At 44.5% G+C, this 117,980-nt stretch overlaps 1 protein-coding gene across 1 annotated transcript; it reads left to right on the top strand.

Annotated features, from left to right (window-relative positions):
- Positions 1-545: 545 nt before the first annotated feature.
- RCHY1 (ring finger and CHY zinc finger domain containing 1) lies at positions 546-93,245 on the top strand. Its single transcript, XM_029598378.1, has 9 exons — positions 546-786; positions 13,314-13,433; positions 14,997-15,112; positions 26,912-26,990; positions 52,818-52,862; positions 60,008-60,066; positions 60,389-60,415; positions 64,836-64,956; positions 89,792-93,245. Exons 1-9 carry the CDS (start codon positions 733-735, stop codon positions 89,918-89,920), a joined length of 750 nt encoding a protein of 249 aa, XP_029454238.1. The 5' UTR covers positions 546-732; the 3' UTR covers positions 89,921-93,245.
- Positions 93,246-117,980: the final 24,735 nt, after the last annotated feature.

Here is a 117,980-nt window from a genome sequence, read left to right on the forward strand (position 1 = left end):
CATGTGAGAACCATCTGTCAGGTGTGTCCCGACAGAAAAAAGGTTGAGAACCACTGTACTAGATCACACTCCTTAATAGGGATCCCAGTGGTGTGGTGTGTGGAAGTGGCTCGACACCATCAATGAAAATTTTACTTAGTTCATCCAAGTGTTCGGAATTTTCACAGTGGAAAGTTGGCAACCCTAGTCGAGATTAACACCCCTAAACATTTTGAAAAGTTGCCTTCCATGCTTCACAGACTTTAATTTTAATGTAATACTGTCCGTGGTTTACTGACTTGCTTTGCCAACTGCTAAAACTAGTCGGTTTAAGATCCCAGAGAAACAGAGTAGCAAACATGCGTTCCCGAACAGAACTAGAACTACCGCTCAGCTGCTCAGCCCGTGGCAGAAACCCACCAAATGCTTCCGCTCGCAGCGACAAAAACCTTTTAATCACGCGTACAGCAAACACGTCACGACGCCGTTTACCAGTCCGCCCTCACGCTACGACCCTACGTCCTAAGGGCGTTCGCGGAAGTGTAACCGCTTTTTTCTAACAGAAACAAGCGCACTACCCAGTCACGTGCTCAGATTGGACCAGCCATTGGGTTGGAGGGATGTAGAAGTGGCGCGTTTACGTGCAGGCTCCTCCCTTTCTGTAGCGTGCGGCTTGCTTTCTACGGACTGTGACCATGATTGTTAGGAGTCGCTCGCACATTCTTCTGGTGACGTTCTGAGCCTGTAAGGAAGATGGCGGCGGTTGGGACCGGGTGCGAGCACTACGTGCGGGGCTGCGTACTGAGAGTGAGTGTGGACGGGGATGAGGTTCTTTGGGTCCACTCGACGTAGGCGGCAGCGTTACTTCCTGGCTGGGATGTGAACATTCGCTTAACTGCGCCCGAAACTGTGCAGGCTTCCCGCCCCCCCTTTGGCGCGCGCGCTCCCGTACATCTGTGACGTCACCGGTTCTGATAGTTTTCATTCAAGGCCACGCGGGGGCGCTGGGCACCCTGGAAGTTGTAGCCCTGAGTGCTGCCAAGTGGGTGGGTTATACTTAAGTTTCCCTTCCCAGTCCAGGTTTCTATTGGGCCATGCTGGCTTCTGAAAGCTTATTGGTCTAAACACTTATCGAAAGTAGTAGTATTAGATGCAGAAGCTTCAAAGTGTTACCCTGTGTATGCTTCCTGATTCTTGCTAATCTGATTTGGTCTTCTAAGATCACCTGCCTTGATTTTATCGTAATGCATTTTGTTTTTATTCAGATATGCATAAATGGCATGCATCTTTCATTGTGGCTATGCTTTAATATTTTTTAACTCTTGCTTCTCCAGGTGTTTTTCCTGCTGTTCATGTTTAACATGAGTCCTGTGATGTCTGTATAGGGTTCTGATAAAAGTTAGCAAACCCGCATCCTTGTCTACCTAGATTCATAATTGTGGGCAAAGCTATCATGTGACCCAGTTTCTGTGGGGAGTCTTCAGGATATCCTCCCTTCTGATGCATTTTGGCATCTGTAGAACTGATCTGAAATGGAAGAAGCAGGTTTACAAATATTCCATAGTGCATTGGATATAGTTCAAAAACTGGCAGTAGTGAAACTCAGTAAACTTTGGCAAACTCTAAATTGTCTTCTCAGGAATGAAAGAAAAATGAAAACTAAAAGTAGTTTAATGGAGGGTGGGTTCAACTTTTAACTGGCAACTGGAACTTTACTCTTACTGTTTTGGTTTTTCTTCCTTTTTTTTTTTTTTTTTTTACACACAGGACGTTTAGCAGTGGTTATATATATTTATATATCATCAGCTTGTACTCACTGGTAGGGCTATTACAAGAGGTGTGCAAGCAGGGTGACCAAATGGTGAGCTGAGGTGAGGGGAAGGGTTCATGCTGCTTTTGAGTCTACAAATGCACAAGCCCAAAAGAGAAGGAGGACACCAAAAGCAAACTTTACCCAGAGTGCCATTTTGTCCACCAACTGCCCTGGTTGAGTGACAGGGTGATTTTCCCCATATTGTATATAGGTTGTTAGTCTTAGCCTAAAGACCAAGAAGAGATTGGCCTCATTTTATAGCACATAACCTACACTTGGATTGTAGCTAAAAGGGTGAAATGAAGTATGTAGCTTTATAGAAGTGAATGTTTCGAAGGTGGTAATTCAGACCAAATAAAAGGGAACACGCCATTCTAAAGATATCTTTAAAGGTTGTGGATACCTTTTTAAAGAACCAGTTAAAAAAAAAAAAAGATGACTTATCCCACTTGTAGAGATGTGGGAGTGAAAACAATTTCAGCAGAACATTTTCCTGTCCTTTATTTTTCTGTGGAAAAATGTCCATTTCTAAAAATTTATTTTTTTCATAAAATTCATTAGTATTCTACTCCTGAACTAGATGAGTGGATATTTATGGGAGATCCATTCCCATAAATATCCACTCATCTAAAATGAGCATCAAGAGTTTTCAGTGCTTTTGTTTTATTTATCTTAAATTTAAACCATGAAAGAAGTATGTTTTATTCTGTATTGTATTTACATTTTACAAATATTCCAATAAAAATATTTTTTCTCCATAAAACTTTGAGTTAATTTCAGGATAAAATTTAAACTACATTGTATCTGTATTGATTTCCCTCCCCCCATTAACTATTTTGGTTTGGCTATTTAGAAATCATTGAAATACAGTGGGGAAAAATGATTACTGTTTGGGATTTTACAATTATATTAAGAAAGTGTGTAAAAACAATTTAGACAGTTCCTGAGGTTTGTTTTTTTTATTGAAGAAAATATAATCAAATCCAAGTCCACATCACATGGGCTTACATAGAGGCAAAAGCAAATATTTATTAAAAAACAAATCAAATCCAGTTTCCCTATACGTACCAGGATCAGTCCAGAGAAGTGGGTTGTATATCCCTACCAGCAGATGGAGTCAGAGAACCAAACCTTTGGGCACTGCCATATATACTAGAGTGCCACCTGCAGTCCCTCAGTATTTCTCTGACTCCAGCAGATAGTAGAGATACACTCATGCAGTCTTTAGTTCATTTTTTTCAGTTAGTTAGGTATAATTTTTTTCTTTTAGTCACTGTTGCTTCCTGAGGTGTTAGGCACCTTCGTGGGCCATCCCTTAGTGGAAGCTGGGCGTCCGGGGGATTAGATATCCCTGGCAGGGTCTCGCCCGCCACGGTTTGGGGGGTGACAGCCAGGGGCTCCTGGTTATTCCCCTCCAAGACTACTGCAGCTACTCCTCGACCCCTGCAAGAGCTTTTCTATTTTTTTGTTTCCTCAATGAAGGTAAAAAAAAAAAAAAAAAGTCCAGCTTGTTGAGCTGTGAGGCTGCCAACTGCTTTCGGTTTCTAGGTAAGGAGTCTGTGCGTGGGGCTGGACCTGCTGAGGCTGTGTGGGGAGCCTGCCAGCCTTTTGGTCCCTCAGTTCCCAGGGTTTCGGGTTACTTCGGAGGGCAGGGTGAGTTTGTAATTTTATTTTTTTCCTACTCGCCATGACAGGCCTCAGGCGATTTGACCGTGATCGCGCGGCCTTTCATCTTGTCAGCGCCGCGGCTGCGCGTGCTCTTTCTTGGAGCATAATTTCTTCACCCCGGGCAGCCTAGAATTTTTCCCGTGTCGCAGCTGCGGCAGTTCCTGGGATTGGGCCTTCTCCTCCACCGTTGTACCACGAGGCGGCGCGTGTCCCTGAATGGACCCGTGCTCAAACTCTCAGGCCTGCCGCTCGTGTGCAACACGCGGCCAAGGCCCTGGATGCAGATTTCTGATGTTCAGCTTGTGCCCCGGGCATGGAGGCTTCATCGGGGCTGCGGGCCTGGAACACCTGTGGAGGATTCTCCTCCTGTGTTAGCACCGGTGGGAGTGCATCACTTGGGGAGAGAGGCCGATGTGACTCCGGCCGAGTTCCCACAAAGAGAGGGGGACCTGGAGGGGTTTTCCCCGGAATTCGTCCTTTTGATGCATGAGGCTTTCCTACAAAGAAAACTATCGTCGGTTAAGAGGTCCGGTGCCCCGGGAGATGGGGCTGATCCGTCTGAGAAGCGAGTTTGGGGTGCAGAACCTTGTCAGCACACTATAGTTCAGCCTTCTCTGATGGAGGAGGGTTCCCGGGGGTCGCGAGATCCGCCATCTGGGTCGGGTTCAGCTCTACCTGCAGGGGCGAACCAGGGTCAAGTGGATATGGATGATTCGGATGACCCAGATGTCCCTCCTGTGGAGGGAGATGATCCCAGCGTGATGCGTCTATTTAAAAAAAAGAGGAACTACTACCTCTTATCCCCCAGGTCCTTGAGGTTCTGGGCTTGAAGGTTTCACAGGAAGAATCTGACAATGAGGGCGTTATTTCCGTCCTTGATGGCATTAGGGGTCCTTCATCGGCCTTCCCTCTGCTGAAGAAAGTCCGTAAACTGGTGACGCAGGAGTGGGAAGCTCCTGATGCAGGGCTGAAGGTGGGCAGAGCGATGGCGAAGATATATCCCCTATCGACTGAGGTTTTGGATCTGCTGAAGATTCCTAAGGTGGACGCTACGGTTTCTGCGGTCACTAAGAAGTCCACTGTTCCGGTCGCGGGGGTGGCCGCCCTCAAGGACATGCAGGACCGGAAACTGGAGATCCAGTTAAAGTGGGCTTTTGAAGTCTCCGCTTTGAGCCTGCAAGCAGCGATTTGTGCTAGCCTGATGCAGAGAGCCTGCCTGTGTTGGGTTCAGGAGACGGCTGCCAGTCCCGGTACAGTTGCCGGCGAGGCATTACACTCCGCCCGGTTAGAGACGGGGATCGCTTATTTGGCGGATGGTATGGTGTTTTTGGTGTCGGCGCGACGACTCCTCTGGCTGAGGAATTGGGCGTCTGATTTGTCCTCTAAGTGTCAGCTATGCAATCTGCCGTTTAAAGGCAAGCTGATATTCGGGGAGGACTTGATCAGCTGGTGAAGTTACTTGTGGAATCCAAGGGCAATCGGTTGCCAGAAGATAGGAGATCCTCTAAGAAGGCCTTTCCTCCTCGAGCTCGTTTTCGAGACAACCGTCGTTACAGATCTAGCAGATATACCGCACCGACAGCTTCTAAACTAGCCCCAGGACATCAGCAGTCCTTTCGTGGGGTTCGCCGGAAGAGACTCGGGACACCTTGGGGCGGGAAACAACAAAACCTCCCAATGAAGCCACGAGCAAAGCAAAGCATCAAAGCTGTCGGAGGCAGATTATCCAACTTTTACGCGGAATGGGCAAGGATTACCTCAGACCGGTGGGTCTTAGAGGTCATCAGAAACGGCTACGCTCTGGAGTTCTCGCGACCGGTCTGAGAGGTTTTTGTGGAGTCCCGAGTGGTCTCACACAGCAAGTGCGAAGCGGTCCGGGTAACTCTACAATGACTTCTCGACCTCAGAGCGATTGTCCCGGTGCCAGAAAATCAGCAAGGCCGGGGACGGTACTCGATTTACTTCGTGGTCCCAAAAAAGGAGGGCACGTTTTGGCCCAGCCTCGATCTGCAGAAGGTCAACCGTTGTCTTCGAGTTCCTCGTTTTCGGATAGAAACGCTGAGGACGGTGATGGTGGCGGTTCGAACAGGGGAATTCCTCGCATCGCTAGATCTCACGGAGGCGTACCTACATATTCCTATCCGGTTGAGTCACCAGAGGTTTCTGCATTTCAAGGTCCTAGGGCAACACTTCCAATTTCGAGCTCTCCCGTTTGGTCTGGCAGCGCCTTCTCGAACGTTCACCAAGGTCATGGTGGTGGTAACGGCCTTTCTACGGAAAGAAGGGATCTTGGTCCACTCGTACCTGGACGACTGGTTGATTCGCGCAAAGTCTCGAAGACTGCGAGAGGTCGGTTCGCTTGATGAGGTTCACGTTGCAGTCGCTGGGGTGGGTGATCAATGACTAGAAGAGCCACTTGGAGCCCCCACCCAAGAGCTGATTTATCTGGGAGCACGGTTCGATACCTTGAAGGGAAGAGTGTTTCTAATGCCAGACTGTGTAATGAAGTTACAAGCTCAGGTCCATTCCTTGCTCTGGAGAAGCAAGCCCACAGTGTGGCATCATCTTCAGGTGCTGGGGTCCATGGCGTCCACCTTAGACTTGGTACCCTGGGCGTTCGCTCATGTCCTTACAACGTGCACTTTTGTTTCGTTGGAGTTCGGTATTGGAACAGTTCCACCTTCCAATGCAGTTGCTTCAGGAATCCAGAGCCAGCCTGTCGTGGTGGCTGTCGCGTGCCAATCTGGAACGAGGAGTGGATTTGGACACACTCTATCGGGGTGGGGTGCAGTGTGTGTGGAGAGGTCCGCACAAGGACTGTGATCGGCAACGGAAGGACCATGGTCCATCAATCGTCTCGAGACAAGAGCGATGTGTCTGGCCCTACAAGCCTTCTTATCCTGGATTCAGGGCAGAATGGTTCGAGTTTTCTTCGACAATGCGATGATGGTGGCATACATCAACCGGCAAGGTGGGACATAAAGCCCCGCGGTGGTGTTGGAGGCACGGCTTCTGTTCGCCTGGGTGGAACGGCACCCCGGGGGCATTGCCGCTTTTCATGTCGTAGGGGTGGAGAACGTGCAGGCATATTTTCTCAGCAGATAGCACCCACTCGCCTGGGTCGAGTTGCTATCGGCCGAGGCGTGGAACCACTTTTGCGTCAGATGGGGAGTTCCTCCATTGGATCTGAAGGCGACGTGGACGAACGTGAAGATTGAATGCTTCAGCCATCGACGAGAGCAGGGCTCGGTGGGCATCGACGCTCTCGTGTGTCACTGGCCCACAGGAATCCTCCTGTATGCCTTTCCGCCTTGGCCTCTCATAGGTCGGCTTCTTCATCGCATAGAACTTCACCCAGGGCGAGTGGTCCTCGTGGCTCCGGAATGGCCCTGTCGTCCGAGGTTCGCGGATCTCATGCATCTAGCTCTCGAGGGACCACTACAGTTGGCCCATCTGCCGCGTCTGCTCCGTCAAGGACCCATATTTTCGGATCAGGAGGATCACTTCTCTCTCGCAGCTTGGCTTTTGAGAGGTGACATTTACGCTTGAAGGGTTATTCAGAACAGGTCATTTCCACTCTCCTACAGGCGTGACGTCCAGCCACCTCCATGGCCTATGTGAGAGTCTGGAAGCTTTTTGAGTCATGGTGTTGTCAGCGGGACTGCGATCCCTTGGCAGCCGATATCCCTCGGGTTCTTGACTTCCTGCAGCAGGGACTCGCCAAGGGGTTGGCATTCAATTCCCTTCGGGTACAGGTTGCCGGGAAGGTTCGGTTTTTTGCTTGCAGCACACCCAGATATTGCTCGTTTTCTCAAGGGGGTCAAGCATTTACGACTGCGCGTCTGCTCTGTGTGCCCAACGTGGAGCTTGAATTTAGTTGTGCGGGTGTTATGTGGCGCCCCCTTTGAACCTATCTGCAGGTCTTCTCTGAAGGATCTGACATTGAAGACTGTGTTCTTGGTGGCCATTTGCTTGGCTCGTCAGATTTCAGAATTACAGGCGTTGTCGTGTTGGGACCCCTTTCTAAGGATTCATGACGATCGAGTGTCTTTGCACACGGTTCTGTCCTTCGTGCCTTAGTTTCGGCCGTAGTTTCGTGCCGTAGTTTCGGCCTTTCATGTAAATCAGACGGTGGAACTACCAGGGTTTCCACATTGGTCTAGGGACTCTGCCCAGGACAGAGACCTTCATCTTTTGGATGTGCGACCCGCTCTATTGCGTTATCTGGAGATCACCAATGACTTCCTCCGTTCTGATCACTTGTTCATTCTCTTTGGGGGCCCAAAGAAAGGTGATAAAGCATCTAAGGCGACCATATCTTGTTGGATTAAGGAAGCCGTTTGCTCGGCTTATATTGCCTGTGGCCGTCAAGTTCCTGAGGGTTTTAGAGCCCATTCCACTAGGGCCCAGGCTACTTCCTGGGCAGTGTGTCAACTCCTGTCGCCTTAGGAGATCTGTAGAGCGGCAGTGTGGTCGTCTGTTCATACTTTCACTAAGCATTACCGATTGGACGTCAAGGCTACTGATGAATTGTCCTTCGGTGAGAGTGTTCTTTGTGCGGGTCTTTCGGGTTCCTGCCCAGTTTAGGGTGACTTGGGTACATCCCACTTCTCTGGACTGATCCTGGTACCTATAGGGAAAAGAAAATTTGGTTCTTACCTGCTAATTTTCATTCCTGTAGTACCAAGGATCAGTCCAGAGGCCCACCTCTTACTTCAGATTCCGAAAGATTGTGTTCGCTAGCGTTTGCCTATATATTTTTCACGAAGCTCTTTTTTGGCAGAAAGGTTGATGGAGCAATTATTCGCAGTTGGTTTCATTTAGTTTTTGTTTAGAGCGAAGGGGTAGTCGGGGTTCTTTGTTAGTTACCTCTCCTTGGTTCTGTTACCTTGGGCTTGGGTACAGGACAATACTGAGGAACTGCAGGTGGCACTCTAGTATATATGGCAGTGCCCAAAGTTTTGGTTCTCTGACTCCATTTGCTGGTAGGGATACACAACCCACTTCTCTGCACTGATCCTTGGTACTACAGGAACAAAAATTAGCAGGTAAGAACCAATTTTCTTATATTGGGTCCTAAACCACATAAGATACATTATCTCCATATAAACTCACCCCCCATTACTGGTTGGAAGCAGTTTTGTCAGCTATAAAGGTCTCAAAATGTAATGGATCTGTAAAGACATACTGGTTACCTAGATGGGTGACACATTTAGAAACATAGAAATGACGGCAGAAGAAGACCAAACGGCCCATCCAGTCTGCCCAGCAAGCTTCACACATTTTTTCTCTCATACTTATCTGTTTCTCTTAGCTCTTGGTTCTATTTCCCTTCCACCCCCACCATTAATGTAGAGAGCAGTGATGGAGCTGCATCCAAGTGAAATATCTAGCTTGATTAGTTAGGGGCAGTAGGGGTAGTAACCGCCGCAATAAGCAAGCTACACCCATGATTATTTGTTGTATCCAGACTATGTTATACAGCCCTTATTGGTTGTTTTTTCTTCTCCCTTGCCGTTTAAGCAGGGAGCTATGCTGGATATGCGTGAAGTATCAGTTTTTCTTCTCTCCTGCCGTTGAAGCAGAGAGTTATGCTGGATATGCGCGAAGTATCAGTCTTTCTCCCATGCCGTTGAAGCAGAGAGCCATGCTGGATATGCATTGAAAGTGAAGTATCAGGCACATTTGGTTTGGGGTAGTAACCGCCGTAACAAGTCAGCTACTCCCCACTTTGTGAGTGCGAACCCTCTTTTCTTCTCCCCTGCCGTTGAAGCAGAGAGCTATGCTGTATATGCATTGAAAGTGAAGTATCAGGCTTATTTGGTTTGGGGTAGTAACCGCCGTAACAAGCCAGCTACTCCCCTCTTTGTGAGTGCAAATCCTTTTTTCCACATTTCCTCTTGCTGTTGAAGCTTAGAGCGATGTTGGAGTCACAGTAAGCATGTGTATGTTTATTGAATAAGGGTATTGTGTCCAGGCCGTAGCCAGGACACAATACCAGTACCAGGACATTTTAAAAAGTAAGATGCACTCAAAAGAGAGAACTCGTGTCATTAATTGCCAAAAAGCCTCTCCTATTTATCTGGGTCTCAGGAAACATCTGGAATGTGTGCCCACAAAAAATAGCATTCTTATTCTTAAAGTATTGTCTAAGGACAAGCACTCTATTTACAAACGAGACAATCAAAGTATCCCTGGTAGAAATATTTTCTACTGAGTCCTGGAGCAAAGCAGTTACGTTAACACTGTTGGAAGGAATTAGGGGCTGTACATTCCCTTCCTATCTAGCTTCTCTCTTAAACGCAGGAACATAACATTTACACAAGGATATAACCCTGTCAGACAATATTTGTAAATTTTCCCTATTATATTTTTTAAACAATTCTACAGCTGACAACAATCGAGATTTAGGAAAATTCACTATACACAAATAAGCTCTGAAGTTCTCCAACATTTCTAATTTATTATGTATCATTAAACAGTCTCAGGATAGCTACTGTTGAGGTCTACAATGCTGTGACCCTCTCTGAAACAGATGTCAAATTTCCTCTCATCATAGTAATTTAACTCTCCAGTTCAGACAGTTTAGCCATAATTCCTACAGAAAAATTACACAACTGTCTTACTGTAGAGGCAAATGATATTTCAGTAACGGTAACTACTTTCCAGATGTCTTTTAGTGTAACCTTGAGTTCAGGAGAGGAATCAAGAGATGATGAGAATTCTAAAGCTGATGACAGGGACAGGAATAACAGCCCCTATACTCGCATTGCCAGATGAGACGACCTCTGGGATAGACACACCATCCTCCCTTTCTTCTGGGATTATAGGTGATTCAAGATTAGCTGTAATACACACATTGTCTAAATCAGCTCCTCTAGGGGGTTAACCTCTCTTCCTCCCCCCAGTATAGCCCCATGGGTTGGGTGGAGGCAAGAACTTCCTTGACCCTTCGAGGAGAGGTCGTCACTGGGGAGGAGGAGAGATAGGAGCTCTGGAACTTAAAGTGGCTTCCCCGACATATTGGCAAGTTCCAGAGTAGCAGCTATATTCGAACGAAAGAAATGGTTATCTAGAGGGCCACTCAGCGGAGTAGAGGCAGCAACAAGAGTCCCAATCTTTCCCTTCTTCCTCTTTCCCATACCAAAGGGATAAAGAAAGAAAACAATATAATGGGTGCGCCGGTGGTGGTGGTCTGCCGTAGGCCATCAGATGAAATAGGGCTCCCATAGGACCCAAGCTCGGGTTGTCTGGTGCAGCGCCTGGATGGATGCTGGGACCCAAGCTTCTGAGTTGTTTTTACCCGTTCCCTTACTATCATTATCTGTGGCATGTTCAATATACTACACTTTGTTGCTTTGCTAGGTTTTGTTTTTACTAAATATATAGTTCATATAACATGCCAATTAGATCACACATCTATTTAGGGCATCAGAAACATTTGATAATTTTTCTGAAAACATCTGTAATGCAAATTATTATGCAAACGAGAAAAACGTTTTTGCATGGGAAACTTTTCTAGAAAACCCACATCTTTGCTCGTACTAGAATTGTCCTGAAAAGGAATAGTTTGTGACTTTCAAATATTGGTCTCTGTGTGATAACTTCCTCCCATCTTCTTCCTTTTGCAGTTTGGCAATGTAAAAAAGAAAAGAAAAGCCTGTATTGTTAGGAGTCTAATTTTGACAGAACATATGTAAACCACTGCCCCTTTCACCAAAATTCAACCCACAATAAAAGGAAAAAATAAAGGGAGTCTAATTTTGAATTTAGCAAGTACAAAAATACTTCCCTGGTGGGTATATGATCCAAGAATTGTTTGACTTTATGTGGTCAGTGTAACTGAGCTTGGTTTCAGCTCTGCTAGTCCTGCCCTTTAACACTTTTAAAATTCTGTTGGTTCTCCAGTGCAGGCATTTGTCTGTCCTACCAAGGTAAAATAATTTTAGATTGTGTTTGAATTGCTACTTCTGCATTAAAGAAAGTGCCATCCTCCACATGAGAGAACTGAGAAGGCGGGATGATTTTTTTTTTCTCTGGGTAGGACATGCTTTTTATCATTTCTTCGCATAGCTTGGAGGGAATTTGCAGGAAGATGACATATTATGTCTGAGACACATGCTGTTATTTAGACAGACAAAAAATTGTGATGTCACAATTTTTTTGCTGGGCAGCTAGTAATGTTATGAGCTAAGATCACCTAAAAATAGTCCAGAACAATCAGGGACTTTGTTTTCCCTGATTGTTTTCATGCAGTACTGGATCATCGGCCACTAAATGTTAGCCAACAAAAAGATTTTGTAAATTGAAAGTTTAATCCTCTTGGTTTGGTCAAGATCCATACAATTTCATATCCCCAGTGGGGTTGCGTGCAGTATGTTGACTTCCCATATTATATAGGTTCTGAAATAGCCAAAAGGCCAAGAAAGGACCGTTCAATGCTCATGATTCAGAACGTCCATTTCATTTTAGCCAAAAAGAGCCTGAGGAGCAATGATACTTGGATGATGGACAGGATTTAGTATTGCAATCCAAAATCAGACTTTCTGTAGGTTACTAATCTCATTCTTTTTTATTTTCATTTGGATGGGATTTCCGCCCTAATTGATAAACTGGACCCCAAATTTAACAAAAGAACATAGTAGATGATGGCAGACAAAATGCAAACGGCCCATCCAATCTTTCCAGTTGAGATTCTTCTGCTTTATATGGATGAGCATACAAATTTCCATATCAAACTGAATGCCAATTCGCTGCAACCATCCCTAACCCTCCCCCACCTTGTCTTTTACCTGATAGCTGAACCCTTTTCCTACCATCAGTCTCAAGCATGCTCAAAAACTGTCAAAAGTGTTGGCCGACTCCAAGTAAGCCATTTCAAGCCTTGTCATCTTCAGCTTTGATTCTTACAATATTACTCCAACACCCAGGCATTACGCCATGTCTTGCTACCAAGCCTTGTTGTAATCATCTTGGCAGATGTTTAGTTACTCAGCTGTAAATTTCCTGAAAGCTTGGTTAAAGGAGAGCTGCTGTTAACTCGGATTGTAGTTTGTATGTGTGCGCTTTGTGTTTGACAATGAGCCTGCCAATAGACCACTTTAGTAGTATTTTATTTAGTTTTTACTAGTGTACTTGCCTGATGCATACAACTCAAAGGAAGCAATGGAAAGTAAATGGCGTCTGTTTCAGTGGGTTTATAATGCAGTGAGAGGAACATTTTAATTCTAAACTTTTATTTTCTATTTAGTGCTTTCCAGATTGAGAAGGAAATCTGAATGCCATGGTTCTCAACCAGTCGGGAATCAGAAATAAAAATTAGGATGTTTTAGTTGGTCAGTTACTTTAAATGGGAGCTAAGCTTTAATTTAATATATGTGGTTTAAGAAAATAAAATATAAGCAATCAAATGACATACTGTACTTTCCGAATTGCTCACTGAGTACTGCTCCCCAGCTCATGGGTCGTGCTGTTTTAACAGCCATGTCATCAATAACTTCACTGTAGATTGAGAAATTTTTCCTGAAACAGCATGGATGCTGTGGGTGGAAAGTTTGCCATCTTCTGCAACTTGCAATCCCCTGAGCTGACTTCAAATTCAAGGATCCTTTGGTAGAAGAATGTTGCTGCAGATCTTCAGCCATGAGCCCCACCCACCCCATAGTAGTATAGAGCCATCAAATATGATGTCAGGACTCTGGGTCCTGCGATGGCAGTACTTACAGAGGGGTGCTTGCAGAATCTCCTTGGAGATACCAAAACATTAAATTTAAAGATGAAACCTTGTCTCTTTTTTTTTGTAAGCTGCAACTTTGTTTCCTAAATCTTCTTTTATCATGATCTTCATTTGCAGGCTCCTTGCTGTGGAAAATTTTACGTCTGTCGGTTGTGTCATGATAGCAAAGAAAATCACCAGCTAGATCGATTTAAAGTGAAAGAAGTACAGTGTGCAAAGTGTAAACAAATCCAGCAGGTGAGAGATGCACTCCCTGATGAATGATTTCTGTATTCTCTTGTTCAGAATAAAAACAGAGTATGCAGTGGAACCTTGCAATGGGAGCCCGTTGATGCCCTGCATGTCATACAAATTAAACGTTAGTGGTGCATAGACACTGCATATTTCTACCTTGTAAAGGGTAGGAAACAGGGAGATGCCAAGGACCCAAAGCCCTCCAACTTTTTATGAAAAAAATGTTCTCCCACCTCATGGACCATATGTGTTCTAAAGCCTGTGGCGGTGGATTAGATAGTTAATTATTTTAGAGTCTGACTGAACCTACATGTGCTCACAGGCTCTACCTCTCCTGGCTTATGTGTGGGAGGTGATGCCTGCAAGTAGCCTTTAACAGCTTACTACCACAAATTGAGGGGGAAAGGTATGGAGAAAGGCACAGACTATGCATTCCCTTGAAGGGAATTAGGGAGAAAGCTCAGATGGTTGCCACTGCAATTGGGGAAGAGGTTGGCACCAAGAAGTAGGAACTTGCATGCTGTACAAACACCAAACGCACTGGAGCTGGACTCAGATAAGTTTAATCAAGGTTCTCTTCAGAAAGGAACTTAGGAAGGGAGATGACTGAAGGCATTTCAGATAGTAGCCTCTAGTGCAGACAACAGGAAGGAAATATATAGAGGGGGAATAGGTTTCTTGGTTACCCTGAAAACCTTTCCAGTTACACCTGGTTTGAAGGGTTAATGCCTGATTTCTTCCTCCAGTATCTGAGAGCAGCTCCTACTTTCTAAGTTGGATGACAACCACTAGATTTGCTGCAGGTGAGTGGGGAAAAAAGCCACAAGGTTTGGTTGGGGGGGGGGGGGTTGTAGGAGGGAGTGGAGGTTGGGAGCAAGAGCCATGGTCCGTAGGGAGGAGAAAAGGAGCCATGAGGTCAGTTAGTGGGGAGCAGAGAGTGGGAACCATGTGATTTGGGGGGGAGTGGGGAAGGAGCATGGACATGGTGATATAGAGGGCACCATGCCTTGTCTTGCCTTGACCTCCCATTTTTACAAAGATTCCAGTGACCGTAGTAGGGAAGATTTCTCATTGAATTGGACTCTTACATAGCATGAATTCTTAATCAAAGATTCCATTTAATATAAGTATAGAAATGGAAATGCACATTCATGAAGAGAATCTTGATTTTAAGGTTACAAGTCCAGTCTTCTGTTAGCCCTGACCAAAGGTTTTACATTTGACTCCATTCTTGCTAAATGTTTAGCTGTATAGGTTGATTTGCATGTTGGCAAGCTCAAACTGCTTTTCACAGTTGTCTGTCAGACTTTCTGATATGTAGGCCATTTTACACTGACTGAATAATACATTTACTTGGATTGGGTCCTTTACTACACTCTGTTCACTACTGTACATTGACAGTATGTTTTTAGGTCTTTGGAAAATAGATTGGTTATTTGAAGAAATACTGCCAGTGAGATAAGAGAATGTAGATGCAAGCAGAAATGCTACATTAAAAAATCACAGGGAGTTTTTTCCATCTTCTGTATATTAAGCAGCTTGCTTCATGCTTGTGCTTTCTTGTAGGTTCAGCAGAGTTGCCAAGGTTGCAGTAGTGTGTTTGGAGAATATTACTGTGATGTATGCCACTTGTTTGACAAAGACAAGAAGCAATATCACTGTGACAAGTGTGGCATTTGCAGGTAAAAAAAAAAGACTTATATTTCTTAAATCGTTTTTAACATACTGTTTTGATTTTCAGCAGTACTTATTTTGTTTGACCCTTTTATAATGGAATTGTATTATGATATTACATACAAAATGTCAGATTACAAAATTTTTCTGTCAGACAAAAGAAGTAACAGTGATAGAAGAGGTCTAGGACCTGATAAGGAGACGTGTTATAATGATATAATAGGTATGGGTTATGGCTGCTATTCTATTCTGTTTTAGACTTATTTACTACTGTTCTACCCAGGAAGGGGGATCCAAAGCAGTTTACATTTAAGCACAAAATACATCAATACAACACATCAATAAACGTGATAAAAAATAAAATACATCGGTATAGCATAACAAAACAAATACAAATAATAATTAGAAATCCTTAATACCACTGGCCATACTCCTACTCTCACTAGGGGAGTGAAAGGCAATGTCACACTGTAAAACTTAACACTCCCTCCTCATATAAAATATCAATTTATATAAATTCCTAGCTGCTCTCTAGGAAGTGGCCATCCGGGTAACTATAGACCAGTGAGCCTGACTTCAGTGCCGGGAAAAATAGTAGAAACTATTCTCAAGATAAAAATCGTAGAGCATATAGAAAGACATGGTTTAATGGAACACAGTCAACATGGATTTACCCAAGGGAAGTCTTGCCTAACACACCTGCTTCATTTTTTTGAAGGGGTTAACAAACATGTGGATAAAGGTGAACTGGTAGATGTAGTGTACTTGGATTTTCAGAAGGCGGTTGACACAGTCCCTCATGAGAGGCTTCTACGAAAACTAAAAAGTCATGGGATAGGAGGCGATGTCCTTTCATGGATTAGAAACAGAGAGTAGGATTAAATGGTCAATTTTTTCAGTGGAAAAAGGTGGGCAGCGGAGTGCCTCAGGGATCTATACTTGGACCGGTGCTTTTCCAAAAAAAAAAAAAAAATATATATATATATATGATGATACAAAATTATTCAGAGTAGTTAAATCATAAGCGGATTGTGATACATTACAGGAGGACCTTGCAAGACTGGAAGATTTTCATCTGCCATTTGGATGCCCATTTAATGTGGACAAGTGCAAGGTGTTGCATATAGGGAAAGGAAAATTGGTTCTTTCTTGTATATAGTAGCGATTCTTTAGTGGCTGCCACAACAGAGTTTAAAGAACTGTGAACAGGAAATAGTCTTCTCCTTTCTGGAGACCCTCCATGCAGGCATAAGTATTCACTATCGTGATAGGACCCACAGCCATTGGAACTCAGTTTGCCCTTATAAAGTCAATACACCCTTAATTGGGGCTCTCCACAGCATGCTCTGTGGCTATTCAAAGAGAGCTGGAACTTTCAATTGTTTGTTCTGCATACAGGAAAAGCTGCAAGGCAAAAGAATGCAGACAGCCCTGCTACCTCAACAGGTCTGTGCTGGCATCTCCAGCCACCAATTTTGAGTATTTCATGTTGCCCTTGGAACCAAGTAGGCTACCAAAAGCAGAGAAACTCTGGTGTGTGTGCAGCAGTGAGTCCCTGTGTTCAGGAAAGAACTTATTTTCAGAGGGCATTATGAAGGCCTGTAATTTAAGCCATGAACGGGAAGGTCTGTTTTATTCTTGCATTTCTGGTATGCTTGTGGGAAAAGTGCCCGGGCTCCAAGTAAAAGATACTGCTTGCTCCTCCTTCACACTGAATGCCTGGCCTCCTCAATCTGGACTCAGCACATTTGTATGGAAAAAATAAAGGCACTAATTTCTGATTATTGGAGTCCAGGAGCCTTAATGGGACTCTTCTTCCCACTACCTAGGGAACTTTTTCCATTTAGGGATGTAGTGCCTTTCTAGCCTAGGCTGGCTAGTGAACCTCAGGCTCCTAGGAGGCCTCCTCCATCAAATACTCTTGTGGCCAGCAGGGGAGCTGATCTTGGTGAAAGATAATCTCTTGGAAAACAAGGAATAAGGAGAGTTGCCTCTTAAGGGGGCTTTTCCATCCTCAGGTTATTCTGGAAAGAGGAGCTTGTTCTCAGTTGTCCTTTGGGTTGATATCATGGTATTGGCTTTTGATCGCAGGACAGAGCAGCAGGTTCAAAGTCTGAGACCTGTCTTAGTAAGTCTTCCCTTTTAGGGTTACTGTTTGAACAAGCTTTGGAAAAGTTGTGTCCCAGTGATTTGAACAAGCTTTGGAAAAGTTGTGTCCCAGTGTCTGCTGGCCTCAGGACTGTTTGAAGCCTCATAGCCTGGGGGATGTCAGAAGAGTCAGCCTGGGAGTGTGACAGTCTGTCTAGATATCGATCAGCCCAATTATAGGGTGATGAAGACAAGAATTATTGGTACAGGGATTTCTCCAGATATTCATATAGCCCATGGAGGGACCCCTCCCAATCCCACCCCAAGCAATTCTGGTAAGCAGATGGTTACAGTGGCCCTACTGTGAGGGATTTCTTGCCACATTAGGCCATGGTTTTGGTCATGGTATGGGGCAGGTGATCACTAGAAGTTGCCACTTCTTTGTTCCAATGCCTTGATGGTGTTTCCCTGAATGTCAGCCTCCAAGAGTGGAAGTAAAGACTGCTCTGGGGAAGCTTTAGAGTTTGATAGCTGAGTTCCAGTACCACTCAAGCTTATGATTTAGGTCAGTAGTACTATTTGGTGTTCCGAAAGAAAAAAGCTGGTCTCTGGCGCTCCCTCAGTCAGAAGAAAGTCATTGGAAGTCTTTGAGTGCCTCACTTTGGTATAGAAACCCTTGCTCCATCAGTCTGATGGTGAGGCACGAAGAGTTCCTTTTTTTCCCTGGACCTTTTAGAAGTTTCTGTCAAATTGCCATCTGGGAAGATATCTAGAGGTTCTCTTTGTCCCTTTGTGTTTTGAATCTGAGGGAAGCATTTCCGTTTTTGACTTCTGACTTGCCTAGGTCACAAGGTCATTAACTCCAGGTTCAGACGGATATATCCCATCCTTATTTCAACCTGTACCTTGTCTTGATTCCAGGGTAGGCAGATGCTTCTTGACGACTCGGGTGAGAGTCAGTAAATGGTTAGTTTAGGTATTAGACTTATCCCACAGAGGTCTGCCAGGGTGTAGGAGTAATCACCAGTTTTGTGATGGCTTTTCTGGATCTAATTGGCTGGAACTAGGGTTTACCTATGGCTTCAGATGTCTCTGAAGTCAAAGCACTGCGGAGTGTGTCTCTCTCATCCAGTCAATCAGGCATGACAGGTGCCACGATCTGTCTAAAGGAATGGATCTGGATCCTCCCAGATTGGTTATGGGCACATCAGACATAAGCCTAGTGCAGTGGGTTGTGTTCTATCACCCCTCGCATAGTTCAAGGAATCTGGACCAAAGAAGAAGAAGCATGTGGTCTATAAACAGACTGGAAACCAAGGCTCTCGGGCCGGCCTGGTTGCAGTTCTTTTCCTTAATGATTGCTAATGTGAACAGGCAAGGGAACGCTCAGAAACCAATTATAACCCAAAAAAGCATGCAGCCTGTTCTGGTGGACAAAGTAGAACTTACTGCAGTTTTTAGCAGTTCACATTGCAAGAGTAGCATGCATTTAAATTGACTTCTTCAACAGGAATAAGTTGATCCCCCAAAGTGTGTGAGCTCAGACTGAAAGCTTTCCTGAACAAAAGTAGATTATGAGGATCCCCCACAACTGAATCTGATAAGTAAATTACAAGTATCCAAGGCCAACAGATTCTTTAGTCACTAAAAAGAAAGAGTTCAGCGATTTGCTCAAGGCCTGGTACGCCAGGAACTGGTTTTGTATTTTGTTTAATCAACCTAAGTCTTGAAGAGTGTGTTAGCTCAGAGAGGAATATTCTTCAGCAATGACTTTCTACTGCAGTCTCATTAAACTTAAGGCTTCTTTCAATTTTCTGGTCATTTCACCCTGGTGGATCAACATTCCATCCATATTGACCTTCCTGAAAAAGGGTTTTTGACAAAGGCTAAGCTCTTAATTCCCTGGGGATCCCATTTGCAGCTATTTCATGTTGCCAACATCAGATCCAGGGAACTTTAGTGTTAAGCATATTTTCCCATCTCTTGGGGTATCCAGTGCCTCAATGAAATCTGGATCTGGTTCTTATAACTCTTGTCTTCTCCTTTGTCACACATTCTCGAAGGATGTTCCTTAACGGTTGTACCTCTAGTGTTCTATGCTCAGAGTTATGGACCTTAATTGGCAGTGATCCCTCCTAGGCTTTTTACAGAGTTGATCACTTTTAAACAGTTCCCAATTCATTCTTCATTGGTAAAGAGAGTATAAATACACATTTCTGAAACTCTGAGAACTCACTTTAGGTTCAATATAAGGATTCTCTGACACATAAAAGCAAAAATTAAAAACATAAGAAATTGCCATGCTAGGTTAGACCAAGGGTCCATCAAGCCCACCATCCTGTTTCCAACAGAGGCCAAACCAGGCTACAAGAACCTGGCAATTATCCAAACACAAAGACGATCTCATGCTACTGATGCAATTAATAGCAGTGGCTATTCCCTAAGTAAACTTGATTAATAGCCATTAATGGACTTCTCCAAGAACTTATCCAAACCTTTTTTGAACCCAACTGCACTAACCACATCCTCTGGCAACAAATTCCAGAGCTTTATTGTGCGTTGAGTGAAAAAGAATTTTCTCCTATTAGTCTTAAATGTGCTACTTGCTAACTTCATGTAATGCCCCCTAGTCCTTCTATTATTCGAAAGTGTAAATAACAGAGTCACATCTACTCGTTTAAGACCTCTCATAATCTTAAAGACCTCTATCATATCCCCCCTCAGCTGTCTCTTCTCCAAGCTGAACAGCCCTAACCTCTTCAGCCTTTCCTCATAGGGGAGCTGTTCCATCCCCTTTATCATTTTGGTTGCCCTTCTCTGTACCTTCTCCATCGCAACTATATCTTTTTTGAGATGTGGCGACCAGAATTGTACACAGTATTCAAGGTGTGGTCTCACCATGGAGTGATATAGAGGCATTATGACATTTTCCGTTTTATTAACCATTCCCTTCCTAATAATTCCTAACATTCTGTTTGCTTTTTTGATTGCTGCAGCACACTGAGCCGACGATTTTAAAGTATTATCCACTATGATGCCTAGATCTTTTTCCTGGGTGGTAGCTCCTAATATGGAACCTAACATCGTGTAACTACAGCAAGGGTTATTTTTCCCTATATGCAACACCTTGCACTTGTCCACATTAAATTTCATCTGCCATTTGGATGCCCAATCTTCCAGTCTTGCAAGGTCCTCCTGTAATGTATCACAATCTGCTTGTGATTTAACTACTCTGAATAATTTTGTATCATCTGAAAATTTGATAACGTCACTCGTCGTATTCCTTTCCAGATCATTTATATATATATATTGAAAAGCACCGGTCCAAGTATAGATCCCTGAGGCACTCCACTGTTTACCCTTTTCCACTGAGAAAATTGACCATTTAGTCCTACACTCTGTTTCCTGTCTTTTAACCAGTTTGTAGTCCACGAAAAGACATCTCCTCCTATCCCATGACTTTTTAGTTTTCGTAGAAGCCGCTCATGAGCATTTATAAGCATTTAAAAAACCCAAAACATTTTCAAAAAGGGATTTACCATCTCAGGACCAATGATTGATTGTTTATGACCCTTAGGGTCATGGGGTGTTATGATGGTCCTTCGCTTTAAACTTTAAAGGTATTCTCTGTTGTATTTTTTGATACTTGCAACGTTTTTGTTACATATTTGCTTTGTTTGCATTTTGTTGGATTGTTTCTTTTTGATCTTTATCACTTTTAATCAGAGCCATCCTTCTTAACCAAGGTCATTTTTGCCTTTGGGTAAACAGACAGTATCTCTTTTCAGTATCCTATAAAGGGGAATGTGATGGTAAGAGCAGTCTTTCCCCTTATTAAAGGTTCTTTGAACCTTCTTCAGGTATTTAAAAGATGGCTAATCTCTTTCAGCTAACCAATGGGTCTGTATTCAGTGGACCTCATAGGGTGAAGCAGCTTCAGAATTCTCATTGTCCAGGTAAATCAAGCAGATGATTGCTCCAGCCTTTGTTGAAGAGTCAACAGCTTCCAATTGTGCTTCATGCTCATTCTACAAGGGCTCAGGCTTCTTCATGAGCATAGTCTACAGTGCCAGCTCCAGACAACATCTGTAAGGCAGCGATTTGCACTTTACATTCTCTTACGTGGATTAGATGTGCAGGCCATGGAAGATAATGCCTTGGGGCAAGTAGTCTGTGAGCAGCCCTGTTGTTATGGCAGTGGACCCTTGGACCAGCTAGAGTGTAGTGAGGATCCACTGGAGGTAGGTCTGCAGTGGAACTCGTAGCCAGCAGCTGGCGCAGGACCAGAAGACCGTACAGGACCCTCACCTATACCAGCTCTCGTTCCCCGCAGGTTGAGCCGTTGGGTGCCGGGGCCGGCAGGACTTAGGCGAGGGTCTCCTGGCACAGAGAATACCAAGTACAGTCCGAGTCGAGGCAGGCAGCAGTATGGGAGTAACAGGGACAGTCCAGAGGTCATGGCAGGTGGCAGCGGTGCAAGACGGAGATCCAGGCCAGAGGTTTGGGCTGGCTGAAGACAAGCGGATTAGATGGACGAAGCAAGGGTCAGGACAGGCAGCAGACAAAGAAGTAGCAGAAGTCAAACCAGAGAAGCAAGCCAAAGAGGGAGCAAGACCAGGAACTCGGGAGCGGAGCAGGACAGGAACTGGAACTGAAGAAGGCTGGATCAGGAACAGCAACTAGACACTCAACGAGTAGACCCATTGCAAAAGCAGAGAATGAAGATTCAGGTTGGGATTAAATACCCTTGGGCGTCTGATGTCATTTTAGGGGGCGGGCTGAGGTCTCCTGCCATGGCCCCTTTAAATCCCGAGCCCTTGCGCATGTGCCTAAGGGGGCGGGGTTTGGTGCAGGAAGTCGGCGGCGTCTCCCTCGTGGGGAGAGCGCCACAGGAAGGCCCAACCGCGGCCCAGAGCTGTGCGGAGGACGCCGCGACCGACTGGGGAAAGGCAGCAGGTAAGGTGGGGACCCGGATGTGGCCTCCCGCGGCCGGGATTCTTAACAGTACTCCCCTCTTATGCCCCTCTCCCTGGAGGTCCTGGCTTACCTGGATGATCCCGATGAAATTGATGAAGAAGGGATTTGTCCAGGATGTTAGAAGCAGTCTCCCAAGTGTTCTCCTCCAGACCACAACCTTCCCAGGAAATTAGGTACTCCCATCTTCGATGGTAGAAGAGTACGTCCAACACATCCCATACTTGGTAAATGGTCTCCTCCTCCGTTACCGTCTTGGAGGGTTCAGGTGGTTTGCGGTGTAAGGCTGAAAGTATCAATGGCTTGAGTAAAGAAACGTGGAATACGTTGTAAATCTTCAAAGTGGGCGGAAGGCGCAAGCGATGGAAACCGTACCCACTTGTTCCGTGACCACAAATGGACCGATATACTTAGGTGCCAAGCGCATGGAAGGAATTCGGAGACAAATATGCTTAGTGCTCAGCCACATTCTATCTCCAGGATTGAAAACAGGAGCTGGATGACTATGTTTGTCGGTGTTTCTCTTGGCGATGGCAGCAATTTGCTGCAATTTAATTTGTGTAGACTCCCAGAGAGCGCGAAGCTGCTGAGCAGTGAGTTGGGCCACAGGTGAATGTACTGTCAGCGGAAGCAGCAAAAAAGGCTTGAGTTGCTTACCATAAACAAGCTGAAAGGGGGAAGCCCCGGTTGCAGAGTGCACATGGTGATTGTATGAGAACTCGGCCCATGGTAATGGAGCCACCCAATCATCCTATTTGTCTCCCACGAAGGAACGGAGGAAGGCCTTCAGTGAACGGTTAGTTTATTCCACTTGTCCATTGGCTTGCGGGTGGAAAGCAGAGGTGAAGTCCAAATGAACCCCAAACCTTTTGCAAAGTGCCCTCCAGTATTTAGCTGTAAATTGCGAGCCACAGTCTGAGGCAATGTGGAGTGGCAGTCCATAAATGCGGAAAATGTGCTGGGTAAAGAGCTGTGCCAGCTCGGGGGCAGTAGGAAGCTTGGCAAATGGCACAAAATGGGCCATTTTAGAAAACCTGTCCATGGTGACCCAGATGACTGTCTTTCCCTCGGATAGAGGCAGGTCTACTACAAAATCTGTAGAGAGATGAGTCCATGGTTCTGCAGGTATGGGGAGCGGTTGTAAAAGACCTCCAAAGACGACCCGATAAGGGTTTCTGTCTGGTGCAGGTAGGGCAGGAGCCTACCTGCACCAGACAGAATGTCTGGATGTCCCACTTGACGTGTGGCCACCAGTAATACCGTGTTAGCAGCTCCAAGGTTCGTGCCTTACCAGGATGTCCCGCCGCTAGGGAATCCGTGAGCCCAGGAGAGAACTTCCTTTCTTGGAAGGACAGGAACAACTGTCTTGCCAAGGGGAACTACATCAGTGGCAGCCATGATGACCTTGGCTGGGTCTAAGATATACTGAAGGGAGGTAGGTGTGTCTTCCATTTCAGTAGTGCAGGAGAGGGCGTCCGCACGAAGATTTTTAGACGCTGGCCTGTAGCATAGAGAGAAATTAAAACGGCTGAAAAATAAGGACCAGCAAGCTTGTCAGGGGTTCAAACGTTGGGCTCGGCGTAAGAATTCTAAATTCTTGTGATCCGTATATACTATTATCGGATGCTGGGCTCCCCCCAGCCACTGACGCCACTCTTCAAATGTTAATTTAATGGCCAAGAGTTCTTTATCACCTATATCGTAGTTCTTCTCGGTGGCAGAGAATTTCCAAGAGAAGTACGAACAAAGGAGTAACTTGCCCTTGCTGGATATTTGGCTGAGAACTACCCCCACAGCTAGATCCGATGAATCCACTTCCACTATGAAATGTCGTTGAGGGTCCGGGTGATGTAAGCAGGTTCTAACAAAAAGGCTCTTTTCAAATCCTTGAAAGCATGATGTGCCTCCGAAGACCAATCTTTAGCGTTCGCTCCCTTCTTTGTGAGGGCAGTACGAGGAGCCACCCTTTGTGAATAGTGGGGTATGAATTGTCTATAGAAATTTGCGAATCCGAGGAAACGCTGGAGGGCTTTGATCCCCACTGGTTGAGTCTAATCCTTGATGGCGGATACTTTCTCGGGGTCCATATAAAATCCTGTAGAGGATACTATGTATCCCAAGAACGGCAAAGATTCTTGTTCAAATAGGCATTTTTCTAATTTGGTGAACAAGCAGTTGTCTCAAAGTCTTTGTAACACTTGCTTAACTTGCTATTGATGCGTAGTGAGGTCTTTGGAGTATATTAGAACGTCATCTAGATAAACGATGACAGAAGAGTGGAGCATGTCACGAAGAATTTCAGTCATCAAGTTTTGGAAAACCGCAGGGACAAAACAAGGTACTCGTAATGCCCATCACGAGTGTTGAAAACGGTTTTCCACTCGTCACCTGGGTGGATTCGTACCAGGTTGTAGGCCTCAAGAAGATCGAGCTTGGTGAAGACCTTTGCTCCTTGTACAGGGTCTAAGAGTTCTGGGATGAGTGGTAATGGATATCTGTCTCGGCAGGTGATGGCGTTGAGACCACGGTAATCTATGCAAGGTCTGGTGGGTCATTTTAAATGTGGTCAATGTCCCCATTGTGACAGCTGTATTGAAGGTGAACATTGGATTGATCCGGTAACAAATTTGAGTATTTCGGAAGTCACGCTCAAATTGTACTTCTACATTTGTAGTTTATGCATAAATTTGCTCTTGCCCAAAAATGTATGTGGGCCGTACGACTTGTACAATGTGGATCCGGTTGAATGAGCATAAATCAGGCTTAAATAAAGAACAACTCACGGCTCCAATTGTATAACATTGTTTACAGTATAAGCACAGATTTACGCAGTTGAGATGGACTGTTCTTGATCATGTAAGGATATCATCGAGGGGGGGGGGTCGACTGAGTACAGACATTTAAATTATTGAGAGGCTTTTTGGATTTTTACTCTAAAAGCATAGATACCTGGGGGTTTAAATGAAGAACTGGATTGGTCAGCTTTAGTGTAAGGAATACGTGACGTGTCTACGTCAAGTGAATATCTTTGATTGGACTATTTGAATCAGCAAGAGTAGTATAAGTGCATCAGAAATGATAGTTGATGATGTTGGTGACAGTTTGGAATTCAAGCCGCAAATAGGATTTGTACAGGAGCGACAATGCGCTGAACCAAGCGGATAAAGCATACGACGGATTGGATATAATAACATCCCCTGAGGAAAGACCTGAACGGTCTGAAACGTGGCCCCGTTGGGCAGACAGTATTCACGTCTGTTATGAATATTTTTGCAGCCTTGTTATAAAATATGAAGGACTATTTAAGCTAACAGCAGCACTTGAATTCAATGTTGGGATATAACTTTAAAAAAAAAAATTTATTGGATGAAAGTGTATAGAAGAGGTTTTTTTTTTTTTTACTTTCGGGATATTTTTTTGAATTTTTGGTACGCTCTACACATAAAAACAAAGTGGTTGGAGATGGATCGTTAATGATTAAAAGAATTTATATACCATTACCATGGGGTAATGGGAATATAATAACATAAGAAACTTTCCACTCCATCCCCCCCAAAATTTTTTTCTTTTGTTTGTTTAATACAAGTAATTAAATCAATTAATTTAATTGATTTAATTACTGTGTTTGCAGTTTTTTAATTATAGCAACAATAAACTAGAAAAATACGAATAAGTGAGGCAATATATTGGAGCTCATTGAGTTTATATTTTGGATCCCTCAATAGTGATTGGTTTGTGTCTTAAGTTTGGTCTATTACATAAAATTCATAAAGCATTCATAACCGCTTTATTTAATAAGATTGAAAAGGTGTTAGTATAAAGCCCAAAAGTTTGACAAGGGTAGAAGGTCCCCTGACACAGGGGACAAATAAAGAAACAAAGAGAGAGCCATGGAATTAAGAAACAGATAAACTGGTGTTTAAAGCATCGAGCTAGTATAGCTGCTGTATTTTGCTAATTTGTTTCCTGCAGAGTAGGCATTTCATTGGGTGAAACAAATTGTATTTTCTGTATTCGTTTCTGGGGCATGAGAGATTTTTCATAACTAACTTGAATCACTAGTCAGGAAAATTTTCACAGTCACTGAAGAAAACCCTTTTGTCCAGTGGGCATTCTGTATGTTTTCTGTTTTTATGGACTAGTTTACCCTTCCTGGCTTCAGACGGCATACTCAGACTGTTCAAATCTTCTTGCTGGTTGAGCATCGGAGTGCCATTTTTTTACTAGCAAGAGTTGTGCCTGTAGCAACATCCTCCTTCTCTCTCTCCTTTGAGCTTAATCACATCAAGTTAATAATATGCCTGAGCCCCCGTCAAAGTGAAGATGCAAACTTTAGTATCTTTCTCTTCAATGGTACAGGCAAGCTGTGCATGTTATAAAATCAGTGCATCCATGAGTGCATGCCAGGAACCACACGCATGGGTCTTAAAATCTACCCCTTAATATGGTTGTTTGGTATAGGCAGGAATGTGTCCTCTCTTTTTATCACTTTTCAACACACAGTGGAAAAGTGCTGATGTAAGCTGTCCATCTGTCTATCTGAAAGCAAAATAGCTTTCTTCAGAGTAGACTGATCAGGGTCAAATGTGAGTGAAAGCCAAGTCTGGGCCTGGAATTTACTGTATGGAAAGTGATGACTTTGGATGTCACTTTTTGTAGGTCACATTGAAATGCGCTGGAAAAATTCAAGCATGATTTTTATGTCCTTCCTTGTTTGACGTTCATGTGTTTCTTCTCTGTATTAGGATTGGTCCAAAGGAAGATTTTTTCCATTGTTCAAAATGCAATTTATGTTTAGGCGTTAGCCTGCAAGGAAATCATAAGGTAAGATATTACCTTATTTTATATGTAAGGGATGATAGCATTGACTAAAGTAGCTATAGGAGTTATGGAGGGGCAGTGTCTTTCCAAATTTGGCATAAGCTGCTTGAACATCCTCTGTTCAGAGTCAATGGGGCTTAATGCAATAAACTTTAGTGTTCATATTATGGCCTTTGTATGCATGCCATAATTTGCCTATTATGCAGGAAAGCCTTACCATGCATATTCAAAGGATATGAAAAGACAATGTGGAGAGCGTGTTAAAATGTTCATGTTCATACATGCAAATGAAGAAATGTTACATGTAAATGAGTTTTTTTTCTTGATAAATACCTTGGTATGCTCATCCTTCACACTGTTTACCAACACTTGCTAACTGAATGCTATTTAATGTCTACCTAGGTGTTAATATACTAATATGATCCTGATCCTGTTACTAAGGGGAAGTTTAATAGTGTGATCATGCTGAATTGAATATGATCTCGAGAGGGCTTGGCTATCTGGAATCAGAGGGCCTGAAAAATGAAGACCATGGAAAGAAGCTGACACTGTATAACTGTACCCTTAGGCCCTTTGGGATTAATACATTTGACTACACTTTTCTTTGTCAAAACAAAACACATCTAAAAGGCATGCTTTTTTTTCTAGAATTCTTACACACATTAACATTTCAGATCTTCTCAGTTACATATGACAGAGACTCTTCAGTCATTGCTGTACACCTCACAATGTGCAAGGCAAAGAGGTTTTGTACTGGTATGGAAATGGACAGGCTCTAAGGTATTGGCATGATTCTCAGGTCACTGCAGTCCTTGCTGTGGTTTCACTGGCCACTTAGCATTGCCAACTGTATTTACTTTGATTAAGAATTTGATTAGTCAAACTATTATCAATCAGAATTTGTTATAATCATTCTCACAGGACAAGCAGAATGGTAGTCCTCACATATGGATGACATCATCAGGATGAAGCCAATCATGGAAAATGTTTGTCAAAGTTTCTAGAACTTTGACTGACACCTACTGGACATGCCCAGCATAGCACCAACCCTGCATCCAGCAGGGGTCCCCTTTCAGTCTTCTTTTTTCTGCGCAGCAGTAGCCACGCAGGTTAAGGAGCTCTTCAGAGATTCCCGACAGGAATTTTTTTCCTCACGGAACTTCATCAAAAACTTTCAAAAACATTTTACCCCACAGGGGTCCCCTTATCGATATCTATCTTTGCACCGCGGTCGAACAGTAAGTTTTTTTACCTGCTTGTGGTCTATTCACGTCGAGTTTTTCCCTCGCGGTTTACCAGTCATCGACCGCACCGCGGCTAAATTTTCTCGAGGCCATGGTGTCGGGTTTCCGTCTGTGCCCTAACTGCACTCGAACGATGTCCATCACTGACCCTCACACGGTCTGCGTGATGTGTTTGGGGTCTGACTATGATGTCCTTACTTGCACCAAATGTGCCCAAATGACACCAATGGGTCGCAAGGCTCGGCTTGAGAAGATGGGACTTCTCTTTCGGCCAAAACCCCGACTCCATCGATAGCGTTGACGTCATCTGAACCAGTGCCGTCTGCTTCGTGCCAGCACCGGGAAACTGCTGCTGCCCGACCAGCGTCGACGACTCCGCGGGTGTTGACCCCCTCTGTTCCTCTTCAGGAAAAAGACAGAGGAGAACATCGAAAAGCTCAGGCCAACCGATACAGGTAAGTCCTCGGTGTCGACGTCGTCTGAGCCACCGACAAAGAAATTCCATACAGAAAAGGCCCCATCCTCTTCTGTCTCTGGGTCACCGAGGTGTTCCCCACCTGGACAGGTGCCAGGATCCATGATTCCCTCCTTTACCGGTGGACCCTCCGGCTATGCCAGTGCTGCCTCCTACTCCAGAATCGGGTATCCATGCCCAGGTTTCCGTGAGGAATTGGATCGGATGATCCAAGTGGTTATTGGTAAAGCACTCCAGGGGTTCAAACTCCATCGATGCCGGTTCCTGCTCCAGCCACCGATCCGATACCCATGGCGCTTGCACTGCTATTGGCAAGAATGGATAAGTTAATCGGTGCCCTTCCACCGATGGATCCAAGAGAACCGATGGGCACGATTCCTTCCTCTCAGATACCTTTGTCATCGGAAGAAGAAGAGGAAACACCGATCTCCATTCCGCCCTCCAGAGTGCTACCACAGACACAACCATCTATGTCACCGATTCCATCGGTGCCTCCCTCAATGCTTTCGATGCCTCCATCGATGCCTTCAATTCCACCTTCAAGGCCATCGATGCCTAGGCCAGGGCCTTTTGGGATAACACCGTTACTCCCTTCTGATGAACATATGGGAGCTGGTGATGAGCCATACAATCCCTGGACAGATGATTCGTCCCAGGATACTGATGATCTGCCTTCACAGCCCTCTCCTCCTGATGAAAGGAAGCATTCTCCTCCAGAGGACTTCTCCCTTATCTTTGTAAAGGAAATGTCTGAAACAGTTCCATTCCAGCTTCAGAATGAAGAGGACTCTAGGCATCAATTGCTGGAACTTCTCCAATTTCTCGATGCTCCTAAGGAAATCATGTCTATCCCTATTCATGATATCCTCTTGGACCTTTTAAAGAGAAATTGGATGCACCCTGTTCTGTGGCACCTGTCAACCGTAAAGCAGATGCCACCTATCTAGTTCAGTCAGCCCCTGGCTTCCAGAGAGCTCAGCTAGACCATCACTCAGTGGTTGTGGAGTCAGCCCAGAAGAGGGCACGACACTCCAAACCCCACTCTTCCATTCCCCCAGGAAAAGAACAGAAATTTCTGGATGCATTTGGAAGGCGAGTATTCCATGGGTCAATTCTCATCTCTCGCATTGCTTCCTATCATCTGTACATGACCCAGTACAACAGGGCCCTGTTTATGAAGATTCAGGAATTTGCTGAATCCTTACCTCTGCAATTCCAAGACCAACTTCATGCCCTAGCACAAAAAGGTTTAGATGCTGGCAAACATGAGGTACTGTCGGCAAACGACATCTTTGACACCGCCTCCAGAGTGTCAGCGGCAGGTATTAGTGCAAGAAGATGGGCCTGTTTAAAGTCTTCAGACCTCAGACCAGAGGTACAGGACAGGTTAGCTGACTTGCCCTGTGCTGGGCATAATCTTTTTGGAGAAAAAATTCAAGAAGCAGTGGCGCAGCTCAAGGACCACCAAGAGACTCTGCGCCAGCTCTCCTTACTGCCTTCTGATCTCTCCTCCTCTTCCAAAAGATCTTTTAGGAGAGACTCCAAGAGACAGGTCTACTGGCAAAGGAGATACTATTCCCCAGCGTCCAGGGGTCGACCTTCTAAGCCTTACCAAAAAGGCCAATCCAGGCAACCTTGAGTACAGAAGTCACAGCCAGCCCCCCAGCCAGGTCCAGCGTTTGGCTTTTGACTCCCTCTTAGAGAGCAGTACCCAGCCTCCGCTTCCGGCTATTCCCGTTGGAGGCAGATTGTGCCACTTCTCCAAACCATGGCACACAGTCACCACAGATCAGTGGGTACTCACTGTAGTAACTCAAGGTTACCACCTTAACTTTCTCTCTATTCCACCGGATTCCCCACCTCGGCTGACGTGGGGAACATCCGACCACTCATCACTCCTGGAGCAGGAGGTCTCCCTCTTCCTCCAGTCCCAAGCAATAGAGCCAGTGCCCCTCTCCCAACAGGGGCAAGGGTTCTATTCTCGATATTTCCTGATACCAAAAAAGTCAGGTGGTGTGTGCCCAATACTAGATCTTCGCACCCTAAACAAATATCTACAAAGAGAAAAGTTCAAGATGGTGACCTTGGGTTCTCTTCTTCCCCTTCTCCAAAGGGAAGACTGGCTCTGCTCTCTAGACCTCCAGGATGCCTACACACATATTTCAATTACTCCGTCACATCGCAGATTCCTGTGGTTCCTAGTAGGCCCAAAACACTTCCAATATTGAGTGTTACCATTCGGCCTAGCATCTGCCCCACGAGTCTTCACCAAGTGTCTCGTAGTGGTAGCTGCCTTCATCAGGAGTCAGTGTCCACGTCTGGGCCACCTATCTCGATGATTGGTTAATCAGGGCTCCCACTCAGCAAACTGCACTGACGTTCCTACGTCTCACGTGGCAATCCCTGATCTCCCTAGGGTTTCTCATAAACTATCCAAAATCCAGGCTAGTTCCATCCCAAACCCTATCGTTCATAGGGGCAGACTTGGACACTCTCTAAAAGCGAAAGCCTTCCTACCTCAGGATTGAGCTCTCACTCTCGCTTCTCTGGCCCATCGACTGCAGTTTCAACAACACTCAACTGCACGTCACTTTCTGATCTTACTGGGTCATATGGCCTCCTCGGTGCATGTCACTCCCATGGCCCGCCTGGCCATGAGAGTAATGCAGTGGACTCTAAAATCGCAGTGGATTCAGTCTTCTCAGCCAATGTCCACCATTGTCCACATCACCAACCAGCTCCGCTTATCACTGGCTTGGTGGATAAATCAATCCAATCTTCTTCAAGACCTTCCATTTCAGGCTCCAGAACCTCAAATAACCTTGACAACAGATGCCTCCAACCTCGGCTGGGGTGCACATGTTGCAAACATGCAAACTCAGGGCATTTGGTCTCCAGAGGAAGCCAAACACCAAATATATTTCCTGGAGCTTCGTGCAATCAGATATGCTCTCAGGGCTTTTCAGGATCAGCTTTCCAACCAGGTCATCCTGATTCAAACCGACAACCAGGTGGCCATGTGGTACATCAACAAGCAAGGGGGAACTGGCTCCTACCTCCTGTCAGGAAGCTGCACATATATGGGCGGAAGCCCTTTCCCACTCGATGTGCCTCAGGGCCACCTACTTGCCGGGAGTGGACAATGTGTTGGCAGACAAGCTGAGTCGCACTTTTCAACCGCACGAGTGGTCCCTCAACCCCATAGTAGCGGACTCAATGTTCCAACTTTTGGGGTTACCCTCGCATAGACCTCTTTGCATCGATCCACAACCACAAAGTAGGGAACGTCTGCTCCCTCACTCGCAGCCAACACTTTCAGCCAAGACACGCTTTCTCCCTCTTGTGGTCCAGCGGTCTCCTTTATGCGTACCCCTCCACTTCCACTAATTTCAAAGACTCTAATAAAGTTGCGAAGGGACAAGGGGCTAATGATTCTGATCACGCCTTATTGGCCACGCCAGGTCTGGTTTCCAATTCTCCATGACCTATAAGTACACCGGAACATTCCTCAGGGGAAGAACCTGCTTCTGATAACTCAGAACAATGGCTGCCTTCGTCACCCCAACCTCCAGGCCCTCTCCCTGACTGCCTGGATGTTGAAAGGTTAATACTTCAACCTCTTAACCTTTCAGAGCCGGTTTCCCGGCTTCACGAAAGCCTTCCACAAGGCAGTCTTATCGTTTCAAATGGAACAGATTTACGGTATGGTGTACTTCCATGTCCATTGATCCCTTCACTTATTCCACACCGAAGTTTCTGGACTATCTCTGGCACCTGTCAGGCCTCAAAACTTCTTCTATCAGGGTACATGTCAGTGCAGTAGCCGCCTTCCATAAAGGTGTCGGGGATGTACCTATTTCAGTACAACCCCTTGTAACATGCTTTTTGAAGGGCTTGCTCCACCTTAAACCTCCACAGCGCCCTCTGGCCCCTTCCTGGGACCTCAATTTGGTTTTGGGGCGGCTCATGAAACCGCCATTTGAGCCTCTCCAATCCTGTGATCTCCGCTATCTCATCTGGAAAGTGATTTTCTTTTGGTGATCACATCAGCTCGCAGAGTTAGTGAAATACAGGCCTTAGTCACCTACCTGCCTTACACTAAAATTGTGCATGATAGGGTAGTACTCCCTACTCACCCTAAGTTTCTGCCTAAGGTAGTATCGGAGTTTCATATCAATCAATCCATTATACTACCCACCTTTTTTCCCAGGCCCCATTCAAATCCAGGAGAACGGTCTCTGCATACCTTTGACTGTAAACTTGCTCTAGCATTCTATCTAAACCGTACAGCTGCCCACAGAAGATCCACTCAATTTGTTTCCTTCGATTCCATCAAACTGGGTAATCTTGTGGGTAAGCAGACTCTCTCCTCCTGGTTAGCGGACTGTATTTCCTTTTGCTATCAGCAGGCAGGCATTCCGCTTCAAGACCATGTTAAAGCACATTCTATCAGGGCCATGGCAATATCAGTAGCGCACCTACGCTCGGTGCTGCTTGCTGACATCTGTAAGGCTGCAACCTGGAGTTCTCTCCACACCTTCGCAGCCCATTATTGTTTAGACAAGGCTGGCAGACAAGATTCCATCTTCGGCCAGTCTGTGCTACGCAACTTATTTGCGAACTGAGGTACCAACATCCTTCCGCCAACCAGTTAGGGTTCAGGATGCCCTCTACCAAATTCCACCCCAGTTCGTGTTCCTGAGTAGTTAAATCACAAGCAGATTGTGATAAATTGCAGGAAGACCTTGTGAGGCTGCAAAATTGGGCATCCAAATGGCAGATGAAATTTAATGTGGATAAGTGCAAGGTGATGCATATAGGGAAAAATAACCCATGCTATAATTACACAATGTTGGGTTCCATATTAGGTGCTACAACCCAAGAAAGAGATCTAGGCGTCCTAGTGGATAACACATTGAAATCGTCGGTTCAGTGTGCTGCGGCAGTCAAAAAAGGAAACAGAATGTTGGGAATTATTAGAAAGGGAATGGTGAATAAAACGGAAAATGTCATAATGCCTCTGTATCGCTCCATGGTGAGACCGTACCTTGAATACTGTGTACAATTCTGGTCGCCGCATCTCAAAAAAGATATAATTGCGATGGAGAAGGTACAGAGAAGGGCTACCAAAATGATAAGGAGAATGGAACAGCTCCCCTATGAGGAAAGACTAAAGAGGTTAGGACTCTTCAGCTTGGAGAAGAGACGGCTGAGGGGGGATATGATAGAGATGTTTAAAATTATGAGAGGTCTAGAACAGGTAGATGTGAATCGGTAATTTACTCTTTCGGATAGTAGAAAGACTAGGGGGCACTCCATGAAGTTAGTATGGGGCACATTTAAAACTAATCGGAGAAAGTTCTTTTTTACTCAGCGCACAATTAAACTCTGGAATTTGTTGCCAGAGGATGTGGTTAGTGCAGTTAGTATAGCTGTGTTTAAAAAAGGTTTGGATAAGTTCTTGGAGGAGAAGTCCATTACCTGCTATTAAGTTCACTTAGAGAATAGCCACTGCCATTAGCAATGGCAACATGGAATAGACTTAGTTTTTGGGTACTTGCCAGATTCTTATGGCCTGGATTGGCCACTGTTGGAAACAGGATGCTGGGCTTGATGGACCCTTGGTCTGACTCAGTATGGCATGTTCTTATGTTCTTATGTCTTTGGGTACATTTGGTGCATTCCTCTGGCATCCTCAGCTCGGTACTCACCCATATGTGAAGACTATCATCCTGCTTGTCCTGTGAGAAAGCAGAGTTGCTTAGCTGTAACAGGTGTTCTCACAGGACAGCAGGATGTTAGTCCTCACGAAACCCGCCCGCCACCCAGTGGTGTTGGGTTTGTTACGTTTTCTTATTTTTCGCATGTACTTTTACTATAAGACGAGACTGAAGGGGGTCCCCTGCTGGATGCAGGGTTGGTACTATGTTGGGCATGCCCAGTAGGTGCCAGTCAAAGTTCTAGAAACTTTGACAAAAGTTTTCCGTGATTGGGCTCCATCCTGATGATGTCATCCATATTTGAGGACTAACATCCTGCTGTCCTGTGAGAACACCTTTTACAGGTAAGCAACTCTGCTCTAGAAGAATACATTAAATTTACTAAGCATTTATAGGTGAATTTTCAAAGGAGTTACACATTTACTTGCGTTAGGTGCACTTAACACGAGTAAAATGTATTGACAACTTAATGCCATATATTGTAGAAATTTTCAAAAGCCCATGTACAAGGGTAATGTGCATTTACATGGGTAAAACCCAGTTTTAAGCATGTAAATGCTTGTGAAAATCAGGCCCTTAGAGATTTCAATGAGCGTTTTAATTGTTAATTAAAACAGATTAATATAGCTATTGCTTGAAATGACTATATATATATATATATATATATATATATATATATATATATATATATATATATTTATACTAACACAAAAAAAACACTCCCTACGGAGTGGAATAAAAGCACAATTACTGTATTCCAAATTACACTTTTATTAGATTTATAGGAAAATATCAAAAACAACAGTTCTCAATGCATTAATCAGTCATAAAATTTGCATTAAATATTCACATCTATATTTCACACTCATTCATACACATACATGCTCAAACATACCCATTCATCTTCACAATTTCTTTCTTTCCAAATCTACACGATCATAAATAGTTATTTATATAAAACAATCCATACATGTTTTTTTCACATAAAACAGTCACTACAAACCACGTTTTAGAACACAAATTCCTTCATGTTTACATTGATATCTCCAAACAACAATCACATGGTGTTCATTTTGAATTATTTAAATACCAATATTTTATCATACCAAAACATTCATGTAATCCTGTTCATTAAACTCATAGTTTTATTAATCCCAACCTGGTCCTCGTTTCACCTTACGGCTTCATCAGGGGAATTTGAAATAATTGAACCATGAATTTTCTGTTTATCACACCAACTACACGAATCCTTGCCGATCTAGTAGAGACACCAATGGTCTTCCTTAAAATTCCAACTGCTTGTAGTGCACAGCCAATTTCTGCATCTATGTCATCAATATTAAACAACAATTCATGTCAAGATTTTTTCAACAATTCATATTGATTGATAAACATTTTTTAAGTTGAACAAATATTTTTATTGTATCAATTTAAAATTCTTCTTTGCTATACTTTTTGTCCTTCTACAAGATATTACCTGTATATATGCTTGTAAACCGCTGTCTTAACTTCTCCCGTTAATCATCTCATAAACTGTAACTTGTGTTTCTTGTCTTTAATTAAATGTAAATAAATCAATATTATGTTAATACCATTTTTCTCAGTTTAAAAAAAAATGTTTGCTCTAAGGGAACAATGTATATATTAACGTAATCTTTTCTTAATCTTTATTAAAATTTATGACTCGTTTATACACCATGGACAAAGCGATATACAACATTAATAAACAGAATACATTCTCATATTTCACAATATCTGAATAGGCACTTAAATTACCCAACTCCTGTCTTGCACAGTTCAAAGATAGTACAGGATGTGATCATTTAAATTATCTTTCAGACCTTAGTAGAAAGCAGCCAGAATATCTTGTCTGTGTCTCTCTGAGATTGGCATCTGTTATATTCAGGAAAGCAGGCAGGTTCTCTCACTGTCCCTCGCTTTGAGGTTAGGAGAAGACCGGGCTTATCCAGCAGGGAATAAAGCAGGAATGCAGAGATGGTCAGGGATTCTGTGTTTAAGAGGAAAGCAGCATTCTTGTGCAGTCCAGCAGGATGGTCCGTGGCAGTAAGTGGATTCAGTGTTAGGGGACTTCTGGTGTTAGGAGCTCTTTTTTGATCCTTTGTTCGCTGTTTAAGTCTCACTTTGCATTTCTCAACTTAAATAGTACAGATTAAAGGGCTACAAGATGAACAGAATGATTGACTCACAGCATAGACTTTTTCTTAAACCGAACTGGTTCAACTGGTGTTCAGATCACATGCTATAGATAAGGAAACAGTCTCTGATAGGCTAGATTGTTTGTAGAAGACTTAAAGATGGCACTAACTGGCACCACGCCTGTCTATTATGCAGCATAGACAGTTCTTCTTTGTTAGTGAACATTACGTGTTCCATGTTTGTTGCATCAAAGAGAGAGAACAATTCTAGGAATTTGGGTTTGAGAGATGTGTCTACAGGACCCCGCCCCATTCCCTAAATAGTCACAAAAATAAGGGTCTTCCTTCCGGGGGGGGGGGGGGTGTGTGTGTGTGGATTCCGACAGGGACAAATCATTAGCCAGTCTCAGTCTGAAACATGTGCGCACACTTGAGCATTTCAAAAATAAATCTGCAATAAATAAAGCAATAGGTTACCAAAGGACAAAGGTCTTTGCTGTCTTTCACCTAGTTATTGTGGTCAGAGACTTCAAGTAAGCTGATCTTCAAAATCTGTTTTCAGCTGACCAGTTGTTTTGGTTTGATCTCAGTGCTCATTTCTGTGAGCTTTGAGACAGTAACATATTGGGTGATACAGCCATTACAGTGCCTAAATTACAAGAAGTTTGTAGAGTGGGGAATCGTCTGTTCCTGAACATACCCAGATCAGTCCAGAAAAGTGGGTTGTGTATCCCTACCAGCAGGTGGAGTCAGAGAATAATTTGAACTTTGGGCACTGCTACATAACGAGAGTGCCACCTGCAGTCAGTATTTCTTTGACTCCAGCGGGTAGTACAGATGCACTGCAGTCTTTAGTTATATTTTTTATTTAGTTAGTTTGAATTTAATTTTTTGGTTTACGGTCGCTTCTTGAGGTGTTGGGCGCCTTCGTGGGCCATCCCTCAGTAGAAGCTGGGCATCCGGGGAATTGGATATTCCTGTCAGGTTTTCGCCTGCCACAGTTCAGTGTCTGATGATCAGGGACTTCTGGCTACTCACCACCATCTCGTCTACATTTGCTCCCTTGTCTCCTGCAACAACTTTTCTCTGTGTCTTGGTAAAGTTAAATTAAAAAAAAACAAAAAACATATTTTCCCTGCGACTGACTGACAGTCTTCAGTGCTGAGGTAAGGAGAGGTGCAGCTGGGGAAGCTGTCAGCAGTGATTCCCTCAGCTCCCGGGGCTCCGGTTCGTTTTCTGAGGGCAAGGGTGAGTTTTTCTCCATGTGCCTCGTTTACTCGCCGCTTCCCTACTGGGGGCTTTGTGATTTCACTATAGACAGGCTCTTTTCCTGCAGCACGGCTGCACATGTTTTTTTCTCCTCAGCCGGTAGTCTCTTAGCCTGCAGCACAAAAAGTTTGTTTTTCCCGCCCTGCCTGACTGAAATTTTCTCCGCATCGCGGTACCAAGCGTTTCTTTTTTTATTCGCGCCCTTTCCTATTTCACTTCAGACTATCTGCGCGTTGCTGCGAATGGGACCGAAAACAGAATCGCAGGCCTGCCACGTGTGTGGGTCATGCGGCCAGGCGTTAGATGCGGCCTCCTTATGCACAGCGTGTTCCCTGGGGTTAGAGGGCTCTTCAGGGCTTCTTGCCTCCTCCCTCGGGGAGGGAACGTCTGTCTCACCTTCGGCTTCGTGGGAAGAGGACGCTCCACCTGTTCTAGCCCCAGTGAGGGAAGACCTCATCGGGGGAACTGATGATATCACCCCAGCCGACTCTCCAGTGGGGGAGGAGGACCAGGAGGGATTTTCCCCAGAATTTGTCCTTCTTATGCACCAGGCTTTCCTGGCAAGGAAACGCTCGGCGGTAAAGCAGCCTGGTCTCTTGAGGGCAGGTTCAGACCCGCCTGAGAAAAGAGGTCGTGGTACGGACCCTCGTCCGTGCCTCCCTGATCAGGCTCACCCCACAGGGGATTCTCCCCAGGATACGTGAGATCCGATCCCGGGGTCTGGGGCGACGCCGGCTTCTGGGGTAGTAGGGGCGGCCGGATCCGGCTGATGTGGATACTGATGATCTGGATGAGCCTAGTGACCCTCCTGCGGAGGGGGATGACCCCAGCTTGGTGCATTTGTTCAAGCGGAATGAGTTAAGACCCCTTATTCTCCAGGTCCTTGAAGTTCTGGGACTTAAGGTTTCTCAAGAAGAGTCTGACAATGAGGGCGTCAATCCAGTCCTTGATGGCATTAGGGGTCCCACAACATCTTTTCCTTTGCCTAAGAAGGTTCGCAAACTAGTGACCCGGGAATGGGAGACTCCGGATTCCGGCTTGAAGGTGGGCAGAGCTAGGGCGAAACTGTACCCGTTATCGTCTGATGTTTTGGATTTACTGAAGATTCCAAAGGTGGACGCTGCGGTCTCAGCAGTCACGAAAAAAGACCACTATTCCGGTTGCTGGGGCGGCTGCCCTTAAGGATATGCAGGACCGCAAGCTGGAGATCCAGTTGAAGCGAGCATTCGAGGTTGCCTCGCTAAGCCTTCGGGCGGCGGTTTGTGCTAGCCTCATGCAGAGAGGGCCTGTCTGTGTTGGGTCCAGGAGTCGGCTGCTGGGGCCGGTATGAGCGACATTGGGACTCTGCAGTCTGCTCGCCTAGAAGCAGGCATCGCTTATGTTGCAGATGCTTTGTATGATCTGGTGAGGATCTCGGCGAGAGGTATGGTGTCCTTGGTGTCAGCGCGACATCTCTGCTGGCTGTGAAATTGGGCGGTGGATTTGTCCTCCAAGGCCCAGCTTTTTAATCTACTCTTTAAGGGCAAGCTCTTGTTTGGGGAGGATCTGGATCAGCTGGTAAAGCTGCTTGCCGAATCCAATGGCAATCAGTTGGCGGAAGATAAAAGATCTTCTAAGAAAGTCTTCCCTCTCGAGCTTGGTTTCGGGACTCTCACCGCTTTAAAGAGGGTAGATACTCCGCACCACCTGCTTCGGGGCCCCCTCAGTCCTTTCGAGGGGGGTCGCTGGCCCGGAAGAGATTCGGGACATCTTGGTGCAGGAAGTAATAAAAACCCCCATGAAGCCACAAGCACCCATTCTGTCGTCGAAGCTGTCGGAGGCAGATTATCCAACTTTTACACGGAATGGGCAAGAATTACATCAGACCGCTGGGTCTTAGAAGTGATCAAAGACGGGTATGCACTGGAGTTCTCCAGCCCGGTCTGGGAGGTTTTTCTGGAGTCTCGAGTGGCCTCAAGTGTCAAGCGAGAGGCGGTCTGGGTGATTCTACAACGACTTCTCGAGCTCAAAGCTATTGTCCCAGTTCCAGAGGCTCAACAGGGATGAGGTCGGTACTCCGTGTACTTTGTGGTCCCCAAGAAGGAGAGTACATTTCGGCCCATCCTCGATCTGCAGAAGGTGAACCATTGCCGTCGGATTCCTCGCGTTCATATGGAAACCCTGAGGACAGTAATGGCCGCGGTTCGAAAAGGGGATTTCCTCGCTTCTCTGGACCTCACGGAGGCATATTTACACATTCCGATCCGGCTGAATCACCATGCGGTTCAAGGTCTTGGGACGACACTTCCGATTTTGAGCCCTCCCATCTGGTCTCGCAACAGCTCCTCGCACGTTCACCAAGGTGATGGTGGTGGTGGCGGCGGCCTTCCTTCATCAGGAGGGAATCTTGGTCCACCTGTACCTGGACGACTGGTTGATTCGCGCGAAGTCTCAGGAGGACTGTGAGAGATCGGTGCACATGGTGATGTTCACATTGCGATCCCTAGGTTGGGTAATCAATATGTAGAAGAGTCACTTAGAACCCACTCAGAAGTCGATTTATCTCTGAGCACAATTCGATACCTTGCTGGGCAAAGTGTTTCTAACGGCGGACCAAATAGGGAAGTTGCCGGAACAAATACATTCCCTTCTTCGAAGGAACAATCCCACAGTGTGGCATCATCTTCAGGTCCTGGGCTCCATGTCTTCAACCTTGGACTTGGTTCCTTGGACGTTCGCTTATTTAAGACCTTTACAGCGTGCGCTTTTGTCTCGCTGGAGCCCGGTGTCTGAGCAATTCCATCTACCAATGCCTCTACTTCCGGAATTCAGAGCCAGTCTGTCATGGTGGCTGTCACTGGACAATCTGGAATGGGGGGTGGATTTGGACACTCCGAATTGGCTGATAATCTCCACTGATGCCAGCTTCTCAGGTTGGGGGGCAGTGTGTGCAGACAGGTCCGCCCAAGGGCTCTGGTCGGCGATGGAAAGATCCTGGTCCATAAACCGGCTCGAGACCAGGGCTATACGTCTGACCCTGCGGGTGTTTCTTCCCTGGATCCAGGGCAGAATGGTGCGAGTCTTCTTGGACAATGTGACAACGGTGGTGTGCATCAACCGGCAAGGCGGGACTCAAAGTCCCGCCGTAGCACTGGAGGCACGTCTTCTGTTCACCTGGGTGGAGCGCCATCTCTAGGGCATTGCCTTATCCCATGTTGCGGGAGTAGAGAATGTGCAAGCTGATTATCTCAGCCTTCAGCAACTAGACCCAGAGGAATGGGAACTATCTCTCGAGGCGTGGAATCTTATTTGTGCCAGATGGGGAACTCCTCAGCTGGATCTGATGGCAACGCAGGCGAACGCAAAAACAGTTCGTTTTTTCAGCCGTCGCCGAGAACAGGGCTCGGTGGGCATAGACGCTCTCGTGTGTCCTTGGCCGACGGGGATTCTTCAGTAGGCCTTCCTGCCCTGGCCCCTCATAGGTCGGCTTCTCCGTCGCCTGGGAAGGGTGATTCTGGTGGCACCTGAGTGGCCACGTTGTCCGTGGTTCATGGATCTGGTACGCTTGGCTCTAGAGGATCCACTTCAGCTGGCTCATCTAATGCATCTGCTCCGTCAGGGGTCCATATTTTCGGATCGGGAGGATTGCTTCTCTCTCGCGGCTTGGCTTTTGAGAGGCAACGTTTACGCTTGAGGGGTTATTCAGAACAAGTCATTTCCTCCCTCCTGCAGGCGAGACGTCCAGCCATCTCTATGGCCTATGTGAGAGTTTGGAAGCTTTTTGAGACGTGGTGTCATCAGCGTTCCTGCGACCCTTTGGCGGTGCATGTTCCTCAGGTGCTTGACTTTCTGCAACAGGGCCTCGCTAAGGACTTGGCGTTCAATTCCCTTTGTGTACAAGTTGCAGCTCTAGGTGTCTTGCGGGAAAACTTTGACGGCTGTTCGCTGGCAGCGCATCCGGATATTGCTCAGTTTCTTAAGGGGGTCAAACATTTGCGCCCTCCCATCCGTTCGGTGTGTCCGGATTGGAGTTTGAATTTAGTCCTGCGAGTTCTATGTGGCGCTCCTTTCGAGCCTCTTCGTGAAGTTTCCCTGAAAGATCTAACTTTGAAGACGGTGTTTTTGGTGGACATTTGCTTGGCCCGTCAGATCTGAGTTGCAGGCGCTGTCTTGTCGGGATCCTTTTCTTCGGATTTACGCTGATCGGGTATTGTTACGTACAGTTCCGTCCTTTGTCCTTAAGGTGGTTTCAGCCTTTCAATTCAATCAAACTGTGGAGCTTCTGGGGTTCCCTGACTGGTCCCGGGAGTCTTCTCAGAACAGAGACCTTCATCTTTTGGATGTGAGGCACGCCTTATTGCGTTATCTGGAGGTTACCAATGACTTCAGATGTTCCGATCATTTGTTCGTTCTCTTTGGTGGCCCAAAGAAGGGGGACAAAGCGTCAAAGGCGACCATATCTCAGTGGATTAAGGAAGCCATTTGCGCGGCATACATAGCCCGAGGGCTTCAGGTGCCTTTGGGTCTCAGAGCTCATTTCACTAGGGCTCAGGCTACCTCCTGGGCAGAGTGTCAGTTACTGTCGCCTCAGGAGATCTGTAGGGCGGCGGTGTAGTTGTCTATTCACACTTTTACGAAACATTACTGATTGGACGTTAAGGCTTCTGATGAACCGTCCTTCGGGGAGAGTGTGCTTCGTGCGGGTCTTTCGGGTTCCCGCCCAGTGTAGGGTGGCTTGGGTACATCCCACTTTTCTGGACTGATCTGGGTATGTTCAGGAAATGAAAATTGGTTCTTACCTGCTAATTTTCTTTCCTGTAATATCACAGATCAGTCCAGAGGCCCACCCCTTTCTTCAGATACCGAAAGACTGTCTTGGTCAGAACCTGCTTAAGTTTTTTATTGTTGAAGCTCCTTTTTTGCAGACATGATTCATGGAGCAGTTTTTAGCAGTTGTTCGGTCTGGTTTTTGCCAACGGCGAAGTGGTAGTCTGGAAATGTGGTTGGATGCTACCCTTCGTTATTTAGTTCTGTTAGCATGGGCTTGGGTACAGGTCAATACTGAGTGACTGCAGGTGGCACTCTTGTTATGTAGCAGTGCCCAAAGTTCTAATTGTTCTCTGACTCCACCTGCTGGTAGGGATGCACAACCCACTTTTCTGGACTGATCTGTGGTATTACAGGAACGAAAAGTAGCAGGTAAGAACCAATTTTCATATGTTGGTGCCTTTCTGTCAAAGCATCCAGATTTCCTCCCTGGGTCACCAATTTACATGATGTTCAGTCTCTCACCACATCCTCTCACATTGCTCTTTAAAGATTCTTATTGACAGAGAAGACAGAATATGTATTTTCATGTAGATAAGCATCTGAATTAGCCATGCTGTCTGGGGTACGTCTTCCATGCCACTAGGTCGCGGAGCTCTCTCTAACTCTAGTAAAATCTTTCACCTAGGAGCTCCCTCCTGCATGTTGCCAGTATTGCCTCAGGCTCCTCAGTTTTTTTCTGTGCGACTGTTCTCCTCTCTCCTGAGAGAAACTGAAATTGTGAGGAAAAGCTTTGACAAAAGTTACAAGAAAAGATATATTAAAAAAAAAAAAAAAAAAAGCAGCAGTTTAACATATCTGAGGTCTGCTGAGCTATGCCTCGTCCAGGTTTTAAATTTTGCTCGTGTGGCAAAATTATGTCGACCACAGATGGCAACTCATCTTGTTACCTGTGTCTCGGACCACAACATGATCAAAAGAACTATGTGGACTGTGGACGCATGTCCCCACGGGCTCAAAGACAGCGAGCCGCTTATACAGTCCAGAGCTTCAGGCTCTTATGTCACTTCTGAAGCTTCTGTTCACGCCTCTCCAGGTCCTAAGCGAAGTCAGAAGGACCCATCATCGAGGAGAGCTTCTTCAGTTGACCCCCCCCCCCCCCCAGGTCAGGACATCGTCCTTTGACCACTAGCCGAGAATTAGTTCAACGCGCAGGGGGATGCGTCTGTGGCATCGCGGCCGCATGCTTCACCAACGCATTCGACTACATCGACACATCGACGCTCTGGAGATAGAAGAACCGATGCCATATTGAAGCGTTGGATTACGAACGCATCGCACTGAAACATCGACGCAAACCACATACTGCGTTGAAGAAGCATCGACTCGATGCACCATCGACGCATTCGACATCGACGCAGAGAGGACATTGCAACGCAATCTGCTTCGAGCGACGCACCTGCGACGCAACCCACTCCTATCGATGCACCAGGGGTTTCCCCCTACGCAGCCCACTCCTAAATTGCCAAAGAAGCACCATTCTGGTCATAAAGGGAAGAAACAAGCAACACCCTTGTCGGTAGTATCCGAGGGCGAGTTATCACCAATACACCTCTCGGACACATCTCTTTCAGCGGGATCATCGTCTTCTGCTTCTGTATCACCCTTTGGTACAGAGATTCCAGGAAATGTTTTGTCTTCACAACAAAACACCAAACGAGCTAGTGCTGCACTTTAAACAGTTAATGTAAATAACGAGAAGTGCAGACCAAATTTTGTCGATCCAAGAGTTCATTTAATGTGTAATCATACGGCAACTCCACTGTTCTGTTAGTTGTACTATTCCAATACAGAGTAGGGGTCCCCTAACACGGACCCCGTGTTTCGCCCACTGGCTGCATCGGGAGGGACAACACCATTAAATCAAGTGTTCTTATCGATGTGTTGGGGGACCCCTATTCTGTATTGGAATAGTACAACTAACAGAACAGTGGAGTTGCCGTATGATTACACATTAAATGAACTCTTACAGGTTATGGGCGCCCTCATAGACACAGTCCAAGACAAGGCATTCCTGCCGCATCTGAAAGAGTGTTAACTCTCTCAACGCTAGCTACAACTTTTCTTCACACTACGACAGTGCCAGCGCGCCAGGTCCTCACTGTTCTTGGATATATGACTGCATCCATTTATGTGATTCCATATGCGCCGTCTCCAGTGGGGGTTAAAACATCAATGGGACCAATTTCTTCAACCATTGTCTACCCCCATCTCTTTAACCAAAGTGGTAGATACTTCCAGAAACACTGCAAGCGGGCTCCTCCTTACGCCCACAATGACATCAGATCATACTAACCACAGATGCATCTCCCAGAGGATGGAGAGCACACTTGAACCACTTACAGACACAAGGTCAGTGGACTTCATACGAACAGCCACTGCACATAAACCTCTTGGAACTGCAAGCGGTACGTTACACCCTTCAAGCCTTCGAAAACTTCCTTCAGGAAAGAATTGTAATGATTCACACGGACAATCAAGTTACAATGTTTTACATCAACAAAGGAGGAGGGTCTGGTTCATGGAACCTCTGCAAGGAAACAATTCAGATTCTGGAATGGGCCCACTGCAGGCTCATCTCCCTATAGGTGACTTATCTGCCAGGCATTCACAATTCAAGAGCAGACAGACTCAGCAGCATTTTTCACCCCCATGATTAGGAACTAAACCCAGAAGTGACCAGTCATATTCTCGATTTGGGGTCTCCCATCCATAGACCTCTTTGCAACAGACGTCAACACAAAACTAAAGACCTTTTGCTCTGTTTACCCGAACCCACACAGACTTGCTCCGGATGCCTTTTTAATCAGTTGGACACACAAGCTATTGTACGCATTTTCTCAGATACCTCTCATCGCTCGAACGATTCAGAGGTGTATCGAAGACCAAGCGGATCTAATATTCATAGCACCGGCATGGCCAAATCAGCCATGGTACAGCTACCTCCTACGCCTATCAATTTGTAATCCAATACCTCTGGGGGACAGCAATCACCTTCTTACATAGGACAATGGATTGCTGCTACATCCCCTTCACTCTTCCCTACACCTCATGGCATGGAGATTGAGAGGCTCGCATACCAACATTTGAATATCTCTCCTGCTCTCCAGGACATATTACTATCCTCAAGGAAACTTTCCACAAGGCTCAATTACCAAAGAAAATGGACTCGCTATAACTCCTGGTGTTTATCCACAGAAACAGACCCATTCACTTGCTCACCAGAACAACTTCTTTCGTACCTTCATCTCCTATACAGTGACGGACTCGCCACTTCCTCTTTACGGGTACATTTAAGCGCTATCGCAGCTTACCATATCCCTCTTAATGGAGAGCCTATTTCATGTCATTCTTTAGTTTTGAGATTCATGAAAGGAGTACTGCGCCTACGTCCACCTTTACAGAAACCACCGGTGCCGTGGGATATTATTACAGTTCTCGAACAGCTCATGCTTCCACCGTTCGAACCTTTAGAAACTTGTCACCTTCGTTACCTCTTGTGGAAGGTACTTTTTTTGGTAGCTTTAACTTCAGCGAGACGGAGAAGTGAACTACAAGCCCTGGTTCATTACCCTCCTTATCTTCAATTTCACAATGACAAAGTGACCTTATGGACCCACCCAAAATTTCTTCCAAAGGTGATCTCCAGTTTCCATATTAAGTAAACTATCATCTTACCTACGTTTCATCCAAAACCTCATCACAATGATGATAGGAAACTACATACTCTAGACTGTAAACGGGTAACTATAGACCAGTGAGCCTGACTTCAGTGCCGGGAAAAATAGTGGAAACTATTCTCAAGATCAAAATCGTAAAGCATATAGAAGGACATGGTTTAATGGAACATAGTCAACATGGATTTACCCAAGGGAAGTCTTGCCTAACAAATCTGCTTCATTTTTTTGAAGGGGTTAATAATCATGTGGATAAAGGTGAACCGGTAGATGTAGTGTATTTAGATTTTCAGAAGGCGTTTGACAAAGTCCCTCATGAGAGGCTTCTACGAAAACTAAAAAGTCATGGGATAGGAGGCGATGTCCTTTCGTGGATTACAAGCTGGTTAAAAGACAGGAAACAGAGAGTAGGATTAAATGGTCAATTTTCTCAGTGGAAAAGGGTAAACAGTGGAGTGCTTCAGGGATCTGTACTTGGACCAGTGCTTTTCAATATATATATAAATGATCTGGAAAGGAATACGACCAGTGAGGTTATCAAATTTGCAGATGATACAAAATTATTCAGAGTAGTTAAATCACAAGCAGACTGTGATACATTGCATGAGGACCTTGCAAGACTTGAAGATTGGGCATCCAAATGGCAGATGAAATTTAATGTGGACAAGTGCAAGGTGTTGCATATAGGGAAAAATAACCGTTGCTGTAGTTACACGATGTTAGGTTCCATATTAGGAGCTACCCTCCAGGAAAAAGATTTAGGCATCATAGTGGATAATACTTTAAAATCGTCAGCTCAGTGTGCTGCAGCAGTCAAAAAAGCAAATAGAATGTTAGGAATTATTAGGAAGGGAATGATTAATAGAACGGAAAATGTCATAATGCCTCTATATCACTCCATGGTGAGACCACACCTTGAATACTGTGTACAATTCTGGTCGCCGCATCTCAAAAAAGATTATAGTTGCGATGGAGAAGGTATAGAGAAGGGCAACCAAAATGATAAAGGGGATGGAACAGCTTCCCTATGAGGAAAGGCTGAAGAGGTTAGGATTGTTCAGCTTGGAGAAGAGACGGCTGAGGGGGGATATGATAGAGGTCTTTAAGATCATGAGAGGTCTTGAACGAGTAGATGTGACTCGGTTATTTTCACTTTCGAATAATAGAAGGACTAGGGGGGCATTCCATGAATTAGCAAGTAGCACATTTAAGACTAATCGGAGAAAATTCTTTTTCACTCAACGCACAATAAAGCTCTGGAATTTGTTGCCAGATGGTGTGGTTAGTGCAGTTAGTGTAGCTGGGTTCAAAAAAGGTTTGGATAAGTTCTTGGAGGAGAACTCCATTAATTGATATTAATCAATTTTACTTAGGGAATAGCCACTGCTATTAATTGCATCAGTAGCATGGGATCTTCTTAGTGTTTGGGTAATTGCCAGGTTCTTGTGGCCTGGTTTTGGCCTCTGTTGGAAACAGGATGCTGGGCTTGATGGACCCTTGGTCTGACCCAGCATGACAATTTCTTATGTTCTTATGTGCACTGGTTTACTACAAACAGCGCACAGATTCTCCCACTAGGCCATCCCAACTATTCATTTCATTCAATCCAAATTCGCAAGGACGGTCGGTAACAAAGAGAACTTTATACACATGGATATCCAAATGCATACAATTTTGCTATACTCAAATATCACAGACGTTACCTGCAACACCAAAAGTACATCAGGTATGTGCAATAGCAACTTCAATAGCCAACCTCCGTGAAGTACCAATCATAGATATCTGTAAAGCGGCGACATGGTCATCGTTACACACTTACACATCCTACTATTGTTTGGATAAACAAGTAGCAGATGACGCATTAATGGGACAGACTGTTCTTCAGAAGAGCACAAGTTCCACAAAAACGAAGACATCATAAGAACTGTCCGCCATTACTTCTAGTATTGAGCAAATCCAACACTCTAGACATATCACAACTGCTCAATACATCAGCTGGGGACTCCCAGACAGCATGACTAATTCAGATGCTTACCGTAAACGGTATTTTCTGTAGATAGCAGATGAATTAGCCATGCTGGCCCGCCCGCCTCCCCGGACAGTTCTAACCTAACTTTCTTGCTTTGATACTGAGGAGCCTGAGGCAATACTGGCAACATGCAGGAGAGAGCTCCTAGCTGAAAGATTTTACTAGACTTAGAGAGAGCTCCGCCACCTAGTGGCACGGAAGAATTACCCCAGACAGCATGGCTAATTCATCTGCTATCTACAGAAAACACCATTTACAGTGATGCAAACTTGCTCTTCATGTCAGTTTTCTGCACTCCTGGAATTCTCTGCTCTCTCTTGACTTCCTGTTCTAGAATGTAGTAAGACTCTCACTTCTCTCTGCACTAGCGAGCAGCCCCTGTATGCCAGGTTTGTGTGTATAGTCCTTGGAAGCTAGCAGGAGAAATTGAGAGAGAGAACAAAACATGCTCAGTTTACTCACGCTGTTTAACTTCCGCTCGATAGCTAACGTGCTCATGCTACTTAGCCAATACACTTTTGGTGTCTGTGCATGAGAATAGTGGGACGATGTTATTGCTAACATTCCTCATTATCCAGTCAGACCAGTCTAGATAGATGGATTATGTCCACCAATCAGCAGATGGAGATCGAGATTACTGACATCACCCCCTATATGCATCTGTATTTACCTCAGCCTGCCAGTATTCTCTGTCTCTAGCAGATGGTAGGCAGGCATCCGGTGTTGTGGAGTCAGCCCTGCTTGGGCTGGAAGACAGGAACATTAGAAGTGCGGCTCCTGCGATGAAAGATATGTTTTCACTTCCCTAATTGAGCAGTGCCCTGGGATAAGGTCATCTATTGTACTGGGGGCAGCTGCTGAGGTGAAGGTCATGACCTCCCTCCCTCAGTTGAGCAGGATCTGAACCAAGGGGGCTTCCAGAATTTTGTTTCTGGTTGGAGTCTAGGTCTTGGCCTTTTGTTTCCCTTCCCCTCCTCCTCCCAAAATCTTCTCTTTCTGTTTGAGCCTTTTTCTTCAAGTCTAGCTGCGAGTATAAAGTTTAAAAAAAATAGTGCATGAGAGAGAAGCCGTGCAGGAGCAGGAAGCGGGATATGTTAAATTTTTTTATGAACCCACGCTTACAATTTTTTAGCATGAATTTTATTGCATAGACCCCAAAGTCCTGTGGATTTAGTGTGCCACAGTTTTGAAATGTAGACAAAATGTTCTGCAGAGATTAAGTGGTGATCTAGAATTGACTGTAGACACCTTCTCAGTTCTGGCCCTCGAGAGCCCCAAACTTGTCTGTTTGTGGGATGGAAAGTAGTGGAATCTTCCCTACCTCCTGGTCTTATCCATAATGAACATTTATCAGATGTATTCACATACATTCCATCTAAGAACAAGGCTACTTTGTATAACTTTATCCTGAAAATTCAATCAGTTTGCACGACCAGTGTTGAGAACTCCTATCTCTGTCAGTACTACTAATTCATTGGTCAAGCTCCTGTATATATGTGTATGCATATGAATAAAGTTCTGAAATTCTCAGATAAGCACATACAGTACAATTTCTAGATAGCTTTTATCTATCTATATATTTATAGCTGTGATATCTCAATATTCAGATGTGCCCTGTGGTACTGCCACTGATCCATCCTTCTTGGAGTAAATTCTACTACCTGCGACTTGATAGTCAGTGTCTAGTCTAGTTTTCTACCTTAGGGTCCACCAATAGGCCGTCCAGTTCGCCTAGAGAATATTAAAGTTCTCACTGAAATCCAAATGCACCTCATCCAGTACTCTCACTGGTCTAATTTCCTGGTCACCCAGTTAAAAAAATTCACCAGATTTTGTTTGATGTGATGGTCCCTTGGTCTGACCCAGTATGGCAATTTCTTATGTTCTGAATCAGTAAGCATGATCAGTCAATCACACAAGTCTGTGACTTTATCCAGTACTGACACAGAGCATTTTTTGCAAAGTTTAGAAAAGCCTTCCCCTGGTAAATCCATGCTACCGCAAATCCTGCAATATTATATAGCCCCGTTTCGGTTTGAGCCAAGAGAGTAGGGGCACATGAGGTTCCCGGGGCAAGTTCCCAACTTCTCTCCCACTTAAATACAGTTCAGGGGCCCTGGGACAGGATTCTTTTCCAGTGGTGGGGAGGAACAGATCCTCCAAGACCCAAGGTGTCAGCAGGGCTCTCAGTTTCCCTGTCCTGGGGAAGTATCAATGTGCTTTCACCTTAAGGGATGTGAGTGCAAACAAAATACTTCGGAGGCTCATTTTGAGTGTTCAAAATAATTCTTTAATGCAAAAAGTTCTTAATTGGCAAAATGGCACAGTTCACATCAGTTCTTGACATAACTGATGGAAATCACAGGTTTCCAATCTTTTCTCTATTTATGCATGGGTCTCTCAGTATCTGGGTCAGGAAAACTCTTACCCTCCAGGACATGGAAAGCAAGGCTTCCTAGTTGTATAGGAGTATCCTAGATGGTCGGAAAAAAATCCCCTTCTGTAAATACTTGTATATGAAAATATAAGGTCTCGGTCTTTGCATTGTCCTAAAGGTAATTCTCCCCAGGGTGAAAACTCCGGATGGGGATCCTCAGATGTATCAAAAGAGTTTACTCACAGTTCTCCTCTTGAGATGACAAAACAGGGTCTTTCTTAAGAAAGGTCCTGATAGCAGAGAGCACAGCATCTCTTTCAGATGTCCCCTCTTGGAGTAGGAAGGGTAACAACAGCTTTCTCCCCAGTAACTCAACATGGTAGATCTTCACAAAAATGGGAAAATCTGGAATCCTCCTGCAAGCAAGTCATCCCTGATCCAACCCATAGTTTGTGGGATGGAGAACAGTTTAATCTTCCCTACCTCCTGGTCTAACCTAGCTATTGGACTCCTTGAAATCCTCCAACCAGGGGTATCAGGGCAATTACAGGAAGGAAACATCAAAAGGATAAGTCTAAAAATCAGCATCCAAAGTTATGGAACTAGCACCCTGATGGGTAGTGGTCCCTTCCTACTCCTGGAGATATTCTGGCCTTGTGGCCTAACGCCAAGAGTAGGGGAACAAACTCTAAATGAAGAATACACTCCTACTTCCTCCATTCTCTAACTCAATAAGCCACACTTTGCACTATTGCAGGCTGCTTTTATAAAAAGCAGGGGCTGGTCATTCCTGCAACCTCCGTGGAGGAGTTGTTCCAACATGGGCACCCCACCCTCTACTACCTCTTCCTATCCTAGCTCAGGTCATTCTTGTAATGAATACCAAAGAGTAATTATAGATATTCAAAGTATTCCTTTCTTTTACCAGTAATCTTATTAATTTCCCCTTCAACAAGATCAGGCTACATGGTCTATGATTACTTGCCTTCTCTCTCCTCCTCCTTCTTTGAAAGGTGGAACATATTTGCCAATATAAGAATGATTGAATATAATTGACACTGGTGATAGTGGTGGTACATGTCTTCACTCCATTAATATCCGAGGATATTACCTCATCTGCATCATTGCCCTATCTACTTTGATTATTGGTTCCATATATATGTTTGTATTCTGCAAATGATACTGGCCAACATTCAGACATTTTCCCTCTCGCTCCCCTCCATTGCATGCCATCCTCTTCTCCAGTATGCCATTGACACAGATAAATACCGATTTCAGAGCACTGACATCAGGTGTGGGGTATGAAGCAGGCAGGAGGTTATACAGCTCAGCAAAGGCAGCAGTGACTCAGTACGGGGATCTACCATCTATCAACCTTCATGTGGTCCAGCAACAGGTAGTAGTGGCTGAGCATGCATTTTCCTCCACTGTGCCATTCCTGCTTCTTTGAGCTGATGGGGGAGGGGAGACAAGGAGTTTAAAAAAAAAAAAGCCGAGAAAGGGAATAGAACACGAGTGTGAGGAAACTGTGGAGAAAAATAGAGGCTAACTGAAAAGAATAAAAAACAAAATAGTGGGGTAAAGAGGCTTCAGAAAAAGAGAAATATGAAATATAAGATTGTAAAAAGGCACCAAGGAAGCAATAAAATGCTGTGAGAAAAGGGTAGAAGAAACCAAGTGAACAGAGACAAATGTTTACAAAAAACAAACCACATTTTGTGAAATGAATTTGGTTAGGTTGGAGTTGTTTTGCTATCATGTTGGTTATGCTCTTTTATTTTATATGCATTCGGGCAAAATAATTTCAGCTTGTTAGAATCTCTTTGTGTTCTGAATACTTATTAATAAGGGCCAGACCTTTCAGGTCCTCCCTTATCCAATAATAAATAGTATTTTATATCAGTCAAGTTTTAAAAATGTATCTAGAACTATAATTGTATTTGATCAGAAAGCGAGCATTTAGCTTTATTAACTGGTCCTGCACATGTGACTATATATCAGTTGCATTATTCTGACATTTTCTATTGTATTTTTCACTTTTGTTTCATAATTGTCTTTTTCTCTCTTTTTTATTTAGTGCATTGAAAATGTTTCAAGGCAGAACTGCCCAATATGTTTAGAGGTAAGTAAAAAAAAACAAACCCCCAAAACATTTGAAAGTATTTGCAGAAAAATAGTTACATATGGAATTAGTTTTATTCCAACAGCAAATAGAGAGTGGAGATGATGAGCGGTATACACAAATGGTGGAAACCGCAATTAGGGATAGTATAGCGCTAAAAGTTCACAGATCCTTATACTGGATTAATTGAAAAAATGAAGCGAAGAAAACAAATTAAGCATTTCCACCTTTTATTCAAGAGTGTTTGGAAGAAGGTTTCGGTCCCCTGACACGGGCTGGACTGTGTTTCACCACATGGGCTGCATTGGGAGGGACAGAGGCCCAGAAAATAAACTTATAGTAATGTGAGAAGGTTTCCAATACATAAACCAATCTGTGTGTCCGTTGTGATAATAAAATTTATGGTAGGCATCGGTTTAGTGAAATTCCAGGAGGCATTGCTTGGATTGTTTGAGGCCCTCTCTGAAACTGTCCCACGTTTAGATAGCAGAAGAAATAGTGTATCTCTCTGTAGTTTTGGGCCCTCAGTAAAGAGTCATGGAATATTAGGAGCTGACTTCCTTATGTGCATAAGAAATAAAGGCTTTTGATTATGAGAAATACACTGTCTCTGTTGCCTTTGGTAAACGTTTTTCATTACACCGTGTAAGGGAAAACGCTGGTATTATGTGAAGGGCGCCCTGTGGAGAGTTATCCAGGGCAGAGTAGGCTGCCACGTGCAGTGAAAACAAAGTCTCAAAAACAGTTTCCGATCTCTGTATGACGCCGACCTTTCAAACTAAGTTATTCAAATGGAAGGAATGCTCCGACAGCGATAACAGAAACCATGAGTCATTGTCGTCTCCTCAGGGCCCACCTTCAAACAATCTTGTATATATTTGCTTTTTTTTTTTTTTTGGCTCAGCAGTTTATTCTTGCTCCTTTAGATTTCCAACTTAGAAACATAGAAACATGATGGCAGAAAAAGACCACGTGGCCTATCTAGTCTGCCCATCTGCACCAACTATTCAGCTTTATATTCCTGAACATACCCAAATCAGTCTAGACAAGTGGGGTTTTATTCATCCCTACCAGCAGATGGAGGTAGAGAACAAAACTGTGGGCACTGCCATATATCCGAGAGTGCCACCTGCAGTCCCTCAGTATTTCTCTCCCTCCAGCAGATGGTAGAGATGCTAAACCTGCAGTCTTGACTGATTAGGATTTTTGGAGGACTTCTGCTCCCCGAGGTGCCAGGTTCCTGTGGAGGGCCATCCTTCAGGTTCAGCCTGGTGAATGGGGGGGTTGGATACCCCTGCTAGGTTTTAGCCCGTGACCCCAGGACCACTGACAGCCAGGGGACTGGTTCCCTCAGTGGAGCCCGAAGCCCCCTCTGCCTACCAGTTGGGATTCAGGGAAGTATCCCCCTGTTTAACTGTCTTGCCTTTGCCTGTGCTTATTATTTTGCTGTGTGTCTTTAAAAAAAAAAAAAGTTTAAGTTTTGAGAGGCTCAGCAGCATCGGCAGTTCAGGCTTAGTGTCTAGGCGGCCTGCTCGGCGGAATCGCTGAGAGTTGACCCTGGAGGCATAGGGCCGTGCAGGGAGGGGAAAATCAGCATCGGTTGTGCTAGGAGGGAGCCCCCGCCGGGGGAGTGCTGCCTCCTTGTTTTTGTGCCGGGGCGATCACGCGCGCATTTGTCCTGCGGTGGCACTTTTGCCCTCTCGGGATTTTTACGCAGCAGTGCGGCCTTATGTCTGAGCCGGCCGCGTGGTGCGCCCCTCCCCCACGATTTTTGGCAGGCCATGCCTTTTTTTTAGGCCCGATGACAGACAGGCCACTTGTGGAGGCTGCTGGGCATGCGGAGTGTGATCCACCTCCCTTAATTCCCTTTTCCTCTGCACGGTTTGTGCAGCAGGGAGGCTTCTTCCCAGCATTCTAAATCTCGGAGAGCCTCACGGTCCGCAGCAGCATCGGGGGGTCCGCAGGGTAGTGGTTCTTCCCCATGTAAGGGGATCTAGATAAAGGGGTTCTTTCCCGGGGCTCCGGGGATTCCCCCCTCTTTCACCCGCAGTGCAGTCTCAGGCAGAGACCCTGAAGGGTTCGGGCCCCAGCAGTCCAGAAGGGGCCTCTGGGGACCCAGGAGGGTTTCCGCCCGAGTTTGTCCTCTTGCTTAACGAGGCCTTCCTAACTCAGGAGGCGGGAAAGCAGCGATTTAAGGATAGCCCTGCGGACTTCGCTAAGAGGGCAAGGAGGCTCCCTAAGAGTTCTGCAGGCTTGTGGGCCAGTCTCAGGGGGCCCGCCCGGTGCAGCTGGTCTCAGGCTCTGAGGATTCAGATGACCCTCAGTCAGGGTGAAGGGGTTTATCTCCAGCAGGAGATCTGGATGCGGACCCGGATGGGGGGCACCCCCAGGACCTGGAGGAACCTAAGATCAGGTCGCCTTTGAGGGCTCAGAAGGGGACAGTGATGACCCGCGGGTAATCCACCTGTTCAAGAGGGAGGAGCTGCGCCTGCTTATCCCCCAGGTGTTGGAGGAACTGGGGGTTAAGCTCTCCCTGGAGGATTCAGATAATGAAGGGGTTAATTTGGTGTTGTATGGACTATGGAGACCCTCCAGCACTTTCCCCATGCCTAAGAAGATCCAGAAGCTGATCAGCTGTGAGTGGGAGTCCCCAGACTCCGGCTTGAAAGTGGGAAGAGCGATGTCGAAGCTTTATCCCTTGTTGCAGGAACATTTGGATTCCCTCGAGGTCCCGAAGGTGGACGCCACAGTTTTGGCAGTCACCTAGAAGACCACAATTCCGGTCTTCGGCACCACCGCTCTGAAGGACGTTCAGTATCAAAAATTGGAGGTGCAACTCAAGTGGGCTTTTGAGGTTTTGGTCCTGGGGCTCCGAGCGGTGGTCTGTGCTAGCCTGATGCAGCAAGCCTGTTTGTGTTGGATCCAGAGGCCGCAGGAACAATTTGCCACTAGGACACTGTCCCAGGTCCAGGTGGCCCGTCTTGAGGCGGGGGTCGCTTATGTGGCTGATGCCTTATTTGACCTCGTTCGGGCCACAGCTCGTGGCATGGTCTTGGTGGTGGCAGTGAGACGGCTGTTGTGGCTGCAGAACTGGTCAGCGGACCTTTCGTCTAAGTCGCAGCTGTATAACCTTCCCTTTAAGGATAAACTGCTGTTCAGTGAGGACCTCGACCAGCTTATGAAATCCTTGGGGGAGACCAAAGGCAACAGGCTGCCAGAAGATAGGAAGTCGACATGGATGTCTTTCTCCTCTCGACCCTGTTTTCGTGAGTCGCGGCAATTCTGTCCTGGCAGATCGGCTGGGTCCTCAGCGACGAGGCAGTTATCGAGTAGACAACAGTCCTTTCAGGGCTCCGGAAGATCTGCGAGAGATGGACCTGCTCAGGGAGCGGGCAGAGTTAAATCCTCCCAATGAAATCAGGCAGGTCCACTCCTCATCTTTGGCAATCGGAGGCAGGCTGATCCATTTTTACGAGGAGTGGACCAAGATAACCTCAGACCAGTGGGTGCTGGAAGTTGTCAGGGAAGGTTACCCCTTAGAGTTTTCTCTTCCTCTCCGGTCGTTTTTCTGGAGTCGCGCTGTCTTTTCCCAAAGCAAGTGGGCGGCAGTACAGGAGACCCTGGAAGCAGTAGTCCCGGTCCCGGTTTCCAAACAGGGGTGAGGAAGGTACTCCATTTATTTCATGGTCCCCAAGAAAGAGGGCACCTTTCGTCCCATCTTGGGTCTCAAAAAGGTCAACCGGAGTTTGATAGTACCATGATTCCAGATGGAGACGTTACGTACCGTGATTGCGGCGGTCAGAAAAGGAGAATTTTTGGCGTCCCTGGATCTCACCGAGGCCTATCTGCACATCCCCATTCGACAGGACCACCAGAAGTTTCTAAGGTTCAAAGTGCTGGGCCAGCACGAAGGTGATGGTGGTGGTGGCGACAGCCCTGAGACAGGAGGGGTGCACCAAGACCCCCTCCTGTCTCAGGGCTGTCGCCACCACCACCATCTGGATGACTGGCTGATCAGAGCAAAGTCACAGGAGCAGTGTGCTCAGTCAGTACTCCGGGTGAGATCTCTCCTGGGATTGTTGGGCTGGATCATCAATCTACCAAAGAGTCACCTTGTGCCTTCCCAGTCCCTGGAGTACTTGGGCCCCCGATTTGACATGCCGCAGGGCAGTGTTTCTCACTTCCAACAGGGTAGTCAAGATTCAAGCTCAGATAGCTTGCTTGCTTCGACTGCTGGTCCCCAAAGTCTGGTATTATTTACAGGTCCTGGGATCGATGGCATCAACTTTGGAGCTGTTACCTTGGGCGTTTGCTCATACGTGTCTCCTACAGAGAGCATTGTTCTCCCACTGGAGCCCCTATCAGAGCAGTATTTTCTGCCTCTGCCCGTGGAGGCCAGATCCAGTCTGGCCTGGTGGATGACAAGGAGCAATCTGGAGAAGTGGATGCCCCTCGAAGACCCAGATTGGGTGGTGGTTACTACAGATGCCAGTCTTCGGGGCTGGGGTGCGGTGTGCCTGGGCAAGTCAGCGCAGGGTCTCTGGTCGGCGTCAGAACAGTCATGGTCTATCAATCGGTTGGAGACAAGGCCGGTACGCATGGCCCTCGCGATCACATGGTAAGAGTGTTCTTGGACAACGCAACGACGGTGGCCTACATCAATCGCCAGGGGGGAACCAAGAGTCCAGCCATGGCTCTGGAGGCTCAGCTATTGTTCGTGTGGGCAGAGCTCCATATCCAGGGGATCGCTGCTTCTCACGATGCAAGAGTAAACAATATCCAAGCAGACTATCTCAGCCGTCAGCAATTGGATCCAGGGAAGTGGATATTGTCCATGAAAGCCTGGGCTCTCCTCTGTGCCCATTGGGGGACTCCTCAACTGGACCTCATGGCGATGAGTCAACGCCAAGACAGAGAGATTCTTCAGCCACCGGAGGGAGTCTGGGGCGGTGGGCCTCAATGCTCTCAATTGTTCGTGGCCATCCAGAATCCTTCTGTATGTTTTCCCTCCGTGGCCCCTCATAGCGCAGGTACTCAGGAGAATAGAGGCTCATCCAGGTTCCGTGGTGCTAGTTGCGCCGGAGTGGCCAAGGCGCCCATGGTTCACAGATCTGGTTCATCTGGCGGTGGACGAGCCCCTACGTCTAGCCCACTTGCAGGGACTGCTATATTTTCGGATTGGACGGATCACTTCTGACTTGCGGCCTGGCTTTTGAGAGGCAGCGATTATGTTTGAAGGGGTATTCAGAACCAGTGATTGCTACCCTTCTTCAGGCTAGGCATCCGGCTACCTCCCTGGCCTATTCCAGAGTATGGAAAGTGTTTGAGACCTGGTGTGGGCAACAGGGGTTGGATCCTCTGGTTTCTGTGCCGCACATTTTGTTCTTTTTGCAGCAGGGCTTGTCCAAAGGATTGGCTCATAGTTTGCTTACGGTCCAGGTTTTGGCCTTGGGGTGTCTCAGGGGGGAGGTACAGGGCAAGGCTTTGGCTTCCTATCCGGATGTTGTGCGTTTCCTGAGGGGAGTTATCTCTGTCCACTTCTTTGCAACGTGTGTCCGGAATGGAGTCTCAATTTGGTGTTGCAGGCCCTCTGGGAGGATCCTTTTGAACGGCTGGGTCGAGCATCTTTAAAAGTCATTACCTTGAAGACTGTCTTTTTGGTAGCATTTGTTCAGCTAAGAGGATTTCAGAGTTGCAGGCTCACTCTTTCTTGCCGTGATCCATTTCTCCAGATCTCGCCCAACAAGGTTTCTTTACGAATGGTGCCTTAGTTCCTGCCTTTCATGTGAACCAGACTGTGGAGTTACCAGGTTTCCCGGACTGGGCTCAGGATCCTTCTCTGGACAGGGATCTCCATCTTTTGGATGTGCGGCACGCCTTATTGCGTTACTGGAAGGTCATCAACTCCTTCCGTCACTCCGATCATTTATTTGTGATCTTTGGGGGAACAAAAAAGTGAGAAAAAGCGTCTAAGGCCTCCTTAGCTCGCTGCTTGAAAGAGACTATTTCCGCTGCCTATGTTTCCAAGGGCCGTGTTGTGCCGGTGGGGCTTAAGGCCCATTCTTCTCGTGCTCAGGCGGCATTTAGGCAGAGTGTCAACTGGTGTCTCCTCAGGAGATATGTAAGGCCGCGGTTGGTCATCGCGTCATACTTTCACTAAGCATTACCGTTTGGATGTGCGCGACCCAGAGGCAACTCCTTTTGGTGAGAGTATTCTGAGAGCGGGTCTTTCGGGTTCCCGCCCGGTATTGGGGGGCTTTGGTACATCCCACTTGTCTGGAATGATTTGGGTATGTTCAGGAAAGGAAAATTGGTTCTTACCTGCTAATTTTTGTTCCTGTAAATACCACAGATCAGTCCAGAGGCCCACCCTTGGGATCTGTGCCGAAAGACTGCTTGTTCTGCTGCTGGGCCTTCGGGCTCATACAAAGAAAGGCTTTCAAAGTTCTATTGGGATTGTTGACATGTTCTAGAGTTTCAATGTTTATTTAGCTATCCAGTTCACGGGTATCCATCCCAGGGGCTTAGTTTGCCCAGTTGTTACCTTGGCTTGGGTGCAGGTCAATACTGAGGGTCTGCAGGTGGCATTCTTGGATATATGGCGGTGCCCAAAGTTTTGTTCTCTCCCTCCATTTGCTGGTAGGGATGAATAAAACCCACTTGTCTGGTCTGATCTGTGGTATTACAGGAACGAAAATTAGCAGGTAAGAACCAATTTTCCTATCCCTACCTGTCCCTTGGAGATTCTTTGTGTTTATCCCTTGCTTTCTTGAATTCAGATATTGTCCTTAATCAGAATCAGCTTGTAGTAGTCTGTAGTACAATGAGGCTGCCTCCACACCTATCTGTGTCATTTTTTTTCCTCAATATATAATACCCCTGTGCATCTATACTAGCCATCACAGCAGCAGTCCCAGGGGTGACAAAACTCTGGCTTCTTCTGGAACTTGCTCTACGTACATCCTGAGTATACTTGGTTTCACAGTTGTGCAGTTACTGAGATTTGCTCCCTCAGAGGCTTTAAGTACTACCTATGCAGCATTCCTAGCCCTGGCTGAATAGAAGCCAGGCTTGAGAATCAGTTGTATGGTTTTTAAAATTGAAAATGAAAATAATTAGTGATTTTGTTTGTTTCTGAATCCCAGGATATTCATACTTCACGGATTGGAGCTCATGTTCTCCCATGTGGACATCTTCTGCATAGGTAAGGGGAGCTTTGGGGCAACAATTGTTGAGAGAAATTCCAGCAGCCACTCCGTAATAACCTGCAGGTCTGCAGTGGTGAAACTGTTCGTGATATAACATGGAAAAGACTGCAGGAAAAATTTGGTAAATATTACCAAGATTGATTATCCCAGCTACTAGCAATCAAATCATAACGAAATCAGTTTGTTTCTTGAAATGGATATTATGGTGTTTGAATAGTAGATGATATTGTTCGGCTATGGTAACTTGTTTTTTTTAAGTGTAGAATTCCTTTTTAAGTTAAAGTTGGAAACTGCTAACATTCTGTGTGTTTTTTTTAGGAATTGCTATGAGGATATGTTAAAAGAGTGAGTAACATGCATTTGAACTTTTATTGTAAGCGTTTTTGAATTGGCCCTAATTATAAGAGTTGTAGAAATTGACGCACAATATCATAGATTAGGCCTTTTGTATTTGATGAGAATTAGATGTATAGGAGTACCTGGTGTGGATAACCTTACAGTAGATTTTCAGATTTAACCAATAATCTTGTGATATGAATTCATTAGTTTTAGGGAGTACCTACAGACACTTTTGCGAGGTAGTCAATTGATTAGCAGCATTTGGTAAAACAAGGTTTAAAATGGTACAGATATTTCTTTTCTTTCATTGGTTTTGGTTACAGTTTTACAGTGCAAGCACTGTCATGAAAGATAAGCAGAATTTAAACTTTATCTCTAAGCTCAATTTTGCACTCAGGAATTATGCAATGCCAACTAATTAGTCCAGCTGAAAGGTAATTAAGCCAGTGTTCTCACCCTCCAAGGTACTGAACAAGACCAGGGTCACTCCTGCAGTAGGACACTGTCTCAACACAACGGGGTAATCCAGTGAAACTCCTTTTGGTGGATTGCAGATAAAACCCAAAAAGTCTCACAGATGTGTCTGTAAGATATGAAGACAGAAAAAAAAACGGCTAAGATATATTAATTGGCCAAAAGTCTTTCAAGGGCATAATTGGCAAAACAGTTGCTTTCATATTACGGAGCAACTGTGCTGAGTAGCTTGCAGGTTTACAGCAATTAGTTCTGATAACAAAGCTCTCTTGGCAGAGCTTGGAAAATCCATGGAAAAGCCCTTAGCAAAGTCTCTTTTAGATAATGTCCATTCAGTTAATTTTTGACACAGAGTCCCTTTTCTCTGTGTCAAACATTGAATATTCAGTTCCATAAGGTCCAATATTGATCTTGATTAGATGTCACCACCTCCCATAGACTCAGGATTTGGGGGATGCAAATGTTGTAATCTAAATCCCTATACATAGGAATATTCCATACGGGTTAATACAGTTCAGAGAGTCTGTAAACAAAACAGTTGCTAGAACAATACCCATTTTATAGCTGGATACAAACTTTTTACCAAGGACATGTTGGTGTCCAAGGTTTTCTTCTCACATTGGAAAGTGATGACAACTCTCTGATATAAAAAAAAAAAAAAAGTCTTTTCTCCTCTGTGTGAAAAACAGTTTCATATAAAGTTACTAAAATCATCAGATGGCTGCAAACACTATCAGGCCGATACAGTACAGTACGCTCCGATGGAGCGCACTGTTAACCTGTCATTGGGCGTGCGTTTTCCCTTACCCCTTATTCAGTAAGGGGCGGAAAACGCGCGTCCAACCCGCCGAACCTAATAGCACCCTCAACATGCAAATGCATGTTGATGGCCCTATTAGGTATTCGCGCGCGATTCAGAAAGTAAAATGTGCAGCCAAGCCGCACATTTTACTTTCAGAAATTAGTGCTTACCCAAAGGTAGGCGCTAATTTCTTCCGGCACCAGGAAAGTGCACAGAAAAGCAGTAAAAACTGCTTTTCTGTGCACCCTCCGACTTAATATCATGGCGATATTAAGTCCGAGGTCCCGAAGAGTAAAAAAAAAAAAGTTAAAAAAAAGAAAAAAAAATTTGAAGTCGGCCGGCGGCTGTCGGGTCGAAAACTGGATGCTCAATTTTGCCGGCGTCCGGTTTCCGAGCCCATGACTGTCAGCGGGCTCGAGAACCGACGCCGGCAAAATTGAGCGTTGGATGTCAAACCCGCTGACAGCCGCCGCTCCTGTCCAAAAAGGAAGCGCTAGGGACGCACTAGTGTCCCTAGCGCCTCCTTTTGCCCGTTTCTACCTCTGGGCCTCATTTGAATACTGTATCATGTGCACAGGTGAGTGGCCTGTGCGCGCGCCGGGAGAGCAGGCATTCGCCTGCTCTCACGTGGACTTTACTGAATCGGCCTGTATGTTTGTATTGCTTTAGGGCCTGTACTTTTTACTCAGTCTGTGTGCATATTAGTAGGCCTCAAATTCACGATGCACATCCTGTTTAGGGTCACTGGCGTTTACCCTACAGATGGATGTGACAGGCTCTGGGTGCCATATTGTCTTGCCCCCTGAGAAGGTCAGTTGATTAGCTATTTACAGCTACCACCAACAAGAAGAGCAGCTGGCTTTGACTACAGACCTGAGAGACAGCCATACAAAGATGTTGTAAACAGTATAGTTTAAGGCCTTTCCACTTAACTCCATAAAAGGTTTAAATAGACTTGAAATTGCGTCTGGTTGGAAGAATGAATTTTTGCCTAGTATGATTTCATAGTATCAATGTATTCGGAGGCCATATTACCTAAGTAAGTTGACAGCAATTAAGAATTATTGTGTTGCAAATTTTATTGCTGTTTGTGAACCTTTTCTGTGCTGTTTGACTCTGGGTAAAATCTGGATATAGCTACAGGTCTTTTCTGTTTTTCTTTTTCCTTTCTCTTAGCTCGCAGGTCAATCCAGTAAAGTGCGGCTGCGTTTACCCCGCTCCTAACCCGCTTTCTACTCACTTTCCGGCCGCGTTAGCCCTTCCTGCGATCCACAATCCCCTTTAACCTACTCTTACCGCGTCCTTAAATCCCCGGGTAACCCCTTCTGCACGCGGCATGTATATTACATGTAAACGATCGAATTAGCTATTCCCTACCATCCAGTAACGCGCGCCCCGACTATCGCTTTTTTACCCTGCCGTTTTGCCGCGCGTTTAACCTGCTAACTTACCGCCTACCCTTACCCCTGCGTTAGAGGCAGGGGTTAAGGGTAGGTGGTAAACTTTCCCCCAGCCCCTGCTCACCTGCCCTGGCCGCGTCCATGGGTTCTGGTCTCCGGGGCAGCCCCAGTCCTCTCCCCTCCTCCTGAAGCAACAAATGCGAAAAAGCGAAAAAAAAAAAAAAAAAGCGAAAAAAAAAGTTGCAAGAGAGAGAGGGGAGAGAGGACGGGCAATCCTACGCTCGGGATTGCCAGTCCTCTCTCCCCTCCTCCCGAAGCAAGGCGCGAAAAGCAGCCTTGCTCCGGGAGGAGGGGAGAGAGGACTGGCAGTGTAAAGCGACGAAGCAACTTACTTTTTTTGCAGCCCCCCTCCGGAGACGGACATCGGCGAGGACGACCGCGGCTCCCCTGCCTCCAGCTACCCGCGAAGATGGACGCCTGCATGGGCGAAAGCGGCCCCTGTGCATGCAATTGGGCCGCTCAAGGCGTGATGTCACGACGTTTGGCGTCATGGCATGTGACGTCACGTCTTGAGCGGCCCAATTGCTCGCACAGGGGCCGCATTTGCCCGTGCGTCCATCTTCGCGGGCAGCTGGAGGCAGGGGAGCCGCGGACGTCTTCGCAGATGTCCGTCTCCGGAGGGGGCTGCAAAAATAGTAAGTCGCTTCGTCGCTTTACACTGCCAGTCCTCTCTCCCCTCCTCCCGGAGCAAGGCTGCTTTTCGTGCCTTGCTTCAGGAGGAGGGGAGAGAGGGCTGACAATCCCGAGCATCGGAGAACCGTCCACCTCCTGGTACCTGTCATTTCAAATGTCATTTGAAATGACATTTGAAATGACAGATACCAGCATGTCCGTGAAGCATTAGGCCCACGCACCCAGGATACTGTATAGGCGCTGTATAGCGCTCTATACAGTAAAATGGGTTGCACGGGCCTAACGCTTCACGGACGCTTCTTAGACGCAGCTTGCATTTGCAAGCTATTTACATACAGGATTGAGCGATAGGTGAGCTGGACTGTGCATGCGGCAACCACGGGTGCGCCGGGCACTAACGCAGCTCTTCCTACCACTCGTTACTGGATTGACCTGTTTGGTTTGGTATGTGGGGGCTGGGGAATTTTTGTGGTTGGAGACAACAGGATTGGTTATTTCAGGAAAATTGTACCCTGGAGTGTTATTGGGATTAAGTTATCCTCTTTGTATGTGTTTTTATTGTTGCTGTTTCCTGATTCATTAACATTTAAGTTGGGGAAAAAAAGGTTTAAATGGAAACATTTCCTTGTATATGCTGATAGGCAATATTGCCTTCGTGTGGATGGCAGAATATTCCTGTTTGCAATCATAGTTGAGCTCATGTTTTGTGAAATACAGCTTTTTACTCCCATCTGTCTTTTGTTTGGCAAAATTCATATGCACAGACTTTACACTGGAGGAAAGAAAAATAGGAAGAAAATCAATGGTGCAAAAATCCAGATTGTTAAAATGCAGAATTATCTTAAGGGTCACATTCTACTCAGCAATGTTCACATGCTTTATATTTCTTGTTACTGCTAGAATATTTTCCTAAATTATCTTTTGCCAAACCAGCATGCTTGACAAACCAGTGTAGTGTTATGATGGTTTTTCTCAGGAATATATTAGTACATTTTGAAATGACCTGTCTGTGCTGTATGAAAATATCATTTTTGTTGTATTTTCTTCCTCTGAGTAGAGGATATAGGTGTCCATTATGTATGCGCTCTGCCTTGGACATGAGTAGATACTGGCGACAGTTAGATGAGGAAGTGGCACAGACCCCTATGCCCACGGAGTATCAGAACATGACAGTTGAGGTAAATGTTATGCAATTAATTTAAAGTTCCTTTGTATTCATTCTTGTGTGATTTTTCTGTTAGGGTATTGGGCTGGGGTTGTCTCCTGGTGCATGAATAGGAAATGGTGATTAGTTCTCCAGAGTTCATTTTTTCTGATATGTATACCAGACCCTTGGGATGTCAGATTTTTCCTTATTAGTTTAGTAGACTCGTCAGAGTGATAGCATTCTGATTAGTAGTGGCTTATTACCTTGGTGTGCCTTGTCTCAGTACTTTTCTTATAGATCTATGGGTTAGCATATGGCTTGGGAATAGCTGTACAGAGCGGCAGTTGCTACCCTTAAGAAAAATATGGGTGTAACCTGTACGGCATGGCAGATACTACCATATGAAACTTGCTGGGCAGACTGGCTAGACCATTTGGTCCTTTTCTGCCGTTATTACTATGTTATTATGTTACAATATGAAAGTGTTTATCCCAGGACAAGCAGGATGCTAGTCCTCACATATGGGTGATGTCACTGACGGAGCCCTAGTGCGGGAAAACTTTCTGTCAAAGTTTCTAGAAACTTTTGACTGGCCCTGTGAGGCCACTGAGCATGCCCAGCATGCCATGATATTCTCTGCCACAGGGGTCTCTCTTCAGTCTTCATTTTTCTGCGCTGCTGTAGGCATCGCGGGACAGGAGCCGTTGCGAGTCTCTCACAACAATTTCTGACTGAAAAGTCACATATTTTTCTATAACATTCTCTCTCATCGGAGTCTCTCGGGGTTTTCCACCGGCTGATGAGTACCTCGGTCTCATATTTTGCTCTTTGAGTAAAATATATATTTTTTTCTCACGAACTCCCATTCTTTCTTCGACGGCTGTCGACCTAAAAATGGCTACGGGCTTCAAAAAATGCCCTGTATGTAACAGAACAATGTCTATCACCAGCCCACACCTAGAGTGTGTCATGTGTCTAGGTGAAAAACATGATGTTAATAATTGTCCAAAATGCGTGGAGATGACTGTGAAAGGAAGGAAAGCTAGGCAAGAAAAAATGGAACATTTGTTCCACCTACAACTTATTCCATCTCCCTCGATGTCATGGAAGTCGTCTCCGGCCGGAGCTACTAAACGCATCTTACTTAAAACCTCGCCCGGAAGGATCGGGAGATGATCCGTCCCCACCATCGTCCACGGCATCGACAAAGTCTGCCGATCAACATGAAATGAAACATCGACATCGACGTCCGGATCCATTCCCCAGGAAGAATAGACTGCGAAGCGGCCACGGAACCAAGAAACATCGGTTCCTTCGGCACCTGGGCCTCTTCTGCCACAACCATCGATACCAGATCCTCCACAGGGCTCTGTGCAGGATCTGACACCTCAGTCTCTGCCACCGCTTACAACTGCTCTGGTTCCATCAGTTGTAACGCCGGAATTGTCTGACCTCATCAGACAAGCAGTTATATAGGCTTTAAAGAATCAACAAACGACTCCGGCGATCCCGCCGATGCACACAGCATCGATGCCAGTAAATTTACCAATGCTGGTGTCTTGACACCGAGGACAAGCATGGAATTGATAACTGCACCAAGATTCATCACGGCATCAACATCCATTTATGCACAAATATCATCGACCTCTTCGAGGCCGATCTCGATGCCAATACCTTCGACGTCTTCAACACCGTTACAGGCACTTCTAACAACGCCTGCATCGATACGAACCACTATTCCATCGATGCAACCACCATCTGAAGATCCTGAACACCATGATCTGGCATTTTTTCAGTGTCTTTTACAGAGATATCAAGATGTCATCGACAAACTTCCACCAAAAACATTGGAAGATGCTTCTCCATTAATCCCCTCTGATGATCCACAGCCAGGCCCTTCAGGCCTTCATCACCCACTCAGGTCTCCCCCACGATCTCCATATAGAGATGATCCAGATAACTCTTGGGATGATCAGCAGACTGACACATCTTCTGAGGACTTCATGTCTGAGCCTTCACCTCCAGACCAAAGAAAAAAGTCCCCACCAGAAGATTTATCTTTTTCCACCTTCATACAGGACATGGCAGACACCATTCCTTTTAAGCTGACTGCGGAACAAGATACAAGTCAACAAACTTTAGAAGTTCTTCAGTTTGTTGACCCACCAAAGCAAGTATTGGCTATTCCAACACCAGATCTGGAGCACCCATGTTCTGTCTCAGCAGTAAACAAGCGTGTAGACACTACATATTTGGTACAGGCAGCTCCAGGATACCAAAAACCACAGCTACCACATCAATCTGTGGTAGTGGAATCTGCCCAGAAAAAATCTAAGCGTATCCACCCACACTCATCAACCTCACCAGGTAAAGAGCACCGGTTTCTGGGTTCCCTTGGCAGAAAGGTGTATCAAGGCGCCATTCTGAATGCCAGAATCTCTTCTTACCAACTGTATATGACACAGTATCTGAGAAATCTCTGGAAGCAGATGGAAGAATTTGTCACTTCTTTACCTACACATTTTCAGGAGGCAGCACAGGCCATAGTCCATAAAGGCCTAGAAGCCGGAAAATATGAGGTGAGGGCGGCCTATGACAATTTTGAGATGGCTTCAAGAACAGCAGCTGCTGGAATCACCGCTCATAAATGGGCATGGCTTAAGGCCTCGGACCTCAGGCCTGAGGTCCAGGATAAACTTGTTGATTTACCGTGTGTGGGGGACAACTTGTTTGGCGAAAAGGTCCAAGATGCCGTACAACAGCTTAAGGAGCATACAGAGACCTTACGTCAGTTGTCACAGGTTCCACAAGAACCCTCTACACAACCTCTTCGTTGACAACCTAGGAGAGAAACCAGACGCCCATACTACAGGCCAAGGCGATACTACCCAGAAGCCTCTAGGGGTAGGTCAACTAGGCCACAACAGCATTCCCAAGCCAGACAGCCAAGAACTGCTCGCCCGCAACCTCCTCCACAGACAGGCCCAGCTGCGGGTTTTTGAAATGCAAGCCAGAGAACAAGTCCATCTCCTGAATCCTCGACCAGACCTGCCAGTAGGAGGAAGAGTATCCTATTTTCACACACATTGGCTAAGAATAACATCAGACCAATGGGTACTCTCCATAGTCTCTCGAGGTTACAAACTCAATTTCCTCTCAATTCCACCAGAATCTCCACCGAGTTTCTTTCCACAGCAAGAATCTCAACTAATTCATCTACAAACAGAATTATCCATCCTGAGAGCCAGGGCTGTACAGTTAGTGCCCCGGACTCAGCAGGGCAGAGGATTCTACTCCCATTATTTCCTCATTCCAAAGAAAACAGGAGGCCTACGTCCCATCCTAGACCTCAGAAATCTCAACAAATTTCTGAAAAAAGAAAAGTTCAGGATGGTTTCCTTAGGCACCATTCTTCCACTTCTTCAAACAGGAGATTGGCTTTGTTCTCTGGATCTTCAAGATGGTTACGCTCACATTCCAATATACCCTCCTCATCGCAAGTACCTACGCTTCATGGTGGGCCATCAACATTTCCAGTACAGAGTTCTGCCATTCGGACTAGCCTCTGCTCCCAGAGTCTTCGCAAAATGTCTGGCATTAATAGCAGGACACTTGCACAAACAAAGTGTCCATGTCTTTCCATATCTAGACGACTGGCTCAAGAGAAGTCAATCTCAGCAAGGAGCTCTCACTTCTCTCTGTCGAACGATTTTTCTACTTCACTCCATGGGTTTTCTCATCAACTATCAAAAATCCCATCTCACTCCGTCTCACCTACTTCAATTCATAGGTGCAGACTTGAACACTATCCTATCAAGAGCCTTTCTACCCGAAGATCGGGCAAAGACGCTTTCCCTCCTGGCAAAATCCATTTACTCACAGAAACAAGTGACAGCTCATCAGTTTCTAACCTTACTAGGCCACATGGCCTCCACAGTTCACGTCACTCCTATGGCACGGCCCACCATGAGAGTTACCCAATGGACTTTAAGATCACAATGGATCCAAGCCATTCAACCACTACATTATCCAATTCAAGTGACCCACCAACTAAGATTATCTCTACTTTGGTGGGCAAACATGGACAGCTTGCGCAAAGGCCTAACTTTTCAGCAACCAGTCCCACAGTTAACTTTAACTATAGATGCATCCACCTTGGGTTGGGGAGCTCACATAGACAATCTCCAAACCCAAGGGACTTGGACAAACCTCGAAGCAACATTTCAAATAAATTTCCTGGAGCTTCGAGCTACACGTTATGCGCTGCATGCATTCAAGGACTGCCTTTCACACAAGACTGTTCTAATCCAAACGGACAACTCAGTAGCCATGTGGTACATCAACAAACAGGGAGGTACGGGACTCGTATCTCCTTTGTCAAGAAGCTGCACAGATTTGGGCCTGGACCCTAACACACTCAATGTTTCTCCGGGCCACTTATCTGGCAGGCATTCAAAATGTACTAGCGGATCGACTCAGTCGTCTATTCCAACCACACGAATGGTCCCTGGATCCCTCAGTAGCGACCAGGATCTTTCAACGTTGGGATCAACTGACAATAGACCTCTTTGCATCGTGCCTGAATCACAAAGGGGACAAGTTCTGTTCTTTACACAAACAGAAAAATCAGCTAGCCAAGGACGCCTTTGCTCGCCCTTGGAACTCAGGCCTACTATACGCGTATCCTCCAATACCGCTCATAACCAAAAGTCTAGTGAAGTTACAACAGGACAAGGGGTCCATGATACTCATAGCCCCATATTGGCCTCGACAAGTATGGTTTCCCACACTTCTGGACCTCTCAGTCAGGGATCCAATTCGCCTGGGGGTAGCTCCCACTCTCATAACTCAGGATCAGGGTCGGTTGCGCCATCCCAACCTTCAATCCCTATCCCTGACAGCATGGATGTTGAAAGCTTGATTTTACAGCCATTCAATCTTTCATCCAATGTATCTCAAGTACTTCTAGCTTCACGCAAACCTTCCACACGAAAGAACTATTCTTCAAAATGGAAAAGGTTTACTTTGTGGTGTAGGCAAAAGAGTATTTATCCTTTCTCCTGCCCCACAACTTCTCTATTAGATTATTTATGTCATCTTTCAGACTCTGGTCTTCAGACTTCATCTATAAGGGTACACTTAAGTGCAATCTCAGCTTACCATAACAAGCTGGGAGACGCACCTATATCAACACAACCTCTCGTCAGTAGATTTATGAGAGGTTTTTTGTTTTGGTTTTTTTTTTAATTCTTTATTTATTCATTTTCAATACATAAACAAATTCATATTTGCTTATAAAGAAATTCAGTGGGTTCTCAATATCATAAACATATTCCTTTATTCCTAACTAATAATTCTTATTAGAAAAAATGTTTTAAGAAAATAACCCAGTTGGAGTAATTACACACATTTTTTCAATATCAGTTTTCAACAATTAATTCCCACTCCCAGCAGAATATTTAATAAGGAGGAGATATGAAATCTTTTAAGGAAGTTCCACAAAAAGGAAAAACCAAATAAACTCAAATATTGGTGCACACTACAAACAATCCATATCAATCTTACTGGGTTAAGATATTAATTTTCCTGGCATCTATAAATTCTTTTAACTGATCAGACGTAAAAAAACACAAAGCGTTCATCACCCTTTGTCAGGAAACATTTACAAGGAAACAAAATTTTAACTGTGAAGCCCAGCCCTACAGCCTCTTGTCTGAGGTTTAAAAAACCATGACGCCTGGCCTGTGTGGCTGGAGCCAGATCAGGAAATATTTTCACTGCTGCTTCGTGGAAATTTATTGGATATTTCCTAAAATATGATTTCATCACCATGCCAATATCCTTAGTTGTAATAAAAGATACCAGGAGTGTTCCCCGGTTTATCACTTCTAAGGTAGAATCTTCCAAAAATCCTGTCAAATTCCCTGCAAAGGGAACATTATTGGCACTTTCCATGCGTCTTGACGAAGGAAGGAAAAAGCAAGAGTTAATAGATGGAAAATTTCCTTCAGTTATTTCTAGCTTTTCCAGCAAGAATTTCTTTAGAGTAGTGTAGGGAATCTCCCCCACTACTCTAGGAAAATTTGTCAAACGTAGGTTTAAATGTCTGGACTTATTTTCAAGAAATTCCATACGCCTGGATAACACATCACGATTCTTAATCGCCGCTATCTTATACTGCTGAAACTCATTGCCTTTCTCTTCCAAACCATTAACTTTTCCTTTCAGGAAATCGACTTGGTTTTGTTTATCAGCAGATTTTTGAAAACTTTGTGAATTAGATTGTTCCATTTTATCATTCAAAGAATTTATAGCAGTGGCCATCCCAGCCATAAAATCCCATAGAGGTCTAACGTCACCTGTGCAGGCCGTGTTGGAATGGCTAGTAACTCCTTCCTGCTGGTATTTTCTGCATTCATACCTCCTTCCAGCCTTTCACTGGCTTCCGTTGGTCCCGCAGTTCTCTGTCCTTCCACTGGACTCGATGTAGAGGGTCCCGGATCAATACCGTCAGGAATCCGTAAGGGGCTCTCCGGAGTGGTACCGGTTTGAAATGCCGCCAGTTCCCCACTCCTTAACTCCTCACCAGCTCTCTGCATAGGCAGTTGCCTCTCTTCCGGGCTTAGAGACACCTCCCCTGCCGGCGCGAGCAGCTCTTCCATGCCGTCGCGCACATCAGCTTCCTCGGTTCTCTTATGTTGGACTGTTGAGTGCATAAAGCCGGTTATCTCTGGCTGAGAGCTTGTAGAGGGGATCGACACGGACGGGTAAGTCCGTACTTTCCCCTTTCTCTTTGCAGGCATTCTTCCTGGGGAAATAGCAAGAGATTCAAGAGAGCTCCGACTTAAGACTCCGTGCGTGCCGCCATCTTAACTCCTATGAGAGGTTTAAACCACCAATTCGACCACCTGTAACGGAATGGGACCTGAATTTGGTTTTAACAGGACTCATGCGTTCTCCTTTCAAACCCATAGATTCCTGTGATATTAAATTTCTCACATGGAAGACTATCTTCCTCATAGCCATTACATCAGCTAGAACGGTTAGTGAGTTACAAGCACTTGTCACGTACTCGCCCTATACAAAGTTCTTACATGACAGAGTGGTTCTCTGTACACATCCAAAATTCCTCCCCAAGGTAGTTACGGAATTCCACTTGAACCAATCCATGGTTTTACCCACATTCTTTCCAAGGCCTCATTCTCATCAAGGGGAACGTGCCTTACATATCCTGGACTGTAAGCGTGCACTAGCCTTTTACTTAAACCGCACTGCAGTCCACAGAAAATCCACTCAATTAATTGTTTTCTTATGATCCAAACAAACCAGGTAAAGCAGTGGGTAAACATACTCTATCCAACTTGTTAGCAGATTGCACACAGTTTTGCTATGAAAAAGCAGGCCTTCCTCTCCAAGGGCGAGTAAAGGCACATTCAGTAAGAGCAATGTCAACCTCAGTAGCACACTATCGTTCATTGCCAATTCCTGACATATGTAAAGCAGGAACATGACGTTCTCTTCACACCTTTTGCAGCTCATTACTGTTTGGACAAAGGACGACAAGATTCAGCCTATGGACAATCTGTCTTAAAGAACTTGTTTCCAGTTTAATCCCAACTCCTTCTACAACTAACCTGCTGTGATCTTCGGCTGACTCATTTTCACCAACAATACTTCACTGTTGCTTCAATACACAATGACTCAGCCTCTAGCTTGCTAATCTCACATATGTGAGGACTAGCATCCTACTTATCCTGGGATAAAGCAAAATTGCGTACCTTGTAATAGGTGTTTTCCCAGGACAGCAGGATGTAGTCCTCACGAAACCCACCCGCCACCCCGCGGAGTTAGGTCTTATACTTTTATTATTTTATTTTTGCTAAAGCATATTGCTACATACGAGACTGAAGAGAGACCCCTGTGGCAGAGAATATCATGGCATGCTCAGTGGCCTCACAAGGCCAGTCAAAAGTTTCTAGAAACTTAGACAGAAAGTTTTCCCACACTAGGGCTCCTTCAGTGACGTCACCCATATGTGAGGACTACATCCTGCTTTCCTGGGATAACACCTATTACAAGGTAAGCAATTTTGCTTTTGTGAGCTTCTTGGAATCATTGGAGAATTCACAGTTTCTATATTTACTGTTAAGAGCCTCTCCTATAAAGCTTGTTTAAGATGTGTGTAATTAAAAGCAATTTTCTGAAGACAAGCAGGTTCACCAGTCAAATGAGTCATGGTAACCATACATTGGTGCCAAATGAACGGAAATTTCCAGAGCTTTGTGGGTGAGTGAAAGCCTTTCTTTCCTAATGCATAAGCAGTTCCCATACTGCAGTGGCCTAGCCCCTCAGGTCCTCTCTGACATGGCTTCTTTTTGTGGCCTTACAATATTTTTCCAGAATCCTCGTCCCTCCTTTCTGGCTCTTCTTCCAAAACTTGCCCGTTGTTTTTCCCCTAGTATGATTTTTAGTAATTAACCAACAGGCTGATACAGTATTCAGTAAGGGGTAATAATGTGTCGAAAACGCACGTCCAACCCCCCCCCCCCCCCCCGAAACTAATAGCGCCTGCAACATGCAAATGCATGTTGATGGCCCTATTAGTTATTCACGTGCGATACAGAAAGTAAAATGCGCAGCCAAGCCGCACATTTTACTTTCAGAAATTAACGCCTGCCCAAAGGCTGGCGTTAATTTCTGCCGGCGCCGGGGAAGTGTACAGAAAAGCAGAAAAAACAGCTTTTCTGTACACCCTTCGACTTAATATCATAGCAATATTAAGTCGGAGGCCCCAAAATTTAAAAAAAAAATTAAAAATTAAAAATCGGCCTGCGGGTCGGAAGACGGGCGCTCAATTATGCCGGCGTCCGTTTTCCGAACCCGTGACTGTCAGTGGGTTTGAGAACCAACGCCGGCAAATCTGCTGACAGCCGCCGCTCGTCAAAAAGGAGGCGCTAGGGACGCGCTAGTGTTCCTAGCGCCTCCTTTTACCGCGGGCCCTAATTTGCATAGGCCACCCTCCTGAATCGCACGCCCAGGAGAGTGGCCTGTGCGCACGCTGGGAGAGCGGGCGCTCATCAGCTCTCCTGCGCGTTTTTCTGTATCGGCCTGCAAGTTTTATTTTCAGTACCTTTGCCTGCTGTTCCCATGTCTATATCCAAATGGACTGTGCTGACAGGCCATCCACATCCAGTTCAACGTTTTTTCTCCTTGAATTGCCCTTCTTCAAACAATGCAAACATTTTCTTAATTTTCATTTCACATCAATAGTTTTCCTCAGCATGTTTGAAAAAAAAGCCAGTGACTTCAAGTTCCATCCTATTTGTAACCAAAAGATGGCCACTGATAATCATTGCAAGGTTTGCTCTAAATATTAGGGATAAGGTCACAATAACTCTCTGATTGTGGTGCTAACATGTCAGCCATAGTTAGGGTTTTGTTAAGGCCCGGAAGAAGTAGCCAGCATCCCAGTTTCTGTTCTAGAAGACATTCCTAAAAGAGGGATGTTGAGGTTTTTCATAAACTATTGGCTCATTGTAATTTTGGGCAGTCAAGTATGCCAGATTGTGGAAGATGTTTACAGATTGAAAATCCCTTCAAATATTCCTTCCAAAAGAGCATTCAGACTCATTTAGCACCAGGACTTGCTCAGGTTGGAAATCTTGCATTTGCAGTCAAACCTGTCCTTGCTTTAGGAGAGAGTGTGAATTTTATGCTAGGTACTTCCTGATTCCCAAAACGATTGAAGAATTCTGAGTCCCCATAGACCTAACGGCCTTAAACAGGTTCCTAAAAATTGAAAAGTTCAAGATGGTTATCCTGTGACCCATTATTCTCCTCTTAAACAACAAGGAAGACTGGCTATATTCTGTGAATCTAAAGGAGGCTTACACCAATTTAGAGAGAGATCTGTCATGGGAAGTACCTCAGATTTCTAGAAGGATATAGCCTTTTGACCTAACCTCCACACCATGGTTTTCACAAACTGTCTTTCAGTCATTGTAGAATTTCTGCACAAACTGGGATTTAATGTGTTTCCCCATGTAGATGATTGGCTGACCAAGATCACATCTTGTTCGTGGGCAGACAAATCCAGGCAGATTACCATCTAGTTGCTATAACATAAGAACATAAGATATGCCATACTGGGTCAGACCTAAGGTCCATCAAGCCCGGTATCCTGTCTGCCACAGTGGCCAATCCAAGTTACATGTACCTGGCAAGTACCCACACATTAAATAGACCCCATGCTACTAATGCTGGCAACAAGCAGTGGGTATTTTCTATTTATTAATAGCAGTTTATGGACTTCTCCAGCAAACGTATCCAAACTTTTTGTAAACCCAGCTTCACTAGCTGCCTTAACCACATCCTCTGGCAATGAATGTTTTTTGCAAACTGTGGTTTAATCAACAATTCCCTCCCGTTCAGACTTAGTCCAACAACTAAATTTGAATTTATAGAGGCTGATAAATTTGACCCAGGCTTTGGCTTATCCACCCATCAACAGGGCTGACAACATGGCTGCAGTGGGATGAATAATTCAGAGTCTGCAGACATCAGCTTGGTCCATGTTTATAATGTTGGGCTTTATGGCTTTCATAGTTTATATAACTCTCATGGCACAACTCCATATGAGACAAGCCCAATGGACCCTAAATTCCTAGTGGAACCAAGTCATTCAAGTGCTTCAGGAGGTTATCTGGGTTACAGAAGAGCTTGGAGACTCCTTATCTTGGTGGTTTTCCCTTTCCAATTTGCTGTTTGCGTTTTACTGTTTCAAATATCTGCTTTCCAAATGGTCCTAACCAGAAACACACCTAAGTTGGGCTGGGGAGTTCACCCAAAGGAGCTTCACACCCAGGCCCTCTGATTCCCTCCCACCCCCGGAAACACTGCAAATCAACCTTTTGGAGATAAAAGATAGTAATGAATTCTCGAAAGGGAATGTCCTAGGTACACTTCTATAACTCCTGTACTACATTCATTACATTTGCTCCCAACTGCTGCACACCTCACTGTCTGTTTCCCCAGGTTACCAACCGTTTGCGGCCCTCTTTTCTCTCCCTATGTCTATCACACTCGGTCCGCCCCACGATGCCCGTGGGTGTCCTTACTGCAATCGTCTATCGGGGCTAGAGGGATCGGGGTGTCCACGGTTCCCATCAATGCTGTCTAGGTCGCCATCGATGCCCCCATCGATCCCATTGGGGCAGCCATCGATGCTGTCAATGCCACCATCAATGTCTGTGCTGTCGACACCTCCGTCAAGGCTGCCCTCTATGCCATCGACGCCGCCATCGATGCCTCAGTGCCCTCGACTAACAAAAGTGCTCCATACCTCGGGATCTCAACCAGAGCCCCCGTGTAATCCTTGGGCGAAAAACAATGCCAGGAGCAGTAGAGGCATGGTGACCGTCCATCACCGATGCCATCCAGGACAGCGATGGCATCTTCCTCGGTGCTGGAGAATGACTGGGCTGAGCACCATGGGAATCATCATCACCAGCACGGTGACCATCCGTCACCGACACCATCCACGACATTGGCATCTTCCTCTGTGCTGGAGAATGACCAGGCTGAGCACCGAGGGAAACATAGTCACCACCACAGTAACCGTCCGTCACCGACGCCATCCTGGACATCAGTGGCAGCTTCCTAGGTGCTGGAAAATGACTGGGCTGAGCACTGAGGGAAACATAGTCGCCGGCACTGCCAGGGTTTCGCGTTTGGTGCCGGCACCGATACTGCATTGGATTCGATGTCCATCGGGCCAGGGTACAAGAGTCTCCATGCTCCTCTGCAACTGAGGCACCGAGGCATTCCCCACCAACACCGGTGCTGGGTACTGAGCCACCACAGATCCATGTGGAAGTGCCAGTAACGCCTAGCCTGCCTCCCCCTGTAGTTGTTACCTATACCAACTTCCAGGGAGGAGCTGGATGTCCTCGTCCGCCAGGCTGTCCTAGATGCCTTCCAGAGTCTACAATCTCAAACCATGCCGGCCCCCATACCGGCACCAACACCTGAGCCATCAATATTCGCACCATTGCGGCACCACCTCGCTGCCCTCATCAGTACCCTACTAACGACAGCCTAAGTCATCAACGCCAATTCATTCTTCTGAGCCTCCACGGCCCCTATACCTATCCTGGGATCCTCGGGCGATGGGGACTCTAATCCTGCTTCGGCACCGATCCCATCAACACCTAAACCAACCTCCTCTCTGAGCCTTCTCCACCAGAAGAGTGGAGTTGATTCCTGCAAATGACATCTCCTTTGCCACTTTTGTAAAGGAAATGTCTGAAACCATCCCTTTCGACCTGGTCACTAAAGAGGACCAGAAGTTTTCGGGAGGGTTTAGGTCGTAAAATCTTCTGAGGATCTATGTTGGTGTCGCACATTGCTGTTTACCAGCTATGTTCGACACAACACCAAGGGAACCTTACTGCCATCAACATGAAGTTCGAACAACATGTGATTGCTTCAAAACGTCCTCCCGTTGCCAGCAACAAGACTCAATGCTAGATGGTGAACCTGGCTTACGACCCCTGATTTACGGCCCGACGTCCAAGATAAACTACCTGATCTGCCATGCACTGCAGATTTATTTATTTATTTATTTAAAACTTTTTCTATACCGTCGTTAAGGTGGGCACAGTCACAACGGTTTACAGTAAGGCACAAAAGAAATGCTATTAACCTCTATCAGTTTACATAGGTGCCATGATGTTCGGTAACATAGTTTTAATCAACGTTAGTTGTTAAATGAGAGTGAACACTATCATGTCCTGTTTGATTCTATAGCAGTTTGAGTCAAGGACTCATTCAATAAGTAACTTATCCTTTACTGATGAATTCTATTAAAAACAAAAATATACACCCTTAGTGATTTCTGTTTCCGTGGGTGTTTTGTCCCTTGCACTTACCTGGTTTAAACCTTGCATTTCCCTGGATTCTGTTCTCCCTTCTCTTTTTGAAAGGCTTGTTTGAATAGCCAAGTTTTAAGATTTTTTCTGAAAGTTTTGTTTTCTCTTTGTAGTCTTAATTCCAATGGCATGGAGTTCCATAATATGGGTCCTGCTAAGGATAATGCCCTTTCTCTTCGTGCACAAGATCCAGCAGACAGTACCTCAATTGCAAGACCACCGCGAGACCCTGCGACAGCTCTCTACGGTTCTTGCAAATCCTCCTTCCTCAGCTAGAAAACCAGTGAAGAGGGATGCTAGAAGGACCTTTTACCGTTCACACGAGTATTATCCATCTCCCACGTGAGACCAACCAGTCCATTTCAAAAAGCATGTACACGTCAACAACTGATATCCAGATCACACCAGCTCTGCCAGTCGGGCAGGCTTCTGGATTTTGATACCTTGCCAGAGAACAGAACGGTCCATTATACTGAGGACCAGGACTTGGGACACCGTTCTCCAGACATGCCGAGGCAGAGGATTTTAATCCCACTATTTCCTACTTCCAAGGAAAACAGGCGACCTCCGCCCATCCTCGACCTCAGAAATCTCAACAGATTTCTTCAGAAAGAAAAATTCAGTATGGTGTCTCTTGGCACCATGCTTCCCTTACTGCAACAAGGAAGTTGACTCTATTCTCTGGACCTTCAATACGCTTCATATTGAGTCAACAGCATTTTCAATACCAAGTTCTGCCATTCGAACTAGCTTAGACACTTCTTGTATTACACCAAATGCCTAGCAGTGATTGCCGCTCATCTACGAAAAAACAGCATTCACATGTTTCCTTACCTGGACAACTGCCTAATAAGGAGTCAATCCAAACAAGGAGCTCTAAATTCTCTAAGACTCACTATAAATCTACTAAATTTGCTGGGATTTCTGATCAACTACCATAAATCCCATATGGATCCATCTCATCTCCTTGCCTCCATCGGACCAGATATGGGCACTACAGTCCAAAAGGCCTTCCTGCCCAACAACTGCGCAGACATCCTATCAAACTGTCCACATCTCTGCGCACATGCAAAATAGCCTCAGCCCATCAATTCTTCCCATTGCTGGGTGACATGGCTTCCATGGTTTACATCACTCCTATGGCCAGACTAGCCATGGGAAAAACTCAGTGGACTTTAAAATTTCAGTGGCTCTAAGCCGTTTAACCACTTTTGTCCCTGATCCATGTCACCGATCCAGTAACCAGTTCCTCAGATGACCTTGGCCACGATCGCATCCAACTTGGGTTGGGGAGCTTGTATTAACAACCTCCAAACCCAAAATGTGTAGACTCCGTTCGATGAACAGTCTCAGATCAACTTCCTGGAGCTTCGAGCCATACGTTATGCCCTTTATGCCTTCAAACACTGCCTCTTACACAAAACTGTGTGGATACAGACAAACAACATAGTGGCAATGTGGTACTCGAACAAGCAGAGCCGCCAAGCTCTTATCGGCTCTACTAGGAAGCTGCGCAGATCTGGGCCTGGGCCCTTGCACACTGCATGCATCTCTGGGCCACTTATCTAACAGGCATACTGAACATACTAGCAGACCATCTCAATCGATGTCTTCATCCCCACGAGGGGTCTCTGAACCCATGTGTAGTGAGCAAAATCTTCTAGCACTGAGGTCAACCAACCATCGACCTCTTTGCATCCGAATTGAACCACAAAGTGGACAGATTCTGCTCCCTACACAGGCAACGAAACACGTTAGCCATGGACGCCTTTGCTCACCCCTGGAACAAAGGCCTCCTACATAAGTCTCCTCCGATACCACTCATAGCCAAAAAACTCTCGTGAAGCTACAGCAGGACAGGGGTTTAATGATTCTCATACCCTCGTACTAGCCTCGACAAGTGTGCTTCCCCATACTCCTTGACCTAGCAATCCAGGAACCAATTCGCCTGTCCACAGCTCAATCTCATAACACAGAATCACGGCAATTTATACCATCCGAACCTTCAGATCTTTTCACTAATGTTTTTCAGGTACTTGTAGCTTCACGAAAACCTTCCACACGTAAATCTTACCATTCGAAATGGACAGGATTTACCAAATGGTGTACACAAAAAGGTATTGGCCCGTTTTCCTGCCCCACTCCATCTTTATTAGGCTATATAGGGTACCTTTTGGATTCTGGTCTCCAGACATCCTCTGCACAGATACACCTCAGTGCCATTTCAGCGTACCACCAGGGAGTAGGGGATGCCCTGATAACTGCTCAACCCCTTATGAGTCACCGCGTTATGATGGGTTTTCTACAACTTAAGCCTCCTCTATGATCGGTTACGGAATGGGACCTAAATGTAGTACTCACAAGGCTCATGCGTTACCCGTTTGAGCCTATGCATTCCTATGACATTAAAAATTCTAACATGGGAAATTCTTTCCTTCGTAGCCGTTACATCTGCTAAAAGGGTCAGTGAGTTACAAGTCCTTGTTGCATACTCACCTTACACTAGGTTCCTCCGTGACCGAGTGGTCCTCCGTATTCACCCTAAATTTCTTCCTCAGGTGGACACCGACTCTCCCCTTACTCAGTCTGTAGTCTGCCCACTCTTTTCCCAAGGCCTCACTTTCACCAGGGCGAGAGGGTTTTCGCACACCTTGGACTGTAAGTGTGCACTTGCATTCTATCTAGACCACACTGCACTCCATAGAAAATACACCTAGCTCTTTCCTTCTTTAACAAAGACGAGCTGCGAGTTCCAATGGGCACACAAACTCTCTCCATCTGACTAGCTGACTGTATCGAATTCTGCTATGAAAAAGCAGGCCTCCCTCTCCAGGGGTGAGTGAAGGCACGTTCTGTAACGGACATGACAACATCAGTACCACGCTATCGTTCAGTACCAATTGCCGACATTTCCTAGGCTGCGACTTGTAGCTTTCTTCACACATTCACATCCCCCTACTGCTTAGATATGGAAGTCTGTCAAGACTCTGCCTTTGGCCAACCTGTCTTGAAATGCTTTCTTCCACTATAATCCCCAACTCCTTCCACAGCCACCTGCTGTGGGAGAAGTCAGGCTGCCTCATCATTGCCAATAGCGCCCCAATTATTGTGCCTGCGCACCAGTAGTCTGCTGTTGGCCTATTGTAATACGAGTCAGCCTGTAGCTTGCTAATCACCCATATGTGAGGACTACCATCCTGCTTGTCCTTGGAGAAAGCAGAGTTGCTTACCTGTAACAGGTGTTCTCCCAGGACAGCAGGATGTTAGTCCTCACGAAACCCACCCGCCACCCCATGGAGTTGGGTCTACATACGTTTTATTTTATTTTTCGCTCGCACTTTTTGCTACAAACGAGACTGAAGGGAGACCCCAGTGGACACAGGGATTATAGCATGCTGGGCATGCTCAGTGTGCCAGTGCCAGTCAAAGCTTTCTAGAAACTTTAACAGAAAAGTTTTCCGTGATAGGGCTCCGTCCAGTGATGTCACCCATATGTGAGGACTACATCCTGCTGTCCTGGGAGAACACCTGTTACAGGTAAGCCACTCTGCTTTCTATTGAACAAGGGCATAGTGTGTGTTTTTCCACCAATACCACTAATTGTGAAAATAATTTAAAAACTAAGGAAGGACAAAGGGACAATGATTCTTATAGCCCCTTATCAGCCACAACAGAGTTGGTTCCTAGAGCTGCCCAAGTTAGTAACAGGCCCACCAATAAAATTACCCAACATATAAAACCTGCTAAGTCAATTTGAGGGAACAATCTTTCATCTGAATCTTCAGTCTCTAACATTAACAGAATGAATATTGAAAACAACATAATCCAGCAGTTACAACTACTACAAAGAGTAAATGAGATCCTACTAGCATTGAGAAAACCAACAAGAAAATCTTACAATACCAAATGGCAAAGATTTTCAAAGAGAAGTAAATTTCAAAGAACAAACCCATTTATCTGTTCAATTTTTATTTATTTTATTTAATTTAAAATCTTTTTTAGCCCATGCCTTCCAAGGTTTGGGGCAGAGTACATAAAAATATGCATAAAAGCTAGACATAAAAACTAAAAGAAAATAATAAACCTTCATGTAATAAGCAGACTACATGTGAATCAAAAATGATAAAAGAAGGTTCTACATGGAGAAAGGGTCAGAGATCTTTGACGGAGGAATACCAGGACTAGTAATAAGATCCTTGAAAGTGAGATTAAATAAAGTTTTATAAGTGCTTTTTTGAATGCTTTCTTATCAGTAGCCCTACCAAGCTCTAGTGTATTCCACAATGAAGGGCCAGCTTTCTCTTGTGCTGTCTATGCATGCACTTTAGGAGAGAGAATGTCCAGGCAATGGTGACTCCAAGATCATAAATTACAAGTGGGTGTATAGAATTTCAAGGCAAAGTTGACCCAAGGAGAGTTTGTTCTGTAAGAGATTGTGTTATGATAGCCACTATATACTGATCACAAAATTGGATAGGTGACCAGTGTAATGAAAATAAAACAGGTGTGTTATGATCTCTAATGGGTGTGCTAGTTAGTATTTCTAGCTGGTGAGTTTTGAATAATTTCGAGATTATTCAGTACTTGATTCACTTCATGGATTCTGGGTTAAAATCAATTTCAATAAGGGTGCATGTCAGCGCAGTAGCAGCCTATCACTACCATATAGAAGGAAAACCAATCTCCTAGTCATGGCAAGATTTATAAAAAACTTTTATACTTAAAACCTCCAACAAAATCTGTAACACCCCAATGGGCCGATTTTAATTTTTTTTTTGGGGGGGGGGCCTCTGACTTAATATCGCTATGATATTGTCGGAGGGTGTACAGAAAAGCAGTTTTTTTCTGCTTTTCTGTACACTTCCCCAGCACTGGCAGAAATTAACACCTACCTTTGGGTGGCGTGCACAGGCCACCCACAGGCCACAGGCGTGCACAGGCCACCCACATTTTGCTTTCTGGATTGCGCAGGAATAACTAATAGGGCCATCAACATGCATTTGCATGTTGCGGGCGTTATTAGTTTCGGGGGGGGGGGGGGGGGGGGTTGGCCGTGCGATTTTGACGTGCTATTTCCGCTTACTGAATAAAGGGTAAAGCTAGCACGTCAAACACGCGGCCAAACCCGGGCTAACAGTGCACTCCACCGGAGCGCACTCTACTGTATTGGCTTATAAGCTAGGAGAGAAGAAAGACCTGACTTGGTTCTGTCAGATATCATCATCCATCTTGTGGGGCTGTTTGTTCTGATGTCCATGGAGAACACCTGTTACAAGTAAGCAACTTTCCTATACTTGTAACAGATGTTCTCTGAAAACAGCAATTCACCAGTTACATACACCCTCCCACTTCTGCATCAAAGGTTTTCTCCCTGCCTGCTCTCCCCAGTCAAAGCTAAGTAAGTAGAAGTGAAGGGAGCTGTGGGGCTGCTGCATATGAGCGGAAAAATACTTATGCCTTTCCAGAAAGCTCTGGAAGGTTATACTTTTGATGCAGATCCTTGGTCCCATGATCCACTTGTATATTGGTGAACTGTCTTCAGAGAACACATGTTATAGATAAGCAACCGCCATCGATTTAGATCTCATGTCCCTCTTATTTTGTGACATGTCCACTTTGGGTTTTAAGTGGTGCCTCAGGTGTACAAAGACCATGCCTGTCATGGACCCCCATGATAGAAGTGTCTTCTGCCTTGGGACCTCGTACGATATCCGGGGTTCCAGCAGGGATGCAAGGAAAACTTCGAAGGGATGTAATATCTGGCTCAACAAGATGAAGTGCCTCTTCGGGCCGGAGAAGACTGATGCATCGGCATCGAAGGCATAGACATCAAGGGACAGACATCAAGGGACCTCAATGGACACCGAGCCATCGACATAGGCAGGGCCATTGGTTCTGTTGAGGTCATTGGATGAGAGGGATACCAGAGATTGGCCATCGTCGGGCCCTTCTAGGTCGAGTATGTCGGGTTCATTGGTCTCACCACTGGGGAAAGACTGAGCTGAGCATCAAGGGGGAAGCCAAGGAAGCACTGGCATCTGTCCCCATCGATGCATGGTGCCGGGCACAGGAATGCAACCAGCTTCCACTGTGTTGCTCTTGAAGCAACCGCGGTGAGGAGAGGAGAGCCAGTCCTCCATCAATGCTGGGGGTGTGCCACGGACTCCATCTGTCCCAATGCCAGCCACCGATCTTCCTCTTGGTTCCGAAGAGGATCTGGTTACATTTCCTGCATCCCAGTCTGTTTTGGCATTGGCAATAGTAGAGGAGCAATTGGAGAGGTGTGTGCAGCTAGATGTCAAGAAGGCAATATGCAGCCTTGACATCACAGCACCGAGAACACCGGCACCATCGCTCTTTGAGCCACTGCTGGAATCCCTGCATGCTCTTATTGGCGTGTTGCTAGCCCTGCTGACGTCTGTTCCTAGGGTGATATCGATGCCCTGTGGGGCACCGCCTCCACCTCCTGCCAATCTGGTCGATGTTGTCGGTTTCTTGGATGAGGAAGCTCCCTCAATGCCAGAGAACACACTGGGGCCTGAGCCACCATTTCCAGTTCCACCAGTACCTGCACTGCTGAGCGAAGTCTGAGTGCCTGGAACCCTGTCCCCAGTCGATGACGGTGGGGATGAGGGCACCAATGACTCTTGGGGGATGACTCATCCATGGTCTTTGAAGATGCATCGGAGGGTCACCCTTCAGATCCATTTCCTCCAGAGGAGCGAAGGAAGTTCTCGCCGGAGGACCTCTCCGCAGGTTTTTTCGTTTGATGGTGGAGGCCATCCCCTTGCAGTTTAAGATTGAAGAGGATACCAAGCCCTAAATGCTAGATATCTTTCAGTTCGTAGAGCCTCCCAAGGAGATTGTGGCAGTCCCAGTGCACAAGATCCTTGTGGAGTTACTGTTGAGGATGTGGGAACACCCACTCACAGTGCCTTCTGTTAACAGGAAGGTGGATGTGATTTATCTTATTCAAAAGGCTCTCTGATTCAACAAGCATAAGCTACCCCACCGGTTGTCGAATCCGCTCTCAAGAAGGCCAAGCGCTCTAGGACACGTTTCTCAGCACCCCCAGGGAAGAATCACAGAGCAATGGATGCTCTTAGGAGGAAGGTGTTCTAGGGCACTATGCTTATTACCTACATAGCTGCTTACCAGCTCTACATGAGCTAGTATATGCGGGACATCTGGAAGCAGGTGGTGCATAAAGACCTGGAGTATGGAAAACATGAGGTCTGCCTGACCAAGATATTTTTGTGATAGCATCGATGGTCTCTGTAGCAGGAATTGGCACCCACAGGATCTCATGGCTGCAGGCCTCTGATCTCAGACCAGAGATACAGGAGTGACTCGCTGACATGCCATGTATAGGAGAGAATCTCTTTGGAGATAAGGTCAAGAACACGGTGGTCAAAATCTGGGACTACCATTTGACTCTTCAGTAGCTCTCCACTAGCCCTCCAGACCCACCCTCCTCATCCAGGAGGTTTTCAAAGTCTGGGCCTGGGAAGTCTTTATTATGTCCAAGAAAGTACTATCCTCCGCCTCCTCATTCTCGTCAGTCTCATCAGGGCTCTTGTCACCCCAGGCAACAAAGAGCCCCAAAGCCCTAGCCAGTGCCTCAGTCAACTCCAGGGACAGGGTTTTGACTGGATTATAGGGAGCATAGCCCAGTTGCCCTTACCCAGGGAGATGGATCTGCTGGTCGGGGGAAGGCTGCAGTTCTTTGTGAACCAGTGGCCCAGTATAACCTCAGAACAGTGGGTTCTTTCCATCGTCGTCAAGGGTACCGATGGAACTTATTTGGACACCAAATTGCCCGAGCCCATTCTGGGGCACTGTAGTGCATCCAGACATAACTAGTAGCAGAGCTCTCTTCCCTTTTAATGGCCAGAACAGTCAAACCCATTCTACCAAGGTAAAGAGGGAAGGATTTTACTCTCGGTACTTCCTGATACCAGAGAAAACAGGGGGACTCCATCTTATCCTAGACCTAAGGGCCTTGAACAAATTGATCAAAAATGAAAAGTTCAAGATAATTTCCCTGGGCACCCTGATCCCTTTCTTGCAGAAAGGATCTGAAAGATAATTACACCCGTATTGAGATCTTCCCAAGTCACCGGAAGTATCTCAGATTTGTAGTGGGAAAACGGTAGTTCCAGTATTGCGTGCTGCCGTATGGGCTTGCACCAGCTCCATATCTATTTATGAAATGCCTAACAATGGTGGTGATGCACCTTTGCAAGCTGGGAATTCATATTTCCCTGTATCTGAATGTTTGGCTGGTCAAGAGCACTTCTCGGGCAGGGGCCGATGAGTCCATGTGCTCGACCATCCAAGTGCGGGAGACATTAGGATTCGTTATCAACTACCCCAAGTCCCATCTCAGCCATCACCTCAATTGGACTTTATTGGAGCCCTGCTAGACACTGCTCAGGCCAAGGCCTTCCTGCTTCAGCAAAGGGCCATCAATCTAATGACCATCATGGCGGGAATTCATCAGAGCCAGCAGGCATCAGCTTGGCACATGTTGAGGCTGTTGTCCATATGGCTGTGACAGTTCATGTCACTCTCTTGGCAAGTTTACACATACGAAAGGCGCAATGGACCCTGACGTGCAGTTGCATCAGGCCACACAGAACCTCCAGGAATGCATTTGAGTCTCTTCATCTCTCCGGGACTCTTTGACCTGGTGGCAAGTAATTTTACAACTGGAACAGGGCATTTTCTTTCAAAGTACTCCCACCCAAATTGTCCTAACCATGGATGTGTCCACTCTGGGTTGGGGAGTTCATGTAGATGGTCTCAGGACTCAGGGTCAATGATCTGTCCAGGAATGCCTTTATCAGATCAACTTCCTGGAGCTCTGGGTGATTAGGTACTCGCTATGGGCTTTCAGAGATTGGTTGTCAAACAAAATTGTCCTAATCCAAACTGACAACCAAGTGGCAATGTGGTATGTCAACAAGCAGGGAGGTATGGGATTGTACCTCTTGTGCAAGGAAGCAGTCCAGATCTGGTCATGGGCCCTCTCCCACAGGATGATGCTCAGAGCCATGTACCTGGCCGGAACAGAGAAAATAATAGCGGACAGACTGAGTCGTGTCTTCAGAAGCCACAAATGGGCTCTGGACCAAGAGGTCGCGAATCGGATCTTCTGCCTCTGAGGAAGCCCAGATGTGGATCTCTTTGCAGTGCCTTGGAACAGGAAGGTTCCTCAGTTCTGCTTCCTGTACAGGACATACGGCAAACCAGCCTTGGATGCCTTTGCCCTGCATTGGGGCGAGGGTCTCCTGTATTTGAATCCTCTAGCTCCACTGGTAATGATGACCTTTTGAAGCTTTGCGAGGATAAAAAGGGGCTATGATTCTCATATTCTCTCATTGGCCGAGATTGCTGGTTTCCACTCCTCAGAGAGATGTCCATCCGGAAACCGATAAGGCTGGGGACTTCCCCAGATTTCATCACACAGGATCGAGGCAGGTTGTGACATCCCAACCTCCAGGCCCTGTTGCTCACAGGCTGGATGTTGAGATGTTAATATTGCAACCACTCGATCTCTTGGAAGATACTTCTCAGGTCCTGATAGCTTCCAGAAAGCTTTCCACCAGAAAATCCTACGGACTGAAGTGGAGGAAGCTTTCTGTGTGGTATGAGCAGAAGGCCCTAGATCCATTTTCCTGCTCCCCACAAAAACTGCTTGGCTTCTACACCTATCAGAAGCTGGCTTGAAGGCCAACTCCATTAAGAGTTCATGTAAGTGCAATTAGCACATACCACCATAGTGTAGATGGGACACCCATATCTGTACAGCCTTTATTTGTACATTTCATATGGGGCCTGCTTCAGTTTAAACCTCTCCTAAGATCTCTCGTTCTGTCTTGGGACCTCAAAGTGATGTTAGCTCAGCTGAAGAAAGCTTCTTTTGTGTTCCTGTGACCTGAAGTACCTGACCCTTGAAAGTCATATTTTTGGTGGCAGTCTCTTCAGCATGCAGGGTCAGCGAGTCCGACCTTAGTGACTTATCCACTTTACACTAAGTTTTATTATGACTGGGTGGTCTTGTGTATGCACCCTAAGTTCCTACCCAAGGTGGTGTCAGACTTCCATCTTAACCAATCCATCATCCTACCAACATTCTTTCCCAGGCCCCATTTGCACCAAGACAAACAAGCCCTGCTTTCTAATTGGCTAGTGGACTGCATCTCCTCCTGTTATGTCCAGGCGAGATTGCATCTTGGGGGCCGTGTCAAGACTCACTCTATTAGTCATTGCAGAATCGGTGGCCCACTTGCGAGCAGCTCCCATAGAGGAGATCTGCAGAACTGCAACGTGGAGTTCTCTCCTCACATACACATCACATTGTTTGGTTAGGGATGGCCGCCGCGATAGCAGGTTTGGCCAATCTGTTCTTCAGAATCTGTTTGAGGTGTAGAACCCAACTCTGTTCCCTCCGTGCCCCCCCCCCCCCCATTATCAACAAAACAGGTTATTGTTGTGTCCATTGGCAATTGTTTGTGTTTTGTTGGGCTCCTTTTATGTTGGGGGGCAGCACGTAGCTAGGGATTCATCCATGTGTGAAGACTGCCATGCTGCTTGTCCTCAGAGAAAACAGAGTTGATTACCTGTAACAGGTGTTTTCTAAGGACAGCAGGATGTCAGTCCTCATGAAACCCGCCACCCCATGGAGCTGGGTTTCCACTATGTGGGTTTGTTCTCCTTTATTTTATTCTCTTGAACTCTATATTATAAGACTGGAGGAGACCCTTCTTAAACACATGGTGTAATGCATGCCTGAGCATGCTCAATGAAGCTCAGTCAAAAGTTCAAGAAATTTTGACACAAGTTTTCTGTGCCGGGCTCCACCCTATGGTGTCACCCATGTGTGAGGGCTGAAATCTGGCTGTCCTAGGAGAATACCTGTTACAGGTAAGCAATAAGCATTAAGAAGATTTTCTGGCACATATCAGATTAGTTTTATTATGTTTTTAAATAGTTGACCCATGTGCAAGTTTAATGGTCCGTGAATCCAAGTAATATGCATTGTCGCAGAAATCTCATCCTGCTTTTGTGTGAGCTGACAAGCTTGCTGGTTTGCACTCTTAAATACTGAGGTGGATATCCCCTTGGCCTTGCTTTTTCAGGTGCAGTGAGGTGTTCTCTGCTAGCATGCAACTGAGACAGATTTTAATTCTTTATTTTTGGTTAGTGCTCCTTGAAGGAGCCAATCCTATTCAAATTTCTCCAAATATCGATTTACCTATTTCTTGATTCAGTTGCTTCTTTTTTTATCTCATTGATAGTTCTCTTTTCATTTATTTCTATATTTTTTAAATAAATGGTATACACTTTTTATTATGGCTACCTGGTCTGCTTTCTTTAAAAAAAAAAAAAATAATAATAATTTTTTTTTACTTGTATGTGTGCCTTGTCTCCTTACAGATATTGGTTGTACATAGATTAATAATGATGGAATAGTTAAGGAGGTGCTTTCAGGAAATAAATATAAATTGGAACAAAAAAGTTAATCTTAATAATTTGGTTTGTTTAAATTGCCATGAGATTCATCCAAAAATGTTATCTAGCACTGCTGCTTTAACTTCACCGAAATAAAATAGCAATATAAAGATTTATAGAGCACATCCTTTATTTAAATCTCATGTTATTTGGTATAGTTTTCAAGGAGAAAAGTGGTATGTAAATCTGAAATGAATGAATGATCTATGGGGAGGAGGCCTAGAGGATACACTGTATACTGTACAACACAATTTGTTGTATACTTGAGTTAGAGTAGCAGTGTTAGCAAAGATTTTTGCAGTCTGGACCCAAAACATATATTTCCATTTAGAGATTTAGACAGTAAAACACTGTAAAAATGAGCAAAATGTGTCCTGTTACTATTACTGTTGTGTTTTTTTTTTTCTTATGTTCTTTCAGATTCTCTGCAATGACTGCAGTGCACGATCCAACGTACAGTTTCATATTTTAGGCATGAAGTGCCAGAGCTGTGAGTCTTACAACACTGCTTTGGATGGGAAAAATAGAGTTCAAATGCAGCAGCAGTGACTTATGAGAGGAACTCAAGTGCCCTTGATAAATGACAATAAAGCAAAATACTCCATTTTCATTGGCTGCTTGGTCCATAGCAGGTTGGAGTTTCCAGTTAGTATTACCAAGTCATTAGGGATTTGTAATTCCTGGCCTCTATATACATTTTTTTATAACCCTTACTCTGTTTGGCATAATATTGCTTGGTTAAAGCAACACAGCGGTTGTCGACGGTTAAGAATATCTTGCCCTGCCTACTGTGTCACTGCAGATCTACTTGATATTCTGACATCTTCCTCTCTTGACCACTCTATCTTTCCCAAGCATGCTTAGATTCTGTCACTGTTTTGGTTACTGCTATCTCTGCTGTAGGTTATTTCAGGCATCCACTACTCATTAGATAGGTATTTCCTTTTAGCTTCATTCTTTTCAACTTCATTATCAATTTGCCTTGTTCTTGAGCTCCCTTTTTTATGGGAAATGCTAGATATTTGAAGGTGTCTACTATATCCCTTCTTTCCTCTGGAAGAGTACATTTTGAGGGTAATTTTCAGCAAACTGCAGAGGGCTAAAGTCTGCATGTACAAAGTGTATGCAGACTTTAACAAATTTTCAAAGCAAATGTATACACACAAGTCCGCTTTGAAAATTAACAGATACGTGTGGAATGCAGCAAACATATGCGCACATATTTGCCCCTGCTTGTGTGTGCCTAGACTTACATGCATACGTTTTGAAACCTTATGTGCAAATGCTGCACCTACCCCAACTCCATCCTCCAGAATGCCTTTTTGGGTGTGCACATAAAAGTACATGTAGAATCAGTTCTATGTGCATTTTTATACAAATAACACCCCCTCCTTTCTGGGCAGTTTTCAAAAGCCCATTTATACACATAAAACCTTGTTTCTTTAACCTCTTCTGAAATGCTTTTCATTCTCTGAATGTGAAACCTCCAGTACTGAGCACAATATTTCATTTAAATTTATGAACTGCCTTAGCTAATATAGCTCCCAAAGCAGTTTACAACATTAAAAAAAAACAGTGAGGTCTCACTAATAACCTGTACATGGACAGTATTGCTTCTTTTTTCCTGCTGGTGTTACCTCTCCTTATGCCAATAACAGATAATTGCTCCTGCTAGTTTATCATACTGGCAACTTCCACGTCATCAGAGATGTTTAATCCTAGGTTCCTTTCTTGTTTTAAATTTGCCAGTTTGCTCCTTTTATTTGATAAGTGGGTAATAGCTTTTTGTCCCATTGATGCATGATTTTATGCATGTCAATTGAAGCACAGCTACAAAACTCTTGACCATGCTTCCATTTTATTTTTACTGGTTACCTTTATTTTTTCGTTCTTCCCAATGTTTCTGTCTAGTTATAGATTTTTGTACCATTTGAAAGCAAGCATATTTTTCTTTCAGGTCTTTCCATCATATTCCTAATTGACATTGAACAATAGTATCCCCAAAATCTAGCCTTTAGATTCCCCCCACTGGTCACCTTACCCTCGCCAAAGTGAATTTCATTGGTCAACAGTCTCTGAGTTCTGCTGCTTAACAAGTTCCTCTTCTCATTAGCAGTTTTCTGCACTACTTCTATACTGGTTTGTTTGTTTACTAATCTTCTATGTGGAATGATGTCAGAGGCTTTCCTGGAGTTCAGATAAGTGACATCCACTGTACCTCCCTGATCTAATACTCCGATCATCTTATCAAGGAACTTGATCAGTTGTGGCACCAGGGGTCAATATTGGATGGGGGACATTTTTACCAAGTAGCCACTGATATGTAATCGTGGAATATGGAGTATTGGTGGTCTATATGTCATGGAATCATTAAGGTTATATGGACACCTTAAGACACAAGTAAAACTGTCCAATGGGTAAATGAGACACATTTTTGTCAGAAGAACAGAAAAACATATGTGGAATTTTTTTTGCAAAGAAATTTGTGGTTTAAACATAGGATCTGGTGAATATATGGAACCCTGTTGCTGAAATCAATCAAAAGCAGCACAGCTAAAACATATTAAAGCAAGGTGGAAGGCAAGACATTGGTGAATTGATACCAAAGGAAAATCAGTCGGAGCTGATGGAATTGTGCTATTTCTGTAAAACTACACGTGATCATGTGTACTGTTCTACACAGTGTCCTTTTGACCGTTTCTTGTAGTTAACATTTTTAAAGCTTCTCTTCACTGGGTTCTACAGGCAAGGCTGACCAATGTGATTTATCACACTGGTTGTGGTCCTATAGTCTAATCCCAAATTTTTGTTTGCAAATGCTATATTTGTTTCTGGTATTATGAAAATTCATACCTCTTGCACAGTGAAAATGCAAATTTTACTGGACTGAAAATTTGGGATTATATAAAATGCGGACTAAATGGGTTTGTTTTTAATAAACAATGGCAGAGAAATATAATACACTATTGTGGAAGAATGGGAGCCCTCCAAGCCAAGAGATGTGGCTGAAGTAACTCAAGGAGCTAATGCCATTGGAAAAATGATTTATGCATCTCGGCATAGAGAAGAAAACAATTGACTGATGTGGAAAACATTTCTGGATTTGTTACATAAATGGTAGCAACTAGTTATAAGAGAAACAGAAAGAAAGGACTAATAAAGGACTCCAAATAACTTCAGATATTGTCATTTGAAACAAAATAGGAGCCTTTTATTCAGATACATTAGTTATTAAGGCAATAACTGAAGATTACAAAGAATCAGTTGTTGTTTGATGGATAGGAGTGTAAACTAATATACAAAGAACATGAGTATATGTTTTTTCAGATTGTGATTTAGTGGACAAACAGCTGTTATTAATCTATGTTATTAATAGACATAAGTCATGGTTTTGTTATGGAAATAAGCTGTGATGTTATGTAATGCTGAACTGTTAAAATTGATGAACAGATTAATATATTAGCAAGAAAAAAAGGGTCAAGTTAGATAAGATCTTCCCCCATGAGATTGTTTTGTCGGGGTTCCTGTGATCTCCTTATTTTTTTTTTTTAGGTATTGCCATATTGTTTTTCTTCAGAAGTGTTTCCACTAATGAAGTTAGACTGACAGATCTATAGTTAACTGTTCCTATTTTTGTGGAGTGGGACAACAGCTTCTGTCCCCTGGAAATTTTTCTGCTTACAAAGACCAAAAATGTTAGCTTTTTGGTTTGTTTGTTTGTTTGCTGTAGTCCTTCTTTATTGACAAATTGTCAGATTACAAACTATCATGTCTAAAATCCATTTGCCAGCAATTGTCTGCACTCTTACCAAAACCATTGTTTTTATGATTACTTAACACTTAAAAATAAATAAACAGTGCTTATTTAAGATTAGAACTTTGTCAGCGTACTCTGTCTTGCATGTCACCCTTTTTAAATAGGATATACTGTATTCCAATTTATTTACTAGGCTAGGATTCTTTTCAGTGGGGATGCAATCTGGGTATCAGGATCAGTTTAACTGTAAAGCTAATGGACAAGTAACACGTCAACCACCCACATATAGAAATTCAATGAAGTTTATTATACAAACTTTGCTATACTGATAGTCGCTAATCAGTTAGCCTATAAACTAATTAAAAGACACAAGGTTAGTCTCGCCCAAAATCTTGGACTGCAAAGTATCCTAATGACTGGCTAGATTCCTGCTGCTGTCCCTCTCTCTCTCTCTCTCTCTCTCTCCAGTGTCTTCTGCTTTCAGGACTTCCTGTTGTCTGTTGCAAACTGAACTGCAGAACCCTGGTATCCATAGTTTATTTCCAAGTTAGTACTGACCCATCTGAGCATGTAGGTAGTCAAGCACTACCAGGCCAGAGTCTCGCTAGTGAGCCCTACGCTGGCTAAGCCATGGGACACTCCAAGCTCATTTAGGCAACTTCAGAAAGTGGTCATCCATCACATGTCTCTTTGTCTACCTTTATTATTTTCCAAGTGTCTTCTGTGATCATTATGAGACCTTTTTTTTTTTTTTTTTACTTCTGGCATTTTGCAGTCCAAGATTTATAACCATAGTGGCTTACTACCTCCCATTGAAAAGGTTCTGCAAAGCTTGCAAGTATTAAAAAAAAATGCAAAGAAAGTATATATAGAAACATGATGGCAGAAAGACCATACAGCCCATCTTGTCTGCTTGTGCATAAAATTGCTTAGCTGTACAATCCCTACCACTCCTTCAGAGATCCCTTGTACTTGTTCAATGCTTTCTTGAATTCAGAAACTGTCCTTGACTCACTACTTCCACACAGAAGGTGTTTCGTATATCCACCATCCCTTGTGTAAATAAATACTTAACTACTCCTCTTTCTAACCCTTTCACTATTCCATGACACCTTGTTGTGGAGCCTCCTCTCCTTTGAAAGAGACCTGCCTCCTGTGCATTGATACTTCAGAGATATTTAAGTGTGTCTATCTTATCTACCCTATCCTGCCTTTTCTGAAGACAGTGTTTCTGCTAGTCCCCAAAGCAACAGTGATTGCCAGGAGGAAGAAGCAAGACCTATCCTGCACTGCACCCCGCAGCAAACCCAGCAGAGACTTTTCCTAACCTCCCCCCCCCCCCCCCCGGCCTGCAGTCCCTTAGAGGTGCAACTCAGTGTTAATGAACCAGCCTGAGAGTAAGTCATAGTCTGCTCTGCTGTCAGGCTCCATCTCCGGTATAGAAGCAGGAGGGGACAAAGTCAAAGTCACTGCAAGTCCTGAAAGCAGAGCAGATGCTGACTCAGTCCCATGCTAACTTGTAAACATTCATCTGAAGTTGCTCCCTTCTCAAAAATCGGACCTTGGGAGTGTCCTCACTGAAAAAGAAAAGTCCAGAGGACAGGAGTATTAATTGTGTTGCTGGCGGGGGTGGGGAGGGATTTCTTATTCTTTTATGATGAGCCGGTGGCTTGCTGGAAGAGAGATTTTTTTTTCTTCTGCTGATTACTTTTGGATGGGAGTGAAAGGGAGGTATTTTTTTCTTTTTGAGGTCAATACTGTTGGCTGGCTGGGAGACGGGGCTAGTGGTCATATGATTCTTATCCAGTGTTTCCCATCCAGTATGCCTTTAGCCCTGATCAGGTATGTAAGAGAAAAATAATGGCTGATGCTCAGATCCAGGCCAGCAGCTAGATTGTGCTCTTGGCACCTGGCAGCAAAAAGAGACACCAGCAGTGGCTTTTAAACATATAGGAACTCCTTTCTGATGTGCTTCTCCTTCCTAATTAAAGCATGAGCCCCAGACTGTGGTAATTAATATGCAGCATGCAGAGCATGAGTAGCTGGACCCCTCTGTGTGGCACACACATTTTAAATACCACTTCCATCTCCCTCCTCCTGAGTTTCATCCCTTGAGTCTTTCTAGCCAATGTCCTATTTTCAGGCTCAGTGAGACAGGGAGAGTGCACCAAGCACTGGATCTGACTCATTCTGAGTATTGGGAGCAGTAGCAGTTGAGGAGCTCTGGCAGCCAAATGTGGCAGCTAAGACAACTAACCAAGCCCACATAACACCAGTTATCCCTTTTTCTGCACTTGTGTGTAGAAGTAACTGGCCCATTGTGATGAGTTCAGATTTGTCTCTGCCCCCTCTCTCCCTTTGTCTTAAAATGTAGGAGAGAAACTGGTAGAGATTTCAAAGCTTCTGTAGCTCTTCTTTTAGCTATGTGAGTTCTTGCCATGTCCACCTCAGTGGCGTAGCCAGAACTGATTTTTTGATGAGCACAAGGATAACATGGGTGGGCTGCAGGCATGCAGGTTTGAGACCCACTAGTTGTATTCTTATTGATAAATAATACCTTTCTTAGCATACAGACAAGTGGATCCAAAGCCCGTGGGTTTTGCATCTCTACCAGAAGATGGAGATGGAGCAAAGCTGACATCACAGTATATATACTCCTGCACTGACATCAGCCCGCCATTATTCTCCGTTTCCAGCAGATGGTGGACATGCAACTCCCTACTGGGTCTTGCATTAAAAATTTTCAGAGAAGAAGATTATTCACCCCGCTCTCCTGTGATGATACCTGAGGTGATATCTTTGGATCCCTCCCTTAGAAGAGTACCTTGGTCTGGTAGCTGGTTTTTCAGCCAGCATGGACTTAGCTGTAAAAAAAAAAAAAAAAAAAAAGCTGAAAGGCAAGCGGGTGCAGGAAGCCGAGCGCGGCAGTGAAGGTCTTTGTCTTCTCTACCCGCAGCCGGAGACCGACTTTGTACTCAGTCGGGACAGGCTGAGCTCAGGTAAAGGGTAAATTAAAAAAAAAAAAAAAGGGGCGTTCAGTTGGGATTCCTCTTCCCCCCTGGTCTCCGTGCTCGGTGTGCCAATCCGACGTTCATTCCCCAGGGGAGCTTAGGGGACGTGATCAGCTTGGAGGGTTGAGCAGCCTTTTGGCTAGGCCCCGCTCTCAGGCTTGCTTGTTCGCTGCGTGGTAGGCTGCAGTGGCATTTATATGTGTTTTTTCCTGCGCATAAGGCTGCCTTCTTCATTTGCGTCTGTTCATGCTTGTGTGCCCAGGTAGCACCCCTATGTGCACCTAGTTGGGCACATAGGGGTGCTACCTGGATGCTCAGTTGTGCACTCGCACACACATGCACATAGCAAGTGTTGCTTACCTGTAACAGGTGTTCTCACAGGACAGCAGGATGTTAGTCCTCACATACGGGTGACATCATGAGGATGGAGCCCAATCACGGGAAAACTTCTGTCAAAGTTTCCAGAACTTTGACTGGCCCCTACTGGGCATGCCCAGCATGGCACTAACCCTGCAGCCAGCAGGGGTCCCCCTTCAGTCTTGTTTTATAGCTACAGGCAGTGCAGAAAAAATAAAACCTAAATAAATAAATAAATAAATAAATAAAACCTAAATAAATAAAGCCATGATCACATCACTCCAGCTCTTCAGTCTTTGCACTGGCTACCCGTGGCTTACAGGATAATTTATAAATCTATGTCGCTGATACACAAAGCCATTCAAAACAGAGAAATGCACTGGTTCACAGATCAACTACAATTCAAAATGTCTTCCCGCCCAACGAGATTCCAGAATTTAGCCAAACTAAATATCCCAGCACCCAATCTGTCTAAACTTTCTAGTACAAAAGAACGATCTTTCATCATTGTTGGATCAACAATATGGAACACCATGCCCTCTGAATTACGCCAGGAACTCTGTCACAAAAAATGTAAACAAAACCTTAAAACCTGGCTATTTAAAAAAGCCTACTATCAATGATCTGAATCCTCAACTACTCTTCCTAACTGCCACAATCTCTCATATATTGCTTATATTCTATTAATACAAAGTTATATACTGTATTGTATTCGTGCAGTTACCATGTTATATTGTAAAGCGCAATGCTGAATTACTGTTTGAATGTAAACCAAGGTGATGTTATTTATGTACCCCGGTATAGAAAAATCTATAAATAAATAAAACAATAAAGCATTACGAACCCAACACCGCGGGGTGGCGGGCGGGTTTCATGAGGACTAACATCCTGCTGTCCTGTGAGAACACCTGTTACAGGTAAGCAACACTTGCTTTCTCACAGGACAAGCAGGATGGTTGTCCTCACAAATGGGTGAGTACCGAGCTGAGGATGTCCGAACATGCACCAAATGTACCCAACAGCGTGCAACAGGTATAACAACCGGGGTGGAGTTTGGTAGAGGGCATCCGCACCCTACCGGGCAGGCGGAAGGGTGTTGGTACGGCCCGAGTGCAGGAGGTCGCTCCCGGACCCCCGCTGGACTTTTGGCAAGTCTTGGGGTCAGGAGGCCCCCCCAAGCTGGCCAAAAGTCCCTGGCGGTCCAGCGGGGGTCCGGGAGCGATCTGCGCTCGTGATGGGGGACAGGAACCAAAATGGCGCCGGCGCTACCTTTGTCCTGTCATATGACAGGGCAAAGGTAGCGCCGGCGCCATTTCTATTAACGCAGCCGTGGCCCGGGACACCCCCCCCCCCCCACCCACTGGACCCCAGGTAATTTAAAACATTTTGGGGGGGGTTCGGGAGGGTGGGGGATTTATTTTAAAGGGTCGGGGTGGGTTTTAGGGTTGTTTTAGTGTGCCGGTTTTCCCGCCCCCCCCCCCAGCCAAAATCGATCGTTAAGACGATCGATCACACGATTCACATCTCTAGTCTCTAGTGCTATTGCTCTTCTCCCTCTGCAATTTATTGATTGATAGAGGAAAGTCTGACATGTATTTTCTGTTAACAGTGTATTTTCTGTTATTATGTTTCAATGTATTCCGCCCCCGAGGCGACAGTTTTAGTTCCTTGTAATCCGGTGTGATATGTATATTATACAGGAACATCGGTATATAAAAAAAATCAAAAAATAAATGGGCCGCAGAGAAAGGAGGGAGCAGCCATGTGGGAGAGAGAGACATGTATATGGGCTCTGCTCTGCCCTTATCTCTGCTGTGGCATGCCTCTCCTCTCCCCAGACTCCTCTGTAATGCTCCCTCCTTCTGAATTGAGGCAGCAGGGTGGTTCACAGTATTCTTTTCATTGGCGTGTGGCCAAAGGCGTCCCTCCGCTCCATTCAGTTTTGAGGGAAGAGGAATGGTGGATATTGGGGTTCTATTTTTCCAACCAGTATTTAGGAAGGAGGAGGAGAGGGTCCTGCTGTTTCGATGTTTGTTTTTTTTGGAAAAGGAGATGGAGAAATCCCTCCCCTGATCTACCAAAATAGAGAAAAAATGTTCCTGGCCATTGGGGCAGGGATTTTATAGATTGCAGGAAAAGATAACCAATCTAGCACATGATTCATGTTTTCCTTTCCCTAAAATATGTTCTTTGTGAATCGTTAAATTTTAGCTGTCATACTGTTGGATAACCAGCGCCCTGTATGAAAACTGAAATTGGTGAGCTCCCTTCCCCCTCTCCCGACCCCTGCCAGTAGCTCTGGCACAGTCCTCCCTCCTTCAGCAGTTGCAGTGGCTTCAGCACAGTACACCCATCTCTCCTCACCATCAATACTTCTCTTCCCTCTGCCAAGCATCTCCCCCTAGCATTACATTCACTCTCCCCTCCCCTTTCCTGCCCAGCAGCATCTCTTCTTTTTCTTGCCTCCCCTCCTCCTCCTCCTCGCCAGCTGATCCTTCACTTACCAGCACAGGCAGCCACCTCCTTCCTTCCTCCTGCACAGTATTCCTGAGTCTCCTGCTTGCAGACATCACATGGAAAGGTGTAGGAGGAAGGAGGCAGTAAGTAGTGTTTCCTTGAGTCTGGCACCCTGTGAGACCCAAAAGCCAGTCCTGCTTATTCTGAATTGAAAGAGACCTGGATTTTTCCTGAGACATCATGTCCATCCATATTAGCAGCGTCCCTTCAGTAGGCACAGGTTCCACTGCTCGTCCTGGCTCTAAGAACTTTCTCTAGGAAGAAATTAGAAGCCAAAGAGTAACCCCTCTGCCTTTGCCAGGCAGTCAGCCACAGGATACAGACTGCTGGGTTCTTTGCTTAAAGTGACCACGGAGGTAACAGGTTCCCGCAGTCCTGGCTTGGGCAGCAGAACTAGCAGGAGTGTTCTGCCATCTGTGGATCAGCACAGGCATCAGTTGATCCCTGTATAAATATTTTTTGTTACTGCAGCTAAAATACAATATACCACTTAAATACCCAGAAAAGGGTTTTTTTTTTTTAGACAAAACTGTTAGGGCTATTGTATTAAGGTTACACATCACACAATAATAAAAAAAAACAAACAAAACCCCCACAACCGGTATATTGCAAAAGTGTCTCATATGGAATTTCTTGAAAGATCAGCAGTGATATGCAGCCAGTATTTTATCAAGGGGCTCATGCCAGCTCAGCTCTAGATGGTGACATACTCTTTCGTTTTGAAAAAAAAAACAGCTGAACAAGGATCGTCCAAGAGCCCCCTCCCATCTATTATTGAGAATTAGGCAAGCTACTATTTTATTCATTCATTAACTAGCCAGGAGAGGGCACCAGAGTATTCAGGCTGAGGCTGATCTACAACTATCCTGTTAGAACTGATTGCACATAGATAGTGAGCAACTTCTGGCTACTAAAAGCATGTTTCCTCTCTTGATAGAGCATTAATACTGAAGCCTATCCTTTTACTTCATACAGCACCATTCAATATCACGGCAGCAGAGTGTAAGAACATAAGAACATGCCATGTTCTTATGTTCTTTTTTACTCAACGCACAATTAAACTCTGGAATTTGTTGCCAGAGAATGTGGTTCGTGCAGTTAGTATAGCTGTGTTTAAAAAAGGATTGGATATGTTCTTGGAGGAGAAGTCCATTACCTGCTATTAAGTTCACTTAGAGAATAGCCACTGCCATTAGCAATGGTTACATGGAATAGACTTAGTTTTTGGGTACTTGCCAGGTTCTTATGGCCTGGATTGGCCACTGTTGGAAACAGGATGCTGGGCTTGATGGACCCTTGGTCTGACCCAGTATGGCATTTTCTTATGTTCTTATGTTCATACTGGGTCAGACCAAGGGTCCATCAAGCCCAGCATCCTGTTTCCAACAGTGGCCAATCCAGGCTATAAGAACCTGGCAAGTACCCAAAAACTAAGTCTATCCCATGCTACTAATGCTAGTAATAGCAGGGGCTATTTTCTAAGTCAACTTAATTAATAGCAGGTAATAGACTTCTCCTCCAAGAACTTATCCAAACCTTTTTTAAACCCAGCTACACTAACTGCACTAACCACATCCCCTGGCAACAAATTCCAGAGTTTAATTGTGTGTTGAGTGAAAAAGAACTTTCTCCAATTAGTTTTAAATGTGCTACATGCTAACTTCATGGAGTGCCCTGTAGTCCTATTATCTGAAAGAGTAAATAACCAATTCACTTTTACCCATTCTAGACCTCTCATGTTTTTAAAAACATCTATCATATCCCCCCTCAGCCATCTTTTTTCCAAGCTGAAAAGTCCTAACCTCTTTAGTCTTTCCTCATAGGGGAGCTGTTCCATTCCCTTTATCATTTTGTTTGCCCTTCTCTGTACCTTCTCCATCACAATTATATCTTTTTTGAGATGCAGCGACCAGAATTGTACACAGTATTCAAGGTTGCGGTCTCACCATGGAGCGATACAGAGGCATTATGACATTTTCCGTTTTATTCACCATTCCCTTTCTAATAATTCCCAACATCATGGTATTGAATTACCCTGCATTTTCATTAATACCTGCGGTAAATGGGAGCCTGCATTTTATAGGTACTCGTTATCATACGGGAAGACATAGGCTCACAGGGAAGCCACCTAGGTAGTACAATTTTAAACCTGGCTCCTAAAAGTATATTCTGATTCTCCCCAAATCTGAAATAGCAAGCAGATCATAGGCGAGAAAGTGACCTGAGGCGTTACTAGAATGACAGTTGAACAAAACCACTTCAGACACAAATAAGGGGGGCAGAATCACTGAAACAAACAGGATGCAAAAATCAAGAGAAAGTTACAAAAGGGCAACTTAAACTACTGCTCGGGCAGCAATTATAAATTTATAAATTCATTTGAAATAGGCCCCAGCTCATTAATTTTTGTGACAAATTATAAAAAGGGTGAAAAGCATCAAATCATGGAGGCTGCGGAGCAGTGCATCATATTTTCTTTTTTCTTTTTCACCATTTTCAAACATATGTAAATACATTTCTATATTTTTAGCATGTTTTAGGCTTGAATGCTGTCATACACATTTTTAAGGTTTGCAGAGTTTTTAAAAAAAATACATGGTTATAAGCACTACAGTTATTTTTTTATCTACTTCTGCTGTTGAACTGGTATCATATGATTTCTTGCTTGTTGGCGCAATTTTATTATTTGGCATGAAGATGTATAGGTTGTTTTTGGAGGGTTTTTTCAAAACCGACACAGCCATAACTAGACATTTCAGCATCCAGGGCAGATAAGCATATTTGCTAGGGTTACCGCCTAGTTCTTTATCATATGGAACAGGCTGATTCAGTCCTGGTTTTACCCTATTGTATGCAGGGACTTGTAGTTGTGATTTTCTTTGTCTCATTGATTTACCTATCATTGGGAATAATGCCTTAAATAGAGTCAACGAGACAATCAGAAAAGATGGTTGTTAATACAAACAAAAAACATACTTTGAAATATCTGTATGCCCATGCCAGAAGTCTAAGAAGTAAGATGGAAGAGTTAGAATGTATAGCAGTGAATGATGAGATTGATATAATTGGCATCTCAGAGAGCTGGTGGAAGGAGGATAACCAATGAGACAGTGCTATATTAGGGTATAAATTATACCACAATGATAGGAAGGATCAACTTGGTGGGGGTGTAGCACTTTATGTCCGGGAGGGTATAGAGTCCAACAGGATAAAGATTATACAAGAGACTAAATGCTCAGTAGAATCTATATGGGTAGAAATCCCATGTGTGTTGGGTAAGAGTATAGTGATAGGAGTATACCATCGTCCACCTGGCCAAAATGATCAGACAGATGAAATACTAAGAGAGATCAGGGAAGCTATCCAATTTGGCAGAGTAGTAATACTGGAAGATTTCAATTACCCCAATATTGACTGGGTAAATGTAACATCAGGACATGCTAGAGACATAAAATTCCTGGATGGAATAAACGACTGCTTCATGGAGCAATTGATTCATTAACCAACAAGAGAGGGAGCTATTTTAGATTTAATTCTTAGTAGAATGCAGGATTTGGTGAGAGAGGTAACGGTGGTGGGGCTACTTGGCAATAGTGATCATAACATGATCAAATTTGAACTATTGACTGGAAGGGGGACAACATTTAAATCTACAGCTCTAAAGCTAAATTTTCAAAAGGGAAACTGATAAAATGAGGAAAATAGAAAAAAACTGAAGGTGCAACTGCAAAGGTTAAAAGTGTACAATAGGCGTGGACATTGTTTAAAAATACAATCATAGAAGTGCAGTCCAGATGTATTCCATGCATTAAGAAAGGAGGAAGGTAAATCAATAACTGGCATGGTTAAAAGGTGAGGTGAAAGAGGCTATTTTAGCTAAAAAAAAAACCAAAAAAACCATCCTTCAAAAATTGGAAGAAGGACCCTCTGAAGAAAATATGAAAAAGCATAAGCATTGTCAAGTTAAGTATAAAACACTGATAAGGCAGGCTAAGAGAGAATTTCAAATGAAGTTGGCCATAGAGGCAAAAACTCATAATAAACATTTTTAAAATATATCTGAAGCAAGAAACCTGTGAGGGAATCAGTTGGACCGTTAGATGGCCAAGAGGTTAAAGGGGCTCTTAGGGAAGATAAGACCATTGCAGAAAGACTAAATTAATTCTTTGCTTCCTTGTTTACTAATGAGGATGTTGGGGAGATACCGGTTCCAGAGATGGTTTGCAAGCGTGATGATTCAGATGAACTGAACCAAATCACTGTGAACCTGGAAGATATAGTAGGCCAGATTGACAAGCTAAAGAGTAGCAAATCACCTGGACCGGATGGTATACATACCAGGGTTCTGAAGGAACTAAAAAATGAAATTTCAGATCTATTAGTCAAATTTGTAACCTATCATTAAAATCATCCATTGTACCTGAAGACTGGAGAGTGGCCAAAGTAACCCCAATATTTAAAAAGGGCTCCAGGTGTGATCCAGGAAATGATAAACCAGTGAGCCTGACTTCAGTGCTGGGAAAAATAGTGGAAAATATTCTAAAGATCAAAATCACAGAACATATATAAAGACATGGTTTAATGGAACACAGCATGAATTTACCCAAGGGAAGTCTTGCCTCACAAATCTGCTTCATTTTTATTTGAAGGGGTTAATAAACATATGAATAAAGGTGAGCCATTAGATGTAGTGAATTTGGATTTTCAGAAGGCGTTTAACAAAGTCCCTCATGAGAGGCTTTTAAGGAAACTAAAAAGTCATGGGATAGGAGGCGATGTCCTTTCATGGATTACAAACTGGTTGAAAGACAGGAAACAGAGTAGGATCAAATTGTCAATTTTATCAGTGGAAAAGGGTAAACAGTGGAGTGCCTCAGAGATCTGTACTTGGACCGGTGCTTTTCAATATATTTATAAATGATCTGGACAGTAATATGATGAGTGAGGTAATCAAATCTGCAGATGATACAAAATTATTCAGAGTAGTTAAATCATAAGCGGATTGTGGTAAATTGCAGGAGGACTTTGCGAGACTGGAAGACTGTGTATCCAAATGGCTGATGAAATTTAATGTGGACAAGTGCAAGGTGATGCATATAGGGAAAAATAATCCATGCTGTAGTTACACAATGTTAGGTTCCATAGTAGGAGCTACCACCCAGGAAGGGAATGGTGAATAAAATGGAAAATGTCATAATGCCTCTGTATTGCTCCATGGTGAGACTGCACCTTCAGTACTGTGTACAATTCTGGTCGCCGCATCTCAAAAAAGATATAGTTGCAATGGAGAAGGTACAGAGAAGGGCAAACAAAATGATAAAGGGGATGGAACAGCTCCCCTATGAGGAAAGGCTGAAGAGGTTAGGGCTGTTCAGCTTGGAGAAGAGATGGCTGAGGGGGGATATGATAATGATAGAGGTCTTTAAGATCATGAGAGGTCTTGAATGAGTAGATGTGACTCGGTTATTTACACTTTCGAATAATAGAAGAGTAGGGGGCATTCCATGAAGTTAGCAAGTAGCACATTTAAGACTCATTGGAGAAAATTATTTTTCACTCAACGCATAATCAAGTTGACTTAGGGAATAGCCACTGCTATTAATTGCATCAGTAGCATGGGATCTTCTTAGTGTTTGGATAATTGCCAGGTTCTTGTGGCCTAGTTTGGCCTCTGTTGGAAACAGGATGCTGGGCTTGATGGACCCAGTGTGGCAATTTCTTATGTTCTTAGTTGTGATAGAGGAGGTACAGAGAAGGGCGAACAAAATGATAAATGGGATGGAACACTCCCCTATGAGGAAAGACTAAAGAGATTAGGGCTATTCAGTTTGGAGAAGTGACAGCTGGGGGGGGGGGGGGGGGGAATATGATAGATGTCTTTAAAATCATGAGAGGTCTAGAACATGTAAATGTGAATCAGTTATTTACTCTTTCGATTAATGGAAGGACTAGGGGGCACTCTATAAAGTTAGCAAGTAGCACATTTAAAACTAATAGGAGAGAATTATTTTTCACTCAATGCACAATTAAGCTCTCTAGCTTGTTGCCAGAGGATCTGGTTAGTGCAGTTAGTGTAGCTGGGTTTAAAAAAGGTTTGGATAAGCTCTTGGAGGAGAAGTCCATTAACTGCTATTAATCAAGTTGTCTTAAAGAATAGCCACTGCTATTACTGGCATCAGTAGCATGGGATCTACTTAGTGTTTGGGTACTTGCCAGGTACTTGTATCCTGGATTGGTCATTGTTGGAAACAGAATGCTTGGCTTGATGGACCCTTGGTCTGACCCAGTGTGGCAATTTCTTATGTTCTGATGTTATGTCCCATCATGCAATTGTTAAATTCAGAAAATAATTTTTTTCTGTAAAAGGTCCCGAACTTTGGAATTCAGCACCAAGAGTGTTAAGGATGAAGTGGAACTATTTGCTATTTCACAAGAAGGTGAAGGATTGGCTTTTTCCTTTTTAGCTATTTGAAAGTTTTTATAGTTAAAGGCTAGAACATTTTTTGCTTTGGTAAGAGCAATGTATTTTATGTCATTTAAAGTTTTTTATTTTTTGATAATTTATGTGTGGTTGATTGTGATGTATGGAATTTGTTGTTGCACATCGCACTGACCAGGGTTGGACCCTGAATGAGCAGTCTATATGAATAAATAAAGAAGTAGGGTAAATCCAGGACTGGATTAGCCTGTTCCTTATGACATGGAGCCAGGTAGCAACCCTAATATTTACTTCCCTGCCCTGACTGACTCTCAGTTCTCTCACCCTATAACACCCCCCCCCCCCCAACACACACACACAAACTCTCTCTCATCCCCATTCATTTTGTGTTCTCTGCCCTCCTTCCCCACTGTGACTTGAATGGTAGAAGGACAATAGCACCTTTCCTGGCCCATACTTGCACCTAAAAGGACTTTACGGCCTTGGCAGCCTCCTCTCTTTTCCACCTCTAGGTATGACCTTAAAAACCGATGGTGATTTGTGAAAGCTTCTTCTTTTCAATATTTTTACAGGTTGTACTTTGGAACAAAACCACTGCCATTTCCCTAGTGACTAATCTTCTTGCAACTCCTTCAATACAAGGAGCAATCACTAGGAATGACTCTTTGCCAATGTTTATATACCACCAGGAAGAATCTAGGAATTGCATTAAATGGTTATTGCACCTTCTCTGAAGTATCTGAGCAGTGCTGCCCACAATCAAAGGTTGCTGCTGCCAGCTGTAATGTGGAGGGTCTGCACGCAGGTTCAGTGCTCTTGTTTTCATGTTATTTGTGCATTCTGTGTTCCAAGGATGGAACCCCATTTACTGTCCTTAAGGGCTAGAAAAATGCAGGGAGGGAAACAATTTAATTTCAAAACTAGGGATCTCAGTATATTAAAATACATTGATGCAGTCTTTCAGAAATACTTAGAGATGAAGCTAGTGGAGCAGTGATGGGATGCAATTTTCACCACAGTAGAGCAACATAAAAAAGCCCTAGAATAGGGCAAGATCTTGAGACAGGGTACTGGTAAGGAAAACAGAAAAAATGACAAACAAGTGGAGAGGGAAAAAACATGGAGATTGATCTACTCCTAGAAACATAAACAGAGATGTATAGAATATAATGGCAAATAAAGATTGTGAGGCGGATCTAAGTCTGCCCAGTTTATTCTCTATTGCAAAAGTATAGGGCATTGACTGTAGAAAAAGTTTGACATATTTGAAAAGGAACAGACAGAAGAGAGAAGAACAGCAGTGTAATGTGCTAATAAGAGATACGGCGGCAAACAAATGAGTAGCTGAACCTTGAAGCCAACAGATCAGAATGAGAACAGAAGCTGGGATACTGGAATGAAAGGTGTTACAAAAGCTAATGATCAATGTCAGCACTAAGGATGAGGAGTTTCACAGTACTGGAGAGAGAGTATTAACAATTTTTATGCATGTTCAAGAGATGAAAGCACCAAGGGGGCATACTCAAAAAAGTTGATCTCCTAAATTTAGGAACCTAAGGCCTGGATTTATCAAAATGCACTAAATATCACATGTAATAGACAGTTTATTGCAAGCCAGCCTAGCTAACAGGGCCATGAGAGAGAGAGACTGACTAGCCATAATGCCCTCACACTAGATAGGTATTGATATCTCTATGGGAGGCCCACCTAGTAACTCGAGGTGAGGTTTAGGTATTAGTGTAGGGGTTAGGGGCCACTTTGACAATCAAAGTTAGATGTACGAACAAAACAGTGCTCTCTTGTGAAGGTTTGATGACCTTCGGAGTGAGGAAACTCAGTCAAAGATGAGATTTGTGCAATGTTCTCTCAACCTAGCTTGATGTTACTCCTCTTTTTCTGATTTGTATTGCACCTTATGTTATGGTGCTATCACATGCATTAAAGGTGAAAACATCATAATGCTATTTGATAAATGACCCTGTAAGTTTGGCAGCTATTTTCATACGAATGTAGGAGCCTACGTTTTCAGCTGAAAATTCACATAAATTTAGGATCTTAAAACATAGGTTCCTAAATTTAGGCCTGCTGTTCATTTTCCTAGATTTTGGGTCCTAAATTAGGTGCTTAGTTCTGAAAATCAGTGCTCAGCTCCTAACTTTATTTCCCGACCCTAACTCCACCCCGCAGCATTTTTTAGGATCCTAAATTTGGGATCCTAGTGAAACTAAATTCAGGAACTCAGCCCTAGTACATATTCAAAAGGGCCAATTTAAAAGCCTAACTCCAAATGTTAAGAGTCTAAACTCTTTGAAAAATGGCCCCCACATGTTTGTAATCTGAGTAGCATGCAAGGTGAAGGAGAGGTAAGGGTCAAAGAAAATGGCCAGATTAAGAGTGTGTGAGGAAATAGGACATTCTTAACTTTTGTGGCGGTTGAAGATCTTTAGATATCCAACCCTGAACTTGACTCACCTGTCCTGGCTCCCAACCAACACCACTCCAAGTGGGACTTTGATTTCTCTCCGGACTATCACTCTGAAGATATCATGCAGACCCTCTTAGCCATCTCGCCCTTTCTTCCAAATGTTACTAACTTGATGGTGTCTTATTTCCAACAACAAAATCCACTATCAAGCTGATGTCCTTAAAATATTTCATGAACATTTTGTTCCAAAGTTTTTTAGAACTCATGAGACACATTGTAGGGCAATAAGAGCATTCATCAGAAGCCTACATGAAGGACTGAATATAGGCAGTCTGAATTAAAACAGAACTCAGTCCACTCACAGCAAACTACACTATCTAGATACTTCTTTCCTTTTGTTCTCGTTCTAATTAAATAATTTTGATGGCAATCACTTGCATGCTGCTTGAATACTAAACACTGTCTACAAATAACTAACCCAAGCAGACATCTTTAAGAGATAGCATGCAAGAGTTCTTTGTCATGGACTCCCCTACAGTGAAGCACATACCTTCAGGCCAATGCAATAAAGTGCGCATAAAAAACATACGTCCAAACTGGGTGCCCATTGTTTACCGCGCGCACATTCACCTCTCTTGGGCACTCGATGCAATAGGCAATTGAGCCACTATGCTAAAAAGGACACGCTAGGGACAAATTGTGTGGCCCTAGTGCAATGGCACCGGGTGCCCAGGAGACGTGGCTGTGCGCGGATTAGGAAAACGGATGCACATAAAACGGAGTGTCCATTTTTCCTAAGCTGACCGCCATCAAGACCATTTTTTTCTCTTTCATATTGCTGCTTTCTGTGGTTTCTCTTACTTAGTATTGCAATGCTATTAAGACAGAGGAACCACAAAAAAGCAGTATTTTCTGCTTTTCTTTTCAGATTTTGGGGCGCCTGAAGACTTAATGCCAGCTCTGGGGATGGTGTTAATTTTTTAGGGTTAAAATGTGCCCGTCAGGCACACGTTTTTGGTGGTTTTTTTTTACATCAGGGGTACTAGCTAATAGCACTCATTACAATGCCATATTAATGAGGCTATTAGCTACGTGCTGGTTTGGATGCACGTTTTTGACCCGCTGATCCCCTTATTGCATTAGGGGTTATGGACACACATCTAAAACGTGCGTCCAACCGTGAGTTAATCTGTGCACTAGCCTGAGCGCACGATATTGCATCGGCCTAATTATCTTGGTGAAACCTGGAGGACTTACGGCCAGGAAGGATAATGTTCAAACAACTGTGTGTGGTGGCATATATGCATGTATGTGGCCGTGCATTGTTTTCCCATAATATTTTATAAGATACACATCACATACTTGTGTATTATAAAACATGCCTATGTTTACCCCACAACATATGCACATATGTATGCCAAAGTGTGATGCATGCAATGCATTAAAACCATTTATTTCAGTGCCTTGAACGTACTTACTTTACCCATCTATTTTAAAAATGTATATGGGAATATTTTACATGTGAAAATAAAGTAGGATTTACTCATTTAAATAAGGATTTACATGCATAAATCAATTTATTTTAAAACATACGTGCATGAGTGAAATTACCAGTTTGCCCAGTCCTTCTCCAGGCAGAGCATTGAAGACCTGGAACTCGCTGGGCTCACTCCTTAGGTCAGTTCCCCCTGAAAGAAACTATCAGATTGGGCTTTCCCTGGTGGGCCGATCGCTTCCATCATGTTTGGTTTTTTTTATAATAAAGCTTCCTGCCAAGGAACATGAGATGAGTTTTTCCAGCTCAAAGAAAGATCTACGGTTGCAGCAGAACCGAAGAAGCCACGCTGGAAGTGAGAACTGTGGGCTGCGGCAGAGCTCATTTACTGTGCCTGAAGAGAGATCTGCGGGGCCATGGAAAAGGACCTGCGGCGAGAAGAGAGCTCTGTGGGCTGAGGCATGAAAAGAGATCTGCAGGCCGCGTCAGAATACCCATGGGCCAGTTTTGAAAAAAATCCCCCGGGCCGATATGTTCCTGCAATCCGCCCCTGGTTTCTGCTCTCTGCCCCCATGTGTCTAAGGGTCCTGCTTGTAGCACCAGGAAACAAAACGGAGGCTGATGCAATGCAGCGAAGAAGCAACCAAAAAGAAGTTGATCGGTAAAAGGGATTCTTTATTAATGCAATGTGTGGTAACCGGTAAAGCCCAACACTGGCCGAGTTTCACTCATTACACCGAGCTGCTTCAGGGGCTACAACAATCAAAAAACATATATATTAAAACATATAAAAACATAAAGACTTGCAAAATATAAAATCATAATAAATAAGTCAAATATCAAATTGACAAAGACAAGATGAACAGATATATACTCACATATACAAATGTATTAAAACAATGATATCACATATGTTCTAGTAAGCAAGGCTGAACATTCAAAAGAAATTATATATACCTGTAATGGTCAAACAAGCTTTCTTAGTGTGTAAAAGATCACATTCAATATTCCTTCTCTACCAGACACATTGTTCCAATGGGATTTTCTACATTGTTGCAACAAACACAGATGTATGAGCCGAGCAGCTATTTATTTAATATATATGTTTTATGATTGTTGTAGCCCTTGAAGTAGCTCGGTCACATGAGCAAAACTTGGCCAGAGTCAGGCTTTACCGGTTACCTGCTTGTAGCACTCCAGGGCTGCCGGTTCAAATCCCAGCATGCCTGACAGTATGTCAGTCCCAGATTGGGCCTCCTTGGCTAACTTCAAACTTATGATTGGACAATCATGTAAACCAAAACTAAGGCATGAGCCCAGCTTTTGCCAGATGTCTCAATGCTCTATCTTATTAACGTCACTCAGTTTTGCCAAAGGGGGCAACTTATGGTGATGGAGCCTAGGGCAATTGTTCTAAAACTAGACCTGAGCAAGAACTTACAAGGGGGAGTCATCAGAGCACAAGCTGAGTCCCTCCCGATGAAGCTACTCAACAAAACATGGCCGTGTTGCAGGACCTAACAGTGTTGGATTTACATGAGGTTTAACCCACATATTGCTGGACTATATTCATTTACTGCTGGACTCTCAATATTTATGAAATGCTGTAGGATTTGACTATCATTATGATTGAAGCACTACAGTTTTTTTGAATAAACAAACAGTGGTTTGGACTTACATTGCAGCTGGCTCTTTTTCTTCACACTTTCATTTTTCGATTTATGTTTCTTGGTGTGAATTGTTTTCAATATCCACTACTTGGCTCTTGGCTTTTTATATAAAATAAATAGCCAGAATTAGCAGTCGTGAAGTGCTGGCATCATGCTCTCCTGCCCCCTCCCCAAGTTTGAAAAATGCTATCGGTGCAAAGTTGGTGGTGCCTTAACTATGTGACACCTTCCCCCAATCTCCAGAGCCTTGAATTGTGAAAAATTCGTGAAAAGCGAATTTGCCACGGTTCAAAAGGTTTCTGGGTTGGTGGCCCAGCCTGATCTGGTAGAAAACCATCACTGGAGGTAGAAAAGACAAAAACAGTAACAGAATTCAAGAAGAAAATGGGATGAGCACAGAGGACTCTTGGTTATGAGAAAGTGAAGGTAAAACCGAGAACAAGTGAGGACCTACTGTATTGCAACTGAAAGGAAATTAGGCAGACAAGAAGTGCCTTCGAGTCCTGATCTGCCATCATATTCTGTGTTTTTAAGGATAGATACTTCAAGTGGACTCATATAGGCATTTTGGATATTTTAATGCTGTAATGGACACAACCTCACTCACCTCATTTGATTGTTTATGGAGGAACCAGGTCCCTAGAATGATCACGATGGAGTGGTTGACGGTGAAAGAAAAGGGTTTGAAGGAGATGTGACCTTTTCAGAGTATCTGGAACCCAATTCTGGCTTCTATGCCTTATTGTGTCAAGGCCAGATCCTACATTGATAATTGTCTGAAGTCAATATAATTTTAAAGACTAAAGTTTAGAACTCCTATTTGTGAATATAATTTTGAGATAGAGATATGTGTGCTGCTACTTTAAATGAGGTTTAATGTACAGGGAAGGGAATAGGGGTGGGAGGGAGGGGACGAAGCTGGCCATGGTTAATGTCTAATGAATTTGAAGTTTTTCATGATTTTATTTTTCATCTAAAAATGTGAATGCACATTATAATAGTGATCAATGGTAAGAGTATAGTTTATTTTGCAAAATTTAATTAAATACAATTTAAAATATTGGCTCATTTCAGCCGTAAGTCCTGTTTTCAAAGAAGATCTTAGAATTTGATGTACTAAAGGGTTTTTCAGGAAAAATGCTAACTCCACAGGCCCCTTTGTGACTGGGGGAAAACTCTGTGAAAATAGCAAAGGATACAGGCTGAGAAACAAATGTCTTTAGAAATATGAGACTCCTGAAGTGTGAGGCTGTAAAGATTAAGCTAAAAAAGAAGTCTGACACACCATTAATTAATATCACTTGCAGGCTTTTCCTTCTAATGCTCCAGAGTTTGTATGAATATGAAGTCTAATTTCTTTTTTTACTTCAGTCGACTTTTATTTGTTGTGTCCTACTTTGAGCACATAGTGGAAAAGTGAGTTATACATTTCAAATAATGCTAACATTAATAAATTATAGAACTACCATACATAGTGCAGTGTTCCAGAAATTAGGGGCGAGTGTATTTGTGTGGCTTTTTAAAATGAAATCTCAACCCCCTTCTGATCTGCCAGTTTGGGTGTTTTGTGATCTAAAAGTAAACCAGAAGACATGAATTGTAAAAAGCAGACCAGTGGTCCTAGAGAAGACCCTACCCCCATGGGATTCACTTCCAGCCCTCAAGGACTGCAAACAATGGAGGCAGTGGGCATGCAAATCTATCTGATGCATGTTCATTAGAGAGATCTTGAAAATCTAACCTGTTTGTGGACATCGAGGGCTGGAAGTGAATACCACTGCATTAAACAGTCAGGTTTTCAGGATATCTTCAATGAATGTGCATGAGATAGATTTGCATACACTGCCTCTATCGCATTAATATTTATCTCATGCACATTATTGCAGATATCCTGAAAACCAGAGTAGCTAGGAGCTTCTCTAGAACTGAATTGGGGATGACTGCTCTATGCCATTCCCAAACCTGTCCTGAAGGACCCCAGGCCAATTGGGTTTTCAGATATCCACAATGAATATGCATGAGAACATTTGCATGTACTGCCTCCATTGTATACAAAATTTTGTATACAAATGTATGCATATTCATTGTGTCCTGAGGAATGCATTAAGAACCACTCTAGACCAGTGTTAGTGTTTGAGATACTTGTGGGTGGATCCTTGGGCTGGTAGCAGATGACCACCACGCCCCCGGGGGAAGATCCCGAGAGGGACCACTGGTCAGGCACAGAGTATGGAGACAGATACACACTAGTTCTTTTATTAGACAGTATATTGAACCACCAGAGGTGGCAGTAGTGAGCTGAAGTGCCCAGCTGGGCTGTAGTTCCTCCAAAATTGGAACAGCGATCCTGGATAACTGAGCTGTAGAGAAACTGGATTTAGTGAGTAGGCAGGGTATATGCACTGTTCAGGAACAGAACCTTGATGGTAACACTCACACAATAGTTCCTTGGAAGTAGCCCAAGAGTGGAAAGAGTAGGCCCTCGAGGAGCAAGTACCTGGTTCCAGGGAACGCTCTGAGAGAGAGAAGGTAACTCACTGATGTTGTAAGCTGCGAAGACTTCCTGGCAGAAGTGGTATTCAGTAGCCAGTCCGGGAACAAGGGCCCTCGAGGAGTGAGTACCGGTTCCAGACTGATCTGCAAAGCAAAGGAGAAAGCGAGGCCCCCGAGGAGCGGGTACCCCTGGTAAGTCCATGGAGGCAGAGTAGCTTAGGTAGAGTAGCTAGGTAGAGTAACCCAACCCCAACCCTTGCTAACTCGATTAGTTAGCGATTTCAGAGACCTTAAATATCTGGTGGAGATGACATCACCTCAGGGGGACGCCCTTGAGGTTCGCGCCACTGCTGATACTTCAGTCGGGGCCGCGCCGCATGCGTGCCCTTAGGCTCCGAGGAAACATGGCGGTGTGCAGCGCCTAGCCGATCCGGGGACGCCGGAGGAGGACGGCATGAGGACACCGTGGCAGCCAAACTTCCAACAGGCAAAGAGGAAGTCGCCAAGACGGTAAAGTGGGCGTAGTGGAGACGTTGGGCAGCAACGGTCGCAACAACCAGTGGTTCTCAACAAGTGAGTCAGGATATACCGATGTGTCGTGAGGTCCTGGAAGGTCTGTCACAGGGTCAGCAGGAGGCTGCTCTCTCATCAGCCTGGGTAGGAGTTGGTTGACTTCTCCTTTATTGGGCCCGACAGGAGGCTACTCTCGCTTCCTTCTCATCTTACTGGCTCAGTGTAAGGCTGTGTCCTCCTTCATTCCAGATCATAACAAGCAAGATATTGCCAACTCCTGCTCTTCTGGGCCCAACAGGACACTAACTTTATCTTCTTGTGCTGGGCCCGGAAGTGATGCTTTCTTCACCCTCTGGGGGGTAGGAGAAAGGAGATTGTAGATGCTGGACAGGGAGAGATAGAAGAGAAAAGGAGTATGGGGCTGCTGAGCAGGAAAGGGGAAAGGGGGGGGGGGTCAGGAAGAGTTGAGTAGGAAAGAGGAAGCAGAGGGAAGAGGATGGGAGTTGGAAATGCTGGGCAGGGGTGTGAGTTTGAGGGGATGATTGAAAAGGAACTATTGGGAGAAGTGATGGGATGATTGAGGGGAGGGGGAGGGTCAGGGTGCAAGGAGAATAATATGTCAGTTTTTGGAATGTGCATTTCTTCTATCCCTCAGTCAAAACAGCAAGGCTAACGCAAGTAAGAGAGAGAGCCCTATAATTAGCAGGGAACACCATGCCGTTAGAAATCAGATTGCAAAAAGACATCAAACTATTCAGAAAAAAGCCTAAAAACATAGCTATTTAAACAAGCATACTACAAAGAGAATGGAGAATAGAATCCAGGGAACTGTAGAGAGCAATTAGTTTGTAAACTAACAAAACACACCTAAGCAACACGAGTTTGTTTTACTTTTAAGCAGTAACAGATAACATGTAGATTATATATATTGTTAAAAACTGTTCTAATAAATCTAAGTATATCTATCTCACTTATCATCCTATAGTTATTATGAAACTTTGTACCGTAACGTACAGGCAGCTGTCTAGTTGTTATACTAAATGCATTCAGCAACATTAATTTATGTGCCTCATTGTTAACTGTTGTGACGGCTCCCAGCTTAACAACGATATAGAAAAGAATTTAAATAAATAAATAAATAAACAAACAAATAAATAAATAAAATAAAGACTTTGCTTAGTGTAGGAGGATATGTATTTCTGTTTCTAGCCATCCAGTTGTGCACTGCATGCAGAGTGGCTTTTTGAGGTTTCCATTCCAGTTTTTATCTTCACATTTGTAACCTGTGTTTTTTAATCTGTGTTTGGTGAAGGTTGGTTGTGTGCGTGACCGGGTGAGGCATTTTACTAGCATTTAGGGATTTGTATCAGTTTTATTTCTTGTGTTTTCTCAACAGGACATGTATTGGTGGTGCACTGCTGCTTTTAATAGGTAGGGCTATTGCTGTTTCAGTCCTCAGTTAGTGCTGCTATGGTATGGCAGGTTTATTACACATGTGCTGAGTGATTTTTTTTCTTTTCAGGTTTTGTATTTTACACTGTGGGCCTGATTTTTAAAAGCATTTACTTGAGTAAAACTGGGCTTTATTCGAGTAAATGCACTTTACTTGAGTAAGTGGGTTTTTGAAAATTGCTACAATATATGCCATTGAATTGTCCATAGGATTTACTCACATAAATGCACTTTACGTGAGTAAATAGCGTTTGAAAATTGCTACAATAGTAGTTACATTTATGCGCATAACTCCTTTTGAAAATTACCCCCTGTGTCTGGTAGTAGAGGGAGTTGGTGTTGCTGTTACTGAGATGACACCAGAAACAGAATATCTTTTTGTATGGTGAGTTGTATGGGGAAATATCCTAGGTCTGCTCTGCATCTATTATTGCTGGGGATCAGGGGGTTCCTGCGGATGCAGAGTGTATGCTTACATTTAACCTGTGACAATCATGTGTTCAGTGTGTCATGTATGTGAGCATCATCTGTTAGCTGTTTTCCGACAGAAAAAAAGATTAAGTACCACTGCCCTAGATAATTGTGAGGTCCAGTACCTGACTTGGAAGATCACATTTTTATTGGTTGTTACTTCAGCCCATAAAGTCAGTGAGTCCAGGCCCTGGTGACTTACCTGCCTTATATTACAGTAGATGTCATCCAAATCTTAGGCTCCTGCCTAAGGCCATATCAGACTTCCACCTTAATCAGTCAGTCATCCTGGCAAGATTTTCCCCTAGGCCACATGTCCATAAAAGTGAAAAGGCCCTTCATTCCTCGAATTACAAGGGGACTGTCACCTTCTACCTGGAATGAACTCAAGCTCATAGAAAATCGGCCCAACTGTTTGTTTCTTTAGCCTCAAAAGATTTGGAGTTGTAATAACATAATGGGGTAGCAGATTATATCTGCTGTTTATTCCCAGGCAGTTTAGAGGTACATGTCAAGGCCCATAACAAAAGGGACCAGGGCCATGGCAGCATCTGTCACCCATCTAAAGGTTATCCTCCACTGAGGACATTTACATGGCTGCAACGTGGACTTCAAGTCGCACATTCACAAGTCAGTGCTATCTGGACATGGCCTTCTAGTGGGATAGTCGGCTTGGATTATCATTTTTCCCACAGTCTCTTCATGGGGTAGAACCCAACCCTCCTTCAATTCATTTTTATAATTTTAGGTCTTTGTTAAAAATGTTATATGGAAGGATCTTTCCCCATAAAAATATTTTCTTCTTGTAGGTGATTCTTGTTGGTAATTTTCCCCTTTATTGCTGAAGACGACAAAGAATACCTGTAGCAAGTGTTCTTTGAAAACAATAGTTCACCAGTCAAACAAACCCATCTATTTCCCCTTCAGGGTTGTTCTTTCCTCATCAAAGCTAATAAATAAAATGAAACTGAGAGGAGCTAATTAGCGAATTACTGCGCACGAGCAGTGAAAGACATTTTTTGCCTTTTCCAGAAAGTTCCGGAAGAATCTGTCTATTCGATGCTGCGCGTGCTCGTGTAGCCCACTTTTATCACTGGTGAACTTCTGTCTTCAAAGGACACCTATCACAGGAAAGCACTTTCTAGAAATATCCACTGGTCGCTACTTTGCCAGTAAATATTGTGCTTATTAAAAACACTGGAGCGACATTTTGCCTGTGAGTGCAGTTACTCATGTGATACTGTCTGGATGCATAACTTTCCACTGACACTAATGAAGGTGTGAAAATACCAGCACTATAACTTACATTACGTGCAATTAAATTATTTAAATGGGCGCGTTTGGAACATTTATTCAGAAGTGTCACCAAATTGTGCAATGCTGGAATATCTTGTACCCCAGTAAACTATACACAAACGGATTCAAGTCTGAATGAAGAAAGACCAATAATAAAATGTTTTCATAACTTTCCTCATCATGATAAAACTTCTTTGTTTAGTCTTAAATAAGTTGGGGTTTATTTTTTTTTCACTTTTTCCAGAAATCATGTCATTGTTGAAGTTCATTCCTTTTGTGTGTCGTACCTTTTAAGGATGACACAATATTTGCTGCACACTCCATTTTCGAAAGGTCATTTCTCTCGGGCTGATGCAGCATGCATTGAAGAAGGTTAAGAGCTACAGACAATTACAATACAAATAGAAGGCCATCGCTTTCCAATTGTTCCACAAATTCTGCGCTTTGGAAATCTAAGGTTTAATTAAAAGGTTAGTCCTCGACAGGGCAGAAAGGCAAAATAGGATTAGGAAAGCTAGAATATAAGAGCTTCCTGATGAAAGGCCCTGGGGTGTTATATTTTTTGTTATCTGTGTTCCTTATATGTACTATGTTTCTTTTAATTTGAGTTGCTGATGTGATTAAATTTTAACTTGGGGAGAGGGCAGGAGTTATTGGCAGGTTTTTCTTCCAAAAAGTAGCAGGGACCTAGGTTTCCAAGCTCCAGACACAGA

This window comes from Rhinatrema bivittatum, chromosome 1 (assembly GCF_901001135.1).
Source record: "Rhinatrema bivittatum chromosome 1, aRhiBiv1.1, whole genome shotgun sequence".
Classification (NCBI taxonomy): domain Eukaryota; kingdom Metazoa; phylum Chordata; class Amphibia; order Gymnophiona; family Rhinatrematidae; genus Rhinatrema; species Rhinatrema bivittatum.

Bases quoted from the DNA above. Each gene is read 5' to 3' on its own strand.
- RCHY1 (XM_029598378.1), top strand. From the start codon at position 733: ATGGCGGCGGTTGGGACCGGGTGCGAGCACTACGTGCGGGGCTGCGTA. The intron at 52,863-60,007 runs GTAAGTAAAAAA...TCTGAATCCCAG, and splicing joins ACTGCCCAATATGTTTAGAG to GATATTCATACTTCACGGAT. The intron at 60,067-60,388 runs GTAAGGGGAGCT...TGTTTTTTTTAG, and splicing joins TGTGGACATCTTCTGCATAG to GAATTGCTATGAGGATATGT.